The sequence below is a fragment of the Lemur catta genome, chromosome 8 (genome assembly GCF_020740605.2).
Source record: "Lemur catta isolate mLemCat1 chromosome 8, mLemCat1.pri, whole genome shotgun sequence".
Taxonomy (NCBI): Eukaryota; Metazoa; Chordata; class Mammalia; order Primates; family Lemuridae; genus Lemur; species Lemur catta.
In genome coordinates this window covers 6300795-6442503 of record NC_059135.1, presented here as the reverse complement: position 1 = coordinate 6442503, position 141709 = coordinate 6300795, and the positions used below count along the sequence as shown (strand labels likewise).

At 51.3% G+C, this 141709-nt stretch overlaps 2 protein-coding genes across 2 annotated transcripts in view; both read left to right on the top strand.

The window, feature by feature from the left end:
- NEU2 (neuraminidase 2) overlaps positions 1–592 on the top strand; it is a 2508-nt gene extending 1916 nt beyond the window's left edge. The window contains exon 2 of the mRNA XM_045559611.1: positions 1–592. This exon is cut by the window's left edge and continues 430 nt beyond it. Within this exon, the coding sequence (XP_045415567.1) occupies positions 1–509 (509 nt within the window). The 3' untranslated portion in view covers positions 510–592.
- Positions 593–20451: 19859 nt separating this feature from the next.
- On the top strand, positions 20452–125982 carry INPP5D (inositol polyphosphate-5-phosphatase D). The gene is made up of 27 exons (XM_045559602.1): positions 20452–20731; positions 35605–35668; positions 67445–67595; positions 69981–70152; positions 72886–73026; positions 78468–78555; positions 83666–83746; positions 83871–83942; positions 84988–85111; positions 90080–90186; positions 92145–92247; positions 94019–94215; positions 94632–94749; positions 97737–97833; positions 98249–98387; positions 98716–98824; positions 98968–99056; positions 102866–102947; positions 105828–105917; positions 107821–107934; positions 109230–109312; positions 112028–112115; positions 115829–115978; positions 117974–118070; positions 119788–120066; positions 123441–124023; positions 124823–125982. The coding sequence occupies exons 1-27, from the start codon at positions 20598–20600 to the stop codon at positions 124823–124825; spliced, it is 3555 nt and encodes a 1184-aa protein (XP_045415558.1). The 5' UTR covers positions 20452–20597; the 3' UTR covers positions 124826–125982.
- Positions 125983–141709: the final 15727 nt, after the last annotated feature.

Here is a 141709-nt window from a genome sequence, read left to right as displayed (position 1 = left end):
TCCTGGCCCAGGAGACCCTGGAGTGCCAAGTGGCTGAAGTCGAGGCTGGGGGACAGAGGCTGGTGTACCTCAACGCTAGAAGCTCCCACAGAGCCAGGGTCCAGGCCCGCAGCACCAACAGCGGGCTGGATTTTGAGGAGACCCAACCAGTGGAGAAGCTCGTGGAACCTCCCGGCGGCTGCCACGGGAGTGTCATCAGCTTCCCCAGGCCCGGCTTGGGGGCAGGCTCCTCAGAGCAGTGGCTGCTCTACACCCACCCGACGGACCCCCGGCAGAGGTCCAACCTGGGTGCCTACCTCCACAAGTGGCCCCTGGCCCCCGAGGCCTGGTCGGAGCCGGCCCTGCTGGCCACAGGCAGCTGCGCCTACTCAGACCTCCAGAGCATGGGGACCGGCCCCGACGGGTCCCCCCAGTTCGGGTGTCTGTACGAATCGGACGATAACGAGGCGGTCGTCTTTCTCATGTTCACCCTGAAACAAGCCTTCCCGGCTGAACTCGCGCCCCAGTGAGCCCGCTGTGCGCCCTCGAGGTGGGATCTGCTGCCACGCGCCGGCTGAGGGCTCATTATTTTTTCTTCCGGTGTCCTCTGGGCTTGGCGACCACTCGTGTTTCCCCTCATTAACGGCAGAGGCTGCCTCTTGGCTCTTCTCCTCCTTCGTCCTTGCAGTCTTCCCAGAGGATTCTACTTTCAGCCCAGAAACGAAGGAGCCCGGCCTCTGCAGCCCCTGGACAGGGAGGGCGCTGCGAGCCCTGCAGGGTGGCTCAACCTGCCTGTGCCCACTGCCAGCCTTGTGCAGGTCTCGATGAGTTACTAGTCCAGCACATTGCTCCTCCCATCGTGGTCCAGGAAAGGCCGAGACAGAGATGTGAATCAGCAGAGATGTGTGTGTGTGTCCATGCGCATCTGTGCGTGTTCTAACTGACGCTTTGGAGCAGACAGCAGGGGGACTAGCCTGCAGGGGGACTAGCCTGCAGGGAGCAGAGGTAGGGCCTGGGAGAGTTAAGCTGGCTTGAGTGATTGTATCGGCGTCCTAGGACCGCCGTAAAAAAATTACCTCAATCTTGGTGCTAAAGCAACGGAAATTTATTCTCTCAGGGTTCTGAAGCCCGAAGTCAAGGTGCCCACAGGGCTGTGCTCCCTCGGGGACTCTAGGGAGGATCCTTCCCTGCCTCTCGCAGCTTCTGCAGGCCTGGCCATGCCGGCTGCTCCCTGGCTGTGGCGGCACCTCTCCAGCCTCACCTACGCCTCCTCCTCCTGCCCCGGCGTCCTCTCTTCTGTCTCTTGTAAGGACACTTGTCACTGGATTTAGGGCCCCTAGATAGTCCGGGATGGTCTTATCTCTCAAGATCCTTAACTTAATTACATCTGCAAAGACCCTTTTTCACAGATTCCAGGGGTTAGGACTCGGACATATATATCCTTTTAGGGATATATATCCCATTCAACCCACTAGCCATCATGAATTATTTGTGTGCAGGCCACGTGGCTAAAGGCAGGAATGAAACTCAGATAAATCAGATGATTGAGAAGAATCGAGGGGGCGGGGAGGGCGAGGCTGCTGGATGTGCATCTGTGACACGGAACTGCCTTGGGACACTCGGTCTTGGCGGAGACAGGTAGAACCAGGCGGAGGTGAAGAGAGAGGGAACGGGCACTGCGCCTGTGTAATTCTCGCCAGAAAGAAAGGGTGGGGAGCAGGCTGCACCCCGGTTGTCTCCAGGGGTGACAACCTGAGAGAGAACCTGGCCTAGGTGGAGGAGGCCAACACCTTTCTGACTTCTGGGGACCTTCAGAGGCCTTTGTCACATGTCCTGTGGAAGAATGGACTTACCCTCTCCCCCCACCAGAGCCTGTCTACTTTGCTGTCCCACCTCAGGGGGAATGGGGGACAATAGTCATAGGTTCTTGCAGCTGAGTGGTATCTCTGTCTGGCCAAGCAGTGTTTAAATAGAATTTTCACAGTGGGGGAGCTAGAGGCGCTGGCCTCCTATCAGGGTGCTGCTTTTCCATGTGGGATTTTAAGAAATCCAGCTGGAAGGATGAGGAATTAGGACCTGCTCACTGCTGGGATGGAAAGATAGGCCCCTCCGTTTTGGGGGGGACGCATACCTGATGTCTTCCAAACCACTCAGAGTAGCTGGGGGTGGAGTGGGAGCTGAGGCTGAGCCCTGGGGGATGGGGACATGGGACATGGCAGGCCAGGGCAGCACATCCTCATGAGGTTTAAGGGTAGGGTGATCTGTAGTGTACAACCCAAACTGGGACACTTTTGAGAGTGAAAGGGAAGCTCTACTAATAATTACACCAGAGCGATAGGTATTAATCAGAACTGGCCCAGGCAAACCGAGTGGCTTGAAGGAGGAGGACCCGCTGAGGATTGTGCCTCCACTTGCTACCCTGGAAGAGCCACCCATCTGCTAAGGGGCTTGACAGAGACAGGAATAGGCCGGGGCATGTGGTCACTGCCACACAGAATGTCACTCTCTTAGACTCTGCCCATTCACAGAGATTGGTGGCTCTCAACTCCAGCTGCCTATTAGAATTCCCTGGGGAGCTTTTAAAACAATTCTCCTGCCTGGACTTCACCCCAGCCAACGGGTTCAGAATCTCTGGTGGTGGGGCCCAGGTAGGGGTATTTTTTTCAAAAGCTCCTCAAATTATTCTAATGAATAAGAATAAAGAACCGCTGGCATAGATTATCTCTAAAATTCCTTCTAGTTCTAAGTATACACAAATCCTACAAAATCTTATTTGAATGAAAAAAACATGCCCAACAGTTCATTCGATTAAAGCTGAACTGATCAGCTCATCAAAAGACACCATTAAGAGAGTGAAAAGAAAAACCAGAGGGGGAGAAGATACTTATAATACATATATCTGACAAAGGACTTATATCTAGAATATGTAAAGGACTCCTACAAATCAATAAGAAAAAGACAATCCAATAAAAGTAGGCAAAAGACTTGAACATGCACTTCACAGAGAAGGATGTCCTAAAGGCTGCTAAACACATGAAAAAATGCTCAACATCTTTAGTCATCAGGGAAATGCAAATCAAAACCATGAGATACTTAACCACTAGAATGACCCAGATTACAAAGACTGACCATAGCAAGTATCAGTGAGGATGTGGAGCCACTGGAACTCTCATACGTTTCTGGCAGAAGAGTGACTATTGCAACCACATTGAAAAGCCATTTGGCAGTATTTACTGAAACTAAACATGCAAATACCCTATCACCCAGCAATTCCACTCTCAAGTATATATCCAAGAGAAACGAATGCTTATATCTGCCAAAGACACGTACAAGAATGTTTATAGTGGCTTTCTTCATGAGAACCTCAAACTGGAAACAACCCAAATGTCAACTGAAAATAGAACGGATAACTAAATTAGGACATATCATGCAATGGAATGTTACCCACGCATAAAAGAATGAACTACCTCTGCGCATAATAGCAAGCGTGATTTTCAGACATTGTGTTGAGTGAAAGAAGCCAGACACAAGCTTCTGTCTATGAAGTTGGAGAACAGGCAAAACTGACCGATGGTAGATAAGTCAGGGTGGTGGCTACCCCTGGTGGAGGGAGCTGTTGAATGGGAGGGGGCAAGAGAGAGACTTCTGGGTACTAGGAAACATGCCGTTGTTTGATCTGGGCTGGTTATGTGGGATTCCATATGTAAAAGTTCAATAAGCTGGACGAGTAAGATTTGTGTACCTTACTGCGTGCATGTTATACCTCAACAGAAGATACAAGTTGGACTGAATAGTGGATTTGCTAGTTTAGCTTCTGAAGCCAGGCTTTATATTGGGTTTTAAAATTTTGAAACAGAATTTTTTTTTTTTTTTTGAGACAGAGTCTCACTCTGTTGCCTGGGCTAGAGTGAGTGCAGTGGCGTCAGCCTAGCTCACAGCAACCTCAAACTCCTGGGCTTAAGCGATCCTACTGCCTCAGCCCCCCAAGTAGCTGGGACTATAGGCATGCACCACCATGCCCGGCTAATTTTTTTTCTATATATATTTTTAGTTGGCCAGATAATTTCTTTCTATTTTTCGTAGAGACGGGGTCTCATTCTTGGTCAGGCTGGTCTCGAACTCCTGATCTCGAGCAATCCACCCGCCTCGGCCTCCCAGAGTGCTAGGATTACAGGCGTGAGCCACCGCGCCCGGCCAAAACAGAATTTTTTAATAAACTTTTAATTTTGAAATAATTTTAGATTTACAGAAAAGTCGCAAAGAGAGTACAGAATGTTCCTGTATACCCCACCCCCAGTTGCCCCTAGTGTTAACATCTTGCACAGCTATGGTGCATGTGTCTAAGAGATTAACATTGGTACATGGCTATTTACTAAACTCTAGACTTTATTCAGATTTCATCAACTTTTCCACTAATGTCCTTTTTCTGTTCTAGGATCCAACCCAGAATACATTCAGTGCATTGAATGAAACAGAATTTTTACTGCAATAAATATGTACCCTTAGAGACACACATATACACACAGATTGATACACAGTTCCAGTAGGCCCTCCCCTCCGCCTACTTTGCCCTAAAAACTACCTCCTAAACAAATAAATAAGTAGGCAACCACGAAGCATGTGCGCTTTAGGCCCAGGTTGCTGGTGCGCAAATGTCAGAAGTAGCAGTTCAGCCTCCGGAGCTCAGGAAGGTGGTCCCCAAATCAGCTACACAGAGCTCCAGGTCCAGGCTGTGGAACATTGTCAGGGGCTACTTGGTCAGCTTTGAGCCCAGTGCCACTTCCTGGGACATGTGGGGATTGGGCGTGTGTGCATGTGTGCACACTGCAACATGGCCATTAGGTGGTGGACCAGCCCTGTGCAACCAGCCCGACAACACAGCCATCAGGGAAGTCTGGGCCCCACCAACCGCTCCCCTTAGCACAGACCAGGGAGAGCCGGAGCTCCAGTATGGGGAGCCCCTGTGGTCCTGGTTCTTACAGATACTTGACTCAGGGCTATTACTGCCCGTCTCACCTCTGAGCAGCTACCCCTGTGCAGCCCCTCTCTTTGGACACCACCTTTGATCTTACCTTCTGATGTGGCCTTCCCAGCTGGGCTGGTCACAAATGCCTCTTCATTTTGTTTCATGGCCTGGCTGGGACAGTGGAAGTGAGCTGGACTCCTGGGGCCTGGGAGACCAGCCCTGGGAACCCACTGGGGAGGGGCATGGCAGCTGGCATATCTGCTACTGGGGAGAGGGCCAAGGCCCTGACAAGACCTGTGTGGCAGGCTGAATGATGCCCTCCTTGCTGAAGACATGCATGTGCTGATCCCTGGAAACTGCGAATGTTACCTTACATGGCAAAAGGGACGTCGCAGATGCAGTTAAGTTACTCTTGAGCTGGGAAGAGCATCCTGGCTTATCCAGGTGGGGCATAAATGTAATCACATGTTCTTGTAAGAAGGGGGCAAGGGGAGAAGGCAGCAAGGTGCCACGCTGCTGCTTTGCAGATGGAGGCAGGGCCTGCGAGCGGAGGAACGCAGCTCTCGAGCCGGAAAAGCACGGAAGCTTCCCCCTCAGTGCCTTTTGGGGGGATGTGGCCCTGCAGACACCTGGACGTTAGCCCAGCGAAACTAGCTTTGAACTTCTGTCCTTCAGAACTGTAAGAGAATAAATAGGTGTTACTTTAAGTCACCAAGTTTGTGGTAATTTGTTACAGTGGCGACAGAAACTAACACAGCCTTGCTTTCCTTGCCTGGGCACCTGCCAGGCGTGTGCTGAGGAGGTGAGCGAGGTGGAGGTGCTTCCACAGTCAGCTCGGAGCCGGACACCTCACGGTCACAGTGGCCAAAAATCACCACAGACTCTTCCTGGACAGGTTGGGGGGAAACATGAAGAAAAGGAGTCAGCCTTCTCTGATGACTGCCGGGCACGCCCTTCTAATTTGGTCAAAATGATTTGAAGGAGATGTTCTTTGGGTCTGGAATAAAGGTCCACAGGGCCTCGGTGAACCCTCCCTTGGTGCCAGTGGGTTTGCTGCCGTCTTGTTTCCACTGGTCTCCTATTGCCCTAGACCCATCAGCTGCGGTCCACCCTGACCCTGGCTCCACCAAACAACTCTCTTTCTGTGCCACACATCCTTGAAATTACACCACTGGGAGCCTCTTGGCCATTCTGCAACTCAAAGATACATTTCTAGTTGGCATAACCTAATAGAAAGGCTGACGATGAATTTTTACTTGCATCCAAAGTCATGAAGTTACACAATGAACTTTGCAGCCTTCTGCACCCTCAATCTTAGGACCACCCGCTCTGCTCTTGGCCAGCCCACTGCCTGCTTTTGTTCCTATAACCAACATGTGTGCCAGGTATATGGAGACCGTGAGACATGAGCTTACGGGAAGATAGCCACTGGGCCAACTGCTTGTCTCCTGACAGTGGAAACTGTCTGAAATTTGTCAAGACAGAAAACAAGAAAGCTACCAGGGTCATTTTTTTCTTCTGCAAGGCCCATGCCACCATGTCAGATTCTGCCTCCTAAGAATTTTCATCACGCCAAAGCCGTGTACATATGCACACACATGCATGCATACATAGACACACATGCACAAATGCATGCACACATATGCAGAGTTCTGCTCTCGTCCTCTCCTCCCAGAGGGACCAGCACTTCTTGTTGATTCATTCCGTGAAAGACCATGCGTCCTAAACAGACCCCCGGGCCTGACCCTACCAGTCGCTTCCCAGAAATGGCCTGTAGTTCTCACCAGGAGAGACCCTCTGCATCAGACACCTGGGGTGCGGGTGATGGTGGGAGAGGGCCTGAGGCCAGGAAGGTCCCTGCTGAAAGCATGTGAGGCTTGGGAGTGGAGGAGAGGACTTGGAACACCTCCAGGGTGGTCACTGTGGGAGGCTTGAGCCCAGTCCTGCGGGGAAAGCAGGCAGGGTGGTCTGCTAAACCCAGTAGTGCTGATAGGGACAGTCTGCCCCTCCCAGGAGGGACCCTTCCTCTGCACAGCTGAGATTAACTGGTGTCAACTTAGTGGCCCCAAAGACCAACCCAAACTTGTTGATTCTTAGAGTTAAGTAGTAGCAAGATAGGAAACGTTAGCCCTTTAGAGATGGACGTGACCTTGAGGTCTAAGGCCAACATACTCAATTGGCAGGAGGATGAAGAGGGATCCATGGGGTCCAGTGACTTCCTCCAGATCACACAGCTGGTTAGAAGCAGGGCCGGGAGAGCGAATGGGTTTCCTGATCCCAGGCCAATGTTCCTGCATCTGTTCTGGCTGCCTCCTTTGTCTCGGTCTGAACATCCAAGAAATACAAAGGGCTTCTGCTTTCTGGGACGTGGAATCCTGCTTGGCCTGTCTGTGGAGCCTGTGGCCTGAGCCACTGGGCACCTTGCCCTTCCCGTCCCTGCCCTTCCCGTCTCTGCACCAGAGTCTGGGAAGATGGCAGCTGGGCTGTCGGCCCTGGTCTGTGGACTTGCAGCCTGAGGTACCTGGACCCGAAGGGTGTCAAGAGCTGAGATGCAGGCGTCATCCTCCCCGCAGATGGCCTAGGAAGAGCTGAAGAGTGCGGCGCTCAAAGGCCCCTGTTCTGCATCGTGAGAATTGGGCGTCCAGGCCATGCTGCACCCACGTCTCGTCCCCAGCAAGTGAAGGAGAAGGGAAGGAAGCCAGTATTTAAATGTGCTGCTCCAAGAAGAGGTGAGAAAGCTGAATGTACTTTTGGCAAGGTATTGCTTTTTCAAATTCCATTTCATACTGTTTTTAGAAGAGGGCTTCAAAGTAATAGATGCCAAACATCTGAAAGTGTAAAGAACCAGGAAAAATCGCTCATAATCCCACTAACCAGAGGCACATTTTCTTCTGGTCTTATCTGTGAACTTTCCTTTTTCTCTGGAACTGAGATGCTGCAAAATTGGTCTAGGAGCAGGCTTTTTAACCTCCCCTGCCCACGTGACGTCTCCTCCAGGCTATTCCTTGCAAAAGACAATGTCAGAGAGGCAGGAATTACTAAGCCATTAAGTCGGTATTGGAAACTGAAGTTACTTCTGTTTTTTTGTTGTAAATAATACTGAGATGAACATCTTTGTGAGTAAATCTTGGTCCTTACCTGTGATTATTTCCGTAAATTACCTCCTCTGAAAGAAATTATTGAGTCAAAGATAACTATTTGAAATCTCTTGAAATGTGCTATTTGCAGATGTAAAGCACAACTCCCAATAATGAGCTAAAATCCCCTGAAATGGCTCTTTATAATTTTAAACACCTGAGCTCCCAGAAAAATTGACCAAGTCATGTATTTGTTCTTTAATTCACAAGCCATGGTTCCTGCTTTCTCCCTGGTGTGGTTTATAATCCAGGTACAAGACCAGAGGTGGACACACATACGAGAGGTTCTAGAAGCACAGAGGTCAGAGGGCCCTGAGTATCACCTGGCCTAATGTTGTCCATCTGATAAGGTTAAAACAGAGACCTGGGGAGGCTGGTGACTTGCTCAAAGTCACACAGCCCTGGCTGGACAGGAGCAGGCCCCTGCAGGTCCCCCAGCCCCCACTGCTCCCTGGACCAGAAGCTCAAGGCTCCCAGCGAGGGAACTGGTCCCTGTCACTTCCTCCCCTTTTCCTTCACACCTGAGGGCTGTCGGCTGAGCGATCAGGGCTTCCCTTCTGCCCGAGGGGCCCTGGGTCAGGAGGTGCCCAGGTGGCGATTGTTATCCGAGCCATGTTAGTTCCACGTGTGGAGCATTTTCCTTCTTTCCAGATCTTTCGCTGACATTCCAAGTGTGGTTTTATAACATCAGGGCCACTTGGTTTTAACTTCCAAAGCACCAACTACTTATACTTAAAAAAATCCAATCAGAAAACATTGATTGAGTGCCCATTATGTGTTATGCACTGTGCTAAGGGAATGAAACAAAAGTGGACGTTTATTGAGGGCTGCCTTGTGCCAGGCATTATTCTAAGCCATTGACAGGAGTTTATTATTCAGTCCTCACAACAACCTGATGAGACAGGTTACTGTAACACCCTATTTTACAAAGGAAGAAACTGAGGCAGAGAAAGGTTAAACCACTTGCCCATGATTTTGCTCGATGGTCAGTGGCCGAGCCAGGAGGTTGGGCTCCAGAGTCTGCCCTTTTCCCATCTGGCCAAAGGGGCGTGAGATACGCTCTGGCTGGGGAGGACTTAGACTGTAGCCAAGTATCACTGCCCAAGGTAAGAAGTTGCAACGCAGAGTGGAAGCTTCAGGAGGGCAGCAGTTTTGTTCCCTGCTGCATCTTTGGGGTCTAGACGGTGTCTGCACTCATGGTGGGCTCTCAGTCAATAGCTGTTGAATCAATGAACGAGTGGACACACATAAGGTGCCAATTCAGTTGTCCTGGAGCCCAGGGTAAATGTGGGATAGGCCTGAGGACATCAGGAAAGGCAGGCAAGAGCTCTGTGTGACCTCCCCAGGAGCTTGCATTTCATGGTAGGATGGGCAAAGCCACCAGGAAATTTAACCTGGAGAAATGGCAGGCTCAGATCTGTGATTAATTGATTGATTGATCTTTAGAGACTGGGTCTCATTGTTTCACCCAGGCTGGCCTCAAACTCCTGGCCCCAGCAAGTGATCCTCCCACCTTAGCCTCCCAAAGTGCTGGGATTACAGGCGTGAGCCACTGCACCCGGCCTCAGATCTACATTTTAGAAAGACAACATGGTCCACATGCAGGGACAGAGTCAGTGGTGTGAGTGGGGTGGGAAGGAGCCCGGAGGAGGCTGGGCTAGTGAGGGCCCTCCTGAAATAGTCCAGGGGACACATGATGCCAAAGGAAGGCAGGGCCGTGGGGCTGCAGCCAAAGGAGTGGATTCCGAGGAGCTCTAGAACTCGATGAGCCATCGGATGTGGGTGGTGAGAGAGGGGGTGGGGATGAAGACGTTGCCCGGTTTCTGGCTTGGGAGAAGCCAGTTTGGTGACAGTAATCTACATAGGCGATGCATTCGGAAGAACAGGTTTTGGTGTAAAGATAGAAAATTCAGATGAGATGGGGCTTAAGTGCTTGAGGGATGTCCACGTAGGCAGCAAGAAGCGTGGATGGGAGCTCAGGACAAGGTCAGGGGTAGAAATGCAGATCTGGAAGGCACAGGTGAGGAAGATGCCCTGGGAGAGCATGGAACAGACAAGAGAAAAGGCCAAGAACACAAGCTGGGGAAGCAGCAACCTGTCCGAGGGTCAGGGAGAAAGATGGAGGACAGGGGGTGCCGGGAAGAACTTCGGGAGGGCGGGAGAGGCCAGCAGGGTCACTGGCTGCAGCCAGGTTGGTGAGGATAGGACCCGGTGGCGCTGTGAGAAGGAAGTGGCTGGAGAAGGTTCCGGGAGAGGATGGAGAGAGGGTGGGGTCAGGCTGCAGTGGGAGACGATGACATGGTCACACTGGGCTCATCAGCTAAGGAGAAGAGGCAGGGCTGTACCCAGGCAAGAGGGAAGCAGGGGACTGTGGTTCTCAATCTTGGTGGCCCATTGGACTCCCCTGGGGAGGCCTGGGCCCCGCCCTAGGGATGCCTGTTTAATTGGTCTTAGGTGGGGCCCTCCACATTTTCAGCCAAGACTGAGAACCTTTTGGCAGCAAGAGTTTCTTATTTTTATTTTGTAAAATGGAAAAATCTTGAGCTTGCTTATAGGATGAGGGGAAGGTGGGAGTGGGGCGGGAGGGAGAGAATCCAGGGGCGAGGGGGCGGCCATGGGGGCTGGTCCCAGCCAGGCAGCAGAGAACCTTGGCAGAGCACCTGGGAGAGATAGGCAGGAGGCAGGTGTGGACGCAGCGGCGGCTGGCTGGGCGCCCAGCCATTCTCTGTGGGCAGAAAGGTGGGGGGGTTTAATTTGTGGGGCTCTGGAGGTGAGCCAGCCTGGGGGCGCAGGCAGATGCGCAAGGAAACAAGGTTGGCTGGAGAGACTCGGGCTCTGGCAGCACAGCCAGCCGAGATGGCTTTGGTTGCCACGCTGGGCTGGGCGGAAGCCCCGTCTGTCCTGGGCTGGGCTGCCTGGTGGGGGCGTTTCTCTGGCAGCATTCGCGGCCCCTCCAGGAGCGGGAGTCTGGCTGGAGGTTTCAAGGGAGGCTGCGGCAGGAGAAGGAGGAGCTGCAGGGGAGTGGAGGGGACTGGGAAGAACAGCTGCGGCTGTGGATGGAGCCCAGTGTGTGGGAGGGAAGAGGGGGGTCGGAGCGGTCAGGGCAGGGCCTGGGCTGGTGGGGATGGGAAGGAGGAGATCACAGCCAAGGGGTGGCACATGACTCAGAGGCTAGGGTTTGGGTTGCACACATTCCGGGGTGGCAGGAACAATGGCCTGAGTTGGCAGAAGACTCTGGACCCAGGCATGGAGTGAGGAGGACTCCTGCCAAGTTCCCAGGAGTGGGATGGAAATAAGGACTCGAGGCAGGCAGTGGTCAGATGAGAGTCGCTCAAGTTCTGTAGACAGTTTCCCACTTTGCCGGGAGGCAGTAGGCAGCCTTGGAAAGTGTAGTAGGGCAGCCCAAACTAGTGGCCACAGTGAGATTTTGCAGTCTGAATTGCAAACTGAGGATCTGGAACTGAAGATTTGGGAGATCAGCTAGGTCACAACCGCAATGAGATCAGTGACCTCCAGGTGGCGTGGGAAGGGACGTGCAGTGTGACACCAAGGCCCTGGTCCCCTCTACCACACCTGCACCGTGGTCATCAAGCCGTATTTGAGTTCACAGTAAAAAACCCAGAAGACAGGGCGGGACCCCTCCTTCTGTTCCAGTGAAAACCTCCTCTGGACCTACAGGACACACACATCTGCAAGGACTCTTAAAATGGTCACCTGAAACTCCCACATGCTGGAGACCGGCACCTCGGGCCTAGATCCAGTTACTTCTTCATCTGTGCTAGTTCCAGTTACGGTCTGAGTGAAGGTGGCACTGGGGTCCCACAGGGCTTCCAGACGGGAGAGGTGCTCGGGGGAGTTTTGGGGAGCAGGGCAAGCTCCAGGCCCAGTGCACTCAGAGGCCAGCGCACAAGCTCTGACTCATCCCACCCAAGGTGTGTAGCAGGCACAGTGGTTACAGGATCAGGCAGAAGTGAGCTAGAATCTCAGGTCGGCCACTAACTTGCAGGCAGATTATTTAAGCTCTCTCATTCTCAATGTCCCTGCCAGTGACATGGAGATAATAATGGGACCACTCCCGTGGAGTGTCCATGAGGATTGAACAAGGCAGCTCACGCGGAGAGCTCAGCAGCGCTTCCCACACGGCAGATGATAGGCATTAGCCGCTGTATAATCCAGCAGGTGTCTATCGAGTACTGCTGTGTGCTGAATTGTGCCCCCTGCCATTCATACACTGAAGCCCTAACCCCCACTGTGATTGCATTTGGAAACAGGGCTTTTAGGAGGTAATGATGGTCAAATGAGGTCATAAGGGTGGGCTCCTAACCTGATAGGGTTAGTGGCCTTATAAAGCTCAGAGAAGAGGAAAGGTCACATGAGGACGCAATGAGAAGGCAGTTGTCTGCCAGTCAGGATGCGCCTCCACCAGAGCCTGACCATGCCTGCTCCTTGGTCTCGGGCTTCCAGCCTCCAGACCTGTGAGAAATAAATGCCTGAAGAGAGAAATAAATGCTGAAGCCACCCAGTCTATGGTATTTGTCATGGCAGCCTGCACTGGCTGAGACAGGTACTCAGGCCCGGCAGCCTGGGCCACGCGCTTTGGCAGTGAGGGAGGCGTGAGACAGCTTTGCGTTCTGGAGGAGGTGAGCATCTGAGGTAGGAAGAGAGGTGCTCACAGACAGGGCAAGTCGTCACAGGCAAACGCTGCAGGAGCAGAGCAGGCAGGCTGTGCAGGCCGGGCGCGGGCGGGGGGCGAGGGGGGCTGTGATATTCAGCAGCCGCGGCCTGCAAGGCTGGACGGCTCCAGGGAAGAGGTGATGCGGCCCGGTGGGCAGTGGCCGGAAGGACACGGGGAGAGGCATTTCTGAGATGTTGCCCTGGCGTGTTAGGAGCCGACCCCTGACTAGGGTGCAGTCAGGAAGGCCCAGGGCTTCCTGAGACCCAGCCCGGCCACGCAGGAGGAGGGGCAGGAGGAGGCCAGCGCTGGGCAGCTGATCCTGATGGACAGAAGCTGCAACCAACAGAGAGGGTTTCTTGGAACATCAGTTCAGAGAACTGCTGGCCGAAAAGGCAGAGAGGAAGAGGAACAGATCATGGAGCTGGGATGTTGACGCGCAGTCACTGAGGAAAGAGTGGCTGTTGGCAGAAAACGCGTTTAGGAAGCGCAGTAACAGACCTGACCGAGGGAGGCTGTCATGATTCACACTTGGGAAATGCTTGAGGCCAGAACAGAGGGTGGAGGAGGCACAGGGGCCTGGGCATGGTGGCCGCCCCGGCAGGGTCAGCAGCAGCCGGGTGGCCGTGGTGGACTGACGCTGATGGCTGGGCTCAGGGTCTGGGTCAGAGGAGTCTCAAGGAGGAGAGTTGCTGTCTCTAGAACTTGTGAAATCTGACCCTGGGGGCGGAAAGCCCGGAGAGGGATGGTTGCCATGGCAACAAGGTCACCATGCAGGGCGGGACATCACAGGCTGCCTGGCTTCACATGCCAGCTGTGGGCTTAGTGCTGCAGAGCTGCAAAGGGGCCATGGAATCAGCACAAGACACAGACCAACGCAGCGTCCTGGAAAGAGAAAGTATGTATTTTTCATAAAAATTCAAATTCTATAGTAAATGCAAGGGCAGAGCTTGTTCTTAAATGACTACTGTGTTGAAAGTTAACAGTCCCTTTAAAACACAAGTCGCCAAGGCCTGTTTTTTTAAAAAAAATCTGTTTCATAAGTAGGATTTGCATCCATGTCTTTCTTAAAGTAGGACACTCCAGGATGTCCCCTCTGGGTTTAAGGACATATTAAGTCCCAATTCTCTCCACCTTGGTGGGTCACTTTCCCAGTTAGCACCATCAATAGGAACAGAGGCCACTCCCAAGAGGTCCAAGGGCCCATGGGGTCCATGGCTGTGCTCAGGGACATCTGTGGGTGCTGCAAGCCTGGCAGTGAGCAGCTCTCTCCTGTCACTGACGATGCCAGAAAGTCAAATGTGCTCGAACTGCGCCTAGTGGTGGGTGCACCCCAAGTGGGTATGTAAATTGGCGTAACCACGTCAGGAGACAATATGTCATAATCAATCAAAACTAAAAATGCACACAACTGTTAAACGCTAGTTGCTTTTCCAGGGATTTTTCTTGCAGATATACTGACTAAAGACTGGGAAAAAACCTACGTGTCCATGAATAGGAGATTGGCAAATGCACTGTGTTTTGACATAGAATAGCATGTGTCTTTAAAAGAACATGGTAGATATAAAAAAAGTTCCAGGAAATGTGCAGAAATACTAAATGAAAACAAGGTGCACAACAGGGTTAAAAGAGAGAGAGAGAGAGAGAGAGAGAAGAGAAGCCTTGCAAGAACAGAGCTGTATATGCACGGAAAGTTTTGGAAGACTACACGAGACACTGGCCCTGGAGCAATGGGCCTGGGGTCTGCACTGGCAGGAAAACTTACTTTTCATGGTAAACCCTTTCGTGCTGGTTGAGTCTTTACTCTGTGCGTTTATTACTTTTCAATTAAAAGAAAGATTAAAGAGAAAAAAGTTGGTCTCTTTCTTAGGAATCCCGAGAGAGGCGAGAAGAGAGGTACAACCAGCCTCCACATAAAACCAAACTCTTCCGGCAGCATTTTACTGTTTATTTATTTAACTTTTACTATGATAAAAGTAGCACATGGTCAGTACAGGAAAGCTGGGAAAGTAGAAGGAGGAAAACAATTGCTCGTAGCTATGACACTAACTCAACGCTCTTCATAGTCAGTGTTCTCCCAGGATGCAGTTTTTTCCACTCTGGTTCCCAATTTTTTCACTTAACTTTGTATTATGAATATTTTCCTATGTCTTAACAACAATCTTGACAAAAGACACGGGTTGTTTTTTCAGTTCTCTCTTACCCAACTATTCTTGTCGATCCTGCCCTCCCTGATGCCGTTCAAGCACGTTTGACTTTCTGGCATCATTAGTGACAGGAGACAGCCGCTCACTGCCAGGACTGCAGTAGCCACAGACATCCTTGAGCACAGTCACGGACCCCATGCAAGTGGCCTCCGTTCCTGTTGGCCGTGCTAGCTGGGAAAGTGACCCACCGAGGTGGAGAGTCACGTAGCAGCTCTGTCCATGGATGGAGGCCAGTGTTCAAGGGCCCCCTGGTGGCCGGAACCACAAGACTCAGACCCTAATCCCTTCCAGTTCCTAGTCACAAGTCAAGAATCCTGTCCTCAGCCAGGCGTCATGGCTCACGCCTGTAATCCTAGCACTCTGGGAGGCCAAGGCGGGAGGATCGCTCAAGGTCAGGAGTTCGAGACCAGCCTGAGCAAGAATGAGACCCTGTCCCTACTAAAAAAGAGAGAAATTAGCTGGGTGCAGTGGCATGCATCTGTAGTCCTGCTACTGGGGAGACTGAGGCAAGAGGATCGCTTGAGCCCAGGAGTTTGAGGCTACAGTGAGCTATGATGATGCCATGGCACTCTACCTGGGGCCTCAAACGAGGGTTGTTAAACTAGCGGTGAAAGTCTCTGACTCCGGCCAGTGGAGTTTACTGAAGCTCTGGCCTCCGGGCACTGGTCAGGGGCTGCCTGGGAGCCCCACCCTGTCATGAGCACCTACCTGGACACTCTTCAATGTGGGTGTGATTGTTCCCTTTAAGAGACGCAAACTGAGATTCAGAGACGCTAAATATTAGTGGCAAAGTTGGGATTCTGCCCCCAGCCCTGCTCCCGTGTCCGATTTACAACTCTAGCCTAGAGCGTCAGGGACACAGAGGCGGAATGTGGTGAAGGCGCTGTCACTGGAGACCTCCCGTGGGCACCCTTGGGGCTGTGCCACACCCATGGGCTGCAGGGCCTAGAGCAAGGCTGGCCAAACGGTCAGAACTGCTGCAACTAGCTCTGCAAATCTGAACAAAATTTGTGTCTGGGGGGGCCTGGGCGGATCCAGAAAGGCCAACTCTGGAGACGGAGCTGGAACCAGAATGGACAGGGACGCAGGCGAGCCGGGCACCTTGACACAACCCCAGACACAGCAGGGACAAGAAAGGGTTGCGCGGGGAGGAAGCCCTCCTTCCTGGCGGACAGCCAGGGGCAGGATGCCCCTAGGTGTGGAGGTGCCCGGCTGTCGGGCAGTTCCAGCGGGTAGGTCTACTTTCACACTGGTCAGGGGCTGGGCCCGCCTCCTCTCTCACCACCTCAGTAAGTGTCCTGGGCCTTTGATTTGGGAGGGGCTGGTGGGGACAGAGCAAATTCTCAGGACAGAGGAGAGCGTCACTGCTTCATGACGAGCTGTGAGCAAGGTGCTGGCTCCTGTCTTTGACTGGTTCTCCCTGGTGGTCTTCCCCGTGCAGGAGCCGGGGGCCGGCCCACTTGGCCCGGGGCTCCTTGGCGCTGGGAACAGCAGTGCTTGGTCACGGGAGGCTCCCCATGAGTGGCCGCTCCTTCTCCAGTCCAGGATGTCTTTTTATCTGGGGGTGAGGGACTAGACAGATAGATAGATAGATAGGTGTTAGATAGATTTTAAGGACTTGGCTCGCAGGAGTGCCGAGGCTGGCAAGTCCAAACTCTGCAGGGGGGGCCGCAGGCTGGAGCCCCAGGAAGAGCTGACGCGGCAGTTCCGGTCCACAGACATCTGCTGGTACCTTCTCCCTTCTTTGGGGGAGGTCAGTCTCTGTCTATTAAGACCTTCAAATGATTGTATGAGACCCACCCACGGTGTTCTGCTTTACTCAAAAACTACTAATTTAAATGTTAATCTCATCTAAAAATGCCTTCACAGAGACATCTAGAACAACGTTTGACCAAATATCTGGGTACTGTGGCCCAGCCAAGTTGACATACAGAATTAACCATCAGAGCTCCTTTGCTTTTGGTGACTGAGTAAACACTTTGACCGCCCCCCCCAAGCAGTGTGGTATCTATCTGTCTACCCAGGCTGGTGGGGAGTGGTGGCCCCTGGGGTGCAGTACAGGCTTTGATGAGCACAGGACGGGCAGGAAGTAAGATGACGAACACTTAGTTCTAGTGTGGGGTCATGTGGGCCGGGACCTCTGCCTCCCTCTCCTGGCTCAGCTCCTTCTCAGACCCTGAAGCCATTCTGTTTCTTGCCCATGGTAGGAGGACCCCTGGCAAGTAGCGTAATGGTGTCCCCATTGTGCCTCTCTCCCCGCCTGCCCTGACCCTGTCCCAGAGCTCAAATGTTCCTGTGACCTGCCGTCCCATGAGGATGCAGAAGCGGATTCCCGCCTGCACCTTGGCGCCTGCCATGTGCACTGGCTTCTCCAGCGCTGAGGTCTGTCTGCCCCTCCCAGGGCTTCTCGGGGTGGCTGAGTGCCTGTGACCAGGTGCCTGCCCAGAGCTCCCAGAAAGTTTCCAAGTCCCCCTCCAGAGCCTGGGGCTGTCCGGCCTGGCAGTGCCTGTGGGTGGGATGCCCCAGCCTGGACCTGGCCCCACCTGCTTTCACCCTGGCCAGGGCCTGGGACCCACCTTTCTCACCCCATTTCTTCACATCACCTGCTTTCCAACCCTCTGCCCTGCATGTGGGGTTGACCAGATGTCCCAAGGAACACAGACTTGCACCTATGGGATCATTCTGGGGCCCCACAGCTGGGTCTGGTTCCTGAGAACAGCCTGGGAAGCAGGTCACTCTTTCAGGGTGACACTGAGCACCAAGGGCAGCAGGGAGGGTGGCTGCTCTGTGCCCCTGTCAATAGCATGTGGCAGTCACTCGCCCCCTCTGGGGGCTGCTGTCCAGAGTCAGGCAGCCGTCTCCTCCAGCAGCTGCCGAGAACATTGCTCCGCCACACCCACAGGCCCTCGCCCACCTCCCCTTCATGTGGTGACATTGAGCCCTCCAGGGTGATCTGAAGTCACGCCAGATGCAGGATGGACATTCCTAGGGGACGGGTCTGCTGTCATGTGTGGAGGGCAGGGGTGCATTGTCATTGAAGGGGACCACACATAGGAATGTGGTGATTATGGTCTAAAATGTTCAAAATGATATGGTTGGAAGATGCATTATTTTACATTTATGCTATAAAATTTAGAAGAGTAAATTTAACATGACAAGAAAATGAATTATTGTAAACACTTTTTGCGTGCTCCAGGTAAGACACGCATTGTGGTCACCCATGAAGCACAGGGGCAGCAGGGAGGGAATCGCCGAGAGCCACGGTCAGGGCCGCACAAGGACAAAGTGGCATCGCCGGCGGTGATGGAACCAGCACGACATAAGTGGCGCTTGGGAATGTGGGGCCGGAAGGTGTGTGTTGTCTCCACCTGGCATCGTGAATAATACCCTCACCTCTCTGTGCACGACGTGAACTCAGTCGGGAATGATGCATTCGACAGTCCAAGACAGGAGGAGGTGATTCCTGGGCCTGCTCGGGAAGGGATATAAAATATAATATAATGTAAAACATATCATAAAATATATATTTTTTATGATATGTTTTAATTAAATTGTTTATATAGACAGGGCCCTGCAAAAAAACATTTACTCAGGCCCCACCTTCCATAAGAGCAGCTCTGGTCTAGATAATGGGGTTTCCTGAATGTGGGGGGCGGGGGGTGGGGAACAAAAGAGCTGCCACGTTGGATGGGTCAGGCGATTGGGCGGGGAAGAAGGTGAAGATGGATGGGCCTTAAAAATTCGGGAAGCCGCATGTGCCCCGTGTCGGACCTGGTTGGGTGAACGGCACGGACAGTGGGAACAGAGGTGGGAGAGAGGGGGGTGGGAGGCTGGGGTGTGGGGGGGGTCTCTGCACGCCCAGCAGTCTTGGATGAGCTAGGGTCTCTCGAGATGAGTCGGTCAGGGCCCAAAGGGACCAGTATTGATGGGTCCTTGTGACGGACCCTGGAGCGGCCCGGAGCTCAGGACAGTCTGTGGAGGCCAGCAAGGAAGCGAGGAGGGGCCTGCGAAGTGCAGCACGAGGTGCTCTCTTGTGCAGGGGGCTGGGGGCGTGCAGCAGGCGTGGGGCAGGGAAAGAGGGGCCTGCACTGCATGGTCAGGACCAAGCTGGCTTCGGGCGGGGGGCCAGAGCATGGCAACCAGCTGTCATCACCACCGGCCAGAGGGCCCTGGAGCAGAGTGCTGTGCCCCCTTGCCAGACTCACCTGCTGCAGGTGGGAGGAGCTGGGGCTCCTGCGCTGGAACAGCCGCCAGCAGCTCACTTCTAGCCCTCAACACACGCGTGCCTTTGGGAGCTGCCCCTCACGTTAGAGAAGAGGAAAGCAAGGCTGAGGGAGAGAAGAAACTTGACCACGTGTCTCCAGCTTGAATGTGGTGGAGCTGCCTGGAGGGGGGGAGTCGGTTGTCATGTCCGGTGGGGGCGGGGGAGGGGTCATGGCCTGGATATGGGGTTGGGGGGGCCTCTACTTGTGCAATAGGCCAGCATTTGCCCCTTCAATTTTGGTGGGCCTGACCCAAGGACTGAGGGCACCCAGCTCTGGGGCCTAAGGTATGGGGCCCCGCTTTGGAGTCCCAGAAATCTGCTGGTCCTGGGTGGTGACCCCCCTGGAGGCAAACGTGGCCACACCCAGCCTTGGAGGAGGCGCAGTCTGACTGGCCACCTGGACTCTGCAGAGATGAGGGACTGAGGAATGAGTGTCACCCTTGGCCATCGGCCAGCTTCCCCTGACAGGTGGTGGGGTCTCCTCTCCTAGCTTGTTTCCCCAGCATCCCGGCCCATGTCCACCCTGTATCTGGTCCACGTCCCGAGCCTACCAAGCTCCCTTTGTGTGTCTCCTAGCTGGGCTACAGGGATCTGAGCAGCGCTGCCAATGGAGAATGGTGGTCCCCAGGCTCCTCTGCACCCAACGGTCCCCGGGAGACAGTGTAACAAATCACAGAGCCATCAAGTGGGCCCTTAGAGTCCTCAGCTAGTGGCGGCCAAGGTCTCCCAGCACCCGCTGGTCGGGGTCTGGACAGCTGTGCATCTGCAAGGGGGAGGGGCAGGGTTCGACCATCCCCCCTCAATCCTGCTGTGTCCTGGGGCAGGCCTTAGTCCAGCTGCGAAGCTGCGCCCCTTGGGTGTGGTGGGGGTCGGGGGAGCGCAGAAGGCTCAAGGGATCTGTCCAGGGCGTGGCCATCCCATGTGGCCATCACCCCTTTGGCCCATCCACGCCTGCTGGGCCACGTTTCTTTGGAAGCTAGCCACGGATTCCCTGACGCCCAAGGAGCTGAGAATCCCACCAGGCAGGACTTTAGCTGACGTTCGACGCTTCTGGAGGCTGAGACTGTCACAAGGAAGGAAAGAGCCACAGAGGCAGAGGGACGGGCAGAGCCAGTGCAGGGGCGGGGTGGGGAGGTGGATGGCCAGGGACCCCCCCCCCCCCGCTTGGTTTCTGCAATGAGGAAGTTCTCTGCTGCTCGGTTTCCTTTCCTCGCTGAGCGCCTGAAACAGGAAGTCAGTCAGTTAAGCTGGTGGCAGCAGCCAAGGCCACCAAGAGGGGACAGACGGCAGGTCGCAGTGCAGGGGCCTCAGCTTGGTGGCGTGTCGGTCCTGGGGTGGCCGCCAGCCCGGCCCGAGGAGGCCCAAGCCCACCATGGTCCCCTGCTGGAACCACGGCAACATCACCCGCTCCAAGGCGGAGGAGCTGCTCTCCAGGACGGGCAAAGATGGGAGCTTCCTCGTGCGTGCCAGCGAGTCCATCTCCCGGGCCTACGCGCTCTGCGTGCTGTGAGTACAACGCAAGCCCTCCCCGGGCACAGAGGTGACAGAGGGGCAGGCGACTCTGAAGGGAGGGGCCCAGCAGGGGGTGAGTTGTTCTTACCGTCACAGCACGGAGGGACCTGACGTGCACACTCTTCCCCTGCCCCCATCTGGTGGTGGGTCCAGCTGAGGCCCACCTTGGACCTTGGCCTTGGAGTTCAGGGAGCCTGTCTCGTGGCAGGTTTTGCAGTGCTGGAGCTCCCAGAGCCACTCTGGGGCCTGGTCCCACACCCCAGCTGCCCATGAGCTGCGGTGCCAGGGGCTTCCTTGGGTCCCAGGGCCAGGAGAGAAGGGGGTCTGGCCCTTTGAGCCAGAAGGAGTCTCAGAGCTCCGTGGTGGTGAGCGTGTTAGAGATCAGCTCACCTCGCTCAGGTGCTGGTCAGAGATGCCCGGCTCGGAAACCCCAAGAAGAGTGAAGGTGGCAAGCGGGAACCCTTCCTGCACCCAGGCTTTGGGCCGCTGGAGGAAGCTGTTGTTTGGGGAGCCAAGAATATGGTGTGGTTTTAATCAAGAAAGGACTTTCAATTGACCCAGAAGTAGCGTTCCAGGCCCCGAGAGCAGAGGAAGTCACCATCACCGCCAGCAAGCAGCCTCTCCTCTCCCCCGAGGCACTCAGCTGTGTACCCCCCCAACTTGGGTCTCTCTGCAGCTCCCTCACTGCCCGGCCCGGGGAGGTGCTGAAGGCACCAGCTGTCCCAGCAGTGGAGGAACCAGCCACTTGCTGAAGGTTCCTTTCCAAAACCCCCTTGTTGTCCGCTGTCTGAAGGAGGCCCTCGCCCTGCAGCCCTGCGGTCCATCATGTCCCCGTCGGGCCTTGGGCTGCATCGGGTGTAGTCGGGGAAGGGCGTGTCCACCTGAACATCTCAGGTAGAGTCCCTGGGCTAGCAGAGAGGTCCCTCTGGACAGCCAGAGCCCTACCCTTCTCTAGGCAGGAGAGAAGTGGGTGGCTGAACGCAAACCTCTCGAGCCCTGACTCGTGTGGGGACCCCCTGTGCTGAGCATCTGTTAGCTCATTTCGGCCCCAGACAACCTGAAGGACAGGTCCTGCTAACACCCCTACTTTGTATATGAGGCAGCTGAGGCTTGCGTATGTTAAGTGGGTGACAACAGTCAAAGTCAGGACCACCTGCCCCAAGACACTGCAACCAAGACCACCAGACTGTGCCGCGTGCCCCCTCCTGCCCTGGTCATGCCAGGTGTGCGTGTAGACTTGGGTGGAAGCATTAGAAGCCAGGGTGTTTGAGGGTTAGCTGGGGCCTTAGAAACCAACCCCGGCTCACAGCAGGCCGACTGTCCTGTGCTGACACCTCAGCGGCAGGCTTCCTGTGTCCCCACTCTCAGGCCTCAGGGGAGGAACACAGGCCCAGGCCGCCCGGACTTCCCCACAGGCAGGCCTGGGGCCTTGGCGGGCAGGAAGGGCCTCCAGGGTGTCTCAGCCCGGTCAGAGTCCCCCTGGCCCGCCTGGCTTTCTCTCTTGCCCAGCGGGACCTGGGTAAGCGCCGGCTCCTCGGTGCTGGCTGTGTGCCCAGAGCCTCCAGGGCTCCATCTCATTCACTTTCACTGCAGCCCTTGGACTGGGGCCCTGTGGTTGTGCTCCAGTTACAAAAGTGGACTGTGGGTCTCTCTGACTCCAAACTGTGAGCATCTTAGCGTCACAGCAAGCAAGAGCTTGAGCTGGAGAGGGCTTGGGGAACCTCTAGTGCAGCAGGCCTGGCTGTGCAGGGGGCAGAGGGGCTCAGAGAGGCTGAGGCCTGGTCCATGGCCACCATGCCGGCTGGAGGCAAAACTGGGATCCGGGTCAGGGTCCCATATTCCTTCTTCCACTTCTTTTCCCAACCCAGAGTCTGACCTGAGTTACTCTCAGAGCCCAGACGGGTGTGCAGTGTCTGCATATTGGGGAGGGTCCCGTGACGCCCACAGCTGTCCACCATGCTCTTAGCCAAGCCTGGACTTCTCAGCAACCTCCTATCCGAAGGCCCCTGCGCTGAGACCACCAGGGCCCCACCCCTCGGCCACACCCGCGGGGCTCAGGGCTCCCTTTCCCTCTGCCCTTCCTGCAGGGTCAGGCTCCACTGTGGGCTGGGGGACATCATGGACTTTCTAAAAAACTGGGACCCCTCAAATGACTGCCACCCTTGATTTTGCCAGTTAAAGAGATTTAAAGACTGAAAACTGACTAAATGAATAACTACCTGTCATCTTCCAACACATCATTTTATGAAAGAAAGCATTCCTTAACACCAAAAAGTCAGGAAGGACAGACTCTTTTAAAAAATAAAAATAAAAAGCCAAGTTCTTTAAAGCAAAGAGATTTAACTTCCTGAAAAACAAATTCCACCATCCTTAGTTTTTTCTGTCCCCGGGGGACGGTGCAAGCCTGGCCCCCCAGAATCCTGGTCCCCGGCCCCAGATAGAGAAGGTGCAGGCAGTCCCGGGGCAGGATGGGGTGGAGGGCATGGGGCCTCAGGGGGGCAGGATGCCCCAGAGGGGACCTCGTGTCCCCTCTTCCCGCCCTCAGGTGCCCAGACATCATGCTGCCTGGGCCCCAGCGGCTGGAGCTTCCTCCCGGGTCCCCTCCGGTGGGCGAGGAGACAGCCAGGGCCTCCACCTGATGGTGGAGGCAGGTGTGTTTGCAGCTTCAGGAACCGTGTGCAGCCTGGCTGGGGAAGGGCCTTCGTGCTCAGGAAAGAGGACAGGATTTGACTATTTAAATGGAACTAGGGAGGAGGGGGAGACATCAAAGGACAGGGCTGCAATACAGTGCCACCCACGTGACTTAGGAGCACACACTCCCCACACCCAGCAAACCCTTCATTTCCTCGAGAGAGGTCAGCCCTGTCACCTACCCCTGGGCAGGAAAGCTTTGATCTTGCCTCGGCAACTCAGACAGCTTTGCTTTATGGGGCGCCTGCAGCTCCGCCTCTGGGCACAGAGAGCGGTGGGGGGATGACCCCAGCAGGTGTCCAGCTCTGCCATCTTGCAGCGAGGGGCTCTTCTGGGGAGGGCCTGCGTCGTCCTCCCCTGGTTCTCACTCAGTTCCCCAGCAGAGTCAGCCCTGCTCTGGGGAGCCCGTGGGGCACCTGAGGGGGGTATCCAGCCCAGGGTGGATTGGAGACATTAAGAGGCCATGAAGTCCGTGCCCTCCTCTCCTGCCACGTAGGGTCAGCTCACCTGTCGGGTGCCTATGCTGCAGAGAAAAGGTGGCCTTTGGGGACAGTGGTCCCTGGGTCACTGGGGCCTGCCCCTGCCCACGCTGCACAGGCAGAATTACAGCAACGGCCCGGCATGGTCAGGGCTGCCGCCCACCCTCTCTGTAAGAGCAGCCAGGCCCCAAGAGTAAGCCTGTGCACAGCTGGGTCAGTTGGCTACTGTCCCATGTGGAGCTGCCTGGCCGGGTGACATCCCCACCAACACTCCAGAGACTTGGCTTCCCTCACGGGGAAGGGGAAGGCATGTTGCTGCCTTCGGCCCAGACACCAGTGCCTGGCCCAGCCAGCTGTGGCAGGGAGGCAGTTTCGGTTTCCCTCCGCACGTGGCCTTCCAGAGTCCAGGGCCCAGGCGCAATGACGGGCTCGGGGCAGGTCCTTCCCAGGGAAGAGTACCAGCTGGCCCTGGGCTCGGTGCCTTGTCAGCATGGCAAGAGGGACGAGAAAGCCCAAGAAGGATGTTTAATCACCAAAATCCCCCTCGGGGAAGGCATTCCACGTGTTGGAAGGAACAGTGATAGCCACGGAGGCAGAGCAGGGCCCACACCTGCTCCGCAGCAGGAGCTCGTTACACACCTGCCGTGCTGACAGTGGCAGACGGCCCGCAACGAGCTTACAATGTGCCAGGTGCCCTGCTGAGCTCCTTGAGTGTATTAACTCATTTACTGTCCACAGTGCCTTTCGGAGGAAGTACTTTCTCCCCCACTTTACAGATGTGGAAACCGAGGCAGAGAGAGGTTACGGAATATGCCAAGTGTGCAGGACGCACAAATGGCAGGGCCAGGACTTGCCCTTGATGCTGTTCTTGGGAGGGAGAAACACAGAGTGAGTAAGGGGGGCTGTGTGGGGTGGGGGACAAGGGCCTGGCTGGAGAGGGGTCCCTTGGTGATGGAATCACAGAGAAGGGACTTAGGAGGGCAAAAATGTCCAGCAGGGGTGTACAGGTGTGGAGTGAATGGGCGGCCAAATCTCCCTTCTTCCAATCTCCTTTCAAAGCTTCAGTGAAGTTTACACTAATCATTATTTTTGTGCAAACGCAATGAGGCACGGTTTTTCATTTTTCGAATCTGGTACTGACAGTAAGTAGGAAAAGGGCTGGCTCAGACAGTAGCCAGAGCTGCTGATACCTGGTTTACACGAGAAAATAGGCCAATGGGCTTTGCCCAGGGATAACTCGGCTGAGTTTCTGTGCATGCAAGACGAGGAGGGAGCAGGGTGCCCACGAGGGCTGATGTACTTAACTCATTGTGTTTTCTCTGTAAAGTGACTCAGAACAACCGTGTTAAAACTGAGTCTCTCCAGGTTTTCTGTGCCCATGCGCAGCACCCCAGAGCAATCCTTCCAGATCAGGGTAGGCACTGGCTTTGGTGTCTTGCGTGCTTGCCTGCCTGATCGATTCAATTCACCTGAGCACAAACATCAGCACCTGTCAGTTGAACGTCCCATCTCCCGCGGCATGAACCTGCATGGTGTTGAGACCTGGTCCTCCCAGCCAAGCCTTCCTCCCTGCCCCGCCACGGAGTGAGAGGAGCTCTGCTCTTCCCTCCCTAATTCATGCCATGCCCTGCAGGCTTAGGAGCAAGGCTATGGCTGCCTAGCTCGGATGCAGCATTTGCAAGGCACTAACCTTCCTGTGCCAACCTAACATCCTCGTTGCTGAAATGGGGATGACAGTGACGATGTCCACTATTTGGGTTATTTTTAAAATTGAGGTATATTTCACATACCATAAAAATCACCCTTTTATAGTACACAATTTAGTGGTTTTTAGTACATTCACAGTGTTGTACAACCAACACCACTATCTAATTCCAGAACATTCTTAATACCTCAAAAAGAAACCCGTACCCATTAGCAGTCACTCCCTATTCTCTCTCCCCCATGACCCCTGGAAACAACTAATCTATTTTCTGTCTCTATGGCTTTATCTATTCCAGATGCTTCACAGATGGAAGCGTACACTATGTGGGCTTTGGTGTCCAGTTCGTTCACTAAGCGTAATGTTTTCACGGTTCATCCGCGCTGTAGCATGAACCCTCCCTCCTTATGGCGAATATTTCATTGTATGGATGTATTGCATTTGTTTATCCATTCATCAGCTGGTAGACATGTGGGTTGTTTCCACCTTTTGGCTATTATGAATAATGCTGCTACGAACATTCATGTACTAGTTTTTGTGTGAACATATGTTTTCAATAGTGCTGGGTATGTACGTAGGAGTGGGATTGCTGGATCATATGGTAATTTTATGTTTAACACTTTGAGGAACTGCTTAACTGTTTTCCTGGGTGGCTGCACCGTTTTACATTCCCGCCAGTGATGCATCAGGGTCCCAGTTTCTCCTCGTCCCTACCGACACTTGTTATTATCTGTCTTTTTTATTATAGCCATCCTAGCGGGTGTGAGGTGACATCTTATCATGGTTTTAATTTGCATTTCCCTGATGATTCATGAGGTTGAACATCTTTCCACATGGCCATTTGTATATCTTCTTTGGAGAAATGTCTATTTGGATCCGTTGCACATCGTAAAAATTGGGTTATTTGTCTTTCTGTTGTTGTCAGGTCATTGAGAGGCTAACATGGAAGGGTGTGAGCAACGCGCACAGGGCAAGGCCAGGCCCCCGGGGAGCAGCCACTGAATGCTTTGCATACGTAAAAATAACGTTGGCCATTATTTTTCGTGAGCTGAAAAGTAGTGACATCTCAGAAGCAGAGGAGCATAGGGCCCATCTGTGAAGAAAATTCCACAACAGAAGGAGAGAGGAGAACGGTGGCAGAGGGTCACTGCTGGAACTTCCTGGAGGCTTCCGGGAGACACTGAGCTGTCAGCGGGGCCTCCTCAGAGGAAGTGCTCACAGAGATCAAGGCAGGAAGAGGACTTGCATGACACACGGTGGCCGAAGCTGCCGGGTCAGGGTTGAGGACTGGAGGGCTGAGGCAGAGAGGGGTGTGACACGGAGGTGAGAAGAACAGAGCTGACGTCAGAAAGAAACGCAGGACATCTGAAGACCATCGAAGTCCAGTTCCAGTTTAGGGGCAGGCGCTGGGGCACTGAGGAAGCTGGAAGGAGCACGGCTCGTCCCATGAGGTGGGGACTAGGCTCTTGGTCTCTCCCTGGCTCACTTGATGCTCCCTTTGTCCCCATTAATTAGAAAAGCATCATATTAGCATGTGCAGGGCCCAAGCAGTTTGCGTTCAGTTCCTTGTTGTGAACAATGCCGTGGAGGGCTGGCCCTGTGCGGGCAGGAACCCGCTCTCCAGAGCAGAGAGGCTGGCCGGCCCTCCACCCATCAGCGGCAATGGAGAAGTAACTAGATCTGAAAAACAGTGCAGTGTTCTTAAACTTTTAAAAAATGGTATGAAGTATAAAGCACAAAAGTACAAAGCAGAAAGCAGAAAAACAACCACCCAATCGCTGAGAGACTGGCATAAACATTGTTCGTTCATTGGTGTATCTTCTCGTGCTCTCTCCCCATGTGTGTATATGATCTCCATGTTACATATGCCTCTGATATATGCACACATGTAATTTTAGTCTAGGTTTCTAGCAGCGCTGGCATTTTCCCATTTAGTTAGAATTTCTTCCTAAATATATTTAAGGGGTGTACAGAATTCTATTATGTGATGTGCCACATTTTATGAAATGACTTGTCTATTGTCAGACATTTCAGTTATCAGTGGTGTTTTGTTGTTATAAATATGACAGTGATGAAGGTCTTTGTGCAGAAATGTTATAAACATTTCTGGTTATAGATTCCCAGGAGTGGAATTATTAGATCAAAGGATAGGAGCGTCTGTACCAAAAGATCTTGGTACAGAATGACAGGTTGCTTTCTAGAATGTTTTTCCAATGCTCCAGCAAGCAGTACAAGAGAGTGCCCACCTCTTTCTGATCTCCCTATTCTGAATACTTTCATTTTAAAAAAACATTAAAGGTGTTAATGTTCCTTTTGATTTGCATTTGATTGCAATCATGTGGAGCTCATTTGGTAGGATTATCGACCTTCATAGTTCCCTTTTTGTGAATGGTCTGTTCAATTCTCTTTGCCATTTTTCTATTGAAACTGTAGTTTTTCTGTTATCTACTTGCGTGAGTTGTTTATGTCATACTTGTTCCAAATATTTTCCTTTAAACTTTGTGTTTTTTGACATTCAGAGACTATAAATTTTTGTAGAGTAAACTCTTATCAATCTTTTCCTTTTGTGATTTCTCCCTTTGCTTTTCCATGTAAAGAATACCTCTGCACACAGAAATTCACCTCTGTTTCCTCCTGTGGAAGACAGGCGGGTTAGCACAGGGCCTTTGCAGCCCGTAGACATGGAGTAAGCATCAACCTGGCCTGTTCAACCCCGAACAGTTCATCTGATTCCACTGGGCCCCGTTTCCTCGTCTGAAAACCAGGGCTGAGGAAACCTATGCGGCGGTGCTGTTGGGTGGGTCCAATGGAAAGTGTGTGTCACGTGCTTAGTGCAGTACTGGGTGAGAACAAATGGAGCAGTGGTGGGTTTTTGTTCTTGTTTGTTTGTTTGTTTTACATTGAACCCTTTAATCTCTCTGGAGTTAATTTAATGAATGGTGAAAGGTAAAGATTTATGTGTATTCTTCTCAACTGATCATCTTTCCCAAAACCTCTTACTGAGTAACTTACTCCTTTTCCCTGAGTCTCTCAGCCCACAGGAAGTCTTCAATACCCTTCTTGCCTGTGTGTCCCGCTCACTGCCCATGTGCTTGTCCTACACCAAGTCCCACCAAAGACGTCGCCACCGTGTTATTTACTTTAGGGTTGTCAGGTCCATGCTTTCCACGTATTCTTCCAGGAGAACCAGATAATAATTTTGTTGGAACAAACCACTATTGGGACTTTGATTGCGAGTGCATGAAATCCATAATATAACTTGTGAAGACGGACATTTTAGTAATACTCAGTCTTCTTAATAATAAATACATCTGTCTCTGTTATTTTAAATTTTGTAGTTTTCTTCATCTAGATCATGCATATTGTAATAATTTCTTCACATTTTTTCATATTTTTGTTATTGTTGTGAATGATGGCTTTTCCCCACAGTTACCGGTTCACAGTAACTGAAGATCTATAGGGAAGTTATAGATTTTATAAATTCATCTTTTATTCTATCACTTCTCATTATTTCGAATTGTTTTTTTGGTTGTTTCTCTTGGATTTTCTTGATAGACCATCATATCATCTACAAATTATGACCATTTTGTGGTCTACTTTTCAAATACTTACGACTCATTCAGATTTCATATCTTATTGGATTGGCCAGTGTTTTAAAAATATTAGAGTGGTGAATATTGGGAAGAGAAAAAATCTACCTGGAGGAGTACTGTGAGAATCACATGTGGCACCACCTGGGAAGGACTTGGCATGGTGTCTGGCACCTCGTTGCCACTTGACAAAAGTTAGTTGTTGCTGTTTCTCACGTCACAGAAGGAGCTGTCTTTCCCGGAGTTAGATAAAGAGTTCTGAAAGACTGAATATTGAATTGTATCAAATCTTCTTTTAATATCTGTCGTGATGATTATATCATGTCCCTGATTCCATTTATTAGTATAATAGCTCAATTTTATATATTTATATTTTGTTTACATATATTAAACAATTTTGCATGATTAAATGAACTATTCTTAAGTACAGTAATTTTTATCACATGCTGAATTTTTTTTTTTTTTTTTTTGAGACAGAGTCTTGCTCTGTTGCCCAGGCTAGAGTGCCGTGACGTCAGCCTAGCTCACAGCAACCTCAAACTCCTGGGCTCAAGCGATTCTCCTGCCTAAGCCTCCTGAGTAGCTGAGATTACAGGCGTAGGCCACCAAGCCCAGCTAATTTTTCTATTTTTAGTAGAGACGAGGGTCTCGCTCTTGCTCAGGCTGGTCTCGAACTCCTGAACTCAAACGATCTGCCCGCCTCCGTCTCCCAAAGTGCTAGGATCACAGGCGTGAGGCCCTGCGCCTGGCCCACACTCTGAATTTTACTCAGGATTTTTACATACGTATTCATAGGTGAGATTTATTTATATGACTTTGGTCATGTTATGGTTTAAGGGTCATGTAAGTTTTATAAAATATCTTGGGAGCCATTTATTAGCATCATAATTATCTGATTTTTGAAATATTAAAAAAAATTTGGTAAAGCCATTTCTTCTCAGAGCCATTTATAGAGATAACTCTTTAATATATACTTCAATTTCTTCTTTAGTATTGATTTCGTCTTGTTTTCTATTTCCTCCCATGTCACTTTTCTTAAGTTATAATATATAATTTTCAGAGAACAATCTATTTGTTGAGATTTTCACATTTTCTGGCATCCAATTATGCATAGTTTTCTATAATTGTAAGTTTTCTGTTTTATTGCTGCTATCTTCCTTTTTTCATTTCTAATTTTGTGGTGGCCAGGATCCCGACAGGAAATAGACGGCAGACTCAAAAGGGATGATAGAGACAGGGGTGGCAAAGCAGACTGTGGCTGGCCTCCACGGGAAGCCATCCCCACCGCTGACCTGAAGAGGCAGAGCTGTGTCACCAGGACCTGGCAGGGCTACAGCTAGGAGACGGCCATCTGACTTGAGCTGTGGTGTGCAGCAGGCAGGGTCGGATGGGGGACAGGCACACCTACCCCCATTCTTCTCCTCACCTGTCGGTGCCTTCCATTGGCCAAACCTGGGCGAAGCAGCCCATGGAGGTCGGGTTTCCCCACACAGGGCAGGTGGAAAGGGGAGAGAGTGGCTCTAGCTGGAGGCAGAGGGAAGGCAAAAGGGGAATACCCAGCTCTCTTGCATTTGTTTCTTTCCGTCGTCAGAGGTTTGTGCATTTAATTTTCTGCTTTTCAAGTCGCAGGCTCTTAGGTTTGTTGACCTGTTCTGCTTTTTATATTTATATTTTGAAAAATTATCTCTTCCTTTCAGAAAGCCCTATTGCATATGTCTGAGGACTGAGATCTGCATTCCGTTTCTCTTCTTCCTTCTTATTTTAAAATCTCTTTATCTTTTTCCTCTGTGTCACTTTCCCCAGTTCGTCTTCCTCCTCATTAACGTTCCGCTGTCCATGACCTGCTCGGTCCTGCCTGCGTTGTGTGTTTAATTCTGACGCCAAACCTCCCGGTTGTTCACTTCTGATCGGCTTTGTTTATCTCAGCCTGCTCAGTTTTCACAATCAATTCCTCCAGCTTCAGAGGGGCAGTGGGCTCTTAAATTTTACCAAGTTCATAGATCAGACTTCTCTAGAATGTTTGTTTTGTTTTGTTTTGTTTTTGAAGCTGTGATTATATTTAAGATACAGTAACTCCTTGGAGTCCTTAGAAAAATGGTGCCCTCTTTTTGAGTGGTGATATGTTTTCATAGATCTGGTGATTTTTTTTTCTGACAAAGAACTGTCAGGAAAAATCAGATTAGGTTTCTTTCAGTGGTAGGAGTAAGTTTTTGCCCAAATCCTCTTCCCAAACATAAAAGGGCTGGTGGGGAGGGGACGTGGAGATCCTGATCCAAGGTCTAGCTGGTTGAGCAAGCAGTGAGGGTGGGTGTGGCACAGGGGCAAGGGCTCCCCAAGAGGGGTTGCATACCCAGGTCTCTGCTTTGTGTGGCTGTTAAACAAGGAATGACCCACTGGACTCCCAGGCTGTTGATGGGGGTGCTGCTCAGCAGGCTCCCAGCAGCGCTCTGCCTGCCTCACTTCCGCCTCCCACTGCCTGGCCACTGGGCCCCTCTGCCTGCTCTCTCCCTCCTGGAGGGGCCCGAGTTAGCAACCGATGTCCTCTTTCCATTCCTCAGTTTGAGCATTCTCTTGGCTGGGATTCTTTGCAGTTTGGAGTGAATGGTGAATGATTAGCTTCCAGGGCTGCTATACATTTTCCTTTATTTCTACCTTGGTCCATGGGGCTTTCTTGAACACAGGGTTTCCAGCTCTCTTCTCCCACCTCGTCTTGTCCAGAGTCTGCTTCTACTTCACTTAACCAAGAAAAAGATAAAACACATACAAACAACATCAGAAACTAGAAATGATATATAATGAGAGTCACGAAGGGATTTAAAAACAATTATACCAGCTGACGAGCAGAATGAGACAGAAACACTAATGAGGTTCTTGAATGGCAGAGTTTGATGTCTCTGTCTCCCCGTAGAGCTCACCATGGTCAAGGATGTTTCTGGGCATGGTCGTCAATGTTGAATTGGCTACGAATAGTCATACAGAAAGAGGAAGATTTACCTAAAAGGGTAAATACAACACTATGATGATGTTTCTTCCTCCTTCCATTTGCTGTCCTCTCATATCAGGGTAAAACTTCTTGTGCCACTTGAGCCACATGAAGTCAATCTAATCTGGGAATGCCCTTCTGCTGGCAGGCAGCTTCCCACCTCTTCTTGTCCGGTGCTCAGCACAGGGCGGGCACCTGCCGCCACCCAGCACCTGTTGGAGTTGCATGGGAAATGTGCTCTAAGCCCTCTTCATTTGAGAATAGAACATTTTCATTCGGTAGCAGAAGGAAGTGGGCCAGGTGCTGTCCCAGCCTGCATCTCCAATGGCATATTCCTGGTCCCTCACCCTGAAATGCAGCCCAGTCACCAAAAGGGGTCTCAGCCAAGAGCCAGTGCAAGCACCATAGTGTGTTATCAAACCACTCTAAAGAGCTGGGAAAGGGCTGGGTGGGGCCCATTGCCCCCAGAGAGCAGTGAGCATGTTGTCCAGATTATGTTCTAGTGCAGTAGTTGTCAGCCACTACTTAGTTGTGGAATCTTTGCTTTAAGCATTTTGCATGTAAGAGTTTGCCTGTGTATGTATATGCACATGTTATTTGTGTTGTATGTGTTATGTGCACATGTTATGTGTATACTCAGATATGTATACATGTGTTGTGTGTTCACAAGTATGCATGCATGTGTATATGTGTGTATGTATATAGGACCAGAGTGACGTACAGCTGCAGGTGGGTGGTGGAGGATAGTGGGTGCCCTCCTCCACCTCCCTGCAGAGCCCCCAGCACCCCATGGAATGCAGGTTGGAGCTACTGCTCCCCCAGTGGTTTGTGTGTGGCAGGCTAGTGGTGGTAGTAGGGCTGCGTGTTTTTCCTTGAAGATTTAAACTGAACCAGTCCCAGGGACAGTGTCCAGCCCTATGCACTGGCCGTGCAGGGTCATTAACATCAGCAGAGATGTTACTGTCTAAGGGGGAAGTATCATCTCTTCCTAGTGTACTATTAATAGCTTTTGAATTCTGATCTGCTTCAGTAATGTGGAGCTGTTTCTTTGTTTCAATGTTTCTAGAACACCTTTGAAAAAGCCCTAAAGCCTTGTCTGCCACACCTGATTAAACCAAAGGGGCTTTCCTGTTCTGTGCTGCTGCCTGTCTCTCTCTGCGTGACTCTGTGTTCTTTCTGTCTACAAGCTGATGTTTTGGGCCAGCTGGAACCCTTCCATAAATTAGCCGTCCTCAGCCAAATGAGAGGCTGTTCTCAGCCTTGCCCCATTTGCATACCTACAGGAGGAAGTGTCGCAAGAACAGAGCATTGAAAGATAAGAGCAGAGAGAGCTGCCCTCAACTCTACCACGCTCTTATCTTTCAGGGCTCTGGCAAGCCTGGGTGGAGGTGGGGGCCATGAGCCTGGGAGTGATGGGGATGGGGTTGGGGGGGGGCGTCGAGGGCTGGGGCCTCTCTGGGAGGTGAGGTGTCACTGGACTGTGAGACAAGACTGGAGTGTGGTATCAACCCAGGACACAGGACAGGGAGTGCAAAGATGTGAACTAAAGTGATAGGAACGACAAGAACCTTTTCTATGTGAAATGAAGAGACACATGGAAGTGAAACTATCCAAAACGTTATGGAAAATTTTCTTTAAGCACCCACTGATTCAAAAGCCATAAAATAAAATATGGTAAAATTGGCCACATAAAATTGTAAAACTTCTACACAGTAAAACAAACAGTTAAACATAACTCCAAAATACATTGTATCATATATCAGAGTCTCATACATAAATAAGCAAAACATGATACCAAAAAGAGTGAGCCACAGACACAAAAAGGAATTCACAGAAAAAGAAATACAAATAACTAGACATGAGAACATGTTGAAGAACCTTTCTCGTAAAAGAACCGCAAATTAAAGCAAGCTATCATTTTCACCTCTTAGATTTGCAAGATTAAGAAGTCTGATAACAGCCCGTTGGCAGGGTGTGGGGAAATAGACACTTTCATATCCGGTTAGCAGGAGAACAAAATGCCACACTCACTGCCAGGCAGTTTGTAGTCTCTGTCAAAACAGAAAATGCCCGGGTCTTCTAGCCTGGCCATCTCCTCCTGGCCATTTATCTACGGTCACTTCCGCATGTCAACACATTACAACACATGGTGGAACATGATGAAAACGCTAATAAACTATCTTTCGTTTGGCTTGGGAACACTCTAAGATTTTTTTTTTTTTTTGGTGAAAAAACCAAATTTCAGAAACAAGGCATTTAGTGTGATATTATTTGTATTTTAAAAGATATGTATATATAAGCTTTTGGGTGTGTTTAAAATTTCTGGAACGACTTACAAACATGAGTAGGAAATCTAAGAAGTGGGGCTTATGGGAGGGGGAAAGAGAGGGTTTTTTTTTTCATTTTATATCTTTCTGTGTGGTTTTAATTTTTTTTTCGATTAGTATATAATTTTAGAAATCTGGCTCAACAATAGCATAAGTGAATGCTCAGTGGAGAGCCTAGCGCCCGGGAGGGCTTGGCGAAGCTTCCAGAATGAAGTATCGGCTGGTGCCACAGCCTGGCTCCCATCCGGGGTGCTCCGCAGGGCTCGAGCTTTTGAGGCTCATGAGAACCCCAAGTGGAGGAAATGGGGCAAGAGGAGGGTGGGCAAGAGAACAGACCAGCAACTTTAAGTAAGAGCGTAAGATCCAAGTAACCTTTCCCAGACGGCTGACAGCCTGCTAGGCTGGGACCACGCACCCGTGAGCCCCTCTTCCAAGGAGCTCAGACTTGACAACTCCCCCTTCCTCTAAGAGGTTTCAGGAAGGTAAAAAGTACCTCATCCTTCTCACCTGGGGAATCCTGAACCAAAGGAAGGCAGAGCTTCTAGAAAGAGAAGAGAATCTGGGATTCCTAGCACTTCCTTGTTAGAAACAACCCCACGGCTCACTCACAAGTGACTGGGGCAAATCCGGGTCTCTGAAGAGCTCTGGGAGAATAAGCCCATGGGGCAAAGGGTCGAGGGGGAGGAAGCCACATGGGGGTGGTGGGGAGCCTTGACTGTGCCTGAGGTCCCGTCGCCAGACCCCACCTTGCCCAGCCCCACTGGAGTCTGGGTTCCTCTGTGAACACCCCCTCCCTTCCAGATGGCAGACTGTCTTCAATGAGACCCCACGGGTGAAGTGTCCACCCCAAAGTGACCCCTCCTGCCTTGTCCTGGGGCCCCTTGAGTGCCGAGGGGGTGGGTGAGCACCCGGCGCCGCAGTCCAGGACTGCTGCATGGCAGGGCCCGTCCCCATCCCAGAAGCGGCCTGCTCCAAGCTTTAGAGACTTTGTGCCCAGATTCCTTGAGCTGCGTCAGGAAGTCTTGCTACAAGCAAACTGGATTTTCCTGTCCGGGTTCCTGCATGGGTCCTAATGAAGCCTTTGATCTATTTCAGGTATCGGAATTGCGTTTACACCTACAGAATTCTGCCCAATGAAGATGATAAATTCACGGTTCAGGTAAGTCCTTTATAAACATTGAAGCCTGAACGGGATTTCAGTCTATACTGGCAGCAAAAGGGTGGAAAGGGGACGATGAAAGCACGTGTCCCAAGCAGCCTAGACGGAAAGGCCTGGCTGAGCCTGGCTTTCTCCCGCAAGTCCAGGGGGTGGCCTGGTGGGTAGACTGTGACCCTCAGAGTGACCTGCTCTGTGACATGATGAAACAGACATGCCAGGGGTTGTCTGAGTCAGTGGGTGTGAGGAGGAAACCACGCGAGGAAGACTGCCCGGAGATGAAGGAAGAGTGCGTGGCTGTGGCTTGGTGGTGGTTGTCTCCAGTGCCCTGGAGTGAATGGGCGGAAGTGGGCCAGGAAGGAGGGAGGGAGGTGAGCTTGCGGGAGGACAGACCACGTTTTCTGAGGGATTAGAAGATTCGCACGAAATGGTGCCTTTCAGTGTGCAGAGCTCTGTTCTGTCCAAGGCTGATGCTCCTGCCGTCTGATTTCACCATGTAAATCTAAATGTGCAAAAACTTGCAGTTAAATCTTAAAAAGAAAAATCAGCTGCACCAGTGCAAGCCTGGGAGGACCACCCTAAGCACAGCTTAAGTAACAAACAGTAAAGACTTCGTTTGGCCACAGTAAGTGACAACACAGTGATGTGGAAGGCAGGGAAGCTCTTTTAATCCGGCTGCATTAAGAGAACACGAGGCGGGAAGATCAAAGGAAGTGAGGTTTCCACGTCCTCCGTTGGGGGACGGAGTGTGCTCGCACATGTCATGCTCGGTCCTCGGGGGGGCCATGGCAAATGGTGTAGTGACAGGAGGAGTGCCCCGTGTGAGCAGAGCGGCTGGGACCGACAAGGGTTTGGACACCATGTCACAGAGGAGCAATGGCCGGGCCTGTGGAGTTTAGTTGGAGGGAAAGTGGAAGTCGGGGGGGCAGGGCTCGAGCGCTGGCCTCCAGACCTTGACGGGAACGAGTCACTTTGTGCAGAACTAGGAGGCAGCAGTAGACGTTGAGCTGGACTCAAGGGCAGGACAACAGGTGGGTCCCTGGGGCAAAAATCACCCAAAATATGTCAGGAGGGAGAGCAGAAGGCCTCTTAGGAAGACCGTCGGAGGGGCTCAAAGGAATCACTTCAATGAGCCACTGGTCAGAGTGAGCCCCTGAGGGGCACGCCTGAGCCCAGGCAGGAGGGGCCGGGGCTGCCTGCTCAGGGTGTGTTTGCTGCGGGGCGTCCACCAGGGACGCACGCTTGGGCTCCGGCAGAATCGCTTCACCTGGTAGAGGTCAGGCTGAGCGCTGTTCTGGCTTCTTCCACACCAGCACCTAGAGGTTTTTAGTCGTCGGGGATGCCCACGTGTCTGGGCCTGGTTCTTGGAGAAGTCACGGAGAGCAAGTGTGGCACACCGAGGGCAAGACCATGCTGTCAAGCAGGAGGCAGCCATTCGTCATCAGAATGTTTGACTCTTGGGGGCTCCTCACCTTCGGGGACGTGGCCGGCCAGTTGGCCTCCATGCATGGCCTCTGTTTTTTCCAGGTCTAGGACTGCGTGCGTGTTCCTGGCTGGGCTGGCATCCTTGCTGGTGGCTTGCTGAGAGGAGTCTAAACTCTCTTAAGTTAAAAGTTGGTCAAAGCTTTTGATCTATTTTCCACTTGTGGTTTCTTCTATTCCTTCAAAGTGGAGGAAACTTTAAGTATGACTGGAAAAGACATGACTTTGCGGCTTCTCGTGTAGGGTTTGCACCCACGGCTTGTAAACGTACAGACTGTGCCTCGAGACTGTCCCTCTCGTTGTCCCACTCTCGCTGCTGCGGCCTCCGTCCCGCGACACTGGGAATCACTGCCCGTCTTGCAGCTGCTTCTAAATCCGTGGGTCTAGAACAGATCCACTGTGGCTGACTCTGGGAGGGGCGCGGCCTCTGCGCAGACGTGCCGAGCAGGGAGGAGACGGCCGTGCCAGGGCCCCCAGGGCTTGGGGCCAGGAGAGCTCGGGGCCCTGCACCCCATTTTCTGCCCTGACTCAACTCTTCTCTGGGTCCGCTCTGCCCCTCCCAGCAGGCCCACTCCTCAGTTCCCAGGCCCAAGAGGGAATCTGATGGGTTCAGCCCCCAGCGGCTTTCTCTGCGGGTGCCACTCAGGGGCCACCAGCCCTAGTGTGCGTGTGAATAGGCTGTCTTGGTACAGATACCCTTGGGGATGGTGGCAGAGTCTTGGGGGCAGAGCGTGGCCCCCTCAGGCCTACACTCAGCCAGGGCAGGGCAGGCCACGTCTGCAGGGCCTACCTGGCCCTCCTTGGTAGCCAAACCGGATAACCAAGGTACAGGAAGCTGTGGGCCTAGGTGGTCTGAGGAAGTTTCCATATTTAAGGCTACGGCTTCCTATAAAATACACCTCCCCAACAAAATGAGCATGGCTGTCCGCTGAGAAGCCAACGAAAGCTCACGCCCAATTAAGCCAAGTCAGAGATCTTTGGAGGAACCGTCAGCAGTTATTGATCGCTGCTTATTTTAACTCGAGTTCCTCTTTTCACGTTGAGGCAAAACCTCACGCTCCTTTCTGAGCTTAGCCACAGTTTCTAAATAACTCACGCCCGACACCTGAGTCTGTTCGGTGCCACCAGAGTATGAGGCTCCCAAAAATAAGAATCTGGCTTGAAACTTCACCAAGTGAAGCACCAAAAGGCTTTATTGTTTCTTATTTTAATTCCTTGAGCTTCCTCCCTGGGCCTCCTGTCTCACTGCTGGGCCTGCAGATCCCACAGCTAAGCCTCTGTCTTCCAGCCCAGAAGCTGCCTCCAAACCTGCCTGGGCGTCAGAATTCCTTGGGAAGGGCGGGCCTAGGACTCCCTTAGGACCCCGCCTGGAGGGACGGGGAGGCAGACAGTGTGGCCTCTCAAAGCGCTTGGCCTCTTGTCCTTCACTTGGTTGCAGATAATACTTGATCATAAACGGCATTTGTCCCTTGTGGTAAATCAGCAAGGTCCCTGGAAGGAAAGCCGATGCCTTTGTTCCCAGCGGGGAGCTGGGCTGGGGTGCCCTTTGGCCAGCCAGGTGGCCTTGGGCAAGGAAGCCAAGAAACTCTGCTGGGAAGTGGAAATCACACACCCCTCCCGGTGCAGGGACAGCAGGGAAGGAGGGTGACAGAGAAGGGAGCCAGAGGTGCTTTAGAAGATTCTAGGCAGCGCCCGGGGTAGAGGGAAAGAGGGGCAAATTTTGTGGAGCCCAATGCCCCTCGGCTCTGCTCTTTGGGCCGTGCACCTCTGTGCCTGCAGGGGCCCGGGTAGCCCATGGAATGGTTAAGCAGTCGTTCAACAGCTGCCATGACACTTGAACCCTGAGAACCTGCTGGACTGGAACCTCTGCCGCCTCTCCTGGGTGGGGGTGGGGTGTGCTCTGAGCACTGTGTGAGGCCAGAGGAAGGAGGACGGCTCAGCCCCTCAGGCCGAAGTTTCCCACAGGGAGACAGCGGGTTTCTTGTAAAGCCCAGACTCCCTTCCCCACTTGGAAAGGGAAGTGACTCTCCCCTAAGGGAAGCGTCACCTCTTGAAAGGCTGACTCCGGAATGCGCTGTTGGGCTGCTGCCGCCCCTGAGGGACTCCCCCCACTGGAGAGTGAGGGGGAGTTGGAGGCTGGGCGGGCAGTCCCGATGCACCAACTCCAGGGTGACCGCGGGGGGCCTCGGGCTGGGGAGCGACCTGCAGACATGTCCTGTGAATGGGTCCCCAAAGCCAGTGCTGCAGTGGAAGTAAAAGGGCCCTTGCTCCCTGTCCCACACCCTCCCTATCAAGAGGATAAAGCAGAAAATAAAAGCCGCCCCTCCTCCATCACATCAACGTCCTCTGTGAACTTCCTGTCTTTCCTTAAGGTTGAGATTGTATCCAAGGTGTCTATTGTTCAAGTCAGGACAGCAGCACCTGCAGGTTTTAATGCAGGTTTAGATAAACAGGGAATTAGAAAAGATCTGCCTCGTAGACTCTTTCATTATTTTTTCCCAGTTTGGGAGGAAAATCCCGTAGCTCGAGCCATTCTGGTGAGTTCTGAAGATGAGAGACTCAAGTCCCTGGTCCCCGACGGTGGCGGTCAGGTTGCTCCGGGCAGTGTGGCTTTTGCAGAGAGAAAAACAAAACAACTTTCTAAAACCTATTCCGTCACAAGTGTCCAAGAGAGGGTAAACGGTTGAGCCATTGTTATTAAGTTCAGGAAGCGGGTGGCAGCTGTTATTGTTCTGAGTGGTCGCCGAGTGAAGTAGAGATTCCGTCTGAGCCGCCGGGTGAAGGATGTGGCTCCAACACTCACTTCCTGGACTTGCACAATGAGCGCAGACAGCTCAGGTACCAGAAGCCTCGTGCGGCCAGGGCCACCCTGCAAGGACTCCGTGGCCACACCAAGGACAGTGGGCTGTGGGGGTCCACGTGGTTGAGGGGTCCCTTTATGTCATGACAGCCACACTCCAGAAGACTGCACTTAGAATTTTTTTTTATTTGGCCTACTGTAGAACACAGACAGATGTATTTTCTAAGCCTCTGAGTATCTTAAAACATCTTGCAGTTGTTTACATATTCAAAAGGGAATTTGATGGATATAAAATTCTTGAGACCAACTATTCTCTCAAAATCCTCTACAGGTGTTGTTCCACGGCCTTCAGAAATTTAGTATTATAAATAGTCCTGAGAGCAAAACCCAAGGCCAAACTTGTACTAGTGCCAATAGAGGGAACCAATTTTTACTTTTTCTCTTTCTACTGTGAAGCTGGCGGGAATTTTTTTTCTAGCCTTGTCATTTTCCTTTCTTGATAGTCCCTGAAATGTGTTCGGCTTATTTACTTTCCAAACCCAGATCTTTCTTTGACTCAGGAGACTTTTCTTCTGCTTGGTCTTTGATTAAGTTTTTATTCCAGTCCTTCTGATTTCTTTCTTGGAACCCCCCACCCCCACCCCCAAGAAAGCCAAGGCTCCGCTCACTTTCTAGCCTCTGGGATATACATGCCCTTGAGACCAAGCCAGCCCTCCCTCCTGTGTGGCTGCAGGACAGGGAACCCTTTCCCAAGCATCTCAGAGAATTCTGGAAAGAGTGTCCATGCTGTTTGTCATCCCTACCTCCAAATGACTGTTTTCTCCCCTGGCCATCCTGTTCCTGCTTCTCCATGTTCCAGAGCCTTCTGGTCCACTTGCCCCAGATCATGGGCCCATTTCCTCTCTTTGCTGCCCAAGGCTGCACAGAACTGACATTAGTTTGCACCACATAGTGGACCGGTTTAGATGGGGGAATAGGATTCAACTGTAGCCAAGGAGACAAAGAGGACAGTGTTTTGTGGGCTTCTAGTAAAGGTTTAATTTGTCTTAGAAACAGAAACAAGGATGAAATAGTCCCTTTTCTACCTTTGGAAGCTGTCACAGGATGTGATGGCTGGGGCGCTGCTGTCATCCTGTAACCATGAGGACAGGTAGCTAGAGAGTGAGGCCAACATGCAGATGGCAGAGCAGAAAGATGAAACGAACCTGGGTCCTTGAAGATGTCATTGAATTAGCTGAAGGGAATTAGCCAGCCTGGGACCCGCCCTACCTTTCCTCTTCCTGTTTTGTGAGTTAATTAATTCCTTTTTGTTCAAGTCGCTGAGTTAGGGTTTTCTGCTACCTGCAGCTAAAACTATCCTAATACGCAAAGGTTTGGGCTATCCTAGGGGAATTCCAAAGCAGAAAATAAACATTTTCAATTGCATGTCATTTCACTGCACCAGAAGCCCACAAGTCTTGGTCTGAAACACGTAGCCCCTGCTCTCCCCTCTCCTTAGCTGTAGGCTGCGTCGCGTCTCTGGGACCTGCTCCACTCTGCCACAGATGTTCCTCATGACTTGTCCTTTTTTTTTTTTGAGACAGAGTCTCGCTCTGTTGCTGGGGCTAGAGTGAGTGCCGTGGCGTCAGCCTAGCTCACAGCAACCTCAGACTCCTGGGCTCAAGTGATCCTCCTACCTCAGCCTCCTGAGCAGCTGGGACTACAGGCATGCGCCACCATGCCCGGCTAATTTTTTCTATATATATTTTTAGTTGTCCAGATAATTTCTTTCTATTTCTAGTAGAGACGGGGTCTCGCTCTTGCTCAGGCTGGTCTCTAACTCCTGACCTTGAGCGATCCACCCGCCTCGGCCTCCCAGAGTGCTAGGATTACAGGTGTGAGCCACCGCACCCCGCCATGACTTGTCTTTATGTCAGACATCCTTGGGCTCAATATCTCTCTCTCCAGTTCTAACCAGAAAAAGTGCAGAAATCAATCAGTGTGCTAGCAAGCTCTGTGCCCTGGGGAGACACCCTGGTTGCCTGCTTACTGCGGAATCGTCCAGCTTCTCATCTCAACGTCGCCCTTCCAGATGGGGTTCTGGGTCTAACCTTCGTGTATGCAAGAGGCCACGCAGAGTTTTAGCAGACGGAAGAGAGTCTCTCTGAGACGCCTCGCTCGATCACTCCATAAAAATAGCCCCCACCCTCACCTGCTGCTCTGCAACCCCTTCCCCTCCTTTGTTTTCTTTGTGGCACTTGTGAGCACCCCGTTTGATGCATTTATCACTTGATTTATCTATTTGCTGTCTCAGAACTGTTCCTAGCACACAGTAAGTGCTCCATAAATATTTATGGAATGAATGAATTCTGCTGCCACCTTGAAAGGATAGAAAGAAAAAGCTATCGGTTTCACTTAAAATGATGACGGTTTTGCCCTTGCCGTAGTTCTGGTTCTTAAACTGAGTCTCCACAGTATCCTCCGTATCTATCGACTTATCGCACTTGCCTTCATGGCTCGGTCAGGTTGTTGTGCGTTCTGGGAAGGGCTCTTTTTCCAGACTCAGTTTTGCTCTAACTCCCCCACTGTGGATTTCCACGTCAGCGCTGAGGTTTTGTTTTGTCACAAGCCTGCCTGACCTGGGTGGCCTCCCTGGGTAACTGGTCGGGTCATGTGTTCATCTTTCTCCTTCTCTCCTTGTGGGTTTTCGCTTCTGGGTCATGAAAGCGTTGCCTTTTACATCCATGTGAGGCTGCCGATGCGTTGGCCCAGGATGTTTTCCTGGTTCCTGCAGCTGCATTTTCAGAGAAGGCTCTTGCTCGGGCCTTCAGGGCCATGTAATGTCCTAGTTCTCTTGGGCAAGTGGTTTATTCTCAGAATAAATAGTCAGACACAGTGGGATAACGGCAGTACTTCTCACCTGTGGAGGTTTTGAGGATTCAAAGAGATGGTTTATGTAAAGCACACAGCTCAGTGCCTGGCAGGTGACTCAGTGAATGATTATTTTAAATAAAGAGTAAGGGGGAGAGGAGCAAACCTCCATGAAGGCAGGTACCCGGGCAGGAGCCCAGGCTGGGTGCATGGGAGGGAGAAAGTGCTGGGACGTGGGGACTCCTGATAGCAGAAAGACCCTCCAAAGGGGACTTGGAGAGGAGGACGAGTGGCCAGGAGCAAGGGGCATGGGGGAGGCACCAGGTAGGGGTGTCTGAATCCGGGCCCCTCTCAAGAACTGGGATCACCCTGCACCTGCTTACTGGGCCTACGTAACCCCTGCTTTGAAGAACTGGGGATGACAGAGGCAGGGGGTGAGGGCAGCGGCAGTGCGTGGGGTCCCACCAGCCAGTGGTAAGAGAGCCCTGAGGACACAGAAGGTGGGGGTGTCCCAAAACTCCCGCCTGGGGCCCACCTTACCATCCCATTTTGCCATTGCTCTTATTTCTTGAGCCCTTAGCAGGAGCTGGGCCATCATATATGTGCTTTAATTTAATCCTGGGAGAGGGTTATCATTAGTATCATTATTATTCCCATTTTTAATTCAAGGAAACAAAGGCTCAGATGAGATAATGCTGCTTGCTTGGCTTACAAGACTTGTAAGTGACAGAAGAGGCACGTGCACTGACCCCATGCTGTGGCTCACGAAGCCGGGGCACCCTCAGTGTCCTGGGCCTGGCTCTTAGCCATCGAGGTGCCCAGCCACCTGTGCGCTGGGCTGGAGGGGGAGCTTCACCTGGGTGTGATGCTGCCGCCATGTTCGGCTATCGGCCTTCGTTTCCCCAACCACGGGGGCTGGCCCCACTGTGGAACCAGCCGGGAGCTGTGTGGTATTTGAGCCATTATCCTGCTTGAACGAGGCCCAAGATGACCCTACTTTTAAGCTGAGTCCAGTTAGTGCTGTACTCACGTGTCCTGACTATATTCCTTCAGGGTCGGAATGACACCTCAGAGATTCCCTACAGCCCGGTCATTCATTCATTCATTCCTTAGTAAACACTAACTGGGAACTAAAAATACAACAGTCAACCTCGTGGACACAGTCCCTCCTGCCAACTCCTCCTGGGCTCCCAAAGTCCCTTCTTTTCAGCCATTCCTGACTGTCTAAGCCAAGAGACCCTGGGAGGCTGACGGCCATCCTAGTGTCCCTCCCATCTGTCCAGCGTGTTTCTGCTTCTCACCACTGAACGGAAAAGGTTCTACAATCTTGAAATGTAGAAATGTGTTTTCCAACATCCAAATGTCTCTTGCAAACCTATACCATTAAGACCCTAGGAAGAGGTCTCAGCACCTCATACAGAGACCAGGACAGAACACAAGGGAATGGTCCCAGCCTCTAAAGAGAGAAAACAGACATTCAAGCAAGTAGATTAAAGGTTACTCAGAAGTCTGCAAGAAAGATGCCACTGGCTGCTTGGGAAACCAAACAATAGAACGCTCTCTCCTCCCAGGAAGACTTTGAAAAGATATTAATAGTTACTCCTAGGACACTGAATATCTCCCTGCCCCAGGATCTTTGCACCTGCTCTGCCCTGTGCTTGGGACTCTGTCCCCCAGACCACCACATGGCTGACTGCCCTGAAATCATGCCTGGCCCTATAGTCATTCTTCACTGTGCTCCTGTTTTATTTTTCTTCACAGCCGTTATCACTGTCGGTGATGGTGTTAGTTTCCTATCGCTGCTATAACAAATTTCCACAAACTGAGTGGATTAAAGCAACACAGATTTATTATCTTGCAGTTCTGGAGGCCAAAAATCCAAAATGGCTTTCACTGGGCTAAGTCGCGGTGTCGGCAGAGCTGTGCTCCTTCTGGAGGCTCAAGGGGAAATCCCTTCTCTTGCCTTTGCCAGTGTCTAGGGGCCACCTGCGTTCCTTGGCTCGTGGCCGGCTCCTCCACCTTCAAAGCCAGCAGTGGCCAGTCAAGGTTTTCTCATGATGCTTTTTCTAAGGTTTCGACTCTCTGCCTCCCTGTTTCCCTCATGAGGACCCTTGTGAGTAGGCTGGGACCCCCCAAAAAATCCAGGATCATCTCCCATCTGGAAGTCAGCACATGAGCAACCTTAATCCCCCCATGCCGTCTGACGTGGCACATTCACAGGTTCCCAGGATTAGGACGCGGTGGGAGAGGGAGGCCAGTACTCTGCCAGCCACGGCAGCTGTCTTCGTTATGTATTGACTCACTCATTTATTATCTGTCTCCACCATGAGAGGGTGAGACCCATGAGTGCCAAGACCTTTTGATCTTGCTCACCAGTCTCTGCAGCACCCAGAAGAGCACCTGGCACATAGCAGGTGCTCAAGAAATCTTTGCTAAATGATTGGATGAAGGGATACATTTGTAATGCAAACAAGGTAGGAAAGGCCAAGGAGGGACATGGAGTAAAGATCCCCAACGCCTTCCTGTGCTGAAATTCTGTGATTCATGCTGTAGCAAGATCAACTAGGCTTTCCCGAGGTGGGGGTGTTCAGGACCACGTCTCATAATCTGTTCTGTGGGCGCAGCGGGCACCGCAGATGCAGCAGGCTCTGGGTCTGGGCTGAGCAGGGACTCACAGCGCCTGGGGGGCAAGTGGCACAGCTGGCAGGAGCCCCCCAGGCTCAGCTCCCCAGGCAGCTCCTCTGCAGCGTCCCAGAGCTGAGGACGTGGGGACTTATCTGCCAGCTGTCACTTCTGTCTCCCCCGGAGTACCTTGAGAGTTTTACAGAAAGAAAAGAAGCAAGCTGGAAAGAAGGGCGTCTGCCTCAGGGACGTGTAATTAAGGATAAAAATATCCTGAGAGGCTGCCGGCAGTGTGGAAAGCGGAGATCGATCGCCTGCGGTCCTGGGCCCGCTGGAGCCCTGCAGCCTTGAAACAGAATGATTCACGGGGGTTTTGCATGGATGAGCCTGCACCGTTATAAACACCATCCGCATCCAAGCAGGGCCAAATGATGTGCGCCTCAGCCCTCGGAGGGGAGGAGTTTAAACCGAGGCATCTTAAAGGCAGGACCTTTGCCTGGGGGGAGAGGGAAAGGGGAAATGGAAACAGTGAAGGAGACCGGCTTCCTCAATTGCCCGCAGCGGGGGAAATGACAACTAAAAGGTGAAGGTTGAACGTTGGGGGTGGAGGACTTGGAGGCCCCATCAGTAGCCCCTTCTCCCTCGACCTCCCCTCACCTCCATCTTGAGACAGACGGAGCCGGGCCAAGGAGCCCAGGCCCGTCCCTGTGTCTGGCTCCCAGGTACCCAGGGGCACCCCCGAACCCCCTAAGCCCCCAGCCTGCTCCACCTCTCAGCCCCACCCCACACTCTGCACCTAAAAACGCTCAGTAGATTCCTGCCCGATAAATGCAGACATAGGTGAAATAACCTTGACCCCGAGATGAACATGGTTACCCAGAAAGAAAAGTTAACTAATGTGTCCCCGGAGAAATGGAGAAACAAGTAGACTCACTCCAAGGGCTTCGTGATGTTTTTGCATCCTGACGGGCCCCTAAATTCCTCCCCTGTCTAGCTTTTCTGTTTTTGGACTGAGAAGGATTACAGCAGATCAATATTTGTTATCTCTGCTTTTTTTCTCTTAGGAAAATAGTAAGTGAGGGTGAGGAAGTTCAAATCGAAAATATGAAACAGAAGTAAAATCCCCTGACAATGAAACAAGCTTTCCTTCTTGGGAAACTAGCAATTTAAATATGTTTCTCTGAAATTTAACTTCAGAATCTGTAATATCTTCGACATCTTAAAAATAGTCATAAAGCCTTTATGTTAAGCACCTTGAGTGCTCACTGAGGCATTCTTTAAAGATAGACAGTCCTCGGATATTTTGGGGTGAAAAGAGGTGCAAAAGATTAGCAATAATATCAGGCCTGGTAAGCTACAGAGAAGTGGGCACAATTTTAAAGTAATTTTTTATTGTACATTGAAATCTTAAGATTTGGGATATATTGGATTAAAAAAATATATTGATCAAATTGATTTCACCCAATTTTTAAAAAGTTTTTAAAATATGGCTTCTAGAAAATTTGAAATCATATATAAGGCTGACATTGTATTTCCATCGGACATCATCACTCTAGAGCCTTGCTGCTGAGTCTGGTCCCCAGACCACACCGTCAGCATCCCCAGCAGCTTGCTGGAAATGCAGAGGATCCGGCCCCAGACCTGAAGATGCAGGATCAGCATTTAAACAAGATCCCAAGTGATCCTCATGCAGGTCAAGGTTTGAGGACCACATAGGGATCGGGGAACTGGCTGGCACTCAGGCTCTCCCACGGTGGGGGTGGGGGTGGGGGTGGGGCAAACAGGGTAAATGGACAGTACCAACGTTTGTAGCGCCCGGGCCCTATGAAGGATACCCCCCTGCCACGAATTTGTCCAACAAGTCACATGGGCAAAGATATATGTACAAAGACATTCACTGCAGCATCACTTCAAGTTGGGGACAAAGAAGAACCTTAACAGAAACCTAGCAAGCAACCTACATGTGATTGGTAGGGAACTGGTTAAATGCGCCGTGGTCTGGGCCGTGGAAGACCATGTGGATCCTTAGAAAATGAAAGCAGAGTTTTGTGTAAGTTAAAAAGATTTCAAAATTTACAGAAAAAAAGTTACAGGATGATATTACGGTACAAGAGTCTGTTTTTGTTTGTTAAGGGGTAGATTATCCACGCAGCATTGCACGTATGTAAGAGCACAACGTCCAAGGAACTGCTAACATGGGTCTAGGGTGGGGGGTTGTGGGCCATTGGGGTCACCAAGAAGAGCAGGGGGCTTCTATTTCCCAACGTATACCCTTTGGTACTGTTTTAATTTATTTTAACCAAGTTAAGATACAATCTTTAAAATAATTTTTCTTACATTTTATTTTTTGTCTTTATTTTTCAAAAAAATTATATAGCAGGAAATGGGATGGTCTCAGAAAGTCTAGGGGTAAGGACGCCGTAACCTGGGGTCCCAAACGGAGTCTCAGCAGAGATGCCTGGGAAAAAGGAAGATTGGGACCAGGTTGAAAAAGGGCTTGGATGCTGGGCTGGGGAGTTTGGACTCGACTCTGCAGACAGTGGGGAGCCATGGAGGGTTTTTGGTTGTTGTTGTTTTTTAATTGAGGTGAAATTCACATAACATAAAATTAACCATTTTTTAAAGTGAACAATTCCATGGCATTTAGCACATTTACAATATTGTGCAGCCACCACCGCTATTTATTTCCCAAACATTTTCATCATTCCAAGATAAAACCTCATATCCATATGATAATAGTTTTAAAATTAGTTTTTTAAAAACTTACCTTTTATTCCCCCACCGCCCACCCCCAGAGAAGTATGAGTGTGTTGAATTTAAACCCTCCAAGGTTTAAACTGGGTGGTAGGGGTGATTTTTTTGTTTTTTAATCTGGTTTTGTTTCCAGCCCTGCTAGTGTGGCCCCCTGGTGGGAATGCTCGTTCTTAGGCAGGACATCTTCTGGGTCAGGTTCAGGGCTGAGGGACCTGGGGCGTGTCCTTATAAACAGTTGTTCTTTTTTCTTCCTTCCTTTTTTTTGTTTGTTTGTTTTTTCTTGTCTTTTTTTTTTTTTTTTTGGCTTTCTTTTTTAACCTAAGTGAAATATGCATATGCTTTCTAAAATCATTCAAACAAAACAGAAGCACAGAGTGGCCAGTGAAAGCTGCTCTTACCCCTGCACGCCCCGTCTCCAGCACGGAGCAGCCACTGCCGGTGGTTCCGCATCTGTCATTGTCTGTGTTCACAGAGATGTGTACAAAGATACAGTTCTGTTTTGTTTGGTTTTATAAATGGGAAAACATCGTACATACTGTTCTACAATTTGCCTTCCTCCCTTAGCAATCTGCCTTTGAGATCTATCCAAGTCAGTTCATACACCTTTGTGCTTTTTAACTGTCGTACGATAAGGTATGGACGTTTACACAATTTCTTTTTTTGTTGTTATTACTACAAAAGACAAATGCTGTAATAAGCAAAGCTTGTATGTGCCTCTGTGCACATACACAAGTTTTATCCAAGCAGAAAGATTACTAGATTGAAGGAATGCATGTTTTATTGTAGATACAGCCAAATCACCTCGTCCAAGGCTCCTCTGTGTGATCCACCCCCCATCTTGGTGCCCACGATGCCCCAACACCTTCCCAATTCTGGACATTACCAGTGTCTGTAATTTTCACCAAGCAAAGGGTGAAATGTGCAGTCTCAATATGTTACTTTGCATTTCCCTCATTAGAAATGACACTAAGCCTATTTTTATACATGCATTCACCATTTGTGTTTCTTCTCCTGTCAATTGCCTATTTATATTCTTTGTCCATTTTTCCCTTTTTAAAAATCTTTCTGGTTATAGAAGCTTTTCTATATGCCTTGGATATCAATTTTTTTTGGTCAATTATGCTGTAAATATTTTCTCCCAGCCGGCTATCTTTTTAACCGTTGTTTACAGCCCATCTTGTCATTGTCAAAGTTTAAAGCCTTTAAGTCGTCAAATGTTTTCATTTATGCATTGAGTTTTGTGAATCATTCATCTCAATATTATTTATCCAAGGAAAATACTTTTTCTAATATTTTTATAATATGCTGTTATGTTTAGCTCTTTGTTTATTTTTACATTTGGCATAAAGTAGGGAATATAGCTCCACCCTCCAAATGGGTAGCCGACACAGTGTGTTAAGTGGTCAATCCTTTTCCCATCAGTTCACTGCGCCCGCACATCACGCGCTCATCTCCCACATAGTCCCCATCTGATTTGGGGATCCTCTTTCTGTTCCATTGATTGATTAATCTGCTCTTGCCCAGTTGCATGATGTTTAATTACTGTGGCTGCACTGTGTATTTTCCTGTCTCATAGACTAAGTTCCCACCTATTGTTCTTCTCTTTATTTCTTTGTTCCCATGCATTTTCTTTTCAGGGGAATTTTGTAATCAGCCCATCAAGCTCCCTAAAAATTCTAATTGGAATTTCTTGCAATTACATTGAATTAATAGGCTAATTTGAAGATAACTCATATCTTCATTACATTGAGTCTTTCGATTTGAGATCGTGGCATCTCTTTCCATTTATTCCGATTTTCTTTTATATGTACTCTCTTTTATGTTTTCTCCCTGTGGTTCTTACACCTGCCCTGTTATTGGGAATGATGTAGTTTTAGTTACTTTTGCAAATAGGATCTTTTCTTTTCCATGACTTTTGTAGGTGTCTAGGAAAGTGACAGTTTCTGTAGGGTGCTCTTAACTACATGTCTGAATTATCTCACTCATTTTAATACTTTTTGAGGTCATTCTTTTGGCTTCTCCAGGTGCGTGAACTTGTGTGCAAATAATGGCAGACTTGTCTGTTCCTTTCAATACAACTTATTTGGGGGCCAGGGAGATTTTTTTTAATTCATTTTGCACTGGCTGAGACCTGCTGTGCGATGACACAGCACAGAGAGGCGATGGCACTCTTGGTCATCTTGCATCTGGTTTCTGAGGACGTTTCTGCTCTGGAAGGAGGATGCAAATCAGAGACAGGATTGCCAAGTAGGTGGGAGCTGGTAAGTCTAGCCAGGTGGTCAGTGACAGGGTCTTGTACGCCTACCCAATCCACTGTGGGGTTCCCCTTTGGTGAGGTTGGATGCTGGGTGAGTGATCGGGGCCAGACACCAGGACACTCTCAGCCCTCACCTCGTGCATCTCCAGACAGTTCTGAGCATCTTAAATAGGGCAGCAGGTTGTCTCCTGGTGACCTCCAATCCTGGATCCCAGTTCTACCTCTTGGGAGACACACGGAGTCTGTGATCTGCATCCAGTGCAACAAATGATCCAATTTGTGAGGCAAGCAAACCCATGCTGGCCTCCTACTATGAAAATAAAGTGGGAGAAACAGGTGTACCTGACTTGCTTTGCTCCCAGTGAGCTTCTGTGGGTGCTGGGATCACGACTTGCTTTGCCTGTTCTCACAAACCAGGACTCTAGTAAGCTGGTCTAGACTCTCGCTTGGGGTGGACGTGAAGCGCACTCAATGTCAACTGCAGAACAGTCCATCTTACCTGCTGTGACAATCACCCCCTGCCTTCCGCCGGGTGTCCTGGTCCAGCCTCTTGGCTTCCGCCCAGCTCCTCAGCACGCTACGGTCGAGCTCTCTCCCCCAGAGCTCTCTCCCTTGCTGGGATGAGGCTTGGATTTTGTAGAAGCAGGTGTAATTACAGTCCCTTTTCAAACTTGGGCTTTGGTCACATGATGTAGGGGCCCCTTCATCAGTTCCTCGGAGCAGCAGGGCTCTTTGTGCAGTGACTTTCGGTTCCTCTGCAGGCATGAGGTTGACCCTGGGTGCCTGTCTGTTCCTGTACACCCCAGGGGCCTACGAGAGCAATCCCGGGGAGCTAGAGGACTCACATTTGTCACCACAGCTTGCCAAGCAGAACACTTTGTTACCATCCCTTTCCGGCATCTCTTGACTTCAGACAGTCCCACCTACCCGCCCCAGCAGGCTGGGAGCCTCCTGCTGTGACCCAGCCTTTGCTGTCTTTAAGCGGGGAAAGTGACCTCCTCACTGAACGCAAACGCCCCTCCTCATTCCCGCAATGGATGCTTCACCCTCTTGTGTCAGCCACACTTTTTCCTGATCCAGCCTTGCTTTCTGGAGATGGGGCCATGCAGAAGGAAAGGCAGGTGTCTATAGGAGGCTTGGCCTCTAGGAATTGAGGAAATGATTTTTGCCAAAGTGGTAAATGCCACTGGGCCACATGCAGTGACAAACATCAGACAACCAGTTCTCCAGGGAAGAAAATGAGGCTCTGATTTGCAGGGGTTGCCAATTCCTGTGGTGTAAATACTCTCATCATGGCTCTACCATAGTGGCTGCATCAACAACCAGCCTCTTGGGGTGCCTAGAAAATTGGGATTTGAGCCAGTCGGAGCCAACACCAGCGTCTGCTCAGCCCTGGCGAGGTCTGCCTGCCTCTGGCCCTGTAGATGTCTTTATCAGCAACTCCTGTAGCTCTTTTGCAGTCAGACAGATTGATAATCACTCTGCTTTACTTAGAGCCCTTTAAATCCCCAAACCTTTTTTTATATAAGTTATTTGAATTCAGTTTTGCCTATTACTTGCTGTCACGTTTGGGAAGGATATTTTTTCTACCTGCCCCTTCCTCTTGACCGTGTGATCTTGGGCAAACTTTCCACTCCTCTGAGCTTCAGTTTATTCACCTGAAAAAGGGAGGTGACAACACATTAGCCCAGTCAACATGCAGCAGGCGCTCCGTGATGGTAATGGCTCTTCCTGGCTCAGAGCTGTGCCTGGGCTTGTAGTAGCTCATCCAACCCCTCGGCTGAGTAGGTTTAGGATCCTCGCTCACGGACAAGGAAATTTGCTTAGCCTTAGAGAGTTAAATACCGCATTCCAGATTGCACCAACTAGTGGTAGCGCTAACATTTGAATTCGTGGCTGACATTGTGTTTTTGAAAACTTAGTTGCAAGCATTTAAAAATCTGAGATTTCACCTAAGAGTCTGGATTTTTTGCCTTCTCATGAAAAATTTAAAATTCCGGTAACTTTAAGTATATGTTACCTCACGAGGATATAACTGGTGCTTGGTGGAAGCTGCTCGCTTTGAAGGGGTGCTTCTCCTGTGTGCCCCAGGCCCCATCGCTCCCTAGTGCCTCATGCCCTGCCTGCTTCACTCATGCCAAGCTTCAGGTTTCGTGATTTTCACCACGGACCACACTGCTTGCTAACTGATTGTTATTTCCCCTTGCCCACACCTTCCTCCCCACTTGACCAAAGAAGAGATGGCCGGAGTCACAGAATGCTCTGATAATTAATTCATGTCAAATCACAGAGGCCACAACAGATTTAAGAACTAATCTTTCAGGCCCAGCGTGGTGGCTCACACCTGTAATCCCAGCACTTTGGGAGGCAAGGCAGGAAGATTGCTTAAGCCCAGGACTTTGAGACCAGCCAGAGCAACACAGCGAGACCCTATCTCTACAAAAGTCTTTAAAAATTAGCCGGGCATGGTGGCGCACGCCTGTAGTCCCAGCTACTCAGGAAGCTGAGACAGGAGGATAGCTTCAGCCCAGGAGTTTGAGGTTCCCGTGAGCTATGATGACGCCACTACAGCCACTACATTCTAGATCAGGTGACAGAGCAAGACCCTGTCTCAGGAAAAAAGAACTAATCTTTCACCATCAGGCAACATGATCAAAACCACAGCGCTTTCTCACTGTAAAGCGATATCTTCACAAGCTGTTTTAATTCCTCCTGTCCCCATGTTGCACTTGCATAACCCTCCCTTTCATAGGAAGCCACTCGAGTGGGTGTCTGTTTATTTGAATATGTTCTTACAAAACGTGTGTCGTTGGATATGAGGGCGATCTGGCCGCGACATCTGCCACCCCGTTGATCGCCAGCATTGTTTCGGCTGATCTGGCTGGCTAGGCGGGTGTCCCCATCCTCCCTGACCACTCCACGTGTGTCCCTCCCGAAGCTGCGTGCTCGGTTGCAGAGGATGAACTTTCCCAATGGAGGAGGACCCTTGTTCGGTCAAGGGTATACGAGTAGCTGCGTTCCCCTGCCAGAACCTCCAAACAAGCTCACAAAACATGTATTGTTTTGTATGCATGCATTTTTAATTTACTGAGGTGATATCATAACTCTTGTTCTGTTCTCTACTTTTTCACCGAAGGATCTTTGTAAGATTCCTCCGTGTTGCTGCGTGCACATCGCGTCCTTGCTCTGGCTGCTGCATGGCACCCCGTGTATGCCTGGAGCACACTACCTGTCCACTCTCCCAGGTCCCCTCCAAATCTCTGCTGCACAAACAAACCGGAGGTGGCCCTCCCTGTTGGCGGCCCAGTGTGAGCCCCAGGCCTATGACAGGGTGACATTGCCAGACTGCTCTCCAGAGTGGCTGCGCTGGTCTGCACGCCTGGGATTCTTCGTACAACACAGATGCTGAGGGGAGGGGAGGGCTCTTCGATACACAGTGTCCCTTGGTAAATTAGGTCTTTTGGATGGAGGTCAAGAAGACTTGCCTTGCACCAATGGTACAAGAACACACAGGCAGAGAAATTGGAGAATGGCAGCCTTGAGAGTCCAGGCCCAGAACTTACAGTAAGGGGCCTGAGGCCTGGGTTCAAGTCCTGGCTCTACCACTTACAGAGCAAGTCACCCTGTTTCTTCACCTGTCAAATGGGAAGAATAACAGAAACTTAAGCAAAGTTGTTTGGGTACTCAGAAAACATTCATCCTATTTTTTTTTTTGAGACAGAGTCTCACTCTGTTGCCCGGGCTAGAGTGCTGTGGCGTCAGCCTAGCTCACAGCAACCTCAAACTCCTGAGCTGAAGCGATCCTCCTGCCTCAGCCTCCCGAGTAGCTGGGACTACAGGCACGCGCCACCATGCCCGGCTAATTTTTTCTATATATATTTTTAGTTGGCCAGATAATTTGTTTCTATTTTTAGTAGAGATAGGGTCTCGCTCTTGCTCAGGCTGGTCTCGAACTACTGACCTTGAGCTGTCCTCCCGCCTTGGCCTCCCAGGGTGCTAGGATTACAGGCGTGAGCCACCGCGCCCGGCCAGAAAACATTCATCCTTACACACGTTCATTCTCAACACTGAGGTAAAGACGTGATGCATTTTGTCACCTAGATGCTGGAGCTCTGAGTGTGCCCTGTCTCATTCAGGGTACCCTGTGTCCCCTCTAGCTGGCTCAGGGACTCACAGGGACAGAGGTCCTACTGAAAAGGAGGATTTTGGATTGACTTGGGCAGGCAGAAGGGGAAGTAGGATGTGCGCTGAGGGTGTGCTGGGCCTGGGGCGGGGGACCAGGGAGGATGGCAGTGCTCCTCGTGGACAGTCATGTTTTGGGGAGGAGGCAGAGGGAGAGGGAGCTGAGGGTTTCATGTCTGACCAGCTCCTCCAGAAAGTGTGGGTCCAGATTCTTTGCCGGTGCTGTGGGGCTCAGGTTGAGGACTTGAGGGGGAATCCCTGGATCTGCCGTTCAGGGCAGGCTCGCGATGGACAAGTGCAAGGACTGACTTTCAGAGGTGGCCACCACCTGCCGAGTTCTCCCAGAAGCAGAGCCTGAGCTTGGGCACAAGTAATTCCTTAAAGAAGGGCTCCCGGGAGAAGCCAGTGAGGGCGTGGGGGACACAGCACAGGGAAGGGGGAGAAGCCTGGTGAGATTTGGGGGCTGGCGCCAGGGGGCTGTGGAGTGTAAATTACACCTCGGGGTTTGGCCCACAGGGAGGCAGGCCGCTGGGCTTGTGCACGTACACCCCAGCACCCAGCTCTACCCAGCTCTCTTGGGTGGAGACGGGGAGCATAGGCCCCCAGGTTTCTCCCGGATCTTCGCGTGAATGAGGTGGCTCCAGTGCCCACGGGCAATCGTCTGAGGCAGCAGGTTTGAGTCTTCAGCAAAAAAGCCCCAGAGGTAGAGCTGGTTAAGGGGTCCCGGGGGAACTGGTAGGACACCAAGCGTATTCCATGCAAGGACCCGCTGTGGTATTAGCACCAGTCCTTTGCACATGCTGCTCCCTCTGCCTGACATGCTGTTCCCTGTCTCTGTGCCTGCCCAGCTCCTGCCCACCCTCTGCACCTCGGCTTGTGTGCTGCATCTCGGCTTGCGTGCTGCTTCTCTGGTGAACGCTTTCCTGATCCAGCAGGCTAAGTCCCCCTGTGCCACCCCGCCAAGGCACTGTCTTCTCCACACAAGCTTCTGCACCCTGTCATCGTCTCCTTAATTGTTTAGGGTTCCATGTCTTGTTTCTCCACTGGACTCTGGACAAGGCCTGGGGCTGTGCTGGTCCCGCTGGGGCTCCGGTGGGGCGCATGGTGGGAAGTTAACAAATGCACGCAGGCCACCACTGGCTCGCCGAGCTGTGGCTCAGCTTGGCTCCAGCCCTGCTCAGGGCAGCAGGGGGGCCTGTGGGCTGGTCCTGGCTAGTAGTATCAGTGGCCAGAGGCTGCAGTAGGACAGGCCACCAGGGAGTGGAAGGCGGTGGGCAGCTCTGGGGGCCACAGTGGGCTCCCTCTCGCTGCAGAGATGGTGGGGCCCAGAGCCGCCTGAAGGCCTGTGTAGGGGATGAGAGGAAAGGATGGTGGCCTCTGGGAGGCTGGAGAGCAGTCATGGTAGGAATGAGCATGGGGAACTTGAAAATTTGTCCCTCGTGGCAGGTCCTGGTGACAAAACAAGTTGTGTGTCATTGGACAAATTACCTAATCTCTCATAGCCTCACCTTCTTCATGGGTAAATGGAGATAATTATGTCTTGAAGATTCAATAAGGGAAAGACCCTGGGGCTGGGTGTGGTGGCTCACACGTGTAATCCTAGCACTCTGGGAGGCCAAGGCAGGATTGCTTAAGGCCAGGAGTTCGAGACCAGCCTGAGCAACAGCAAAACCCTGTCTCTACAAAAAATAGAAAAATTATCCAGGGCGGTGGTGCACACCTGTAGTCCCAGCTACTCGGGAGGTTGAGGCAGGAGGATTGCTTGAGCACAGCAGTCTGAGGTTGCAGTGAGCTATGATGAAGCCACTGCATTCAAGCCCGAGTAACAGAGCAAGACCCTGTCTCAAAAAAAAAAAAAAAAAAAAAAGAGGCAGACCCTGGGGGACAGTTCATTCTTTCCATCATACTTGTATTTGTCAGTGTTTGCTGCCTAACAGACAGCCTCAAAAATCTGAGCACTTACAACAGCAAACATTGCTTTTCCACTCTTGGGTCTGCAGGTCGGCTGTGGCTGGCTGGTCTAGCCGGGCTCTCCAGGACACAGCTGGCCCAGGCTGGACTCCAGGTCTCTGGCCAGGTCCAGGTCTGCTCCCCATGTCTTCATTCTTGGGCCAGGCTGAGGGCTGGAGGATCCTTGGGGTAGCTCTTTTCATGGCAGATCACGGAGGCCCAGGAGGGACAAGCAGAAACCCACTGTGCCCTTTGAGCCCTCCACTCAGAACTGGTCCTTTTACCCACATTGCCCTGTCCTCAGGAAGTCACATGGCCAAGCCCAACATCAGGGGGTGTGCCAAAGAAGGGCAAGATGCTAGAAGGCCCATGGCGAAGGGCATGGATGCAAAATCCTACAGCAGGGAAGGTCTATTCTGCCACAGCCCTCTTCCACGTCCTCTGGGCTTCTGTGCACATGGGCTCTTAGAGAAAGCATGGAACGTTTTCCATAGTTAACTGACAACCTCACTGTGATACCGGGTATGAGGCATGGTTTATAGTTGTCAGCTGTGACCCTAGTAACCAAGGAACCATCAAGTCCTGGGCGCTTCACTGTGGTCTTGAAGTCCCCAGATAAGGGTTTCACCATCTAAACACCCAGACCACGTGCTGACAGAAAGCATTGTCACCCCTGCCTCCTTGCTCCGAGTGTGGTGACACCCGCGGAGTTCTCAGGCGATGCATCTCAGAGCTGCCATTGCAGTGGCAGCCGTGCATTCCCAGCCTGCAGCCCGCAGCTGGGAGGGGTGCGGAGCCTTTCCTGAGCTGTTCAAGTCTTCGAGCGAAGCGTGGACTCGCTCCCGAGGCAGATACTGGAGAGTGAAGAGCAGAGACTTGGGTCCTGATGGGGGACCCCAGCTCGAGGGAGATGAAGCCAGGCAAGCCTAAGCAAACGCCTGGGTCTGAGAGCTGACCTGACACCTGGGCCTCAGTGGATGCTCTGTGGGTGGGTGGGTGCGGGCCCAGCCTGGGGAGGACTGAGAAGTGGAGTAGGGGACATTGTGCGCCCAAAGAAGGAGCTGACGGCTGAAGTTCCAGGCACGGTCTGAGAAACAGGGGCATCAGCTCTGAGATTCAGGGAAGGGGTGGGCTTAGAAGCAAGCACAGAGATGCCTGGGTGGTGGGACATAGCCCACGCCAGGTCGTGCCAGGAGGTCTGCCCAAGTGAGGTGAGAGAAACGCTGGAGATGGAAATGGGGGCTGGCTGGAACAGGGGAGTTGAGAGAAGACAGAGCCCACCCCACTCAGTGGCAGGCCCGCCAGTCCTGGGCTGCAAGGACGGTGGGTGGAGGCAGGGTGTGCAGCCTGGTGCTCGCCGGGTGCTGGGGAAGAGGAGGTGTCTGGGAGCCATGCTGTCCCACGGGCTGCAGTGGGACAGGGCAGGCCACACCTGGTGTCCACTTTCCTGCCCCTAAGCATCTGCCTCCTCCCCAGAGCGGCCGTGTCACTCCCTTCCGCACACAGGGACTCTAATCCAGCCTGGCGTTGGTTTTCTTTCTTTTTAAGTCCCCAGACAGTGGTTTGGGACCCTGCCATGGGGCAGGCCAGCGGAGGCAGGGCCATGCCCAGAGACAGCGAGTGCCAGCCTCCCTGCCCCACCACGCGTGGGTCCCCACCCACCAGCTCCCACCCCTTGTCTCATCTTGAAACAACGTCCCCCCGGGTGCTGCTCTCCTGCCATTTCTGACCACCCAGGCAAGCTGCTTGACTTCTCCGAGACTCAGTTTCCTCACCTGCCAGCTGCAATATTAGATAAAATACAAATCAGGTACCACGTGTGAGCACACCTGGCCCAGCCCGCCCACACCTGGTGCCTAAGCCACAGCCATCTCTCCCTCCCCCCTCACTCGTTGCTCACCAGAGATTCATTCTCCACTGGGGGGTCCCCAACCGGAGAGAGCCAAGGAGGTCCCAGGAGACCCTCAGAGGGACTCTCTCCCCTACCTCTGGCACAAGACATACAGCAGAAAATTGTGTCCCTGCCACCATGAACCTACCTTCTCTCCCGAGTGGCTGATACGTGTTCCAAAGCGAGAGCTGAGGAGACCATAGAGAAGAGCCCCTCCCGGACGTGGAGAGGCCACTTGCTCCACCCACGTCCCTCCCTGCCGTCCCCTCCGGCAAGCGCCAGTCACAGCTCACAGCGTTCCCAGCCTCCCTAACCCACAAAACCAGGACTGCCAGAAAATTCCCAGGAATAGTTCTGCGACATCTTCAAAGACACTGTTCCCTCCTCCTTTGTTAGCTCCTGCTGTGCAGTCTCTGACAGGCAAGACCACTGCGGACATTTCCACTGCCTCCTTGTACCACAGGAACACCAAGGTCCCTGTCCCAGCACAGGACTATGTGCCAGTTGCCAAAGCCACTGGTTGCTGGGCTGTGTGTGGCAGAGAGCGGATGGCCTCCTGCCCAGCACTGGGCCTCCGTTTGTGCCCGGAGACCCACAAAACCTGCCCCCAAGAGCCTACACCGTCAGTCTGCGTCTGTCGTTCGTTCAGTTGCCCCAGAAGCTAAATCAAGACCGTGGGTGGAGGGAGAGAACAGTGGCCATGTCCAGGCCTACTCCCTGCCCTTCCTCGCCCAGCCAGACGGTCTCCCTCCTGGTCACAAAACAAGAACTGCCTTGCACATGGGTGGGTGGGACCTCTGCAGGGTCCAGCCGGGCTCACCATGACACCGGCTGTGGGCTGCTGCCCGGGCCTCACTTCCATTGTCTGATGCTGCGCAGCTCCGACGCTCTGTGATGGATTTTTTTTATTATCGATGTGTTAGTATTATTACGATTATCTGAGCATCGTAGATGTTTCCAGGGTAGCTTTTGTATAGAAACCTTTAGAAGTATATAGACTAGGAATGTTTCTGTACAATTGAAAAAAATCTGACCCTTTTGGACAGGATGCTTTCTAACTCTCCTCCCCTGTGCGTGTGTGTGCGTGTGTGTGCATGCGTGCATGTGTGTGTGTGCGTGTGTGCACATGCGTGTGTGCATGTGCGTGTGCATGTGCATGTGTGCATGCATGTGCATGCACGTGTGTGCGCGTGTGCACGTGTGTGCATGTGTGCATGTGCATGCGTGTGTGCGTGTGCATGTGTGTGCACATGTGTGTGTGCGTGTGTGTGCGTGCATGTGTGTGTGCATGTGCATGCATGTGTGTGCATGCGCACGCACACACTAAATGAGCTGGGTTACTTAAGCTGATTTTTTTAAAAACTTTTTTTATTACGGCGTCAAGCTTAAACAAGTGTTTACATGTAACCACCATTCAGATAAAACATAAACCATTTCCAGCCTGATTGTCTTTTTTCAAAAACATTTCATTTTGAAAATAATTTGACTTAAGTAAAGTTTCAAGAATAGTACAAAGAATACCTGTATACCCTTCACTTTCCCCAATTAATGTTTCCGCATACTAAGTTTATCTCTCTCTCATATTACTATTACTATTATTATTATTGTTCTGAATTATTGGAGAGTAAGTTGCTGACGATGCTCCATGATCTCTAAATATTTCCATGTCTTTCCTAAATGATAAGGACTCTCCCACATAACCACATTCAGCCATCAAACCAGGAAACTAACACTGATAAATACACCATCTAATTCATAGACCCCCGTTCAAATTTCTCCGGTAGTCTTAATAGTAATGTATAAATATGTTATTTACATGTTTGTGTAAATTATATATAATTTTTATATATATGTATGTATTTCCCCCTCTGGACCAAGGTTCAATCCAAGCTTGTGTGTTTCATGAGCCCGGATTGAGCCTTGTCACATCCCATCAGTGTCCTTTAGCTGGGCACAGTTCCTTGTCTATCATGACCTTGGCACTGTTGAAGAGAACAGGCTAAGGATTTTGTAGACCGTCCCTTGATTGGCGTTTTCAGGTGTTTCCCCTCGCCTGGGCCCAGGTGCTGCATTTTCGGCAGACGGCACGGAAGCCGGGCTGGGGCCTTCTCTGTGCACCGTGTCCTGCCCCTGCCGAAGGTAACGTCGAGCACTCGGTTAAAGCGGTGTCTGCCAGGTTTCCTCTTTGCAAAATTACTATTTTTCTCTTTAAAATTAATAACTGTTATGTGGGAAGACACTCTGAGTCTATCTAAATATCCTGTTCTTCCTCAAACGCTCACCCACCAGGTTTTAACATCTATGGATGATTCTCACCCAAATCAATTACTACGGTGATGGTTGCCAGCGGCGACTATTTCCGTCATTCCTTCGACAGTGATCAGCGGGCTTCTGTGGGAGGAGCTTTCCCTTCTCATTCATTCATGTCAGGATAGACTCACGGATTCCTATTTTATTCAATGATTATAATTATTCGTATTATTCATTCTGATATTTAAATTGTGCTAGATGCTCCTTTCAACTGTCCTTTCAGTGGTGTCTGTATCCTTGGAACAAATTCCCATCATTTTTGAGCATTTCCTTACCTTCTGGGGCAACAGATGTCCCAGGCCCCACCACACCTCCCCAGCCCTCAATGCTAGGGCTGCCGGACTCAGCCATTTCTCAAGGAGCCCTGGTTCCTTGCAGCAGAGAATGGTACTTAGCAGCCAAGATCCACGCGGCAGGTGTGCTCATTGCTGCTAGAGAGCTGTCGGCCCTCTGAGCGGACAGCTGGGAGGGTACTCATCGACACACCCACATTGACCTTACATAGTAAAATCCTGAGTTCACGCTGGCACTTGCCATTCTAACCCAGCACTGCAGAGCACTTGGCCTTCCTCCTTTCCGTATCTGCAGCCTTTTTCTCTCACTGTGAGAAGCATGGCACCCTTTTCTCCATATGTTTGATAATTTGCTTGTTTTATGTTTATAGCATATCTAATCCCTGCTGTCCCCTACTCCGTTGTTCCCTGACCAACCCCACCACCTCCTTGGCCCTTGCTGTGCAGGCCCCTAAGGCCTGGCCGAGGCCTCAGCCTGGCAGTACCCTCAGCCCCACCGGCTCTGCATCCTCCTGTGTGCTGCCCCCCGCCCTGGCCCCAGCCCAGGATCCTGCTGGCCCTGGATGCATCAGAGGAAGGGAAAGAAAGGGAACAAATTGAATGTTTCAAAGAAAACAGAAGAGAAGGGAAGGAAAGGAAAGAGGAAGAGAGGATTGTCTGTCAGGGAGGCACAGACAGGGTCTGTTCCAGGCCATACAGCTGAGGGACTTCTGGGTCTCAAGTAGGCCTCCTCTCGCCCTCCCCCCCACTCACTTTCCCCTCTCATTAAATGGTGTTGAAGTCACCCCAGTGCCTGAAGCCAGAGAAGGGGGAGTACCCTCCCTTGCTCCCTCCGCTAACCACCCTCCTTGATGGGGCGGATCCAGTCCCGGCTCCGACCTGTGTCTCTGCCTCCATGGCCCCTAGTTCAAGACTGGAGGGGGCTGCTGCCCCCCAGCTTCCCACCTGCCCCACACCACAGCCAAGGTGGTATTTTTAAAATGTAAATCTGATCACATCATCCCCATACACTAGCCTTTAAATGCTTTCAGTGGCTCTAAATCACTCTGAGAACAAAATCCAAACTCTGCCAGGGCCCAAAAGGCCCAAGAGACTGTGATCTGGTCTCCCTTCCTCTCCCCCTGCTTCCCCCACGTTGGGGTCTGCTATTCCCAGGAAGAGGTTCGGGGAGAGGAGGTGGGTGGAGAGTGGGAACAGTACTGAGGGCAGAAGGGAAATAGAAAAAAGCATTTGGGGGGTGTCCCCCCCCCCACCGTGAGAGCCAAGCGGGGCACAATGTCCAGCCCCTGCCTGTGCTCAGCTGGCTCCGTGCAGCAGGACCTTAGGGAGGGACTTCCCGGTGCCCACAGTCCTGCTCTGCTCCCTTCACGGGCTTCCTCCTCTGTGCCCAGACCAATTTCAGTTCCCCATTTAGAGACAGCAGACAGTGCTCAAGTTAAAATTACCCCCTGGGAGACTTCAGCCTGTCTGGCACCCCCCTCTGTGTCCCCCTTCCCCCTGGAGGGTGCTGGACAGTTATAGCCCAAGAACTGTTTCTGGAAGCGCATTTCTCAGAATGCACAGCCCTGAGCCTCCAGCAGTCTGGACATCAGCTGTCCTTTGTTTTAAAGACCCTGGCACCCTTCTCTTCCTGAAGCCTGGGGCCAGAGGTAGCCCCTCTCCCCTGCTCTGTACCTTTCCCGGGTACCACTTTCTGGGTGATCCCCTGTGTCAAGGAGTCAGATAGAGGCGAAGCTTCCTCTCCCTGCAAAACCCAGCTTGGCAGTCCATCTCCGTTTCCTTCTACATCTTTCCACCTGGGATGTCCGTTTGCTGCAATGTGTACATCTCTCACAACAGTGGTGGGGGCTGTCATGTTTCCAGCCAGCCTCCCCTGCAAGACTTGGTGGAGTACGAGGTGAGGCCAAACAGGGTCCCTTTCCTTCAGGGACTTGCAAGCTCGCAGGGCAGGCGGGCACAGAAACCAGAGCACGAGGCAGAGCGAGCTGTTGGTTCTGAGCTGGGCTTGGTGGGGAGCTGTCTGCAGAGGCTTCGTGAAAATGATCTTGCTGGAAATCACCCAGAGCTTTCCATAGCCCTAGAGATTTTAATGGGAGGCAGGAGAAGAGCTAGGTATTTTGTTTCATAATCTGAACTAACCCCTACCACGTTTTTCCTGCCTGACTTTTGGCGGTGAACATGGGTTCATGTCCATTCTGTTCACCCAGTAACCCCGGAAGGGAGGGCTGCTCTGAGCCTGGAATGTCTTCAGTTAACAAACCTGTTTCAAGGAGGGAGTGTTGCTCTTTGTTTTTTTCAAAATCAAGCTGTCTGTTATGTGCTAGCCACCTGCTGAGGAGAAGGCTCTCATTCCTGGGGAGTGGGAGCTGCCACCGAGCAGAAACGCCCCCATCCGTGGGCATCAGCGGGGAGCGCCAGGCACCGCGGGGGACCGCGTTAGCAGCACGAGGCTGACTTGGGCCTTCGGGGCTTCCTTCTGCATTTCAAAATGACTTGACGAATCTTTTCAGGAAGGCAGTCACTGCAGAATGAGGAACGAAGTCTGGTGGCCTGGACCATTAGGAACCGAGGGCAGCCTTGTCCTTGGTCGGAAGTGTGGCTGGTGCTGTGCCCAGCGTCCCACGCAGACACACGGGCACTTGCTTCCTCAGGTGCTGAGCATCTTCTGTTTGCCCCCAGATTCACTCCTCCCTGCTCAAAGGGAGCCACTGCCAGGTGCCAGGAGGGTGGGAGGAGGGGGCGGGGCACCAGATCTACTACCCTGGCCCCTCCCAGGGAGTTTCCAGCACCCTCACCTGGGATCTTCCTAGGGTGGTAACTGTCCCCCACCATGGCTAGCTCTAGGGGGGCTGTACCACTTCTTATTGGCATGCCTACGCCCTGTCCACTGAATTCTCCCCAGATTCCCCAGTTTAATGTAACATCTGCTTCCATCATGGCTAATTTGTCCACATTTTAGCTTTTAAAATTGTTGAAAAGGCACCACCTTTGGTGGATACACTCGGGGGTGGGGGAGGGGGAAGCTCCCCTGCTACTGGCTCCCCACTGGTCCTCTGCACCCCCAGTCCCAGACCCACAGAAGGTCCTCGCTGCCCATCTCCCCTCCTGGCTCCAGCTCTTGGCTGTCATCCTGACCCCAACGCAGCAAACCCGTAGAACCACTAGTCGCTTATCTGATTGCCTGGCCCTGCAGCACAACCTGAGGATACAGCAGTAGGAAGCAGACCTGGCTCCCACTGTGGGGCACATGGTCAGGCAGAGATGGACTTGACCTGCTTGGGCAGGGACCCCAGCCCTATCCCTGCAGGACCCTGCTGCTCCTGCTGGCCCGTGGTCAGGACCCTGCCACCAGGAGGCCCTGCTCCCGACTCCTGGCTTTGACTCGGTGGGGTTTGTTAAGTCACACCCTGGTACAGCTTTGAGCAGACCCGCCCCTCACTGGCCACACTGCCCTGCCCTCCTGGCCCTCCTGGCCACCTCGCTTCCAGGCCCAGCTTTGGAGGAAGATGCCGTGGGTGGGCTGCCCCCTCGGCTGTACACACGGGGGCTCCAGGCACACTGCTCTCCCGCCCCAGGCTGGGCCAGCTGAGTAGCTACTGTGGTCCCTGTCTTGGCTCTGACCCTGTCTCTTCCTGTTCCTGTTCTTGAATGTGCTTTGAGCATAAGTTCTCAAAAGAGTCTCTGTTAACCCTGTCAACCTTAGAAAGACTTATGAGGACACCCTCTCAAAACAGTTCCTCCAGGGAGACCCTAACTCAGCCTGGCTGGTGCTTCAGCCTTCCCTGTTTCCTCTGTGTGCTGCCTATGGGGACAGGCGGCTTCCAGCTGGCCCACGTGTGCAAAGGAGGGGTCTTTGCTTCAGTTGGGACCTGCACCTGCAGATCTGCTCCCTGCAGAAGGGCCCGACGCTCTTCCCAGAGGTTTTCCCTGTCAGTGTGGGGAGGTGAAGGAAGGCCTCCCCCCGCCAGCACCCCTGCCAGTGGCCGCCATGAAACTGCCCATCTGTCCACCGTCCTCGACGTTTGGACTCAACCCTGCATCATCCACCTTCCTGGGAGCCTGGGCCGCCAGCAGCCTAGGCCTGCTAGACCCTGGCTCCCTGGCCTCTGCGAATGGTCGTTTGTACCACAAACAGCGCCCAGCACCCGCCGGTGGCTTCCAGCTCCTCCTGCCCGAAGGGATCCCTTCTAGGTTGCCTGTTCCTCTGCTTGCCCAGGACACAACATGTTTCACCAATTTTAAGATGTTTATTTTTTTGGATTTAACATCTCTGGAATCAAATATTTCTACAGTCAATGGTGTAGCATAGTCTAAGCTTCAGCTTTTTGGTAGTACATAAAATAACACTTCTTAGCATCAGTGGATTTTAAATTCCAAGTCTCGTGTGCTTGCTCAAACACGCGTCCCTCAGACATCCTCCAGCTGAGAGTCCTTTCCAGGCTCAGGCACGAGTCATTCCCCTTTGACTTTCCAGGATGCTTTCATAGCCCTGCTCCATACTCCTGATGGCTCGTCATCTGTTAGCTGGAAATCCTTTGACAGGACGGCACTTTTCACGACTGCTTTCACTGAATCAGGTTCAGAGATCTCGCATGGCGTCAAATTATTTTTGTCATTCTGTTCGCTTTTTGTTTTGAACCTATTCAAGTTACTTTTTAGAAGGCCTGGCTGCCACTATTCAGATATTTCTTGTTCAACAATGCTTGAAAGAGACTGCTTAACATGGGGCTTTGTGAAAACAAGGGAAATGTATTGAAAAGAATTAAATACCCCTTTTGTTAAACTCTCTATAAATTTACTAAATAGCTTAAGCCACACGCACAGACAACACACATCCCCCCATCCCCAGAATTATACGTGCGTGGTGCAGATGCACACACGAAGACACGTGGAAAGAGAAAGAGAGAGACAGGGACAGGGAGAGATGGAGAGACAGAGAGACCCCAAGTGGACAGCCCTGAATCGCAGGTAGGTAGATGATAGAGGTGCGTGCATCCTTGCTATAACTTGGAGTTAACCACCCGGGAACAAGGGCTCAGGGAAAGATCTGAGTCCTAATTCTGTTCCCTGTTGTCTGAGTCTATCTCATTCTGGATCATCTCGCCTCAACTGCATTCCCACTTACCCATAATCCTGCAGACTTTCAAGCCAGGTCATCCCCAGCCTCCCAAGTGAATCCCAACCAACAGGCAGCAATAGCATCTGACGTGGAGGCAGGTGGGCCAGGACCGGGTGCAGCCACACTCAGCCCAGACACCCCCCCCCCCCCCCCCCCCCCCCCCCCCCGCTCACCAGCTGTGTGGGCTTTCCAAACCCCTTCCTATTTTCCTATTGGCTCCTTTCCCACCTGCGATAGGTCCCGTTCCCTGCAGAAAGAAGGCAGCCGGCAGCCTCTGGGGAAACAGTTGGACCCTGACCTCCAACTCCCAAGATGGTGCCTTTTCAACTACTTTTAAAATTACATGAAGTCACTGACATGATGGTTGTTACGCAGACAGGGTGAACCACAGGCATTGAGCAGCTGGGACCAGGGTGCTATGCTCCTTCGAGGTCAGGGAGCTCCTACCCACAGGGTGCCTGTTTGGTATTCATTCCTTTACCCACCAACAGCCCAAACCCTCTCTCCTCCCTTCCAGCTGCCCCTGAGGGTGGGGCTTCAGTGAGGGGAGGGGAGGTGGCTGCTGGGGACGCCTGGAATTTCCTGCAGGAGCCAGGGGACTGGGCCCCAGGGCATTTGAATAGCTGAGCAGAATTACCCACAAGCTACCCTGTTATCAGCAACTGAGATATAAACCAGTGAAGATTTCTGTGCTGCCTAGATCATTTTCTGAGCTTTGATGAAACAATTATAACAAATGACAAAAAAAATAAATAAAAGCAAAGCAATTCTAGCATAGGTTTTTTTGCCCTGTGTTTAAAAATAAAAAAGATCTTTGTGGGGGAAAAAATAAAAATAACTCCCCCCACCACACATACACACAAAGTCTAGAAAAAACATTCTAAATGATAGAAAACAAGTCTCTCAGGGTCATGGGACTACAGGTGATTTCTTATTTTTAAAGAAATATGCATTTTCTAATTTTCCCACAATAAAAACGTACTATTTGTGTCACAAAATACTTTTAAAAATAAAAGGTTTTTTTTTTAACTAAAAATAAAAGATCTTCAAAACTACTGTGTGCCTTTTGCAGAAGGGCTCTTGGGAGCCCCGGTGACAGGATGACAGGATGTGAGGGCGTGGGCGTGGGGGCCACACACCCCGAGCCAGCGCCGGAGGCTTTTCCTGGATCGCGGTTACTCTCCCATGGTCTCTGCTGCAGATGGCCTTTGCGGTGGGTGACGTCCCGGTCAGCTAAAATGTGCTTCTGTTTGGGTGTTCCGTCCTCAGGCGTCCGAAGGCGTGCCGGTGAAGTTCTTCACCAAGCTAGACCAGCTCATCGAGTTTTACAAGAAGGAAAACATGGGGCTGGTGACCCACCTGCAATACCCTGTGCCGCTGGAGGAGGAGGACACAGGCGATGACCCTGAGGAGGACACAGGTAGGGATGGGGACCTGCCCCCCAGGCTCCATGAGTGCTCACGCTGGCGTCCGAGGGCGGCAGTGGCCCGGTGGTTAAGGGCGGGAGGACGTGGGCTAGAACTCAGCTGTGTGACCTTGAGGAAGTCATTTAAACTCTCTGAACCACATACTTCTCTTTAAAGAGACAATAAAAATAGTGTCTACCTCTGGGGTGTCACGGGATCCAAGGAGTCAATGAGTGTAGTGCCCTGAGCTTGGTATGCAGTAAGCGCTCGATAAAGGCCGTTGCCGCCATTATCATCATTGGAACCAGCTGAGTTTCCCTGTGGGGAGAACGAAGGATGAGAAACGTGTTTCTTTATATCATCATTAAAAGGGGGGAGAAGTACAGCCCCTAAAATAGGTTGAAAAAAATGCACTGTCCCTGAACAGTATGTGAGACTCAGGCCTGCCCTTTACAGCGGAGGACAAGGCCAGCGGAGCCAGAGTCAGACAAAGCCGTGCAGGGAAGATGCCCACCTGGGGCGCCCCTCTTTTCCCCTCCAAGGTTTACTTCCTGAAAGAAAACCCCCAGATATCTATTTTTTTTTTTTTGGGACGGCGTCTTACTCTGTTGCCTGGGCTAGAATGCAGTGGCGCAATCACAGCTCAACACAGCCTCAAACTCCTGAGCTCAAGCGATCCTCCTGCCTCAGCCTCCTGAGTAGCTGGGACTGCAGGCGCACGGCTAAGTTTTCTTCTTTTAGCAGAGATGGGATCTCACTCTTGATTAGGCTGGTCTGGAACTCCTGAGCTCAAGTGATCTCCCGCCTCAGCCTCCCAGAGTGCTAGGATTACAGGTGTGAGCCACCAGCACGCCCCGCCCGAGATACCTAATTGAGCTCAGCTGGTCAGGGTTCTGCCTAAATCCCAGCGTCTGGAGACCATCATGTCCTGCAGGCTGTCCCCCAAGGGAGGAGAGATTAGACCAGAGACCTGGGATCCCAGCCTGCCTCCCACCTGTCCCCAGGAGTCACGTATGTGCTCGGAGTCCTTGTTCTCCCTGTCCCTTGAGCTGGCCTGTGGGCCACTGGCACCCTCACCTCTTCCCAGCCCCCTGGATCCCCTGTTCATGGTTGTGAGGCTCATCCTTTCCTAAAGGACCCCAGCTCCGTGGAGGCTGAGAGGGTTCCCCGGCAGGCCCTGTCCCTTCTCGCCTCCCTGGTCCAAGTGAGAGGTGTGCTCCGGGACCAGGGACAGCCACAGCTGACATGCCCCGTGCACGGCCACGATCATTCACCAGCACTGAGCCCAGGCCGCACTGGCCCCACTGTGCCCAGGTGCCCAGGGCCGTGTGGGCAACTTTGGCTTTGACCACTGGGAAGCTGTCCTGCAGAAGTGTCCTCCACATGTCACCTCCCCCAGGCCACCCACCTCAGCCTGTTGTGCCCTCTGGGGACGGCTGGAGAAAGACCCCGGCAACTTTCTGTGAGGGCTGGAAAGAGAACCCTGGTCTCATGACTGCTGGCTTCACTTCCCCAAAAGAAGCCACCCTGTTGTTGGCTTGAACCAGAGCAATGTGACATGTGGTGACCAGCCCAAGGTGTCTTGACTTGACTTAGGGCTTCTCAAGGTGCTGCCAGACCCGTGGGGCTCAAAACAGACTCCCGTCTTCAGAACCCCAGATGGGCGAGGAGGTGGAGGGCTGGTCCCCTAAAAAGAAGGTCCCTGGGCAGCGCTGTGGCGGGGCTGGTGGCACCAGGTGTGGGAAGAGGCTCCCACAGGGAGCCCTGGACCCAGACGTGCAGGATGGACAATCTCCTGAAGGTGATGGGCAGGGCCCCATCTCTCAGGCGAAGTTCAAGGCGTTTGTTTAACACTCCAGCTCTCTGAGTGAAGGGAACCCCCTGGGTTTGCTGTTTTTGTCTCTGAGGGTCTGAGGGAAGAGGGAAGGAAGGGCATGGCTGGAGAGACGGTGCAGAGGGGGCAGTGTGGGGTGGAGTGGCGGACCCCTCCTGCAGCTCTGCCCGGTCCAGGGCTCAGCCCTCACGAGGCAGGTGCCTCGGCCCCGAGAGCCGGGCGTCCTGCTGACCTGCCCGAGGCTGCCAGCCGGTCCGCCACGGTCAGCAGCCCTGCAGGCCACCCAGAGCCTCCACTGGGCAGGGCCATCGGACCCTGGCAGGTGTCTGCTGAGCCTCGGGGCAGGTGCTGTGCTAGACTCCAAAGGTCACTAGGACCAGGTCCCTGTGGCAGGAAGGAGGCTCTCCCTGTAGTCAGGGAGTCAGCAAGGAACAGTAGGGACACAGCTGGGGATCTGTAACGCGGGTGCCGTGGCCTGGACCCCACAGGGCTGTGGGGAGCGTGAGGGATGGGGTTATGCACACAGTGTCCTCACCAATGCCATTCCTGCGGCTGTCCTGGGTAGAGAGCCTCGTGTCTCCACCCGAGCTGCCCCCGAGAAACATCCCTCTGTCTGCGGGGCCCTGTGAGGCCAAGGAGCTTCCTCCTTCAACTGAGAATCCCCGAGTGCCTGAGGTCAGCCGGCCGAGCCTCTCCGAGACGTTGCTTCAGCGGCTGCAGAACATGGACACCAGCGGGTGAGTCCCCACCGGGTGGGTGCCCTCAGGGGCCGCCAGGGCTGCTTCTCCTGTGGCAAGCCCAGCAGGGCCCTGACTGCATGACGTTGGATATCAACCCTCATTATGGGCCTGGTGGCCAGAAGGGAGATGGGGATATGACAGGGGTGTTCCTTCTGCAAATCAGGGGTCTTTGCACCGTCGTCTTCAACACAGGCCAGGGGCAAGGGCTGTACCAGGAAGGAGCCTCCGGCAGGGGCACTGCATCCCCAAGGCCCGGCACATTGCCCTGCAGAGCCTAGGCACTCACTGCATATGAGTTGGATGAATTAGCAAATTAGTGCACAGGAACTTCCATGCATGAATAATTTTAAGACTTTTTTGTTTCTTTGTAAGAAATGCACCCTCTCCCCCAAGAGCAAACCCCCATGGCAGAGCTGCAGCAGCATCTCCAACTTGAAAGGCCAATTTGAGGCTGCCAGGGCTGCTCTGCGCCCCCGACTTGGCAGCACACGGAGGGCATGCCTGAGGGTGCACCCGTCAAGGTGTGCTGATGCCTGGTGTTTTCCCATTTCCACCTTGACGTGTCCTTCAGTCCTTCTCTGGGCCCACCAGGCTGTGTTCTGTGCACGCTCCTTGAAGTGCTGGTGCAAATACTGAATATCCGTGATACATTATCATGATTGTCCTGATGTATGTGTCTAAATAACCAATGCTTATTAAAATGCTCCACATAGTGCCCATTGTTTAGTTCCCCTGGGTTTAGATGCTGAATGCAGTGAGCTCCTTGGGGAATAGGCAGGGAACACCCAGTGTGCCACCTGCTGACCTCTCCTCCCAACTCTGCCACATCTGCTGACTGCGTCCCCTCCCCAGTCCCTCTGCTCTAGGTACAGGTGTTCCGCCTCGGAGGGGCAGGCCAAGGCAGGGACGCGGGAGGGAGGTGTGCTCTTTCTAGCTTTGCTTCTCAGTGAACACATGGCGGTGGAACCTTCTTAAAACTTCTACTTGGAGATGGGAATGAATGAATGAGGCTGGGGCAGGGACCGAGGAAGCAGGCAACACAGGGCCACCCTCAGGTCTCGGGGTCAAGGGGACTGAGATTCCTCATTGTGTTTTAAAGTTAGTCTACTTGGCTTGTCAAGGCACTCTCTACGTGGAGGACTGCCTTCGGACTGTTTTACATTATGAGACAACCTGCTTCACAGTCTTTACTGCAAGTTAATTAGATCTCATCAACTAGGTCGTAGCTAATAGGTTAATTATTACAAGGTTTCTGAGTAAAATTAACCTCGGATAAACATAGTTTACATCTTTATGGCAACACTTTTCTACGGCAAGCATTTTAACAAATAGAATTTCCTACAACAGGGACTCATGGTCTCCAATTCCAAGTTGGTGGTCATTAGACCTGCTAAGACACGTTTCATAATAACACTATAGTGATAAGGAAAACCCCCATTTATTACTTAACACAGCAACCACCTGAGACCCCCACCCCTCGAGGAAGACCCACATTAACATATTACTAATCTAACACCTGGCACATTAACAGATCACTATAGCTGTAACAATAGAAGAGACGTTTGTCCTTTTTAGTAAACAGACTCAGGCAGACACTAGATTATTGTGATGTCAAGGCCCAGAATAAATATAGATTAACCTTAAATGTTATGAGAATTGGTTGTAAAGAGTTGCTAACTTCTCAATCTAAACAAATCAAAAGGCGAATCCACCCCTGTCCAATCTTAAGAGCAACAGTTTTTCATTCTCTCCCAGATCTTTCTGGCTTCAGCTTGATGATGTTAAAGGCTGGAACAAAAATCTTTAAGACTTGTACTAATTTTTTCACATAGGTAATTAACAACCTTGAGCCTCAGTTTCCTCATTTGTAAAACAGGGATAATTAATAATAATAACATCCGCCTCACACAGTGGATTTGTGAATTAAAGGAGAAAGTGAACATCAAGTGCTTAGCGTACTGTCTGGTATGTTGGGCTCAGGAAATACTCGGCATTATTACCATCTTCATTATTATGGGAATGAAGACTTAGAACAAAAGGTGCTGGGAGATAGAATGCAGAGGTCTGTCAGCCTTCCGGTGACAGACAGCCCCTGCTGGGGCTGGCCCTGCTCTGCCTGTGCCTCTGCCAGGTGTGCACAGCAGGCAGACCCTGGCTTCAGTCCCACTCACTTTGTAAATTGAAGAGTTGGCCCAGATTAGGCAGGGCCGCACTCCCAGCCCCCTCACGAATCACCCAGACTCCCCCATACAGCCTGGACATGTGACTCCAGACCCTCCCAACACAGAGCTCCAGTAGCCTTCGGCTGTGAACTTGGGCCACACATGTGAGCTAAAGCCACTTTCCATCTCCTGACCAGATCATGCGTCCAGCCCTAGACCCTATCTTTTTGATAGGAAAACAATCCACTATACATTTTCCAAGACTTTTTTTCCTTTTGTAAAGGATAACCACTTCCTAGCCCCCCCCCGCCAGAATCCCTTCCTTCCAGCAGCGCCCACAGGTCAAGAGGCACCTCTCTTGCCCGACCCCTTCCTCCTGCTGTGACCTGCTGCTCTGCCCTGTCAGTAAGACCCCAGGAACCTTCATACGGGGGTGCAAACGTTCTTCTGAGACCATGTCTCAATCGGAGTCTCTGAGAGTGAGGATTTCTTATTGCTGTTGCTGTTACTGTTGGTGTTGGTGGCTAAAGGAACAGGGTCAGCATGTTTTTATTTCTATTTTTTTCAGGCTTCCAGAAGAGCATCTTAAAGCCATCCAAGATTATTTAAGCACTCAGCTCACCTTGGACTCTGAATTTGTGAAGACAGGATCCAGCAACCTTCCTCACCTGAAGAAACTGACCACACTGCTCTGCAAGGACCTCTACGGGTAATGGCTGGCCCGTGGGGACGGCCACTGGGCAGGAGAAGCAGCTCATTAGCATGACCCCTGTGCCCTGCCTGGCTGTCCAGAGGCCTCTGTTGCACTCACAATAATTGGGCAGTTGGCAGAGCTTAGAAATCTCTGTGGTGGTTTGGAGGCCTTGATTTCATAGAATTTGAACTGTAGCTTGTGTGAATCGCTATTTTTTAAACTAAAGTTAATTTGAGGCCCGTTGCTCTGGGAAGGGGCTGGGGTGGGAGGACGGGGCCAGCTCTGTCTCTCTTGCTCAGGATCCAGCACTTACGACTTTCGACTTTTGTTGCTACTCCTGCTTGCTGCAGCCAGCACACCCAGCAAGCGCGGAAGGGTCCCGGGAGGAGATAAATTAGTCTATTTTCTGTGTTGGTGGTGATGACCCAAGATTTCCAGCAATTTCGGGTTTTCTTAAAGTGAGCTGATTCACCAAACTTTTAGTTTTCTAATGTTGAATTCACTGAATGACCAAAAATTCTGATTTCTTTTTGATTATACATTTTAATCTCATTAAGATTAAAGTTGACTTCAAGTGTAATTACATTTTAATTGTTCGAAGTGCAAAAATAAGGCTGATATGCTATCTGAAGAATTTGCAAAGAATATTTTAAATGCTTCAAGCCTGGAGAAAAAAAATCCAAAGCATCTGAAAGAAGACACAGAGAAGACACAAAGAACCAAAACAATCCCATCACACATGAAAGGTTTTCATTGGAAAAATAGCATTTTATATGGGCGAGTTTTTTTCAGGCTATGCTGTTGTGCGTTTTATTACACACACAGCCGTTCCAAGACTCCCTCGTCAATTTCTCTGGGGTCATATCAATCTTAGCTTAGTTAACGTGCAGAAAAGAATCTTTCATCATCAGTAATGAAATTCAACTTTCCTTTTTAAAGGCTTTTAAAAACGCAATCAGTTTATTTGGTAAATTTAACAAATAATTTCTTTGACAAATTGAGCACTCATCAAATTGGGCCAGCCAGGCTTAATTTCAGCGAACTGGCTTTCAGCTAATGCAGTTCTAGCCAGCTGGACCCAGAGCCACCATTTTTATAGATTTCCAAGGAGGGATTTTGTTCCATTTGATGCTGCTGCTATGAATCACTTATCACTAAGGGAAACACATACAAATGGCGCTTGCTTTTCATGAAGCATCATTTCACAATGGCTGACAAGCTTTTATTTCCGCTTTGATGGAGATCTTGTTCTTTGCTGCTTCCTTGTTGAGGAAGAAATACATATTTTAAGTCTCTCCACTAAGCTTCCCCCAGACACGTCTACACATTGGTAGCTTTCCCCGGCACTGCATTGCTACCTGGACTTCCCCAGGATCCTGGTCACCTCATCATTGTGGTGACAGCAGCTTCCCCAACTTGCCTACTTCTCTGGTACATGGAAGCCAAGAAAGCTTCCTCCAGCTTCTAGCTGTTCCACATCACTATGTACTGAACAGTGGACTTCAAGTTAGAATTAGAGACACTGAAATGTCCTAAATGTTTCCTGCACACCTGCCTTCACTTTCGTAGGTAAAGTGACAGCCAGGCACGGAGGCTTGGGTAACTGAGGGATGGAATTGTAGGAAATCCTAGAAAGGAACACAGTGAATCAAACATACGAACCGAGTCTGGACTGTAAGTCTTTTGAAGACATCATGGATCATGTCCTAATCACCTTGATATTTCCAGCATCCAGCAAAGTACACGAAACATTGATTTATTCAATATACATGAATGAAGATCAACTGTGTACCAGATGCATGCCAGGAACTATTCCTGGGGCTGGAGATACAGCAGGGAATAAAACAGAATCTTTAAGAAATCTCTGTTGAGCAAATGAACGATAACAATGACCAGAAAGGAAAAGAGCAGGGAAAAATGGTAAAAATAAAAACAGAAATACATTTGGAAAAACACACCCTGGGAGGCCGAGGCGGGCAGATCGTTTGAGCTCAGGAGTTCGAGACCAGCCTGAGCAAGAGCGAGACCCCATCTCTACTAAAAATAGAAATTATATGGACAGCTAAAAATATATATAGAAAAAATTAGCCGGGCATGGTGGCACATGCCTGTAGTGCCAGCTACTTGGGAGGCTGAGGCAGAAGGATCGCTTGAGCCCAGGAGTTTGAGGTTGCTGTGAGCTAGGCTGACGCCATGGCACTCTAGCCCGGGCAACAGAGTGACACTCTGTCTCAAAAAAAAAAAAAAGATTAAAAAAAAAGAAAAAAAAGGAAAACAGTCAAGTAAGAAAATTTTAAACGTTAGAAATGTCAAAGGAGATTTAATAATCTGCATTAAAGACTTGCAAATCACTAAAGAATACAGTGTACAATTACGTGTCTACAAATCTTTAAATTACAATGAAATGGAAACATGTTTTACATAAGATGTAAATCACAAAAATTACCATGAATGCCCTTCTTTAAACTTCCACCTAATTCACTCTTAAAGAAAAATGAGATTCAAATCCAAAAGCTTAATCAAGAGCCTAAAATAAAACTATCTCCAGTTTCATTTATTAACATAAATGTATATTATTTCAGTAACGTTCTAGTAAATGTAATTTAGTGACGTGAAAAATGGAGGGTGTATCTGAGAAATCCTCCCAAAGATAAGTCAACAAAAAGCGCTGTAATTTAGCAGCAGATTAGAAGATAAAGGAATCATTTGCATAGATGTCCCAATAGATAAAATTTTAAATTCCTGAACAATATCTAAAAACCATTTTTAAAAAAGAAGGCTGCTTCCTTAATAATGCAGTACGTGTCCATGTAAAACCAATTACACTTGACAGAGAAGCATTAAATCATTCCATTAAACATTTTAGTAAAAGAAAAAGAGGTGCTCTTTATTATCTGATGTTTTAATATTGTATGAGAACTTTTTGCTAAAGCAAGATAAGAAAAAGAGGCAAAGAAAAGAAAAGAAACAGCAATGCATAAGAACATTCCTTCTGAGTCTGTAGTTCTGGGTTCTGAGACACTGGATGTGCTAGACAGAAATTGAATGGGAACCTGGGAAATTAATTAACTTGCAGACAACAAGGTGGGAGGTGGCTTCTCCTTGGGTGGTCCAGAAAGACCTGGAAGGGGACCTGCACCTTTCCACCTATGCCTGGGGCCAGGCAAACTGGAGGACCACAGTCCTGTCTTTGTTCCCCAGACTAGCAGCTCTGCCTGCAGTATTGGTCCCTGAAGCTAGGAACCCGAGACTGAACACGCTTTCCAGGGATCCTGCCAACAATCACGTCCCTGGACAAATCCTTTCTGTGCAATAAGGCTGGTTCTTCTTACGTCTTCCAGCCGCAGTCCCTGTGTCATCCTGACCCTAACTGACACCTCCAGATGTGTCCGGGAGCCGGTCAAATCTTTCAAAGCTCTAAAATGGTTAGAAAAACAGGAAAAAACAGCATAATTCTTAGAAAATCCTAGAGATTCCATTTGTGTGTTTGTGTATATGTTTGTGTTCTTAGGGTAACATTTTGTAACATGAGAACAATGAAGGCGATCTATTTGATGTTGAAACTGTTTTGAAGTAGTGCTTTAGAAAAATGTTTTAGCTGGGAGTTCTTTTCTGAAGTGATGATTTGAACAGAATACCACTGTGCCACCAGATGGACAGAGCAGCTCTCGGGAAGGGGGCGTGGAAACCCAGAATCTGCCTACCCAGAGCTTCCCTCCCTCCCCCATCAGACTCCTCCTGCCATCCTTGATCTCCAAAGGATGACCGTTTCAAAGTTGAAAAGGAACACACCATCTTTGAATCCTTAATTCAATTCATTGCTTAGTACACATGGGGCAGTCTGGATTTTTAGGTGAATAAATGAAATAGGGCCTAGAAACAAATCCTGCAGTATTTAAGCAGAGCTTATCCAATGGACTAACCCAAGAGAACTACAGAAAAAAGAACAACTGCTGTTGAGTGAAACTGATTAGCAATACTGGGAAAGATGAACTCAGTTCTATATAGCACATTAAAAAAGATAATTCCAAACGAGGTAAGGAATCAAACATATAGAACAACAAAACTTTCACAAATAATACAATCATAAAAAGAGTTAGAAAACAATTTAAAATGAGCAAATAATTGCTTCCTGCTAAATATTGATGATAAACTGCAGTAAGCAAAGAATTACCAAGGAAGAGATGAAAAACAAAATAAAAAATTATATATAATTTTATAATGAAATCCAGCCCACCTACAATGAAAATAGCGTAATGGAAAAAAAATACAACACCTAGATTAAATAAAAAGAAAAGCAATATGTAAAGTTTATACTAATATATAAAAATACTAACAGAATTCCCAAGGGAAAATTGGCAAAGTAAATAAAACAAAGAAAAATGCGGTAAAATTAACCAGAAATCAAGAATAGAAAGATATTTAGACATTAGAAATTAAAGATATGCAAATCCATTTAATATTGAAGTGCTGTGTAATGCCCATTAAAACAGAGAGAGAAAGAAAGTACAGTAATTAGAGATATTGAACGAGCAGGTTGAACAGCGCCGGTGCCATCACTTGAGGGCTTGGTGAAATTGACTAAGAGCCATAACCTCTGGCTATCCTAATTCTGTGACTAAAAGTAGGAAAAGAAAAGCTATCAGAACAAAACTGTTCAGAGCAGCCTTTGTTTATGATAGCAAAGATCTCAAAGCAACCCAAATATCTAGCAATCAATTTTGGCACATTTACTTGATAGAATATTTTGAAACCATTAGGATGTTAAATATGTAAAAACATGAACAGTTTTTAATGAAATAATAAGTGAAAAATAAAACTAAAGCTTGTCAGCCCACCGCGCTTAAAACAATGGGAGAACAGTAGAAAAGATGAGAAAGGAACAAGGAATTGATGAAGCCCTAGTCTGGGACTTGTCAATGGATTTGACAATGGAAACCCCCTCTGGGCCTCCACTTGCTGGGAGGAGATTTGCATCAGAATCCAGAGATCATCAGCACCAGGAAGCCCCAATATTTAAAATGCAGATTCCAGACTAAACCAGGTTGCAGCCCAGAAATTTGCATTTTTAGCACCCTGGGTGTATGCGTGTGAGATCCTTATAAACACTGCACGTTGGAAATCGGAGATGATTTGTGTGATTTCAAAGCAGTTTTGTGATTCTAGATTCGAATTCTCTACAGGCTACATAGTCTAGTTTGGCTAAACCAAAACCCAGGTAAAATCAGTGCTACCACACGTGACAACTCTGGTTTGATGCGGGATGGGATGGGTGGGGGTCGAGGGTAGGTGGGCCGGCGCCAGGAAGCCTCGATCTTTGCCCGGGCGTGTCCTGGGAAGGATTACGTGCTTCTGCCAGACCAGGGGTGGCCTTGTCTCCAGCTAGAGCCTCACTGCCTCGGAAGCTCTTCTTGGTGTCTACTAATCCTTGATCTTCACCTTGTCCCCTGCCCTAGGGAAGTCGTCCGGACCCTTCCGTCCCTGGAGTCTCTGCAGAGGTTGTTTGACCAGCAGCTCTCCCCCGGCCTCCGTCCACGTCCTCAGGTAAAGGGTGTTGGGGTTGGAAAGATGAGATTAATAAGCCAGAGAGAGGGATGAGTGGCCAGTGTCCCGAATGCTCGGAAGGAAAAGGGGACGCTGCCCACCCCTTATTCGCCAGGCTACAGCCAGCGTGGATGTTGGGGTGCTGGGGGAGCCTCAGCATCCTGCCCTCCCCAGGAAGGCATTTCCTGCTGCCAGACTTTGATTTGAGGAATAAAGATTTCAAATTATGCACCCATCAGCAAAACCGCTTATTTAGTACCGAATAGGGAGAGAAGCAGGGCCTGTCCCACCATTTCTCAGCAGAAACTAGAAAGGAAAGAAAAACATCAGGTGCCTAAAGTCCTGATCCTGCCTCTTGCCCCAGAAAAAGCCAGATGAACGTTCCTCCCTGACCCCCTCACCTGCTCACAGCCTGGCTGGGGGCCAAGGTCACGTTGTCCTTTGAGCAAAGATCTGTGTAACAAAAGGTGTCATCAGCAAAGTTAAAAAAAAGTTAAAAGAAAGAAAAAAGCTGTATCTTGGGAGAAAATACTTGCAACAAATATTAGGGATAAAGAATTAAGGACGAAGTATTAATATATTTTTTAAAGAAACTCCTACAAGGCCGGGCACCATGGCTCATGCCTGTAATCCTAGCACTCTGGGAGGTTGAGGCGGAGGATCGCTTGAGGCCAGGAGTTCAAAACTAGCCTGAGCAAGAGCGCTGTATTTTTTTCTATAAAAAAAAAAAAAATAGAAAATTAGCTGGGTGGGGTGGCTCACACCTGTAATCCTAGCACTCTGGGAGGTCAAGGCGGGAGGGTCGCTTGAGATCAGGAGCTTGAGACCAGCCTGAGCAGAAGCAAGACTCTGAGACCCCATCTTTACTGAACTTACAAAAAATTAGCTGATAGTCGTGGCGTTTGCCTGTAGTCCCAGCAACTTGGGAGGCTGAGCCAGGAGGATCGCTTGACCCCAGGAGTTGGAGGCTGGGCGACAGGGCAAGGCCCTGTCTCAAAGAAACCTCCTACAAATAATTAAGTAAAAACTCCCAATTTTTAAGATGGAGGAAGGATATAAACAAAGCTGTTCACTGAAGAGGGACGGGGAATAGCCAGCATGGGTATGAGAAAATGTCCGACCTCACCTTGTTAGTAACCAGGAAGTAACATTCAAAATGAGGAGATCTCTTCTTGCCCATCAGCTCGGCAGAAGGTTGATTGCTCGGGTGGACTGGGCTGGGGGGTGGCGTGACTCAGCAGGTTCCCTCCTTTGCTGTGGGGAGGGACATTGGCTTTCTGAAAGGCAATTTGGCCCCTTGTGTGAAAATGTTAGCTGCAGGCGTTCTTCCGGGGTTCCATATGTAGGCAGCGATCTTAGGGGCCACACGGCACAAAGGGATGTTGCCAGAAATAAATACTCTTTGTAGTTTTGTCTCTAAATGAAAAAACACTGGTAAACCACATAAATGCCGAGGGACGGTGAACTGAAGTAGGGTGCAGAATTCTATTCCGAGGTATGGGCACTGCTGTGGAAAGATCTCCAAGGCACGCTGTTGGTGAAAGAGCAGTAGAGACTCTGATGTCAGCCCCCACGTGGAAATCAGACCAGAAGGATTTAAACCCAAAGGGCCATCCTGGTCACCACGAGGAGGGGATGGGACTGGGGAGAAGGGGACTGACTGATTTGGCCAAGGGGACTTTGAGTTTGTCCATATTGTGTGTTTGAGTTTTTTATGGTGAAAATGTATTTGTGTACTATTTATGCAACTTTAAAAATTTGGGAAAAAATTGTTTGCTTTCTTCTAAGTGAATAATGGATTAATTTCTGAGAAAGTAAAAGCAAATCTAGACAAAACAGTAGCCCAGCCAGACACTAGAATTTAAATAGTTTGGGCGGAAGAACACACAGCCAAATCTTTGAAGCAGGTTAGGGGAGAAGGTCTCCAGTGATAGGCCAAGTGCCGTCCGGGTGAGAGTGCTGCCGGCAGAGCCCAGCATTGGCATCTGGGGGCAGATGCAGCAACAGAGTGGGATGGGGCTGGCTCCCAAACCCCCTTACGACACCCCTGGGTCTTATAGAAAGCAGAGAATATCATTCTTGATATGCCTTCAGAAATTCACACATCAAGGAGGGAGTTCTAGCCGGCGCGGTGGATCACGCCTGTAACCCTAGCACTCTGGAAGGCCGAGGTGGGTGGATCGCTCGAGGTCAGGAGTTCGAGACCAGCCTGAGCAAGAGCGAGACCCTGTCTCTACTAAAAATAGAAGGAAATTATATGGACAGCTAAAAATATATACAGAAAAATTAGCAGGGCATGGTGGCGCATGCCTGTAGTCCCAGCAACTCGGGAGGCTGAGGCAGGAGGATCGCTTAAGCCCAGAAGTTTGAGGTTGCTGTAAGCTAGGCTGACGCCACGCCCGGGCAACAGAATGAGACTCTGTCTCAAAAAAAAGGAGGGGCGGGGAGAGTTCTGAGGCTGCCTAGAGGAAAGGAAAGAACACTGGCTTATGGATCAGAGCAGCCTGAGTTCAAATCCGACTCCCCATCACTGGTCCTTAGTTTCTTTATCTGTGAAATGGGGATAGTACTATCCAACTGCGGGGTTAGGTTAGGGAGTGAGTGAAATTGGGTGTGTGAGACATCTGCCCCTGGTAGCCTCTTAGCAGCATTAGCCCTTGGCCTTAGGTAGGTAAGAGAAGGTGCAGACACCCGGACCCCTGTGACACCCAAACCCCAGCGTGGAATTTATTTGAGGACTGCTAGGAACTGCAAAATGCAACGTTATCAACCTGTCTGCTGGCCTTGGGGCTGGGGAGAGACCCGGGTCTGCTCTGTGTGAGAAAGGAGGCCTTCCCCGAGCCCACATCCTCCTTTGAGGAAGCAAAGTGACTGGGCCAGCTTATGTAGACCCCGGGTGGCACTCGTACCAATTCACCCACCAATAGGCTCAGCTGGGAATTGTGCCGTCAACCTCAACACTAGTGATGTTTGGGCCTGGATCATTCTTTGTTGTGGGGGCTTCCCTGTGCATCCCCTAGCTGTGACAACTACAGATGTCTCCAGACATTGCCAAATGCCCCGGGGGCGGGGCGGGGGCGGGGGAAATTGCCACTGGCCGAGAACTGGGCTAACCCAGCATTCAAATCTCAGTTCTATCCCAGCTGTAAACACACCATTCTGACTCTGTTCCCACAAAAGCAAACCAAGGATGAGAAGAATCAATACATGTGAGGAATGGATAAATTAATACATTTGAACTGTGCTTGGCATATTGCAAGAACTTATCGAGTGATCATTGCTGTTAGGCAGAAGGGAAGGAAAACTACAGTATTTCTCTAGTGCTTTTTGTTCCCAGCACTAACTCCCTGTTTGTCAGTAAGTTTGTTTATGCTTTGTAAGATTTTGCCTAAAACTACACGGGGGCTTCCCAGGGGAGAAAGCAGGTAATTCCAAGCATCCAAAGGGAAAATGAGGCAGCTTGAACCTGTGTTATCGTGTCAATTCTTTATGAGAAAAACAACCCTAAAACGGGGTCCCAAGCTGTCCTATCTAGTGACCAACCTTTCTGCTCAACCAACCAGCATCCTTTCTGCTGTGCCCTTACCTGAGCCTCAGCTCCACCCCCTCGAGCCACTTCCCCGACTGACAATAACTGTAGATGAATTGTGAGCTCTACTAAGGAGCAAGAGAAAAACCAAAATGTAGTCAGGGGAAGCAATGACAAATATTAACTGCCACGATAATAGTGGTGACAGTTGTGATGGGGGGCTGGTGTGGAGGTTGGGGGGGTAGTGATGGTGATGATGGAGGGGGTAGTGGTCATGGTCGGGGGTAGGGGTGCACTGTTGCTTTGTGGTGTTGATGCTGGTGATGGTAGTGGTGGTGGTGACGGTGCTGATGACTCTGGTGCTACTGACCGTGGTGATAGAGGTGGCCGCGGTGACGGTAGCAGTAGTATACTAAAGTAGCTGGGTGGAAAATTGAGGTCAAAAGCAAGTGTAGCCTGGCTGCTGTGTTGAGCAAGGGGTGAGGTAAAGAACATTGCCGAGCTGGCGATAACTCCCACTCCATTCTCTGTGGTGTTCAAGTTAGTCACGTGTTTGATTTTATCATTCTGCCGGATGGTAGGGATGGTGGCTTATTAACTCTACAACCCCAGCACCTGGCAGCATGGCTAGTGTAGAACAGATGCCTCATAAATGTTTGTTCTGTGAATAAATGCTTGAGACTAGGCACTTGGTGCCAGGCAGACAGGGCTGCAGGTTTCTGTTCTGCCATTTACTAGCTGTGTGACCTTGGACAAGTAACTTCTGCTCTCTGGGCTCCTTGTATTATTCACCGAACGACTTTACTGAGCACCTTCGCTGGCCAGACACTGTTCTGAGCACCAAGGCTGCAGCATTGAACACAGCGCTGCCGGCCTCAATTCTCATGGAGCCTACATTCCGGGGGAGACAGACCATGAACCCCCAAAGGAAGGAGAGAACTTTAGCTCCTGGTGATTGGTATGGAATAAAGCAGGGTGACTTGATGGAGATGACCTGGTGGCTGTCTTAGAGACTGTGTGGTCAAGGAAGACCTCTTTGTGGGTCTGAGACCTGAATGACAAGGAGGTGTCCCTCCCAAGTGAGGTGGACTCTCTGGAGATCTTTAGACAGTAGAGCTCAAGGCAAATGGGAAGTGGATCCCGCCAAGCCCCAGGGGGAAGGGGAAGGGTCCGGGTAACTTTCTCCCTGTGGTGGGGAGGAGCTAGACAAGGGTTTTAAGCAGTGGGGTTGGTGCATTTTGGAAGTATTTTGGAAGTAGAACGGGAACAGCAGGCAGGAGAAGGAGGAGGAGGAAAGGTACCGCTCAGGGACAGTCCTAGAGCTTTGTTTAGGCACACGAGTGGGTGAGGCGAGAGGCACCAGGGCAGAGGCGGGTTTAGAGGGAAGAAGTGGTGAAGATCTATTTTTTGGCCTTGCGAATTTGGAGAAGATAGGCGATATCCCTGGTGTCCTCGTCAGCCAGTGGGGATAATAATAGTTCCTGCGGGGCCGTGGGGAGGCTGGAATGAGGGGAGGTGTGGAGAGTGCCTGCTCCACGCCTCCCAATGGCTCATGCTCACGGGCTCTGCCTCCTCCGCCAGGTGCCCGGTGAGGCCAATCCCATCAACATGGTGTCCAAGCTCAGCCAGCTGACCAGCCTGCTGTCCTCTATCGAAGACAAGGTACTCGTGGGGATCCTGCAGCTCCTCTTGGCCTCCCTGTGGTCCCCTCTCTGCACAGAGAATGCCCAGGCGGGCAGGCTTGGTGTCCCCTTTAACCCTCTGTCCCCAACACTGATGCCCACAGGTCAAGGCCTTGCTGCACGAAGGTCCCGAGTCTTCCCACCGGCGTTCCCTCATCCCTCCTGTCACCTTCGAGGTAAGTGGCCGTGGGGCAGCAGAGGCTGGCCTTGTGCTCTGCAGCTGGGGGCTGGGTCTGCACTGGTCCCTGTGGAAAGAGGGCTCTGGCCTTGGGCTGTGGGGCCCCAAGGAGCCCAACAGCTGAGAACGGCAGGCGGTGGAACCACCTTGCCGTGAAGTCGGTTAAACGTTGGAGCGGGTGGGTGCCCACAGGTGGCTGGGGGACCCCCTTCAGGGGACACTACAAGGGAACAGCTTCTTGTTGGCCTAAGATGCTCTATAAACTTTGTCCTTCTCAAAATGTGGGTGATGAGTGACATCAAACAGGGGCCTCCAAACAGGCTGCAGAGTAGTACCTCAAGGGGAGACGGGATCAGAAAGACAAAAAGGTGCAATTTCTGTGATTTCCCTGAGAGGGATGGATTAGAATCTGCAGGTTTGGGCCCAGAAATGTGCTTTTCTTAACAACATCCAGAGATTCTCATGCATCCAGCTGGCACTGGCCCCACATTCAGAAACACAGTCCAAGACCCCCTCCCCCAAATACTCATAGACACACACTCCCCACCACAAAGTCCTTTCTGGCCCCAGTGATAATCTTGTGTTAAGATAGATTTCCATTTTCCGAGCATGCCTAGGCAACTGTCTTTTTTCCTAATTATTATCAGTAAATGTTAAATTAGCGGTTGTAACAAGGCCCAGGAGTTTAAATCTATTACTAAAATCCTTTCTGGAAGCAGATGACACATCAGATTAATGAGTGCTGTGAAAGTAATCTGAATGAACCATTTGCAGCAGTTCACCTGCTTCCTCCACCAAACCTGTTGGGTTGGCAGCACAGCTCACACAATGGACGAGCTGGGCCCCCGAGAGTCCTAGTGACTCCCGTCCCCGTGGAAGTGTGCATGTGCGATGCTGCGGCAAGGGGGGTCAGGAAATAGAAGCCCCGTGGCCCCACTTGGGACACCAACCAAGGGTCACCCAGCCACATGGACAAGGGGCTCAGGGGTCAGCATTGCAAAAGCCAGGCAGAAATCAGTGAGCAACGTCTCTTCCTCTTGAAGGTGAAGTCGGAGTCTCTGGGCATCCCTCAGAAAATGCAGCTCAAAGTTGACGTTGAGTCTGGGAAACTGATCATTAAGAAGTCCAAGGATGGTTCCGAGGACAAGTTCTACAGCCACAAGAAAAGTAAGACCCCTTGTGCCCGTCACAGTCTCCTGCCAGTGCCCTACAGGTGACAGGTCAGGAGCAGATTCCGCCAGGTCCACCCACCCCTCTGCGGAGGGAGGGCTCACTGCCCTTCCCCTGCCTGTGGAACTCCTGCACTTCCCGGCTCCGCGGGAGGCCTCCCCTGCACCTCCCCACCTGTCTCACACACTCAGCACGCCCTGCCCTGGTGGTGCTTCTGGATGTGTGTGTGTGTGTGTGTGTGTGTGTGTGTGTGTGTGTGTGTGTCTTCCCCACCAGGAGCCAGTCTGATCCATCCTGTCCCTTCTCAGTGCCTGGTACAAGGCCCTGCACAGATGAGGTGTTGTTGACATCGGTAGCTGCTTTAGCACGGCATAAACCGAGAGGCAGTTTAGCACGACACTGGAGTACATGGACTCTGAAGCCAAACTGTCTAAATTCACATCCCAGCTCTGCTGCTCAGCAGCTGTGTGTCCTTGGACATGTCACGTAACCTCTCTTGGCCTCAGTTCGCTCACCTATAAAACAGGAGTGACAAAGATTACATGAACAGTACGTGTAAGGCTCCTTAGGATAGAGCCCGCCACGTGGCAGCTACTCTGAGGACCAGCTGTAATTATTAGCGGGTTCTGAGCACCTGAGGCTTTGCATTTTGCACCATCAAATCAGCTCATCCACAAACTGGGAACTATTCACAAAGCAAACGCTATGGACAAGCCATGGTGGGCAGGACACAGGACGGATAGGGCCCTGCCCACGTGGAGTGTAGATTCCCCAGGTTAGGCAGGTTAGGCAGGCCATCTGGGGTGCAGGAGGTGGGGGACAGCAGTGTGCCTGGCAGGGGCTGGTGATCAGCCCCAGAGTGGAGCAGAAGGTTGAGGAGAGCACAAGGTGCCCTGAGCGGTCCCCAGCACGGGCTGGTGGCCGATTGGTGACCCTTGAGGCTCTGGTTCTTTATTTAGGTGACCAGTAGGTTCCCCTGAGAAACCTGATAAATGCTATCGATGCTCCCCTCAAATAAATCCCCACCGTCGCTAACAGTCTGTGTCCCATGGCAGGTGTTCAGAGTCCCTCTGCTCTACAGTGGCACTTTTCATTCTTCAGTGTCTCACAGTCCGTTTAATGGGGCATGATTGGGGTTGCCACATTAGCAAATAAAAATACAGAAGGCCCAGTTAAATTTGAATTTCAGATAAATGGCGAGTAATTTTTGAGTATAAGCATGTGCCATGCAATGTAAGGACTCCCTGTGCCCATGTGAGAGGGTCTGGTGACCTGCTTCAGGTCAGAGTAGTGCTGGCACCTGCTGCTTCTCATGTTCCTTTGGCTTAAAATATTCAACATGCTAAGATGCCACATTTTGGGGGTAGTGTATCCTGAATCCCATCAATAGCCACCCTTGAGTCCCAGTTCAGCCACTTGTGACCTTGGTCTGGTGTCTTCTCTCTGGTCCTCAGTTTACCCTTCTGTCGAATGGGGATAGTAGTAGCACCCTGCAGGCCTGCCATGAGTCTTAATGGGTAAACATCAAAGCACACAGGGCCAGGCATGCAGGAGATGCTTGACACAATTGGCTGCTGCCACCACCGTCACCATTATAATTGTCCTTCCGATGTGGCTGTGAGGAAGGCAAATCTCAGGAAAAAGAGTCCCTGGTCACTGAGGGTGACAAGCTGTCATATTCCTGCAGAGTTGGGCTCATAGCACTGGGGCAGGGCCACTCTGGTGCCAGGTTGGGCAGGAGAAATGGGCAGTTGCTGATGGCTTGAGCAGGAGGCTGTGTTGGAAGTGATCCACTGAGAATGGCGCTTTCCTCATCTGTCCCGGAGAGAGGGTGGACCCAGCTTCGATAAGAGGAACTGGAAACCTGCGATGAGTGAAGAGATTGTCAGAGTGCCTGACTGTTCTAAAAAACTTGACATTGAAAGGGCACTCCTCCCAGGCAGGGTTCTGGGAAGCACTGTAAACTCTTGTCAATTCAATTCAATAGGCTATTTTAAAAAATATCTTCCATGTGCCAGCCCTTGCTTGTGAACTTTCTCTCAAAGAGTTTGCAGTTTAGAAGGGAATACATGTGTGCATGTATTAGAACGTGAGCCAGATCAAGGGTAGTCCTGAGGGAGGATTGATTAGCTCTATTGTGGGGTGCAGCAGGAAAGTGTCAGACCACAGAGATGGCTCTCCCCAGGGCTTTGAAGGGTGAATAGGAGTTCACCAAGCATGAGACAGGGAAGGCTGATGGGACTGAAAGAATGATGTGTGCAGGGAACTGAGCAGGGGGGTGGTGAAATCACATGTCACACATGGCTCATTGTGGCCCTGGAGGGAGAAGCAGGAGGTCACGCTGTCCCAGGTGTGTGCAAGGCCTTGAGTGCCAAAGTAAGGGTTGGAGCTGTTGCCACCGAGAGGTGGACATTCCCCTCTGCGGAAGCAGATCAGGGAGGGGTGAAAGCGCCACGCTGGAGATGAGTGGCCTTGAGAAAACTGAGCCCAGGCTAAGCTATTTCATTGGCACAGTGGTGCGCACCTGCAGTCCCAGCTACTCGGGAGGCTGAGGCAGGAGGATCACTTGAGCCCAAGAGTTCAAGACCAGCCTGGGCAACATAGTGAGCCCCCATCTCTTAAAAAAAAAAAAAATTGTGCTTTTTTTTTTTCAGACCAGGTTTGTGAGCCCTTAAGAGGACAGCTTGGGTGCCCAGAGCCTGCTAGCCTGTGAGGGCCATACCTACTTGGCTCCTGTCCTCCCCCTCCCCCAGCTGGTGGAGCTCCACTCGTGCTCTGTCAGAACACAATTACCTTTTCGCAAGTTCTCACCCTCAAGAGGGCAGGGTCTTTTCCTCATGCACCCTGGACTCTGCAGGCCCTAGTACTGGCCTTGGTACCTGGCAAGTGCGCACTCAGCAGATACTCAGCACCTGAGATGCTTGCAACGTTGCTCATAAATCCCACCTCCTCCCCTCAATGTGGGCCCTGCAGGGGCTGGAATGTGGATGTGTTTTGCCTAGCCCGCGGTCAGTTTCCCGTCGTGGTTATTACGATAAAGTGGAGCCCACCCAGAGGAAATCTGTGGTCGCAGGCATTGCAGCTTCCTTGCCCTGTTCTGGTTACCACGTTCATTGATAGCTTTGGCATCGTGGTCTTCTGTGCATGGGAACAGTCAGCTGCTGCATGACAAAATCATAAAGCACCTACTGTCTGCCAGGCGTTGTGGTGCAGAGGAGGACAGGCCATCCATTTACTTGCATGCACCCTCCGAGAGCATTTTCCCAAGAGGGTAAAGGCGAAAACAAATACACAAACATATAAACCAGGAATGCATCAGGGAGTGATAAATGCTAGGCTGGGGATTTAAATAGGAAAATATGACAATGGGGAAAGCCTCCCCAGGGACATGCACTTGAAGTGATACCTGAGTGTGGAGAAGACAGTGGCCACGCAAGACCCAGAGACAGGAGGGACCAGCTTGGCGTGACAGAAGGCCGGGCTGCTGGAGCTCAGAGGAGGCAGAGCCCGGGCAGGGAGCAGAGCACAGGGCTCACGGCTCCTCGGTGCAGGGAGCCTGTTAGAAGCTTGTAAGCAGGGGAGATGCACAATCGCACTTTAAAGAGAGAACTCTGGCTGCCATGTGAGAATAGAATAGAACAAGTGATGTGATTTTGATTTCCCTTTGGGGAGACTTCTGGCTCAGGGTGACAGCTGCAGTTGTATGCTGTCAGTGTTGTTCCCTTCCGAAAGGAACAACTCACAGGGACAGAGAATGAGAGAGCGACAACATTCCAAATGATGGAAAGCAGATGGATAATGGTAGCCAACTTACAGGGACCCAAAACTAACCAACCCCACTGTGGGGACACGCACAGCCAAGGATCACCCGACACTGGGGGGAGCCCGGGATGGGTGACAGTGGGACAAAAAGACAAAACACCAGAGGAAACAAATTCTGTAGATAAAAAGAAATGGGACCATGAGACAACATCCAGGTAAATGGATTCCTGGGTGATGAAGGAAGGCGCCGCGGTAAGGGCTCCGCGTCAGGCCTAGAGGTCACCAGTCGGAGACAGGAGACCCAGAGGCTCTGGGAAAGGCCCCAGCAGGACGGTGAGACTGATAAAAGGGTTTGGTTACAGGAAAAAGAGTTACAAACTGGGGGAGAGTTAGAAACAGTGAAAAAACATGGCAATTATTAACTCCAGGAAAAACAAAAAGTTGTGTAGGAAAAGAAAAGCTATTAGGGCTGGTCTGTCAGTAGTATTTCCATAATCACAATAACGTGAACACTGAGTGCTTAGCTGGCCAAAATTATGATATAATTATTGGAAGGATGATGCAGAGGCTGGAATTATGCATTAGCAGGGAATGAAGGGGTGGCAGGTGGTGTGAGTGAATCTTCATCTTCCATAGTCACTATGTGATAGGAAATATCTAAAACTGAAGCACCAGAAAGTAGCAGCCTAAGCATGATTTTTAGAAACATGGAGTAAAATTCCAAGAGGATCCACTAAGAAATGTAACTGGTGGCCTCTAAGGAGTGGGACATTGGAGAGACATGGGGCTGGGGAGGGGTGCTATCATTTGCAAAAACATAGAACCATTTGACCCTTACTAATTGATGAAAATAGAAGGTAAAAATTTGGAATTTAGAAATCCCTTAAAAAACAAAGAAGAAGGGAGGAAGAGTAAGGAAAGAAAGGAGAAGGAAGGAGAGAGGGGAGGGAGGAAGAAAGCTGACCCTACTCGGGCCAGGCCACCTCTTGCTTGTTCCGACACCACCTTTCCCAAGGCTGAGCCCCTCCCAGGAAGAGCAGCCAGGAGCAGAGGGATCTGGGAGACCAGACACAGGTTCGGGGCTCAGCCTGGGGCCAGGAAGGTCGGGGGAGCTGATGTCAGGTGCCTGGAACATGGTGGAGACTCTGTACACATTGGCTGACTGATGGATAAATGAATAAGTTGATTTCTGTTTCTCTTCAGTCCTGCAGCTCATCAAGTCACAGAAGTTTCTAAACAAGTTGGTAATTTTGGTGGAAACGGAGAAGGAGAAGATCCTGAGGAAGGAGTATGTTTTTGCTGACTCCAAAGTAAGTGACAAGAAACTTCTGAGATGGGCCAAGAGGGGACTGGAGGGACACATGTGCTTTGGGGCTCTCTGTGTGCCAGGGAGTGCACATCATGAGCTCACTCAGTTCCCAGAACAGCCCCTTTCTCACCGGGAAAGCTGAGCTCAGAGAGGTTAGGACCATGTTCCAGGCTGGCATTTGAGCAGTTGCAGCTCCGGCTGTCCCAGAGCATGGTGGCGACCCACTGTGCCATGCTGCCTCTAGGCCGGGGTGCATCCTTTATCATCTGCCTGTCACCCAGCCCCAGGCCTGGTTGGGAGGCTTATTAGCTTCTCTAGGCTGGACTTGGGAGCCCTTTGGGGCACCTCTCCCTGGCTTTAAATCTGCATCCCAACAAGGCTTCCCCTTCTACACTTTGCCCCATTGTGCAGAAGGGAGACCCCCTGCCAGGACCGGCCCCTGGGGTAAGAGGTGCTGAGAGCCAGTGGGAAGACCGGGCTCGCCTGCGTGCAGCCAGAGCCGGGTGCTCTGAGACCTGACCCCTCGCCTCAGAAATTTGAACCAGGGTCCAAAACCCATCATCGCACCCTCACTGTTTGTGCTCTACTGTAGAGCTTGCACGAGGCAGTGAGAATGGATTGCAGGGAAGTTAGGGCACCCATCATTCCAGGAGCTGGCGGACACCCCATGTGGGGCACCTCAGACAAGGCCAAGGGACAAGGGCTCCTGGTGTGGGGTCACAGCGGCTGCCCCTGCCAAGTGCCCGGACCCCACTGCTACTTGCACCTGCAAAGTGGCAGGGGTGGGCTGGTGGGAGATCTGGGGGTGCCTAGAGCTGCAGGAATGACAGGCAAGGGCTGGGAGAAAGAAGGGAGTGGGGGCCGAGCAGGCGGTGGGAGGCGGAGAGAAAGACCGCCTGGCTGGGCAGAGCTCATGGCACGTGAGCATAGGTCCAAAACCCAGTTCTGCCCCATTGCCGCAAGCTCAGAAGGATGGAGACACGGGGATAAACTGAGGCATGGAACCATGCGCCACCCCCAACTACAGGCAGGTTTCAACAAAGATAGTCATTACACTTCCATGAGCTGGTTAATTCAGAGGGGGCTTACTGAGATTTGCAATTATTAGGTTGGATCCTATGAAATTACTGTGTTTGTAGGTATGAAACAGTCAAAGATTGGTCATGTCTCATGGTCCAACCTGCAATTTTGTGTGCCCCCGTTCAAAGTCAGCCTGCTCTATGGACTGAGACTGAGACAGGGCAGAGTCTGCGTTGGGCCCCACGTGTACCCGAGGAGAATAAGAGAAAAATATTAAGGAGGCTGTGGCAGCCTTCATGTGCTCTTTTCTTTTTAATTAGTTTCTCTAATTTAAGTTTTCTTTTATTACGTAAGTGATCTATTCTCATCGGTGATACAGTAGCAAATACAAAGAAGCAAACATTTAAAATAAAAACACCCACATACCCCTAGTTAACCTTGGACTATAACCTTCCGGATGTTTTTTAAAAATAAAAATACGATGATGCCATTCATACTGTTTTGACAACTAACTTTTCATACTTAATGATACATTGCAGCCATCTCTTCTTGTTGATAAAGTATTTCTGGGCAACACTATGGTATTCTAGCTTATGGATGGTCCATAATACAATTATTAACGAATCCCCTAACATGGGACATTAAGATTGTTCCTGATTTTTTTCTGTATTGAAACGTGCTGCAGGGCCTTGTTGGGATCTCTGTGCAGTTCCTGATTGTTTTCTTGTGTTTTCCTGATATTGTCCGAGTTTGCAGCGGAATGGCTGGGTCAGACAAGCCACTTAGCTTACAACTTTGCATGCGTGTTTCCAGGTTGGTGTCCTGGAAGTTCGTACTGATTTACACTCCTCAGTTTTCTAGAAGCTGCCAAGTCCTTTGCACCGGGTAGTGTGCAGGGAGGCAGAGCCTGTCTGAGTCTGTCCGCCCTTCCATCCCTAGAAGAGAGAAGGCTTCTGCCAGCTGCTGCAGCAGATGAAGAACAGGCACTCGGAGCAGCCGGAGCCCGACATGATCACCATCTTCATCGGCACCTGGAACATGGGTAGGTCCCCGCGCCCCTCCCCCAGCCGCCCTGCTTTGGCTCCATTTTCCTGCGTCGGCCATCCTCAGATGGGGTTAGGGGGGCTGTACCCCTCTCTCTTTCTTCCTTGCCCCGAGACAATGGGTAATAACAATGAGCTCTGGAACTACTGCACCCCAAGAGCAGCTGGAGTGCCTTTGCATGTCTAAATTGGCAAGTTTTAGGGAAAGGGTCTGAATATCTAGGCAAAGGGGCTGGTGGGTACCCTGCCAGCCTTAGGCAGCTCGCCAAGGAGCCCCAGGCCTGGAAGAAAGACATCCCCCTATTGAGAGAGAGAGAGACAGGTAGATAGATTGATAGAGGATGCTCAGTTAAATTTAAATTCATATAAACAACACATCATTTTTTAGTATAGGTATTTAGCTAGAAATAAATAAATTCTAAATATATATACCAAATATATGTTTATATTCTAATATATTTTATATACTAAATATATAAATATATTATACTAAATATTTCATGTATTTAGCTAGAAATAAATACTAAAGAGATATTAAATAATATATTGTATTAAATACATATGCTATGTATTTATATACTAATATATACTTACATACTAAATATACATATTCTACTAAGTATAAATTGTCCTAAGTAATTTTTTAGAGTAGGTATTCAGCTAGAAATAAATTGTTAGATAGAAGTCCAGTTAAATCTGAATTTCAGATAAACAGCTATTGCATGGGGCATGCCTATTCTAAAAACTACCCATTTCTCTGAAATTCTAATATAACTGGGTGTCCTATGTCCCGAGCAGAGTCAGGCCCACCCCAACAGCGTTGGGAGGAGGGGAGAGCAGCAGCCCTTCCTGGAGGGGCAGGGACCTTCTGGACAGGAACCGACAGCGTGGGACTTGTGGCCCACCTGGCCGAGTGGAGGACGGGCCGGGGCTTCAGGAGGGAAGGCGGGAGGCTCCAGGTCCCGGGGGTTTCTGCTGCTCTGCTCTCCTGAGCCGGTTCTGCGTGGCGTTAGCCCTCCTGTGCCTCCACACCTCCCGGGCTGGCCAGTGCAAGCCCAGATGTCCTAGGGGCCAGAGCAGCACTGAAGGAGAGCCCTGGCCAGTGCCCTGGGAGTCTCGTGTCTCTTACCAGCTGCCTGATTTCCTCTGCTGTGGACACAGTCAGGGCTGTCCTTTGCACAGTGGTGGGGGTGGGGAAAGTTTGCTCATCTTTAAGGGCATTGTGGGAGAAGCAGACCTCTCATTATTCCTTGATTAAGCTGCTTTGATTCAGTTTTGAAATGGGGTGGGGGGGCTTCCACATTCTTCCCGTTTCTCTAGCTGACACCCGTGCATCTCAGCTCTGGGCTGGGCTCTGACTCTTGCAAGGGAGCTTTTGTTGTCTCCTGACAATGAGGTAGAAGCCGCCATTCTAAACTCGTCAGCTTACTTGGCTGTCTCTGAAATAGAATGGAAGTTCCCTGAGGAACAAAACTGTGTCTCAATTGCCACGGCAGCCCCAAAGCGTAGGACAGTGTTTGACATCGGGAAATCTTCCAGTGTTTCTATTCTTTGAAACTTAATGTTATCTTTAAAAGGAGGCTTAACTGAGTTCTGCCCCCGGCTGACATCCTGGGCACTCAGGTCTCCATCTCACATTTGGTTGGCCGCCTGGATGACCTTTCGTGATCATGTGACCTCCCCGCACACATGCCCTGCTCTGTTTTGAATTCTGATGCTGTTGACCGGATGTGCCTCTGACTCACTTGGTGTTGGGTTTTGCTGTTGAAGGTAACGCCCCCCCTCCCAAGAAGATCACGTCCTGGTTTCTCTCCAAGGGGCAGGGAAAGACGCGGGACGACTCTGCTGACTACATCCCCCACGACATTTACGTGATCGGCACCCAGGAGGACCCCCTGGGTGAGAAGGAGTGGCTGGAGATCCTCAAACAGTCCCTGCAAGAAATCACCAGCATGACTTTTAAAACAGTGAGCAGCTGGCCGCACCCCGGGTGGGCTCCGGGACAGGGGCTTTGCTCAGGAGGAGGGTCTCAGAAGCCAGGGCAGGCTCAGCCTATCACCTCTCCACTTCCAAAGATGTCAGGGGGCTCAGTGGTCCCCCCACTTCCAGGGCCAGAGAGCTGCACCTGTATTCGGAAATGGATGGAGTCCATGGGGTGTTGCTGAAACCTGCTGGGTCCTCTGGCCTCCCCGCCCTCATCAGCCCCATTCTCATCTTTAAGATGCTTTGTTGCATCGGTTGGGCATCACTAGGAGTGCCCCCGAGATTAGGGATTGCAGACAGGGTACCCCCCACCCAGGGCGGGGATGGGTGTCAATCGCCATGCTCTGGCTCCAAGCCCTGCACCTTGGCCAAGGGTCACAACCTTGTCCCTCCCCACCAGGTGGCCATCCACACGCTCTGGAACATCCGCATGGTGGTGCTGGCCAAGCCAGAGCACGAGAACCGCATCAGCCACATCTGCACAGACACTGTGAAGACGGGCATCGCAAACACGCTGGGTGAGCAGGGAGGGGTCCTCCAGCATGCTGGGCCTCAGCTCCCACGCCCCTGTCCTCTGGGCCCTCCTGGCCTTCCCGGATTAGAAACAGGGTCCTAGGCAAGCGGAATGATTGGCCTCTGTAGCTGAAACGCACTCGGGGTCCACACCAGTGCTTGTGGGGCTCTGGCTAAACCACAGGCTCGACTCAGTCATTCTTAGGGGGAGCCCGAGAGTCCAAGTTTCTGACAAGCTCCCAGGTGACGTCAGTGCTGCTGGTCGGTTCCTGGACCCCACTTTGAGGTGCAAGAACCTACCACAGGGTTGACAATCTTTTGCGGGAAAGGGACGGATACTAAGTATTTTAGGCTTTGCAGGCCATACACAACCGCTCGTCTCTGGCTTTGTAGCACAAAAGCAGCCACGGCCACCACAAAAGTGAACAGGAGTGGCTGTGTGCTAGTAAGACCTTATGTGCAAACACAGGCTCGGGGTGTCTGGCCCCGACCCCGGTCCTCACCACCCAGGGTGGATCTGGAAGCATCAGTTGAAAGTCAGTGGGGACTAATCAGGGTGCGTCAGAGAACCAAATGAGAGCAGGAAGGCCTCGTGGGGGTGGGAGTGTGAGTCCGTGGGGGTGTGCCCTATATCCATGAGCGTGGGCTTGTCAGTGTGTGAGTGCGCGAGTCTGTGTATGTGTGTTCGTGCTTATGTGCGTGTGAGTGGAGGGGTGTGCATGAGTCCCTGTGCCTGTGTGTGGTACATGTGGGGACCTGCACACACTCAGGGCCTCGGGGGTCGTCGAGGGCGAGGCCCGTGGTTTCTGGTGGTTAGAGTCAGGGACAGGACAGGGTCCCAGAGGTAACAGGAAACAGAAGAACTGCTGCAGTCGAACGGGAAAAGCTCTCTCGGCTTTTCTGCTGACAAACCGCAAACTGCCCACGTCCACCCCCACCCGTCCCCCTTCCTTCCTGCCACAGTGGCAGGTGGGGCTGGCGCGGCTGCCGTGGGCTATGCCCACGCCCTTCTGTGGCCTGGGAGCTGCCGTGTCCAGGGTCCGCCTCTCCTGGCCTCCAGCCTCACCTGCCAGCCCCTGCCCCCGCCCCACCTCGTGGGATCCACCCGAGTCTCTTGTTGCAACAGAAAACCACCCTACGCCCCTCCCCGGGCCAGGCCTGGCCTCTGGCTACTGCCTCAGCTTCATCATCGCAGCTTCGGGCTGGGCCGGGGTTAGCTCCTGGCGGGAGGCCTGCTTGCGTGCACGCACCAGCGGACCGTGGGGAAGAGCAGGTGTGCGGGCGAAGAGGTGTGTGGCATGGGGCACAGAGGCGCCGGGCACAACCAGAGATGGGTGCTCAGGGGCCTCTCGGAGCAGGCCCAGGAGACGGAAGTCTGAGGGGTGAGGAGGGCAGAGTCTGAGCTTCACAGCCATTGTCCCCTTTCCCTTCTCCCCTCCCGTGGGGCCAGCCTGCCTTCTCCACTACCCGGAAGTGGCTCCCAGCCATTAGCGCAGGCCCCGTGGTGCGGCTCAGGCCTTTCTGAGAGCACACCCCGTGCAAGGCTGGGTGCGACATGCTTTATGAGCACGATCTCGTTGGTCATAAACACTCAGTGGCGGCAGGGACTGTTCTCCCCATTCACAGAGGAAGAAACTCAGGCTACGGGGAAGTGCCTTAACTTGCCTAAGAACCAGTGATAAGAAAGTGATGGACAGGGACTGAAACCCAGGTGGGGCTCAGCCCCGACAGTTCAACCCCAGGCTGCCCTGCAGGAAGGGAAGGAGAGGCCCCCCAAGTGGGGCCGGAGGGCAGGAAGCCTCTGCTCTGCCTGGCTCTGCTTCCCACTGACAGCTGCAGGTCCCCACTCCGAGACTTGAGCTGGCTGTGCCAGACGACCGCTGAAGTCCTGCCGCTGACGGTCTACCCGGAGCCATCCAGCCGAAATGAAACAGGAGCTAAATAGATCTTTTTAAATTTTCTAATAGCCACATTAAAAATAAAAGGAAACAAGTGAAGCTAATTTTAATAATAGACTTTATTGAACCTCATACATCCAAAACGCTATCATTTCACTAGGTATTCAACGTACAGGGTTGCTAGATGTTTCACATCCTGGCTTTCTCACAAGGCCACTATGCCAGCGTTTGCTTTATACTCACGCCTGTCTCGATGCGGACCAGCTGTTGCAAGTGGCTCGTGGCTGCTGTACTGGGCAGAGCAGGTTCTCAAAGGGGTTGACCAACTTTTTCTGTAAAAGGCCAGATGGTGACACTTCAGGCTCTGTGGGCCATGCGGTCTCTGTGGTGACTGCTCAGCTCTGTCATGTAGCCTAAAAGCAGCGGCAGACAATACCAGGGCTGTGTTCCAATCAAATGCTCTTTATAAGCACTGAAATTTGAATTTCATATTTTAATATGTCACAAAAGGTTATTTTTCTTTTGATTTCTTTCCCTAATCATCTAAAAATATAAAAACCATGTTTAGCTGGCAGTGGGCCAGTGTTTGCCCGCTCATGGCCTGGAGGGTTTGTGAAGCACAAATTACTGGGCGCACCCCATAATTTGATTCAGTAGGTCTTGCTGGTGGGGGGGGGTGCCTGAGAATTTGCCCTCCCCACAAGTTCCCGGTGCTGCCCTGGGGAACACGCTTTGAGAACCGCTAGTCTAAAATAGATCAGAACGTAGGCAGAAAAGGTGTGATCTCAGTGTGAGTTTGGGTCTCACCTAGAGCCCTGAGTGAGCTGGGAGGGAGGTCAGGCTGCCAGCCCATGCACCTCCTTCTGAATCTTATTCCGGAGGCTTCTGGCTGCTTCTATCAATCATCCCTGGCCGCTTGGTGCGCTGGTCACTTTACAGAGAGAGACGCCAGGAGTGGGTTACGGCATCCTCCTGGTCTTCCTGGCCCCCTGGGCCTCTCACCTGCCTCTTACTCTGGCCTTACCTTGACTTCCTACCCCGTAGCAGGTTTGCCTGTTTGATATTTTGATTCTTCTTTCTCCTCCTCCCTTTAGGGAACAAAGGAGCTGTGGGGGTGTCCTTCATGTTCAACGGAACCTCCTTGGGGTTTGTGAACAGCCACTTGACTTCAGGAAGTGAAAAGAAACTCAGGTAACGCAGCCCATCCCCGGGGGCCGGAGCTGGGTTGTTTGCCCACCGACCTCACACCCCGCAACACCAGGGCCCCCTCCTGGGACCTTTTGGGTGTCCTACGGCCTTTGAGGGCTTTTCATGGTCTCATTAAAGGCAACTGCAGCACAATAGTGACCTCATGTGTGGATGAATTTTGTCTGAAGGTCAGAAAAGATATGTCCTTGTGTCATTAACCTGATGTACCCCAACACCACTCCATTACTGAAGGGACAACCTCATGGGGCGTCTTGACAGAGCAAAGCCTGTTCTGCCTATCAATCCATGAAGGCAGCTGCAGCCATCTAGAATGTTCCCTACTCTGATTCCCTGCTGAGCAGCTGAGTGCCATAGCACAGTGACCCCGTACTAGGTGGCCGCTTTTACCTTGCATTAGGCGAAACCAAAACTATATGAACATTCTCCGCTTCCTGGCCCTGGGAGACAAGAAACTGAGTCCCTTCAACATCACTCACCGCTTCACCCACCTCTTCTGGCTGGGAGATCTCAACTACCGCGTGGATCTGCCCACCTGGGTAAGAAAACACCCCCCGGGGGCTGGGGCTGGGACGGCACAGGATGGGCTCCTTGAGTCAGCTCCAGGCAGACAGTCGGGGAGTCACAAGGACCGAGCTGGGCCGACACCTGCTCCCCCAGGGACTCACTGCTGCTCCTGCTGCGGAGCCTCAGCCTCTCCTCTCGGTTCCCCCTGCTCTCACTCAGCTCCCACGTAACTGTCACGGCCACCCCTTCTCCCATCACTCTGCCACCTGGCTCAGCCAGCTCCCGGCCATAGCCCCTCAGTGGCCCAGATGGGAAGGGAAGGGGTGTTTCACCCGTGGCCGGGGCATGTCCTTATTCCAGGAGGCAGAAACCATTATCCAGAAAATCAAGCAGCAGCAATACGCGGACCTCCTGTCCCACGACCAGCTGCTCACAGAGAGGAAGGAGCAGAAAGTTTTCCTGCACTTCGGTAAGAATGCCAGGCCCGGCTCCTGGACCGGCTCCCCTTTCCCCAGTGTCCTTACGGGGGAGGATCATGCTGGAGAGTAGGGAAAGTCGACCAGATGTGACACTTGGGGGATCAAAATTGAAACCACGGTGTCTGTGTTTCAGAGGAGGAAGAAATCACGTTTGCACCGACCTACCGTTTCGAGAGACTGACTCGGGACAAATACGCCTACACTAAGCAGAAAGCAACGGGGGTGAGTCCTCTTCCAGAAACTCCCTGCCCTCCGCTGCCACCCCTCTCCTGTCTGTGCCCAAAGGCAAACAGAAAGTAGAAAGCATCCTTGTCTACTAGGCCAGGGGGGAAAAAAAGGCAAGGAAAGAGCAAACATTAGAAATCAAGTGATTTGTGTCACGGGAAAAGGGCATCTGGCCTTGTGCAACATGCTGGACTGGTAACCCTCGTGATTTACCTTCTGTCCAGGTGTTCTAAGATTCTGAGAGGTTTTCAAACCATTATTTCCTTAACTGGGTTCTGAAGCTCATTAAAAAAAATGTCCTGTGATCAAATATACTTGCTAAACTGCCAAGTGAATCAACATCCAACAGGTTTCTTCACTGCAGGACTTACCAGAGCCTTTACGGGTGTAAGAGTGTTATGGTTCTCCATGAGAAATCTGTGTGCCAAACTCAATTGCTCATGGAATACCAATTAATAGCTTATGAGGCCACTTGTATTCCAAAGAACAGTGTTTGGGGAAAGATGCAATAAAAATATTTATTTATTCATTTGTTCAAAGGTATTTACTGGTGGCCTAATGAGAGTTAGGCATTGTCGTAGGTGTCGGGAGAGCAGAGATGAATGAGATGTCTTCCCCGAGGAGTTTATGGTAGGGAAGACAAGAGAAGTGCACAATTGCCTGTAACTGGAGACAGAACAGGGCGATGGCCAATGCATTGCAGAGCAGTCAGAGAAGGACACGGCCACGGGCCGGGGCAGGATCAGGGAAGCCAGCCCACGGCAGGGTCCTGAGGGTCAGAGGGCTGCGGTGGTGAGGTGCCCAGGGCAGCTAGCCGTCTAGGGAAAGGGAGAACAAGTTTAAAATGTCATCTGAAAGAGTTCTGGCCGTCACCTGGGCTCGCTCAACTGGCAGGGGCGGGAGCCAGTCAGAACTGCTCCCATGAATGAGGCTGAGAGCCCAGGACAGGACACCCTCTTATGAGGTGTTCGCTGACTGCCTCGTGGATGGGCTCCGGGGGCCTAAAGACACCGTCAGGGCAGGACCACAGGGGCACATGTGCGGCTGATGCAGGAGGGCCTGGTTTGACTTGGGTTCACGTTGAAACAGACGGGGGCCTGAGTTGGGAGAGTGGGGTGTACTGGATGCCAGGAGGTGACAGGCAACAGGAAGCCACTGAAAGTTCTGCTGGGCACTGGTGGCATCAAAGTGGCACAGAAAGAATTTTCGTCACGTCATTATATAAAGGATGAGGATGACGCAGGGAACCAGTGAGGAGGCGGTTATGGTGTTTCCAGCTGAGCAGTAATTTGGGCCTCAGGGAGAAAAACAGTGAAAATGAAAGCAAAAGAGAAAAGCAGGATCCATTGCAAGAGCTGATTGCCCTTGATAAACACTGGAAAATCGGAAGGCAGACGGAGCTGGCTTGGAAGGAAAAAAATAGAACTTGTTTTCAGACTTACCGATCCTACAGCGTTAGTGGGAAATCTCAGAAAGTATCCAGAAGGCAGTCAAAATAGTCACGTGTCGCTTAATGATGCAAATGTGTCTTTAGGCGTTTTCATTGTGCAAACGTCGCAGGGTGGCCCCTACACAAGCCTGGGTGGGTGGGCAGCCCCCTGCTGCTCCTGGGCTGCAGAGCTGCTCAGCATGACTGCCCTGGACACGCAGGCCACTGTGACACATGGTAGGTGTCTATGTCTGCACACCCTGGATGAGTCAGTCGGTCACTGGCCAGTGCACGTGAAGGCCTAGGGACATTATTGGTCACTGCTGCAGACTTTATCAGCACTGCACACTTAGGCTGCACTTAATTTATTTAAAAATTTTCTCTCTTCAATAATAAACTTTAGCTTATTGTAAGTTTTTTTTCTGTTTTAAAGTTTTGGTTTTTTTTTTTTATTTTTAAAACTTTTATTAAAAACTAAGACACAAACACGCACGTTAGCCATTATGATGGCTATGACACCACGAGGTGTTAGGAATTTTTCAGCTTCATTGTTGGCTTATAGACCACTGTCTTCCGTGCAGTCCGTCCCTGTGGCGTGTGACTTACTTACAGAGCGACACAGGTGGTCCTAGGTGCAGCTGATGCTGAGAACTACACTGTTAAGAAGCAGCTGTTTGGCAGCATCCATGAAAACTAAACATGCACCTACCCTGTGATTCAATGATTCCACTCTGGTGTGTACTCAAAAGAAATTAGTACATTTGTTTACCAAAAGATAGGTCCAAGAATGTTTACAGCAGCTGTGTTCATAATCTCAAAAACTGGAGGCCGGGCGCGGTGGCTCACGCCTGTAATCCTAGCTCTGGGAGGCCGAGGCGGGTGGATCGCTCGAGGTCAGGAGTTCGAGACCAGCCTGAGCAAGAGTGAGACCCCGTCTCTACTAAAAATAGAAATAAATTATCTGGCCAACTAAAAATATATATACAAAAAAATTAGCCGGGCATGGTGGCTCATGCCTGTAGTCCCAGCTACTCGGGAGGCTGAGGCAGTAGGATCGCTTAAGCCCAGGAGTCTGAGGTTGCTGTGAGCTAGGCTGATGCCACGGCACTCACTCTAGCCCGGGCAACAAAGTGAGACTCTGTCTCAAAAAAAAAAAAAAAAAAACTGGAAACAACTCTGTCCATTAATGGTAGGATAGATAAATGTGGTATATATGGACAATGGAAAGCTACTTCCATGACAAAATGAAAGGAATTTTATAAGCGATGAAATGGGTGAAAGAGCCAGACACAAAAATATATGTACTGCATGGGTGCATTTACATAAGTTCCGGGATAGGCAACATTAGTCAGGGGAGCTGTGAGTCCCAGCAGTGTGCCCCTCTAGGAGGTGCCGGCATTGGCAAGGAAGGGGCAGGAGGAAACCCTTCGGGGATGATGGGAACGTTCTGGGTCTTGCTCTGGGTGGTGTTAAGTGGGCGTGTGCAAATGTAAACGAACATCAGTCTGTACACTTAATAGCATACTTTACTGTCTGTAAGTTGTGCCTCAACTTAAAAGAAATGTCAGTGAGTGGTTCAGAGGTAGAAGTAGTGAAAATAGAGCATTTTTGGAAGAAAATTGGTAAAAGGAGGAAAAGAGAAGGTAATGAAGGATATGGCAGAGGTAGGCTCCTAGGTGAATACCTTTATGTTTGAAGACAGAGAAGAAAGAGCTAGAACATGAGGGGATAAGGATATTGATTGCAGAGGGTGGTTATTACCAGTTTACTGTACCTATCACACCCCAGGGATGTCCTGCTCACCGCTGTAGCCTGAGGCCCTGCAGGGGGCTCGTCATGCAGTAGGTATTGTTTCATTGGATGGGTGGGTGGATGAGTGTGTGAATGGGTGGGTGGATGAAAGGGTGGGTGAATGAGGGGATGAGTGGGGAGATGAGTAGTTGGGAAGATAAATAGGTAGATGGGTAGATGAATGGGGGGCCTGCTGGCTAGAGTATGTTGTTAAAGTAAGTTAGCTGGAGAAGGTGAGTAGAGTCGGGGTTGAAAATACAGGTGGAGGGGTTCATCTGAGTAGGAAAGAAAGTAATTGAAGGTGAAGATACAAGAGCTACTGAAGTAGGCAGGAGGACAGGTGAGGGAACACAAGGTGAATTGATCTTCACCTAAAGCAGGAGTCCAGGACGTCTGAAAGTGTGGGGCACGGCACTGGAGTTGGGACTCGAAGCAATGAAAAGAGTTCAAAGCCGCCTGTGGGCGATTCTACAAAGCCAGCTGCAGATGAATTCGAGGATTGCAGAGGCCACCAGTTAATGCTTTCTGTTACTGATTGAAAAATAAGCAGCAGGCATTTTGCAAAACCTGTGACTCTGATTTGCAGATGAAGTACAACTTGCCCTCCTGGTGCGACCGGGTCCTCTGGAAGTCGTATCCCCTGGTGCATGTGGTGTGTCAGTCCTATGGTGAGTGGAAACGCTGGGCGAAGGCAGACCAGGTTCAGAGAACAGCACCACGTAGGGAGGCAGGACTGCCCTAAAATGAAAGGGCTTTGGTCTATTCATCTGTAAAACAGGAGCACTCCCTCCAGCCCCAGCCAGGTGACCTGAAAGAGCTGGCGTGTCCCCACCCATCTGGGGCTGCAACGATAAATATCCCCTGCTTTGGGAGACATTTGCATTACGGCACACTTTTTAAAAGAAATTCAGTTTTATTTCTTTTGAAAAGAACATATTAGGTTGGAACCATATGAACGTGGTGTTTTTATCTGTCAAAAATGATCAACTATTGGAAATTTATATGGTTCAACCTACTATATAAGTGCACATACATGTATTTGGGGAAGTTTAAACATAAATTGAGTTAAATTGGTGAAAAAGGGATAATATACAGTATTAAAATAAATAATTATGGAATAAGTTATATAAACAATTAAATAACTGTTGACCCTCAAAATTTAAGGTATGCTGAAGGAGTTCTTAATTGCCTCAATGCTCATTCTTAAAAGCTACCAATTAGTGACTATTACTTTGCAAAGTGAGACCTTAAAAATTCACAGGGCAGAATTACTTGGAACACTTTATGGACTGAGAATCATGGTATTATTTTTAGAGCATCTCAAATTCCCAGACAATGGTGTCCAAAGAAGGGTCATCTGGTCCCCAGGTGCACCTCACATGAGCAAGTCACGGGCCAGGATCCCCAGATGGGCAGCTCATGACCCCAGGCCTGTCCATCAGGGCACCCCTGACCCCAACCTCCCTCAGAGTGAGGGGCATGGGGACTCTTGCTACTGCCCAGTGGCCACCTTCCTGGCTCCCACTCTCTCTGGGGACCAGCAAACCAGTCCCACAAATTTAACTCTGGTCCCACAAGTTGAACTGATTTCCATTCCTTTCTTCTATTGCTGAATAACAAACCACCCTAAAACCTAGTGGCTTAAAGCAACCATTTATTTGCTCATAATTCTCTGGGCCAGACTGAATTTGGACTGCTTCTCTCTGCTCAAGTTGGTGTTGGCTGGGCATGGTCAGGTGGGAGCCCACTCGGATCTGGAGTTGGCTGGCTGTAGGTGGGGGCAAGGGTGGTAACTCATCCTCCAGCAGGTTAGGGCAGGCGTCTTCACTTCCTGGTCTCAGGGTTTCTATCTGCAAGACTCACCTATGGGAAATATGGATATTTTTAAGACTCTATTTGCCTCACATTTACAAGGTCTCATTGGCCAAAGGAAGTCACATGGCCAAGCCCAAAGTCACTGTGGTAGGAGGCCACAGAGGGTGTGGTTACTGGGAGGTGTGGTTTCATTGAGGGCCACACAGCCAACAGTCTACCTCCCAGGTTTGAGGGCACATTGTGGTGCCATTGCTATTAGGTTTGATGCATATCTAAAATATTTTGAGAACATTAAGGAAAATCTGCTTATCAATGTTTTAACTTCTCCCTGGAACACCCTCTCCTCCGCAGCAACCCAAAACTGGTAGCCCTGCAGCCAGCCCAACTCCTGAACTCCATCCTTTCCTGCTTCGCACAGCACTGGGCCACTCTGATTTCTTCCTGCTCATGTCCATGTCCAGACAGCTTTTAGGCTGATGCCCTCCCGGGAAACATTATCCTCTTTCTTCCCTGGATAACCTTTCCACCTGGACCCTTGACTCCACCTCCTGCTCCTCCACAGCCAGTGGCCCCGCTCTCTTCCTTCTCATCAAGCTTTCTCCATTCCATCTCATTGTTTCAGTTTGGCTTTCTGGTGATCCTTAACAAGGGAAGTTTGTTATGTTTCTTCACCAAATGATGAATTTTCTGCTCGTATCCTTTGGTTGGTTGAGTAGTGGGGTGCTCATCTTTTGTTGCTGATATGTAAAAGCTCTATAGAAAAGAATGTCAAATCTGCTTTATCACCCTCTTGGTCTCCTGTGCTGTTTTTCCTTTGCCTGCCCATTCATGGTTGGTGTATCCTGGAATTCCATCCTCATCTCTTCTCACCCTTCACATCTTCCCTGTGAAAGCCCAGATGTCCTCATGGCTTCTGCTGCCACCTAATTTCATGACTCCAAATATAAAGATAAATCTCCAGCTTTGAGTATCCAGGTTCCTGCCAGATATCTCCCACTGGCTGTCTCAAAAGCACTCAGTCTGGTAGAACTATTATTCCTTTTCTCTTCCCCTGCAACTGTGCTCTGGTGCCTTCTCTTCTCATCCAAGCTCCAAGCTCTTTAACAGAAGTGTCTACACTCAGTGTCTACACTTCGTCACCTTCCACTCTCTCCTGATCCTGCAAGGCACTGTGTGGTGGGGAAAGTGTCCTGTCTCTCTCACTGATGAGCTGAATGACAATAAGTCCTCATGCCACTCTGCAACTTGGGCTCCGCACCAGTAAAATACAGTGATCAGAGCAGAAAAATCTCCATGGTTCACACTCCATAATCTATTTAAAAATTCACGAGTCAGCCAGGTGCAGTGGCTCAGACCTGTAATCTCAGCACTTTGGGAGGCTGAGGCAGGAGGATCACTTGAGCCCAGGAGTTGGAGGTTGCAGTGAGCTATGATGCCACTGCACTCCAGCCTGGGCAACAGAATGAGACTCTGTCTCAAAAAAAAAAAAAAAAAACAAAATATATTCACGAGTCTTTAGGAAAAACTAGCACAGGCTTATTTTATCTATAGAGAAAAATAAGGGAGTGTACACACTTTGTTTCACTGAACACTTGAAGGACAGCAGGTACAAAAGTGTGACACTCCTGGATGGCTTCAAAATGAAAGTTTATTTCTGCCTTGGGGTTGCCATTCTTGGCTTGACCAGAAGGGCTTCTCCTGCCCTGCTCAGAAATGCCTTCCTTCCCCTGCAGGAAGTACCAGCGACATCATGACGAGTGACCACAGCCCCGTCTTTGCCACGTTTGAGGCAGGGGTCACTTCCCAGTTTGTCTCCAAGAATGGTAAGCAACGAGCAGTGTCCCTTTCTCTCTGTTCCTCAAAGACAAGGGGCACTGGGGACTCATCTTCTGGTTACTCAGTCAGTCGTCTGTGCTAGATGAAGGCTCGTCCTTCCGGGTAAGTCCACAGCCCATCAGTCGGGGCTCTTCACGTCTGAGCCATGTCACAGTTTCAGTCCAGGGGATTTACTTGCTCTGCTTGGCAAATACGTCAGCCTTCTGAGCCTCAGTTTTAGCACAGTCTGGAAAATTGGGTAAGTCGGGGTTTACTGCAGTGTGGCCTATCTATGACCAAAGACAATTCCAGCAGGGACATGGGTAAACATTTGTTAGCAATGTGTTTAATGTGTTTTAAATTTGTCTCTTCTAAGGCAAGCAACATTAATTTTCCATTTAGTATTGTGATATACTTTATTTAATCACATTTAAATTTAAAAAATGAGTCTATTTAGAGAAAATATTAAGTAAATAGTAGTGCAGGTGCGTGGTGGGCAGAGGGTAAAAATTGTGAAGGTGGGAAGCAGATGACTGAGTTTGGAGAAACACTAGAGTAAATACTACTTGGATCTGCAGGTAATCTTTCCAATAATACTGCTCAGCCCTGGCTGCCAGGCTACCCTCGTCCCAGCAGAGGCCAGGCATGCTCCGCAGTGTGTCCCTTCTGCCCTTGGCCTGGGTGACCAGAGGCCATGCTGTCATCTGCTCTTCCCGCTCCCTACCTCTGTGGTCGGCAGACAGTTCGGGCTCATTTAGGAAGCTAAGAGTGGGGTCCACATATAGGTTGGGAAAGACCATCCTGCTCTGCGTTCTTCATGCCGTGAGGAGTCGGTGAGGCTGAACACTGTCTTCCTGGGAGGCTCTTCTCCACGCTTTTGGGTCTAACCTCCATGGCCCCAGCAAGTGACTTCTCTCCATCCCAAATCTTGCTCCACCACCCTGTCTCCTTCCTAGCTCTAGCCACTGTGCCTTTCCATGACCTTCCTAGCCTTTAGGTTTCTCCTCTCCCCCAGCTTCCACCGTCTCCCCTTTCCCCGAGTTCCTGCAGCATCGCTGGGGTTGCCGCTGCCCTCTCCTCATTACTGGGTAGAGCACCCGCAGTACCAGTCCCGCTGCCGGGACTCCATACATGGCAGATGCTCCAAAATACCGATTACCCAGATTGAAGGTTGACTGACCGTCTACCTAAGCAGAGCCTGGCCTGGGTGCCGTAGGGTTTAGAAAGGGAAAGGAAGGGAGGGAGGGAGGGAGTGATGGAGGAGGGGAATATTTGATCTTGCTCTCAGGTGGCTCAGAATTTGTATGGAAGGACAGAACACTTGATTAAAACCAGGTGAGGGATGCTTGGAAGAGCATTGTCTAAATTATACAGTTACAAGCGAGTTGACTGAGTACGGAGTTGACGTGAGCTTACGGAGCCCAGAGTAAGGGGTGGGACAACTGTGCCTAAGGAAGACAGCGCGGGCTTCCCTCACTAGCTGAACGCGGAAACGGAATAGAGGTGGACACTGAGCAACTGAGCCTTTCTACAGACTCTTTGCTGGAACTAGTGGGGAGACTGCGGTAGCTAGGGTAAGGGTGTTGCCGGAAGCCACGCAGCTTCAGAGACAAGGCTGAGACTAGGTCTTTACTCCTCGAACCCTCCCACTCTTTCTGCTCGGCTTCCTGCCACGCAGCTCACGGTGCACCAGCAAGGCCCCAACCATGGTGGGGATGTTCAGCCGTGGGTGGTGGATTTGGGTGTAGCTTTATTTCAAGGAAAACGTTTCTTTCCGCTGGACTCCCACCTTCCTTGGGCCCTACGTGGAGTGAGAATCCAGGGGAAAGAGGCCTTGGGAGACAGGCTGATCGGAAACGCACCATCTCCAAGCACACGGAGCAGCTGACTCCCCACTCTGCCTTGTTGCAGGTCCCGGGACAGTGGACAGCCAAGGGCAGATCGAGTTTCTCAGGTGCTACGCCACACTGAAGACCAAGTCCCAGACCAAATTCTACCTGGAGTTCCACTCGAGCTGCTTAGAGAGTGAGTGGCTGCTGAAGTACCTTTTTGGCAGGGCAGGCCGCAGCTCGTTCTCGTACATGCCTTTCTGTGAGCCGTACTTTGCCCCATTTCTCCTCTCCCTGGGGAGGACTCTCAGTGGGCCTCCGAGGGGTCAGACAAGTAGGGCTGCAGGTGGAGGGTCCGAGGGGACTCCAGTTACTGGGAGGGGGTCTCCTTGTGGCCGGCAGTGCTGCTGCTCTAGCCCCGGGGGCAGGGGCAGCCATGGATGTACAGACCCCCCAGTCCCTTGCGGGCAGTGGGCTTCCCTGCCTGCCTGCTCAGGGCAGACTGTAACCCCTCGGTTTCCCCAAGCCAGGGCTCTGACGCTACCAGACAGTGCTGGGCAAAGTCCCAGGGCTTGCGGAGCTGGCTGCCCTCCACCCCTGCTTGCCCTGGCTCCTGCGTCCTGCTCTTTCGAGATCATGACATCTTTCTCAAGGTGTCCACAGCAGCTGAAAGCAGCTGGAGATGGACACCCTCCTCCGAGCCAGCAGCATGTAGCACTCCCCTCCTGTGTTTAGGAAACACCCTTCCTGCGTGCCATTTCTAGGCATAATGTCTAAAGCTGTTCCGTGGCAAGGGAAGGTCTGTGCGGCATCGAGCTCTCCTCACTGAGAGGGTCTGGAGAAGGGCGAGGGGTGTTAACTCCACAAGAGGAGGCATCCTGTGAGGGCATGGCTGGGATGCTTCTGGAAATCGGGAAAAAGACATGTGCCGCCAGCTACCACTCTGCCCTCTGGGCCCCTTCCTTCTCCGGCTCTGCCCGGCCCAGGCCTGCTGACAGAGCAGCCTTGGCTGCTGAGGCCCCACGCCCCAGTTCTCCAGGCAGGGTCAAAGCAGTTCCAAAAAGGATGAGGATTTCTGTGTGGGTGTTTTTAATAAACTATCGAGACACTTGCACACATTTCTATGGAAACAGCATATTAGGAAGCTTAAATTAGAATTTCAAAAGGCTGCTGTCTTGAGTGGCGTGGGATGAGCTGTCATGTTTCCTAATCTTCTTGCCTGTGATGTGATGATTTCTTTGTTGCCTGGTTTGTTGCAAAGAGAATCCAAAAAGGAGGAGGAATCTCTTTGATTTTCCTAAAAATAATTAGACCGTGTTGGCAAATGACCATCCCCTGCACAAAAACAGAATTCCCAGCAAGCCTGACTCCTAAATGACGCTGAGACCCTGAAAGACAGGAAAGGAGGGAGAGCCTCTTCCTGCCCCAGGAGTCTCCTCTGTCTGGCTCTTGCTCTGTCTTCTGAAAACCAGGCTTCTTGTCCTCGAACAGGTTTTGTCAAGAGTCAGGAAGGAGAGAATGAAGAAGGAAGCGAGGGGGAGCTGGTGGTGAAGTTTGGCGAGACCCTTCCAAAGGTAATTTGAGAGCAAGACATTCCCCGGGAGGGTTTGCAGTCCCCAGGCCAGTGGAACTGGCCGGTGGCAGAGCTACGGCTGGGCCCGGCCGGAGGGAGCGGGAATCCCACAGACCCAACGTGGAAGAGGCCGCTGTCCTCCCGCCTGCCCGCCCTGCAAGCAAGCTCTTGTTCAAGGTGGTTTAAAACACTTGCTTTTTAGCAGTGGTGTAAGTGGCCCCAATATTCCTAAATGGTTCCAGTTCCCCTAATGGATCAGGAAGGCATCTAGAGGTCAACTCGTCTAACTACATGATTTGGGGTAAGGAACTGGAGGAGCAGAGCTGAGAGCTGTTCACGGTCACGTGTTTGCAGTGACAGACCTAGGACACAATCCCTGAGACCCCTGGTTCCCCTTCGGTGATGTTCATCTATTCAGCGCTGGCCTTTAGGGTCACGGGAAGGCATAGACAGGAGTCCGTTGGCTCCTAACCGTACACTGTGAGCGGAGGAAGTACTTGACCGTCCATGGCTTTGTACGAGTTGAGGGTGGAATTGAAAACATGCACCAAACCTTAGTGGGACACGCTCATCTTTGTTGCAGAAAAATGGTTTTCTACCAAAACTGTTTTTGTGATGCTGAATCAACAGTGGAGGCGTGGCTGTCACTGGGTACCAGTCGATCAGGTGCCCCAGGTGTTCGTGCTGGGCTCAAAGCAGAGTAGGACACTGTCTTTCTCACATCACCAGGGAGGGTATGACAAGGGGAGTCCAGGGCTGGGAAGATCCCTCACAGGAGGGAGGGGTCTTGGGGCCTCCCTGGAAGATGCCCTCGGAGGTTTCAAAGGACAGCCTTAAACGGATGGAGAGACCCATCCTCTCCCGAGGCTGGGGTGGGGAGTAGGCAGGTTTCAGGGCCCAGGCTACCCACGCTGGCATCAACCATTGATTGGAACCAACTCTTGGGCCACATAAAAAGGCCCTGTTATCCTAGGAACAGAGGCTGAAAGGGTGTAATCCCAAACTACCTAGAGGCCCCGGCCTGTTCGGATGGCTGACTGGGGTCTTTGCTGAGGCCTGGGACAGCTGGCAGGAGTCCCTGTTCTGGGGCTGTCTTCAGGCCCCTGCACCCTGGGGGCTCCGGGATCTAAGGAGACGTTTCTGTCTCGCCCAGCCCACGCCCGTCCTGCCGCTGCTCTTCTCCCAGCCACTTCCACGCAGGACCCGAGCAATGGTTTCCTCCCTTGGTGAAGCTAGAAAACACACCAGTATCCTGGTCCCCCTCAGGGACCCCTAGGCACTGTCTTCCCCCACTCCCACGTCCTGTCACCATCCCCACTGCCATTCCTCCTGCCCCTGTCCCCTCCCCTCTGTCCCACCACCCCCTTCCAGGGGGCTCCTCCCCTCCTGTCTTCTTGCTGAGGCTTCCTGAAGCCTGATGGATCTTTCTGGAATGCCCGTCTGATCCTGGCACCCCCTCTTGTCCACTCGACTCCCTGGTGCCTAATGTAACGAGCCTCTCCCTCTCCAGCCTCACCAGGTGTTCATTCCCACAGCACCTTCTGCTCCCTGACCCCCGCCCCTGCCCCTGCCACCTGATGGTCTCCCCTCTTCACCCCTAAATCCCTGCTGTAGTGCCCAGGTAGTCCCCACCGTGGTGGAGTGTCCCCAGAGACATTCGAGTTCAGGTGTCTGATGCCCCACTCCCCACTGCATCCCGGGAGGACGGGGTCTTCTTCCTATATCCACAGCCCCCGCCCCACCCTGCCCTGCGTCAAACTTAGACCCAGACGCCACCACATGTCAGTGAGCCCAGTGGTTCTCACGGCTGTGGAACCCCAGAGCCCTCACCACGATTTCCAGTCATTGTTCTGGAACTTTCTGAATGAAGACATAGCAAGTCCATCCTGTTGGTCAGCATGGTGCCCAGAGCCCTGCACCAGGGGCCTTTAGGTATCTGTGGAGGGGAAGGAAGGGGACAGCCTAGTAGAGCAGCATGTGACGTTTTTATCTGGCCCTTCCTGTTGCAGTCTCCATGGGGAGCAGCCCTACTTTGTGGAAAAGTCACGAACTGTGTCCGGCACGAGGAGCCAGTGTGTCTGTAACGCTCCTCCCCGTGTGTGCAGGGCCCGGCCCTGCACTGGTGTGGTCTGAGTCACCCAGCACGGGCAGGCCCTGGCTCTGAAAATTGCTGGCAGCAGGAGGTCAGGGACAGAGCTGGAATGTGGGGAGTCCGTGTCTGTCATTCACGGAGCCACACCCCTAACAGGACACTGTGGGCCCAGCTGGGGGCTCTGCTGTGCAGACACAGGGGCCACATCCTCCCCAGGTGGGGCAGGCCTGTGTGCTGGAGGGTACCTGGGGCAGAGCGGGGTGCAGAGTGTCCAGCCTGCCTCCTCCCCTGGGACCCTGGCATCTGCAAAGGAAGGGAGCGGAGGCGATGGTCTGGGGCCCATCTGGGGTCAGATTCTCTCCCTAGGACCTGGGAGCGCAGCCCAGCTTAGGAGGCCTGGGGTGCGGTGTGGTGTTGGGGACAGGGAAGACAGTTGGCCCTGCCGTGCTGGCTGCAGTGTGCACGTGGGTTCCTTCCTGTTCACTTGGGCATGGAGCTCACAGATGTGAATCTGGTTAATAAGAACACCTGTCCTGTTTCTCTCGCATTCCCCACATCTGGCGGGAGACCCTCATCCACCTGTCCCCCACCTGTCACCGCTGACCCTGTGCCTTCTCTCTGCAGCTGAAGCCCATCATCTCCGACCCCGAGTACCTGCTGGACCAGCACATCCTCATTAGCATTAAGTCCTCTGACAGCGACGAATCCTACGGTAGGTGTCCCCGGATGGGTTCCACCCCTGCCTGTGAGCCGGCAGCCTCTGCTGTGAGCGTGGGGTGGCATCTCCTGGGAAAGCCCACCTGCCCCTGCTTTCCTCATCCCAGGGCTGCTGGAGGGACTGTTACCAGAAGGTCATCCTTCCCGCCCCATCGGGCTTCTGGGCAGACCCGCCGGCAGCCACGCACCCCCCGCATTAGTTGAGCCTTTCCTGTGTGTCAGGTCTGCACCAGGGCCTTTGCACAAGTTATTTGATTTAATCCTGACAAGACCTTACAAAGCAGGGACTATTCTTCAAATTATCAGATGAGTAAATGGAGGCCCAGAGAGGCCAAGTGACTTGCCCAAGTCACCCAGGTAGTAACTGGCTGAGCCCTAATTTGAGCCCAGACCTGCCTTCTCTGTCTGCTGTCATGTGTCCCCAGCTGCCCTCCTCAGGTGCACAGCTGCAGGCTCCCTCCCTGCTGGGCAAGTCTCTAGAACACCTGCTCAGGCACAAAGGGGCTACTGGTTCCGTCCCCCGACAGCCGCCCTCTGCATGAGGACCATCTCCCCCAGCTGGAGGGATTTGGGCTGGGGTGCGGTGGCTCCCCTGCATGGGCTGGGGGTGCTGGAAACATCTGCCCAGTGTACTCTGGTCTTTTGCTTCGCATTGTTCAGTGCCCAGCCCGGGCAGGCTTGTGGAGCCTGCGGCCCCACCCACTGTCCACCAGAGAGACCAGGGGTCATTGTACCATCTTCAGCCCATCTGTGGCTCCAGCCCAAAGTCAGGTTCAACCTTGCACTCGTGCATGCAGTGGGGCTAGAGCACAGGGTGAGGGGCACGGGCCGGAGAGAGGCTGGAGGCAGCTCCTTACAAGCCAAGCTTAGGGTAAATTCCTTATCCCGAGGGCCACAGGGAGCCATTGAAGGTTCAGGCAAGACAGTAACAGGTTCAGAGTCACATCTTGGAAATCTGAGCTTGCAGTGATGAGAGGTGAGGGAGCCAGGATGAAAGTAGTGACAGTAAAAAGGGAGAGAAGAGGATAAAATCGAGAGGTGCGGAGTAAGTAGAGAAATTGGGTGTGGAGTTGGAGAAGTGGGGCGTCGAGGATGACCCTGAACTTGTGGTTTGAGTCGCTGGGTTAATGATGTTTCCAATTCCTGCTGGGTCAGTTGGAGCGCAGCAGGCAAGGGAGACCAGGAAGGCGCAGCCAGAGTAGGAGGAAAACCGAAGGCTGTGGTGCTGGGGACACCATCAGAGGACGGTCGGATGGAGAGGAGGGTGTGGTTCCGAGAGATACAACAAAACAAAGGCTGAGCAGTGTCCCTTAGGCAGAGTGAACCGGAGACCCTCCGAACCCGTGGTGAGGAGGGGTGGGGGTGAGGAGCCACAGGAGAATGTGAGCCTGGGGCAGTGGAGGGGTTTGTGTGCTTGTTGGTTTTAAATGGAAGAGCTTTGCATGTGCCCTTTGGCGGAAGCCAGTGGCGACTGGCGACACAGAGTCACCTGTGCGTGGCACCCCCTGTGCAGGCTCTGCCCACACCTGGGTGTAGGTGCTATCACTACCCTCGTTGGAGATGTGAGGAAAGAAGGGTGGGAGACCTGAAGAGACCTGTCCAAGGCCACACGGCCACTGGGTGGCTTGTCAAAGGTAACTATGTGACCTTGGACTTGAGTTCAGCCGAGCTCCAGAATCCGCACCCTTCACCCTCTCCCAGGGCAGCACTGACAAGAAGGTCCCCGAGCCAGGGCAGAGGTGGCAGAGCCTCAGGAGTCCGTGGTGACGGAGCAACAGGACCCACACAGATACCGGAATGTCTGAAGCTCTGTGGCAGGAAACAGGCAGTGCACGGAGTAGAGCGAGCCTGCGTATTCTCATTCCAATGCCGTATTCCTCCCTTGTTTCTCCCCCGTGCTGTTCATGCTCACAGCAGCATGTCACAATGATCAAAAAGAGAAAGAGTCACGGGTGTCTCTTTCTCCGATACAGCAATCGTTTTTATTGTGGTTTTACGTCTCCATCCTCATACACAGGCACACGTGGATTTGCACACTTACCGTCACAGAGATACCGTTTCATGTTCTGCTTTCCTCCCCTGGTGTTAGACACACACTGTCTTCTCATCGTTCCCTTTAATGGCTGCATAATATTCCATGGGTTCACCGTATCCTCGTTTCTGAAAGCATCCCTTACTGCCACTGTAGAGGCTCTGCCGGCTACTTTGCTACTCGTGCTCTCAGCAACACCAAGATGCATCTCTTTGTGGACAGTTTTCATTCTTCAGCCACATCTTGTACTCTGTTGGATCATCTCTGTGGGACATGTTTGCGGGGCCAGGGGGTATAAATATGTTTGTGGTACGTGGCATGTAGCAGCAAACTGATTGCCGTACAGGCTGCCTCAGTTGACCGTGGCATGTACAGGTTTCCCCAGATCCTTGCTAGCCTGGGGGTTATGTCTCTCCATCCTGGTTTGTGCTGATTTCATTCTATGAAAGAGCACTTTGGTGCTTCCCTAGTTTGCATTTTTGATGGCTAGGAAGGCCGGACTGTTTTCCATTATTGAAATTAGCCAGCTATAGATCTTTCTGTGTGAAACGTCTGTTTGTGCTATCTGCCCATTTATCTCCTGGGGATTGGATTTTGAGGAGTTCCTTGTGGGGTTGAGGTACAGAACCCCTTGCCTGTGATGCTGGCTGCTGTTCCAGTCAGTTTCTTTTTTATTTTAGTTTGTTCTTTGTGCAGAAATTTTAAGCTTGTATATCCCCATTTCTGGTCTTGTTTTGTCATTTCCTTTTTTTTTTTTTTTTTTTTTTTAAGACAGAGTCTTGCTCTGTCACCTGGGCTAGAGTGCCGTGGCGTCAGCCTAGCTCACAGCAACCTCAAACTCCTGGGCTCAAGCGATCCTTCTGCATCAGCCTCCCAAGTAGCTGGGACTACAGGTGTGTGCCACCATATCCGGCTAATTTTTTTTCTATTTTTTAGTAGAGACTGGGGGTCTCACACTTGCTCAGGCTGGTCTCAAACTCCTGAGCTCAAGTGATCCTCCCGCCTTGGCCTCCCAGAGTACTAGGATTACAGTTGTGAGCCACCGTGCCCAGCCTGTCATTTGTTGCATTGCTTCAAACCTTGGGACGTTATCATCCCTACAGGAATCAGATTAGTGTTTAATTCTGTCTGCTCATTTTTCTACAATATATTTTTTCCATTGACTAATCCATGTGGAGTTCATCATGCTGTTAGGTTTGAGACATTGGCCCCAAATAATTTTTTTTCTACTTTTTAGTAGGGACCAGGGGTCTCCCTCTTGCTCAGGCTGGTCTTGAACTCCTGAGCTCAAGCGATCCTCCCGCCTTGGCCTCCCAGAGTGCTAGGATTACAGGTGTGAGCCACCGTGCCCAGCCTGTCATTTGTTGCATTGCTTCAAATCCTGGGACGTTATCATCCCTGCAGGAATTAGATTAGTGTTTAATTCTGTCTGCTCGGTTTTCTACAATATAATTTATTTTTTCCATTGACTAATCCACATGGAGTTCATCATGCTGCTAGGTTTGAGACATTGGCCCCAAATTGCTGGGGCCTTGTTCTGAAGGATTTATTGAGTAACCGTCGCCTGAGCCACGGTTTCGAAGGACCATCCCCGGGGGAGCAGAGTGACTGGGCCCGGTGCTCGGTGCCTCGCTGGGAGCTGCCAGGGTCCTCACGCGCTGTCTGCCTCTCCCCAGGCGAGGGCTGCATTGCCCTCCGGCTAGAAGCCACAGAGACCCAGCTGCCCATCTACACGCCGCTCACCCACCACGGAGAGATGACCGGCCACTTCCGGGGGGAGATCAAGCTGCAGACCTCCCAGGGCAAAAAGAGGGAGAAGCTCTACGGTGAGTGCCGAGCCCCCGCGACACCCTCTTCAGCCCCATCACCCTCTTCAGCCCCGCAGCCTTCCGGACAGGGATGCGCTTTTGCTCAGCAAAGCTGTTCAGTATTCTGTCTGCTGCGCAGTATTCTGTCTGAGCAGAAATCCAGCATAGGAAAAGGTCTCACGGACAGTCTGGCCCTGCCGTCCCCTGACTCACTCCCAGCAGACCCCCACACCCGGCAGATGGCCTTCCCCGCCCACAGGCAACCCAGGCGTTCAAGGACAGCGGCTTGTGCATTGTCCAGGGCCCCGGCCCTCACCGTGTGTCAGTCTGTCGGCCCTGCCGCTCCTGCGTGTCCCTCCACCACAGGAGGACCAAGAGCACCAAGCAGACCTGCCGATGTTAACTGGCTCTTTCCCAGTGACCCAGGGAAGGAGACTAGAGCGATGGCTGCAGGATTTCTCGTGTGACCCCTGGTCCTCCACACAGCCACATGGAGCCACCCACACGTACAAAAATCCTCATACGTGTCTGCACCTTCCCCTCACGGCACCCACTCAGGGCTCTGCTCCTTCCAGATGACTTTTGTCCAGTACATACGCCAGAAGCCCCCACCCTCGCCCCTCATGAATTTCTTTGGCTTCCCCCTACTCCAGCTCAGCCCCCTCCAAAACGGCAGCAGCGTCTCCGGGCAGGGCTCCTCCACACCCTTTTCAACCGGAACTCAAGTCTTTCTGACCTGCTAAGCACCGCTTACTGGCTTTGGCTGGCTGTTGGGAGGATTTGTTTATCGTAGCTCTCAGAAGTGACACTGTGCAGCCACACACAGTGACAAAGACTCATTGCAGGTGTTCCCTTACCTGACATGAAACATCAGCCTCGGGAGTCATGCCCAGAGGAGACCCTGTGGATTCATTAGGTATAAGTGGTCACCACTCTGTTATGAGATTATGGAAATGTGGCCGAGAGACCTGAATAACATAGTGACAACGCCAGGGAGTGTCTAGAGTGCAACTTGTAATTTTCTCTTAATCCTGCCCAAAATTGTAAAACTTGGAAATTAACATTTGTACTTCTCATTAGTATCTATCACTAAACACTTGTCTGCTTGAAATAATGAAAGATATGAGAGGTACAAAGCTGCCCAAACTGTGTAAAGTATTTCTTCCTTTCACACAGGCAACAGGGGTTTTTCCCCCCATTTCTCTTCGCTTTCATGCCTGCTTAAAAGCACTCAGATAACAACGCCTGCAATGAATTGGCCTTTAACTATATACTTGATGTGCAAAATGATCATCTCATAAGTGTCGTCTCTTTTATCTCTCACGACAGCCCCGTGAGCCAGGCATTGTTACCTTTGGTAGATTGGGAAACTGAGGCACAGAGAGGTTATGTGGTTGGCTGCAGGCCACAGAGCTAGTAAGTGGCTAGGCCAAGGTGAAGTGCCAAGCTGGCACTGGCACACGTGCTGGTCTCCTGCCTCTAGTGCAGATGTCGAGAGAGCAGGATTCACCGGGTGTGGAGGGCTCCAGTCCATCGAGGGGTGGCTCCCTGCCCTGTGGGAGCTCCTTTCTCTAGCGGGACGGTGGATTGGAGTGAGGGGGCCTTGGCATCTCCTCAATCACAAGCCACAGTCGGAAATGAAGACGGGATCCCTGTTCCCTTCTAAGCCCCACGGACAGGTTGGCTTTGAGTGCCACGTGCTCTTTGAAGCCACCTTGATATGTCTGCGTTATTCTGATCTGACCAGAAGTGTTTGCTCGTTTTGTCCCTTGCTGAGACCAACAAGTTGGATGTGTCCCATGAAATGACAACTGTGGGCCACACTATCTGACTCTCAAAAGCATAGCCAACTGGTCAGTGAATTCCGTGAGGCCTCAGAATCTTGCTTAACCCACCTCCCCAAGTAGCCGTCAACGTCCAGCTTCAGCCTCCCGTGGAAACCACTTTGCCATCCCCGACCCACTCTTTGGGGTCTGGGGCCTCACATGCTCCTCCCCGGCCCTTTCCTTCCAGACTTTGTGAAGACAGAGCGGGACGAGTCCAGCGGGCAGAAGTCCCTGAGGAGCCTCACCAGCCACGACCCCATGAAGCAGTGGGAACCGGCCGGCAGGTAGGGCGGGCGTGCAGGGGATTCGGTATAAACTGGTGTGGCCCTGCGGACCTGGGGCCCGGGAAGGTAGCTGTATGCAGGGAACAGGAAGCTCCAGCCCAGGAGAGGTACTCTCCCGCTGTCTGCCTCAAGTCTCCCGACTACAAACCCTGTTGCTGGGGAGGTTTGTGTGACCGCGACAAAGCCCGGGAGACACTCAGTCTTGGACAGTTCAGTCACCTCATACCGTGTGTCCAGATCTAGAGGAACCACGGCAGATAGGTGCAGTCCCCGACTTAGGAACTCGTGGCCTAGTCTGGGAAGAAGCGACTGCAGGGATGACTGAGAGATTCCAAGTCAACACAGGGTTGCCACGTCTACCGGGGGACTGGGGACATCAGCAGTCATGGGGGTCCGTGACCAACTAAACCCCGTTCTGATACTAACAGAGAAATCACTGGGGGAAAATACACACAGGTTGTTCTTGGTAGAGACTGAATGGGGATTAATAGGGATGTTAGAGTCTGCGTTGCTAGGGGACAGCGTCCTCAATGGCAGCGTTGCCTCAACCTGCTGGAGTGGTCTCGAGTTCCAGAATCCAGCCAGTGAGGGTTCCCCTCCCTTGGGTCCCCACAGTGCCTGTCCCCTCGGCCCTCGCCCTCACCCCGCCCAGCCCTGTGCACACGGGAGCTCCACCTCTAGCCCGTCGCCTGGTCCATTTCCAGCCTCCGGTGGTCCCAGCCTGGGGCACTCAGGTGCTCCTTTCACCCTTCTCCCACGTGCCCCTCAGCAAGTGCATCCTGGCTCTGGAGTGTCTGCTGGGTTCCAGAGTCGGGATCCGTGTGGGGAAACGTGTTCTTTTCTATTTGGACTAGGGTGAGAACCAGCGTGTGTTTCTTAGGCAGGCGTCAGCGGCTGGGATGTGGCTGGGAACCAGGCTGGTGGCACAGATGGGAGCCGCGAGTGTTCCTTGTAACCTGTGCACACAGAACTCAGTTCTTCTGAGGTCACTGCCTGACACAGAGGCAGCGTGCAGCATGTGTGTCTTTTGGGGACACCTCATCTGGGCCACCCTCTCCATAGCTTTAAGCAGACTGGCCCCCATGCCAGGTGCCAGCCTTGACCTCTGACCTCCCTCATTTTTCCAAACACCCACGTGGCTGACCCCACCCTGATTCTGCACACACACCGATACAGGCCAACGTGTCCCAGATGAACCCCAGCTTCTTCCATCCTCCCCACCTGCTCCCTGGCTTCAGACCATCTCGGGACAGGCCAAGTCCCTCTTGCCTCAGGGCCTTTGCACAGACTGCCAAGAACATCCTCTCTTCCCTTCTCTCTTACTTGCTCATGTTCTTATTTCGGCTGAAAGACCTCCTCAGACCGGGCCTCACCCTCCTGTTAGTCTCCCTCTCTACTTCCACCACCGAGCGGGCGCGTTGTTTGTTTCTCCCATTAAATGTGAGTTCCGCGAGAATAGAGGCAGCAGCTGCTGGCTGCTTCCCTGGTTCACACAGCCCTATTCCCTCCTCCTGGGCCAGGTTTGGTGACTAGGCACTCGGTGACGACTGTGTTGCATGCATGGGTGGGTGGATGGATGGGCAAATCCACTGCCCAAGAAGAGAAGGGGTTGAGAGCCTGAGAGAGCCTGAGGGATATCGGAGGGCACGGTCCAGGGGCTGGCGCTGCCCTCCAGAAGGGAAGCAGTTCCTGAGTCGTGACTCTGTCTTCCCTGCAGGGCCCCTCCATGCGGTGGCTCCTGCGTCACAGAAATCATCAACCCCAACTACATGGGGGTGGGGCCTTTTGGGCAGCCGACGTCCCTGCACGGGAAGCAGACCCTGTCCCCCGACCAGCAGCCCACAGCCTGGAGCTACGACCAGCCACCCAAGGACTCCCTGGGGCCGGGAAGGGGAGACAACCCTCCGACACCTCCCTGCCAGCCGCCCCTATCACCCAAGAAGTTTTCATCCTCAACAGCAAACCGGGGGCCCTGCCTCAGGACACAGGAGTCAAGGTGAGTGACCTCTTCGCTGAGCCCTCTCTCTTCCCTGCTGACAGGGGTCCCCAGGTTTTCCCGCTAGAACAGAACCTCTAAGGGCAGGGATTTGTGTCTGCTTCGCTCACTGCTTATCCTCAGGGCCTGGAACATGACAGGCGCTCAAGATGTGTTTGTGGAATCTCCCATGTCCTAACTCCTTCATGCAACTCGATTTAAAAAAAGAAAAAGGATAGAAGTTTGTAATGATACTGCCCCCCAAAGAGCAACGTCCTATAAAAACTACATTTACTGAAAAATATGTTTCTAGAACCAGTGAACCCTTAGGCATCTTCCACTCCCTGGAGGGCACCGTGGAACAGGGGTGGGATTTCTGTGTAGAGCCCCTCCCAACCTCGGTTCCACTTTCTCTTCTCAACCATGAGCGTCCCTGTTCCCCTGTGTAACTTCCTAGTGTCCCCTGTGGGGGACGATTAGAAGCTGGAACTAGGAATGCAAAAGGGAGGCAGAGCGGCCAGCCTGCAGAGGGACAGGGGTTTGGCCTCGCGCTGTTGGGGAAGCCCAGGAGGTTAGAAAACGCTGACCCGAGTGGAACTGGCCCAGGCAGAAGGACGGGGCCAGAGAGCCGACCAGGCCGGGCGGCCGAGGAATGGCGTCAGCGCTTCCCAAAGCCGTGGCTGCAGGTTATAATGACTTCAGGGGGTTGCTCTCAGCCTCTCCTCCCCTAACACTAGTTCTTTCTCCTTTTCTGCATGAGGACCTGGGTTCCCGGGTTGTTAGAGCCGGCGGAGGGAGTGCTACCCCTCACAGCCCCCCAGCTCCAACCTTCCCGCGCCCAGCCAGGCTCTCCTGTAGACGGAGGAGCAGTTGGCAGTTTTGTTCCTTAAGCTTCTCCTCTAGAAAATGAACAGATGAAAGGAAGGGAGGGAGGAAGAGAAGGACAGGCCAGGACAGGGTTGCCCTGGTGCCCAGCTGTGTCTCTTTACCTCTGGTTTTCAGAATCTGTGATAATATTTTAGACTCTGGTCATTCCCTAAGAAACTCAAGGGAAGGAGAAACAGTTTCCTCCCCTGGAAAACTGAGCACAAAAGCCACTGTGTGGTGGGCATCAGGGTGCCTGTTCGGCAAGGGCCACCTCTTCGACGACCCAGGGAAATGGAGCTCTAAGCAACCACTAAGAACAAGGAGCTTATTTGTTTAAGCAAATGTTTTTAAGTTCCCAAAGTCAGTGGATCTTCTTGAACACAGATTGGTGGGGACAGTGCTCCCTCCAGCCCCATGGGCAACAGTGGCAGATGGGCTTGCATAGCCAAGACAGCAGCCTCCATGCCGGCCTGCACCCCTCTCCGCCGCCCAGGTCCCCGTCTCAGCCTGAGCGAAGGCTGTGGCAAGGGGGTGTCGCCAGCACCATTGACCATCAGTGATTTCCTGCCATTGCCCAGGCCTAAGTGGGGTGACCGGCCATCCTGTTTTGCCCAGTACTGACCCAGTTTTGGCACTAAAAGTCTCACATCCATGGAAACCCTTTAATCCTGGGCAAACAAGGATGACTGTCACCTACACCCTGAGACACGTGGTTAGGAAGAGGACTCTGCTCAGACCCTGGCCAGTGCTTTGCTTGTTTAGAGAAGGAGAGAGACTTGTAGTCTCCCAAGTCTGAGAAGCAGAGTCACTTGCCACAAGAATTAACTCTGTGCCCTGGGTATTGGTTCACTGATTCAACAACTGTGGCCTGCCACGGGAGTCGACTTCCTGTTACCTTTGGTTGGGGACTGAGGCTTATTTTTGCATTTTTTGTGTTGCTCCCAGTCTTCCCCCAGCCTCCCCCGCCTAGCCTTCCCCTCTCCAAGGGTGACAGAAGCTTGCCCCTACGGGGAAGACTCACCGGTCTCTATCTGTCTTGCTCTTCTCCTAGAGGAGTGGGCTTCGGGATCACAAAGAGGTTTGTGCCAGGGCTGTCTTCCTGGGCTGCCCCCAATTCTTTGATGCGAGCCCCTCCTCTCAGTTCAGCCACTGAGAAGGGGAGTCAGGTGTCGGGACCTCTTGCTCCTTCATCTGAAAGCTTTTGGTCGTGGCTGTTTGTGCGCTCCTGCACCCTCTTCTCTGGGCTAACTCACAGCAAAGGCCTCTGAGTGTCCCGTGGGGTGCAGAAGCGGGCCTCGCGTGGAAGGCAGCTTGCCAAAGTCCTGGTTTGAGGCCCTGGCATGTCTAGTTATGCACCTGCTTCCTGGTCTTTCCAAAAACTAATGGGTAAAATCCCTGAGTGTACAGTCAAGCCCCCTTCGGCGCGCCCCCGCGGCTAGCCTGCCCTGAGCCCGACAGCATCTCATTGGCACCTGTGCGAGGACGACATCCCACCTCTGTCCCCTGAGCCCACGCCTGCTCCCTGCTGAGACCTTCGAGCAGCGTCTCCACACACACTCTGTCAGTAACGGGCATCACAGCCCGAACCGCTCGGGTCCCCAGGGACCCACATGTCTTCCCGATGGCGCCTCCTTTTGCAGAAAGCGGGTCCCAGCACGCTCCCCTGGGAGATTTTGCTGTCGGTCAGAAGGTGAAACGTGTTCCCATTCCTCATTCTCACAACCTGCTCCACAGGAAATCACCTCAAGTGAGGGCTGTGATAAGTCGGAAAACCAACCTGCCAAGGCCACTCTTGCCTGCTTTGGGTGACCACATGGAATCCTGTCTCTGCCTGTCAGTCAAACAGGCCTGTCTTCTTGTCACTGGTCTTGGTTTCCCCAAGACTCGCAAATGCCTGAGTTCCCTCTGATTTTCACCAGGACCATTTGTTCTCTCCCACGATGAGTTAAGAGATGAGGGCCACATGACCGGGGGCCCTCCGGGAGAGGACCCCGCGCAGCTGGGGGAATGCGGTGTCAGCTAGGAGCGCCGGCCCCCTGAGCAAGGTCCTTGTTCATGGGGGGAGTGGGGAGGCCAGGAAGGGACGCCTGGTGGCGCAGTGAGGGCAGGGGCTGTGGAGGGCAGCTCACCGGGTGAGGATGGGGGGCTGGCACTGCCGGGCCGCATAGGGTGACGCTTCCGTTTCTCCTGTGAAACCTCCAGTGGGGTCCCCGTGGCTCACTGATGCCCGGATGGGAGTAGTTTTTATGGGAAAAGTTCCCAGGCCAGAACCGAGGTCGCCCATGAGGACAATACCATTAACACAGTACTGTCTCCTTTCCCTTTTTTAATCGGGGTGAAAGGCACATAAGTTTAACCATTTCAGAATGAACAATCTGGTGGCGTTCAGTACATTTCCCAACATTATGCACCTCTGTCTAGTTCCAAAACAGTTTTATCACCCCAGAAGAAAAGCCCAGACCCGTTAAGCTCCGGGAAGGCTCCCCGTGTCCCCTCGCCTGAGCACCCTCTTCCTCGTCTGCCTCTAGGCCCGGCGACCTGGGGAAAAGCGGAGCGGAGGCGCTGCTGCCGGAGGACCCGCCGCTGACGAAGCCGGAGATGTTCGAGAACCCGCTGTACGGGTCCGTGAGCTCCTTCCCCAAGCCGGCGCCCAGGAAGGAGCAGGAATCGCCCAAAATGCTGCGGAAGGAGCCCCGGCCCTGCCCGGAGCCAGGGCTTTTGTCTCCCAGCGGGGCGCTCACCAAAGCCCAGGAAGCTGAGCGCAGCGAGGGGACAGGCAAGCAGGTGCCCGCGCCCCGGCTGCGCTCCTTCACCTGCTCGTCCTCCGCCGAGGGCAAGGCGGCCACCGGGGACAAGAGCCAGGGCAAGCCCAAGGCCCCAGCCAGCTCCCAGGCCCCGGTGCCGGCCAAGAGGCCCATCAAGCCTTCCAGGTCGGAAATGAGCCAGCAGACTCCGCCGGCCCCGACGCCGCGGCCTCCCCTGCCCGTCAAGAGCCCGGCGGTCCTGCACCTGCAGCGCTCCAAGGGCCGGGACTACCGCGACAGCAGCGAGCTCCCACACCCCGGCAAGCACCGGACGGAGGAGGGGCCGCTCAGCAGGACGGCCGCACAGGTGTGTGCCCAGCCGCCCGGGGCTCGCGTGCACGTGTGTGCGCACGTGGGCGTGTGGTCGTCCCGAGAGCTGCTCCATGCGAAAGGGCTGGAGTCAGGATTTGAACCCAGGCCCCTCTGTTCCCCAGACCCCTGAGCCCGCACTGCCTCTGCGGCAGTTGTTGAAAGGGGCGGAGGAGGGGTGGTACCCCTCTCAGGCCTGGAGGAATCCGGCTCCGTGGAGAAAAGCAGCCTGGATCATTTAGAGTTCATTGCCACCGTCATTAGCATCAGTATCTAAAATTTCCCCAGTGCTTTAGAGACTTCAGACACAATATCCCCTTCCTCCCTATAAAATAGATTTCTTTTTATAGGAAATGAATGAGCAAATGAATATAGCAAAATGAATAGTGATTAGGAACAGACGCTGGAGCCAGACTGCTGGATTTAAATCCTAGCTCTCCCCCTCTGGCTCTGGGCCTTGGGCCTCAGTTTACTCATCTGTAAAAAGGTGCTTCATAAATGTATAGGGAGAATTACATTTTATCATAGACTACTGTGTATTATTACTATATGTTATCATTTATATAGAAGTCATATAGTACATGTAATTTTGTATGTTATGTATACATATTGCCTGTATGTATATATTAATGTATATTAGAACATATGTAAAGTGCTTAGAACAGCATGTGCTGGCTCTTTTCAGCTGCTTGTCCAAGGAAGCCCGACCTAGCCCATAGCATACCGGGACAGGGGACCACTTAGTTAAATGCAGCTGGTGACATCAGCCCTGACAGCCCTTCTGTTCTTTCCCGCAGTGAAGCCCTTGGTGCGCTGCCGGCGAGTTGGGAGCCCAGAGGAGCAGCCCGACGGCCCCAGGACCCCTTCCCGGCCCTCTGGCTGGCTCCTCCCACTAGCTTCCTACGCAAGGCTTCGTGTTTTCCAGCAAAGGGCCCGGCTTCCATGTGGTCCAAGGAGTGCACCGCCTGCAAAACTTGGCGCCACATGCTGAAGTTAGGACTGCACACCCCAGACAGGCAACAGCCCACCTGGGGCCCCAGCTTGACCTTGGTACTTGGGACCCCGGTGCCTTGTCTGGGTCACCATTTTGAAGAAAGGAACTGAAGAGCTGATTTGAAGGTGGAGATATAAATAATAATAATATTAATAATAATAACAGCCACATGGATCGAGCACTCACCGTGTGCCAAGTGCCGTGCTAAGTGTTTTATGAACATTACGTCAGGACAACCTCAGGAGTGGAGTCTCCAGCCAACTAAAACCACGTGCCCAAACCCACCGGTTCAAGACGGCGTGTGTCCGGAGGGGTTTGGACAAAGCATTAAGAAGGCCAGTGCCCTGGAGCCAGACAAGGGTACAAAGATTCTGTTCTATCCAGCATCAGTGATGTTAGCTGCTTTGGCTAAAGCCCGGGGTGGGGGTGGGGTGGGGGGTTCTGGCAAAGCTGGGTGAGGGCAGGGACCTGCCTGGCTTCTCAGTTCCTCCATGGAAGGAGCAGGAAAATCAGCTCCTACTCCCCGGCAGAGAGATCTGGCCTCAGCCTGGGCTGCAGATGCCGAGGCCTGTGCCGGGTTCCTCACGCCCTCCTAGAGGTGGGCAGCCAGCCGTGGGCTGAGCCAAACCCCCGACACTTATCCCATCCTGCTAGCAGAAGAGTCTTTGCTGTTGCTCCCAAAGGCGGAGCTCCCTGGCCCGGCCACCAGGGAGGACAGGCCTCTCAGCCCCAGGCTCTCAGCATAGCGCAGCTTTTTCCTCCAAGCTCTGTGGCTTTCAGCTCCGCTTCCTTGGATTCTAGGAGACTAGATTGGTGATGTCCTTCCTTGTGTTGCTATTTGACATAACAGTTAATGTAGGGAACCAAGTCCAGAGGTGTGTGTGAGTCCAGGAGAACAGGTACGCGCCCCACATTCCCACAGGTGTCGTCTGTGTGACCAATAAATTGTGCCTTTCTCACTCAGCTCCCGTCTCTGTGGCATTTTTTTTCTCTGACATTCAGAGCTGCAGACACATTTCTAGACTGCAGGGCCCACAGAGCAGCAGCCCAGGGAGGGGAGGCAGCTGAGGGTTCGTGGTGGTGACCGGCAGGCATTGCCCTGACTGGATGGGACACCACAGAGCCAGCTTGGAGCAGGGCCTGGGCCAGGAACAGGTGTGGACCTCTTCCATAGGCACACCTTCCTGGGACTGTGCGCACCCTGCAGCCACCTAACTCCCAAAAGCATCCCCACAACACCTGCTGTCTTGCAGCCCACAAGCACTTGAGAGCATCCCCCAGCCCAGAGTCCCAGAGGTGCAGTGCAAGGTGTGGTGGCCCTACCTCGGGCTGCTCGGCCTCTGCTTCTGTCACAGACATCAGGCCTGGGCTCCAGGCAGAGCATGAGGGAGCAGTGTCCTTGAGCAGTGTCCTTGGCAGCAAACCATTCACTGCCCAGCCACAGTGCCACGTGGAGCCCACTGGGACCAGCATTCCTCACCTCTACTCAGGTGGGATCCCCCAGCCTGCAGGTTCACTTCCTGGTCTCCATGTGGAACCCAGTCCAAGTCCCCAGGCCCCAGCCTTCTGATTGAGCAGAGCAAGGGCCAGGGTGGAGGCAGAGCTGGGGACACCCAGACATTCCTCAGGCCCTCCAGCACCAGAACCAAGAACTGAAGACTGGGGCACGGATGCCCATGGCCCCTGGGGAACACACTGGCTGCCAGGGTGGGCTGGCTGGATGTGCCAGGTGCCTGCAAGCTGCTCGCCCACAGGGAGAGCAAAGAGCTGGAGCCCCCATGCCTGCTTGGGATGGGTGTCCAGGCGTTCCCCACTGTTTCTGCGGGTTCCCAGGAGAAGCAAGCAGGGAAGTGGCAGCATGGGGCGTGCCTTGTGCCCACATCTTCTGCTCTGACTTCTAGTCACCTGAGCAAATGCAGTGCCTTTGTCTCTCTTCCCCCACAGTCCAACCCAAGTCTGCTGTGAGGACCTGGCTTTGCACATGGATGGACAACGGGAGTCCACCCACTCCCCAGAACCGGACACACTGTGGACTTTAGGAATTTTCATCCTTGTCCTTTCAACCTCTCAGCCCTGTCCCTACCCCAGAGGTCCCTGAGCACATTTCTCCTTTAGCTCTGGGCTGCCACCATCTCCTGGGGTCCACTCCACCCAGATCTCTCTCCTGTCTCTCCTTCCTGACAATTCTAGGCTCCCAGAAACCCAGTCCCCACCATGGCAGGGTGAGGGGGGAACAGACATTCCCACCTCTTTATCACCTAAGTGACGCACCTCCATCTTCTTCAAGCTCCATAACCAAGTAGGCAGATCAATTAATGAGCTTTCCTTACCAAAGTGTCCCCTGCCCCTAAAATGAGTTCTATCTGCCCTGAGACGGCAGGCACTCTACAGTCACTTTTTTTTTAAGAAGCAAAATTTTCCTTCTTTGCATGACTACATGAAAGCTGGTTGGAAGCTGCAGATTCTGTGCCAATAGGAAGGTGTTGTTTTCATAACGGACAGTCCCTAGTAGCAGCTCATTCCTGATCTCTCACCCCTTGGGTGGAGGGCAGCGGCTGCAGCTCCTCCCCACCCTTGGGGACGGGTCAGCCATGCCAGCTCCTCCTCCCTCCTGGGTTTCAGATGTTTGTCCATGCCACTAGTTTCCATCCCAATAGGAGGGAAATTAGTCATTCAGAAAAGCTCTCTCCCCCAGCTACCTTCCCTAACCCCAGCCTACCAGGTTCTCATCCTCACATATTCCTAAAATAGCTCCTTTCTCTGGCAAACTAATTTCCATGGAGACCCAGCTATGGGAAGGCCCAGAAGCTTCCTGCAAGGCAATGAGCTCAGCTCTCAGCCTTCACTCCAGCAGAGACCCTTTATAATGCAAATGTCTGGTCTCACCCCACAGACCGGCCCCCCCATTCCACTTTGGGGATCTGCACTGGCCGAGACAGCCCTGGCAGGCGGAGCCCAGGTGCAGACTGTGTACTCTCTCCTTGTTTTCAGTGGGGCAGCTGGTTTGCACTGCTCAGTTCTCTCCTAGGCCACAGCAGACCGAACCACTGGGCGTCAGTGAGTGCTCACACCAGGGTGCACAGCTCATGCACTCAATCACACACATGCTGATGGCATGAGTTGGAGCTCGGGGGGTTGGCACTTTTACTGAAGGAAACCTGGGGAGAGGGTGTATCCTGGGCTGTGGGGTCTGACAGATGGGGTTTAAATATATCGTCTTTTCGTTTCCTGAAACTATGATTTCACACAGGCCATTCAGCTTTTTTTGAGCCTCAGTCTCCTCATCTATAAAATGGATGGATGGTACCTTCTGCCTGGTGTGATTGGCAGGATTCAAGGAGCCCATGTCTGCAAAGCCCTGGCTCAGTGCCCAGTGTGTCGTGCAGGGTCCATTGAATGTCATCCCCTTCCCTCTCCCTGGGAGACAAGAGCCACTTCTGACCTGGGCCTTTGCCAACTGTAAGAATATCCAAGAAGGTGAAGGCAAGAGTGTGAGCAAAGAAGAGAGGCAGGAAATCCAGGGGCAACTTGAGGCTGTGAAAGGCCTTAAAGGTCTTAAAGGCTTTAAAGGGAACCAGTTGAGCCCAAGTGGGCTCATCGAGGCCAAGGAGGGGCTAATGGAGGCCCGTGGGCTAGTTCAGGCCAGCAGCATCTACTGGCATCTACTGGGCAGGGGCCAGGGATGCCGCCAACCAGTGCACAGGACAACACTTCTTTCCCTGGGTCTTCGGATGCCTGTTACAATCTGTCACCAGGAATCCTGTCCAGCCGCCGATGGACTAGAACGAAGCAATGTAAGCTGGGACAAGCACGCCTCCGCTTTGCAGGCAGCTCCCGGGGGGAACTCACCCACCGGGAACTGGACAGGGCTTCTCAGCCTTGGCACTACTGACATTTGGGCTGGATGGGTCCTTGGCGTGGGGCTGCCCTGTGCACAGTTCAGCAACATCCCCAGCCTCTGCCCACTAGACGCTAGTAGCCCCCAGACATTCATTGCTAAATGCCCCCAGTTTGGAGAGGGTGGCAAAATCACCCCTAGAAGTGAACAACCGCCATGGAGCTCTTCTGAGAAAGGGTTCTTCGTGTTGAAGGTGAGGACACTGATTCTGGCAGTTAACACACACGAAAGGGGAAAGTGGGAGGAAGCAGGTGCTCCCCATCTGCAATGTCACCAGGCCAGCGGGCTCCTTCTGTTTCAAAGAGCAAAGGCCGGGGCGGGGGGGCGGTCACCTGAGGGATGGGTCCGCCACCAGAGTGCATGGAAGTGAGGAAGCCTTGGCTGTCAGGACGTGGGAGCCCCTTGAAGCCCGAGCCAGCCCTGGGGCCCCGGCATCTTGTGCTCCTGTTGGAAGCCTGGTGGCTGTCACTGCGGTGTCCACTCTGCGGCTCCTCCCCTCTGTTTTGTCCCCAGCTGGTCCTCACCCTCTGTGTATGAGTCCCTCTCTTGGTACATTCTGCATTTAACACTACTGGGGAGGCTGGTTTGGGTTCGGTAAATCTCCACCTGCCTTATTAGTTTGGGTTCCCCAGAAACGGACTCTGAGACGAAGATTCAAGTGCAAGGAAAGTGGGAGTGACCCAGGAAACACTACAGTGCCGAGGGAATGGGGACTTGAGGCGGGGAGGGAAGGAAGCCATAGAGACGTCCTTATGAGCAGGTAGCCGCTGTGCCCAACTGGGTTTCCTGCGCAAGCGCCAGCATGGAGTACACACCTGCGCTACCCCGTCCGAAGAGGAGAGAGCTGGGAGTGTGCTGGTGTGTCAACTCATGAGTCACAGCTAAGGGCTGCCTCGGGCAGGGGTGTTAATTCCTCAGCTCTTCTGGCCTGTGTAGCAAAGCCGATTCTCAAGGCCAGAGAGAGGCCTCGGGCCTAAAGAGTGGCAGGCGGGAGTGGGACTGCCACGCAGCTTTGGCACAACCGGACAGAGTTCTAGTGCCAGGCCACAGGCCACTGGCTGTGGGGGCTGGGCCCAAAAGGAAGGAAGGATGGATGGATGGAAAGAAAGTGAGCAGGTGAATGGTCAGGTGAAAACACCTGCCCGAAGCTGCTTGTTTGCCGTGTGCAAAGGTCAGCTGAAAACAGCTGACCTGTATGGAAGTCGTTAAAGAAATTAGCAAAGGCCCCTGACCCTTTGCACATATCCTTGGAAATAAATGTGGGAGGAACTTAGCTGAGGAGGCCATTTTTCTTCTTCAGACTTTGGCCTCTCTCCTTCTCTCAAGACACTATGTGTTTTGAGTAATTATTCATTCCTTCGCTACCGAGCTCAGGAGCGAAGAGCAGCCACAAGTGGTGACCCCGACAAGATTCAGGAATCCGCGCAGCCAGTGGGCGTTTTCGTCATCCGGACTGCAAGGGGAATCATCCCGGTAAGGGACAGTCCCGCCGCTGCTTTGGGAAAGGGACCTACGCGTGTAGTTTCAGAAGGGGATTTCTAACATGGGGCAAGAGCTGACAAAAGATCAGCGAATCTATCTGTGCACTTTGCAGCGACTCGTTTGTTTTGTTTTGTATTTAACTTTTTTCTTTTCCGCACCCCCACCCACCCAGCCAGGTCGGGCGCAGCGACTCTTAAAAGCTGCTCCGTGTTCTGTTGAACCCAAAGCCTTCCAGCAGCTCTTGTGTGCAGTAAGGCAACATTGCCCCAAGTTCCCAGATGAGGGCATGTTAGATTTAGAACTCTGGGAGGGAGTAGGGAAGCTTTTTAAGAAGAATTTTGGGTACAGGGTTCCTGTGCCCCTTGCCAAGTTATCTACATGGAGCCTGGGGCAAATCCATTGGCTCCTCCTTCTCCTCCATCATCCATTGGCTCCTCCTCCCTCCCCTCCCCTCCCCCCTGCCCCCATTCTCTCCACCACTGCATTCTGTAGTTCAACAGGAGATCTCTATTCCTCCCCTGGTAAACCATCCAGTTTTCAACACTGTCTATGAGAGGGCCAATCTTTATGGGGACGAGATTTGCTAGAACAATGGAATCTTCTTCTAACTACCCAGCCTTTTCAATAGGGGCCACTGCTCAGGTGCATCCAATACAACCCACACCTTTACAGTGGATTACTACAAGCAGTGATCAACCCCATTCCAGATGCTGGAATTAGCAAAGATGTTTAAGCAGCTATTATAACTACACTCAAGGGCATAAAGGAAAATACTCTTGAAACAAACACAAAGATAGGAAATCTCAGCAGAGAAATAGACACTTTAAAAAGGCAACCCAGAAGGTGAGGAGAGACTGGGAGGGATGAGGGATGAAAAATTACCTGTTGGGTACAATGTACACTATTTGGGTGATGGGTACACTAAAAGCTCAGACTTTACCACTATGTGATATATCTGTGTAAAAAAAACTCCATTTGTATTCCCTAAATCTATTGAAATAAAAAAATTTTGTTTAAAAAGAACGAAGGTCGGCTGGGCGTGGTGGCTCACGCCTGTAATCCTAGCCCTCTGGGAGGCCGAGGCGGGTGGATTGCTCGAGGTCAGGAGTTCGAGACCAGCCTGAGCGAGACCCCGTCTCTACTAAAAATAGAAAGAAATTATCTAGCCAACTAAAAATATATATAGAAAAAATTAGCCAGGCATGGTGGCGCATGCCTGTAGTCCCAGCTACTCGGGAGGCTGAGGCAGGAGGATCACTTAAGCCCAGGAGTTTGAGGTTGCTGTGAGCTAGGCTGATGCCACGGCACTCACTCTAGCCCGGGCAACAAAGTGAGACTTTGTCTCAAAAAAAAAAAAAAAAAAAAAAGAATGAAGGTAAAGACATTTCAGATAAAACAGAATGTGATGCTATCAGATCTACTCCAAAAATTACTAAAGGAATTTCTTCAGACTGATAGGATAGAACAGGTGGAAACTCAGCTTCAGAAATGAATGAAAAGCACTGGAAACAGTTAATGTATGGATAGGCATGAAAGACTTTCTCAATTTTTTAAAAATATGACTAAAGAAATAATCAACATTTTAACATTTTATTGCAGGGTTTAGAATGTATACAGGTGTCATAGCTATGACAATTGTAGCATAAAGGACAGAAGGGTGTAAACAGAGCTGTATGGTTGCAAGTTTTTTATGTTTTCCGTGAAGCGCAGCCATATTGACTCTAAATAGGCTGTGATATATATTTTAATCTCTAGAGCAAGCGCTACAAAAGGGGGATGCTTGGGAAGCTGTGCTTCTGCTGGTCCTCTCTGATTCCACATGCATATTTCTGGTCTTCTGCCCCTGTTCTGTCCCATTCTGGACCCTGCCTCAATTCCTTCACTCCCCAAAACACCACTAAGAAAAGGCCGTGTGTAAGGCAGATGTCACTGGAAACTTGGAGCAATGAATGGTTGCTGCATCATAGAACAAAAAGCCAACAATTTATGAACAACGATTAGACTTCTTTGTACTTAAAATTCTTCAATCACCAAGCCACCAGAAATTTCTCTCTCTTTTTTTTTTATTTCAGCTCATTATGGGGGTACAAAAGTTCAGGTTATATATATTGCCCATACCCTCCCATCCCCCCGAGTCTGAGCTTCAAGCGTGTCCATTCCCTAGACAGTGCACATCGCACTCATCAAGTAGGTATACACCCATCCCTTCCCCTCAGCCCCCACCTCTGTCCGATACCCAATTGGTGTTATTCCCAAATGTGCACTTAGATGATGATCAGGGAAACCAGTTTGCTGGTGAGTACATGTGGTGCTTATTTTTCCATTTTTGGGATACTTCATTTAATAGAATGGGTTCCAACTCTCTCCAGGAGAACCAAAGAGATGCCATATCACCGTTATTTCTTATAGCTGAGTAATATCCCATGGTATACATATTCACCAAGACAAGACCAGCTCTCCAAGAAGTACTCAAAACAGAGTTACACACAGACCAGCACAAGAAAGACCCACGAATATAAAACTACTCAAGAGGAGAAATTTCTCTTTGATCTACTTCCTCTGAGCTCCCCATGCCCCCTGCACTTGCCCTCCCCCTCCTGAGAACTCTCCACGATCTTATTTTGTCCTGCTGAGCAACAAGATTCTCTGTCTATTCAAAGCCCACCCTGCTGCCCATGCTTGGGGGTGTGTGGGAAGGTGTCATCACTTCACAACAGCCATGGCCTTTAAGATGTTCTACTGCAGGCCCAGCGTGGTGGCTCATGCCTGTAATCCTAGCAACTCTGAGAGGCCAAGGTGGGAGGATCAGCCGAGGTCAGGAGTTTGAGACCACCCTGAGCAAGAGCAAGACCCCATCTCTACTAAAAAAAAAATAGAAAGAAATTATCTGGACAGCTAAAAATATATATATGTGGGAAAAAAAATTAGCCGGGCATGGTGGCACATGCCTGTAGTCCCAGCTACTTGAGAGGCTGAGGCAGAAGGATTGCTTGAGCCCAGGAGTCTGAGGTTGCTGTGAGCTAGGCTGATGCCACGGCACTCTAGCCCGGGCAACAGAGTGAAGACTCTGTCTCAAAAAAAAAAAAAAAAGATGTTCTACTGCAAAAAGACAATTTCTCTCTGAAAAATTCCAGTACCAGCTTTTAAACCCATTTTTCTTCCTTCCTACGTGTAAATAGACCACTGAGGCATCTCCTGGCTCCCTTCTCTATTAAACAGCAAATAAGCTCGGATCCAGACTCCCACAATCCACTTGCCCAGGCTCTGAGCCAAACAAGAGCCTTAGAGGCATCAAAGCCCACCGTCAATGGCTACTGTTACTAAAGTATGCCTCCTGGGGTCCCACTCCCCACCCCAAGTGCCTTATTTTTTCACTCAAAATATACATTAAGTACTCTCTGCATGCTAGTCATGCAGTGCTTGTCATATTACATACATAACTCCCTCTAAGATAAATTTCTCTGAAGGCTGCTAAGAGGATAAAAAATATTATCTTCATATCATGTCCTTGTTACTTGTAAAGACTGGGCCACCTTAGGGCCAGTTTAAGAAACCCAAGCCTGACTTACAAGCTTTGCGCCAGTCATCTTTTGCTGCGTAACAAACAGCCTCAAAACTGAAAACAATGACAACACTTATTTTGCACACAAATCTGCAACTTGGGCAGGGCTTGTTGGGGACAGCTTGTCTCGGCTCCACTCAGCATCACTGGGTGTACTTGAAGGTGGGGGCTGGAACCATATGAAGGTTCATTCCTTGCAAGTCTGCTGGTTGATGTCAGCTCTCGAGGGGACCTCAGGGTCCCTCTCGAGGGACCACAGCTGGGCTGGGCTGTGGCTGGAACATGTACGTGTGGTTTTGCCATGTGACTCTCTGGCTTCCTCACAACACTGTGGCTGGGTTCTAGGAGCCAGGAGGGAGAAAGATAGAGATAGAGAGAGAGAGAAAAAAAAAATGGGAACCAGGTGGAAGCCATATCATTTTTTTTTTTTTTTTTGAGGCAGGGAGTGCTCTGTCACCCAGGCTAGAGTGCAGTGGCTCGATCATAGCTCACTGCAGCCTCAAACTGCTGGACTCAAGTGATGCTCTTGTCTCAACCTCATGAGTAGCTGGGACTACAGGCACGTATCACCATGCTTGGCTAATTTAAAAAAAAATTTTTTTTTGTAGTGATGAAGTCTTGCTGTGTTGCCCAGGCTGGTCTTGAGCTCCTGGCCTCAAGCGATCCTCCTGCCTTGGCCTCCAAAGTGCTGGGATTGCAGGCGTGAGCCACCATGCCCATCCCCTATCATCTTTTATGCCCTGGTCCCTGAAGTCACGTGGAATCACTTCTGCTTCTATTTGAAGCAAGCTCATGCTCAAGGGGGAGGGGACTATACTCTAGCTTTGGATGGGCGAAATGGCAAAGAACTTGCAGACAGGTTTCAAAACCCCCATAGCCTTGAACAGAAATGTTGATCAAAACTGACAGTTTTTCTGATGGGCTATAAGGAGAGGAAAGTCACACTGCACAAATCCACAGAAAGCTTCTTTAAAATCCTCATTGCCTGTCTTTCTCCCAGAGAACTTCATGACAGCCCAGCTGCCCCACTCCCCACCCATCTCCCTCACGCCCTCTCTCTGTCCTGGCTCCTGCCCCCGGCCCCGTTTTATAACGTGAAGTTGAGACTCACACCTTTCCCCGTTCTCCATAGTCCACCTCTACCTATTCCCGTCAATGGAACCAACAGTCTTTCCTCTGTAGAAGGGTAGAAGGGGGCAGGTTGCTACTGTTTAATATTTTTCACTTATGTGTATATATATGTGTGCATGTATACACATATACACATTTATATATTTGAAAATAAACCCAATCATTTTAACTTAGTAATTAAACTAAATTAACCCCGTAAATTAACCCCGTGATTTGGATAGACTAGACGTTTCTGCCTACACGTAACCCATGAATAAAGGGATGCACGTGGATGCACAGGAATCAGGGCACAATTAAGACAGACCTTGAAAAGACTACACAGAGGTGCAGGCAGAGCTTAGAGAACCAGCAAGGGAGGTTGAGGCATGCAGGGACCAGCGACAGCAGGAAGCCATCACCTCCCTGAGATCTGAGGGGGGTTCCCCAAGACCATGAGAGCTGGAGCCCAGGAAGACTGACCCCGGCCAAAAGATGCAGCCATTAAAGAAACCAAAAATGGCAGGGAGGCAGGAAAGTTGTGGGCTAAAGTTAACTTGACCTCTCTCTTCTCCTGCTCTTTTATCCCCTGCTGGTTCCTCCCTTTGGCCAAACCCAACCAGAATGCAGAGGTCAAGGGAGCTGCGGTGGTGTCCTCAGGGGTCAGCCTCCGACCCACAGCACGTTGACAAGGGCAGAGAAGGGATGGGGAGGAAGACCGACAGGTGGAGAAAACCCAGCACAACTTGTTTCAAAAATGAGTAAGATCATCTTTTGAGGGCAACGCTTTCAAACTACACATACACTGGGAGTACAGGGTGGGGGGTGCACATGTCCAAACAATTAAGAAAAACAGTGACAGCAATTGGCATGACAGTCATTCTTAATTACACTAGCTAACGAAGTGGAATTCCTGGCATGACTTAGCCCAAAGTGATTTATATTTGGCTTGGAAAGCAGAATGGTTTTTATAACAGATTTTTCTAATTATGTTTTGCTTATGTTAATATGAGGATTTGATTCCCCAAGTAAATACCACCTGATCACAAAGCAGCATGGCTCAGAAGTATGCTGAGCACCAGGTGGAAGCCAGGCTGGGATTTCACAATTTGCTGCACATGATGCAGAAGTATCTGGAAGTTTTTGCTTTTGTTTTCTGGGGGCTGCTCTCACCAACTCATTAGTAAAAGCATTCAGAGCAGCTACTCCATCCCATGCAGCTTCTGGATTTTCCAAAGATAAAGATCCCCAAACTTTGCATAAAAATCACCTGGGGAACCTGCTAAATGCAGATTCCAGGGCCCTGCTGGGATGATTGAGTCTGTCTGTGTGGTGCCTGGGAATCTGCATTTCAGCAAGCATTCCTGGTCCTTCCCATGCTGGTGGTTAGGGCATCCCATTTGGAGAAACGCTGGTCAAAGTTTAGATCCGTGGATTCCTACTCAATGGAGGCAAAGTGGTGTGATAGATGAAGTTGGGGAATGACTAAGAGCCAGATCTGGGTTCAAATCCTAACCTCGCCATTAATTAGTCGAGGCAAGTTACCCTCTGACTGTCATTTGTGAGAAGGGTAATAACTTCAGAGTGTTGGAAAGATTGGAGATAATAAATGAAAACTGCAAATCGGGGCTAATATATACTGGCTCTCACTATTTGTACCCACAAGCTTCCTGAGTGAGCCTTTCTTGAAATGACTGGGTTCAGAGAGTCCTACCTTTGAAGGCCCGTGAGGATGGCCCCTGTGAGACCAGCCGGTCTGACACCCAGCATGAGCATGGTCTCCTTGTCATCATCGGGTGCCATCCTGAGATACCGTGTTCCATAGATTTCATGGTTTTTGAGGCTCACTCTTTCCTTGTTTCCACTCATGAAATTATTATTCATCCTGCAGCATATGGACAACAGGTTTTTACCCATTCTCTCTTACTGTTGGCATCTTACCATTCAACAATATGGTGTTAACAAAAAATATTAAAACTAGCTGTCTTAGATTTTTGGTTCTGGTTCACAATGTTGCATAATGAAAACGAAAATCTTCCCCACAGTCCCAGTGGTGCAGAAACATGCAGAAATGACTCTAAATATAGACTCCCAGATGACAGAGAGGTTGTTTTATGTCATTCTGTGATTTCTTTTTCACAGCATGTTCCATGCGCTGGAATAAAAATTTTTAATGAAGTCAGAATGATAAATTTAAGGGAACCTTTGCTCTTTGTTCATTGCAAAATACATTTTGTTGCCATTTAATTTGCTGTGCACCTTGGCATTAGACTCCAAGCAGCAAAATCAAACTCAGACCTCGCAATGCAATAGTGTGATTATGCTCAGATTCTAACTACCAATGCATGTCTTTCCTAGTCTTTTACTCACTCAACTTGCAATGAATAAATGTAAAAAGTTTCCAATTGCTCCTCTTAAATCCCCCTAATTGGATGTAAGAGTATGTGATAATATGTGACTTGAGGAATATTTTACATAATGTAATTACTAATCCTAGGTGACATATAATAAGCTTCCAAATTTTTTGTCAATAAATAGCATAAGAATACTGATTATAATGGAGAATAAATTTTAACTGCAAGCTGTTCCAAACAAGCTACTCAAAACTTTTACTTATAACTTAGGGACAAAATCTACAGGAACTTATTAATGACTGTAAAATTTAATCTAGTTGCTGGACCTTTGCTTCTCAAACTTAGTTGTACATAAGAATCACTTGAGGAACCGGTCTTAAAAAAGCAGGTTCTGGGACTGTCCACAAGGAATTTGATTCAGCAGCTGGGTGGAGGTGGGGGGGAATGCAGAGTGAAACCTGGAAATATGCATTTTAAACAGCTCCCCAGGTGATGCTGATGTAGCTACTGAGGACTAGCTAGTCCATTTCTCCTAGAGGTGTTCTCTCTTCCTCATTCGTACCTGCCCAATCTCTCACCTGTGAGCAGATACAGGTGTGTGTCCAAGATTAAGGAATACTCTGCCATCTCTTGAACTTCTCTTGGGTTGGCCACATGACAGTTTACTCAGGAATAAGGTAAATTCACTCAAATCCAGTAGGTTTTCCATCTCAGGGATTGCTTGAAGAGGCTCTAGTGCTGGTGGAGCGGATGCCTTTGGGCCAAATAAACATGCACCCTCTCGAGCATCCTCTGTTGGATCCTCACTACTCTGTAGGGTGGGTCCTGTGTGTGTTTCATAGAGGAAGAAACCAAGGTTCAGGGGGTTGGGGCACTTGGCACAAGTCCCATAGGAAAGACAGAGAACCAAGTCTCGAGGCCGCGTCTTGAGTCTGCGAACCATTCTTTTCAAATACTTGTCAAGAGTTTGGTTGAATACAAGCCAGGATATGCGGAGGTGGGTTAAGCATTTTACATATTAAAAAAAAACTCTAATTACCTCTTGGAATTAATTTTCTATATAAGAGGAGATTGCCTCTGTATTCATAGAACGGCAGCTACGTAGGAAGTGATTAAAATTCTAAGAAAAGTCTTTCTTGGTCTATCTTCAGACAATGCTTCCATCTTATGGTTACGTATGAAAGTAGAAAAGTAATCCGGGTCCTGGTTTGCCCCGGGTTCTCACACCCCGTGTCAATAGCCCGATGACATCCTTCCTGCTCTGGAGTCCTGTTTCCCAACAGGATCAAAGAAGTGATCCTCACAAACCTAACTCAAGAATCTTTAAAACTTGACTCTTTCACACCTATAATCCTAGCACTTTGGGAGGCCTAGGCAGGAGGAGTGCTTGAGGCCAGGATTTCGAGACCAGTCTGAGCAAGAGGGGACCCTGTCTCTACTAAATATAGAAAAATTAGCTGGGCATGGTGGCACACGCCTGTAGTCCCAACTACTCGGGAGGCTGAGGCAAGAGGATCACTTGAGCCCAGGAGTTCGAGGTTATAGTGAGCTATGATGATGACACTGTACTCTAGCCTGGGAGACAGAGACTCTGTTTCAAAAACAAAACCAAAAAACCTGACTCTTGTAGTTTTGATGATGTTATCAGTCTGCTCAGGCTGCCAAGACAAATACCACAGACTGGACAGCTTACATAACACAAAGTTATTGCTCACAGTCCGGAGGCTGGAAGTCCAAGATCAAGGTGCTGGCAGATTCAGGTTCTGGTGAGGCTGCTCTTCCTGGCTTATAGATGGCTGCCTTCTCGCTGTGTCCTCACATGGGAAAGATCTCTCCTTCCCCCTCTCTCTTCCTCTGCTTACAAAGCTATTAATCCTATCAAATTAGGGCCCCACCCTTATGACTTCATTTAATCTTAATTCCTCCTAAAAGCCCCATCTCCAGATACAATCATAAGGGGGCTAGGGCTTCAGCATATGAACTTGCAGGGGCGGGGGCACAAATCAATCCATAGCAGGTGGACTCAATAATTTCCCAGGAAAGCAGCTTTGATAAGATGCAAATAGACAGCTTATTTTAACTGAAGACAGAAGGTTCTATCTGAGAAGACACCTTCCCACCCTTTTCCCTTTTGTGTAGAAATGGATGGTTTATCAGGAAGTCAACATATGGGGTTACTAGCCCTAAGGTGGGAATTCTGTTTGTAGTGGCCCAGGCAGAATTGTATGCAAAGGGTTGGATATACATGTACATTTCCTGGGGAGACATGCTGTATGCTGTAGCCACAGTGGGTTCCCTGCTGTTTGGGGGACATATTAGGCAAGCTCTGGCCTTAGGGCTTACTTGGGCTAGGTTCCCTGGAAGCAGAGCCTGAGACTGGGATTCTTATGCAAGGATTCTTTGGGGAGAAGTGTAGCCTCAGGCTCATCCCATGGAGAGCTCTGGAATGTACACCACATCACGGAGATTGTCCCGCTCAGAGGCAAGGGGACTGGACACCTGTGCCCCACCCCCATCAGTCAGGCATTGGGCCCCTCCCAGGCATGTCCAGGAGGAGAGGCAGTTCAGGTCAGCCAAGGGCTATCCTCCAGAGAAAGCAACAGGTGTGAGCCTTTGGTGCCAACACCCCCTACAACAGAAGGACAAATGCATCACTGCTACAGAGGATGGAGCAGGCCCCCACTGCACCTGCTACAGAGCACCTGCTCTAGCTGATTCCTCTGCCTGGAATGCTCTCCCCCAGACAGCCTCACAGCTACCTCCCTCGCCTCCTCAGACCTTTGCTAAAATCTTGCCTTCTCAATGAGCCCACTCTGGCCACCCTGCTGATGTGCAAACTACGCTCCACCCACTCCCCACCCCATGCCACCCTGCTTTTCCTTGTTTTCCATAGTGCTCAACACCTTTGAACATATACAATTTATTTCTTTAGTGTGATTTTTTTCTATCACCTGTCTCTTTCCCTTAAAAGGGAAGCTCGTTGAGGACAGAGATGCTGATAGAATCGTACATGGCATACAGTAGGCACCCCATAAATACTTGTTGAATTAATTAAGTCTCAAAGGGGCCCTGACTCAAAGAAGGGAGGAGCTTAAAAGCCCAGAGAAAAGCGTGAAAGGGCTCTAGCCTGGCCACCAGGGACACCTTGGGGCCTACAGGAGGGGCATCGCTGCCTCTGGGAGTATAGTTTGGGGTCCTAGGAGTGCAAGGGCGTCATTACACTGTGCTCTTCATAGCTGCTCAGAAGCTGTCCTGCCCAAACAGTTACTTGAGGACTTACCGAGCTCCTACTTGACCTAAAATAATTCGCCTTTACTCTCCCACAGAAGTCTCAGCTTGGGACAGTCGTGACTACCCGTATGACAACACCTTGGTTAGCAGAATTTTTCACCCGAAGATACGGAAATAGTACGATAGGAAAACACTCAGATGTGACCACGCTTCACAAGCACCAAGGGAAGAATTCTCAAATTGTCCGTAAAGGACGCTTCCTAATGTGTAAACACCCAGGAGCTGAGGACTAAGCTGACGCCCACTTCCTGTCTGCTTCACAAACAAGGTGTCTTGGACAAATCCTGAAAAAAAATATCCCCCCCCAAATCATCTTTTACTAGCTTTGCCCCCAAACAATTCACAGGTAAATTTTTATTCCTTGCCTAGACAAAATAGGCAAGGGATTTAGTCAGACATTACCCAAAGAGAACAAATGACAAGTATCAAATATATGGGAAAATCCTCAATTTTAAGGAAGAAATGCAAACTAAAACAATCAGATACTATCGTCATCTATCAAACTAGCAATACTTTGTTATTGTAGTTGTACTGTTAATACCAAAACTGGCAGAGATGTGGTTACAATAAGCGTCCCATGGGTGGAAATGCGAAGTGGTAAACCCCCGTAGAAAGCTACACGGCTAGATGTTTTTAGAGACTTTGGTATCTTCATAATCTTTGACCTTTCTTCTAGAGTCGCTGCTAGTACTCTATCCTACCAAAATAATCGGAAATGCCTTTGGAACCAGCCATTGGGATTTACAGTGAGACTAACACGGCAGGAAGAGGGAGGGAGAGAGATCACCTGGGTAAGACAGCAATAGATTCCCTCAAAATTTTTCTTTGGTTTAACTTTTTGTCACAGAGATGACTTTTGTTACACACACCCTGTGGCCCAACAAATAGACTACTGGCATTTAGTTTCATGATCGGAATTGCTGGTTTCACGTGTGTTGACAGTGGAATCACGTTCCCAAGAGTTCCAAAACCTTCCCCTGTGCCTGCGAACACGGC

Coding starts and splice junctions, on each gene's coding strand:
- INPP5D (XM_045559602.1), top strand. CDS start 20,598: ATGGTCCCCTGCTGGAACCACGGCAACATCACCCGCTCCAAGGCGGAG. Junction 98,825..98,967: donor GAAAGTTTTCCTGCACTTCG/GTAAGAATGCCA, acceptor TCTGTGTTTCAG/AGGAGGAAGAAATCACGTTT. Junction 118,071..119,787: donor CAGTGGGAACCGGCCGGCAG/GTAGGGCGGGCG, acceptor TCTTCCCTGCAG/GGCCCCTCCATGCGGTGGCT.